The sequence below is a fragment of the Gossypium hirsutum genome, chromosome A01, assembly GCF_007990345.1.
Source record: "Gossypium hirsutum isolate 1008001.06 chromosome A01, Gossypium_hirsutum_v2.1, whole genome shotgun sequence".
Classification (NCBI taxonomy): Eukaryota; Viridiplantae; Streptophyta; class Magnoliopsida; order Malvales; family Malvaceae; genus Gossypium; species Gossypium hirsutum.
In genome coordinates this window covers 112863374-113007552 of record NC_053424.1, presented here as the reverse complement: position 1 = coordinate 113007552, position 144179 = coordinate 112863374, and the positions used below count along the sequence as shown (strand labels likewise).

Below are 144179 nucleotides of genomic sequence, written 5' to 3'. Positions count from 1 at the left end.
TGAACTAAACTCCCTAAATACCTAAGGGAGATAAAACCTAGGACGGATATTATTATTATTTGAGTTATATGATAAATACTTGTTCTTATTTTTAATTGTGAATTTAACCCTTGCTTTAATATTCCAGGATATTAATTCAGTTTTTTGATGTGCTTATTCAGTGGAGCAAAAGTCTCTGTTTAAGAGTAGATCATTCATCATTAAGCGGAGTTGCATGCAATCCTAGAGATAGGACGACATAAATCTGCCGAATTAGAGTCAAATCTAATAAGGGAATCCATAGATCGAGTTAACGCGACAATAGGGGTTTTAATCAGAAAGAGATTTTGATTAATCAACCTAGAGTCAGTTGTTTTTAGTCTCGAAAGGGATATTAACATAAATGAGGGATTTCTATGGATTAAGTCAAGTGAATAAATCGTCTAATTCAAAAGTAATAAGTGAAGTCTAGATGGATTCTTCCTTGGGTATTGTCTTCTCCATTGGTTTTCTAAAAAGTATTTTTCAACCTTAATCCCTATCGTAATCTTAGTTAATTAGATAATTAGTTTTAGATAAAGCATTCTCTTATTTTTTTAGGCTAGATAATAAAAAGATAGTAATGACTAGTACTTTCAGTCCTCGTGGATACGATATTTTCGGTCTCACCATAACTATACTATTGTTCAATAGGTGCCCTTGCCTGAAGTCAAATTTTTAGTTAGTTTCATGACCATCAAGTTTTTGGCGCTGTTGCCGAGGACTAAAATATTAGGAACGCTTAATTTTTATTACTTTAGCCATTTTTCATTATTGCAATTTAATTTTGTTTTGAATTTTTTTCTTAATTACTAAATTTTCTTTTACTTCTAGCATGTTTTTATAGTTTATGACTAGAAAAAACCCGTCAGGACCTCTAGTTTTCGACAGTGAGATCGAAAGCACAGCTTGCAGAAACCGAAGAGAAATAAGGCAAAGCCTACAATACATAGAGGAGGGGAAAGAAGACAATATTCACACCACAACCGAGGAGATGGCTGAAAATCAAAATAATCCGCTACCTCCTATGGTCCAGTAAATTAGAATCCTGCTCCTCGTACTATGTATGATTATGCTAAATCTACTTTAACAGGAACTTGATAGATTATAGTTAGACCTATTTTCGCTGCAAATATTTTTTAACTGAAACCTAACACGATTCAAATGATACTACAATTTGTTTAGTTTGATGGTTTGCAGAACGAGGATCCAAACACTCATTTAGCAAATTTTTTGGAATTCTGCGACACCTTTAAGATCAATGGCATTTCTGACGATGCCATTCGCCCTCGGTTGTTTCCCTTTTCATTGAGAAATAAGGCTAAACAGTGGTTGAATTCGTTACCGCGAGGGTCAATCACCACTTGGAAACAAATGACCGAAAAATTTTTACTTAAATATTTTCCGCCAGATAAAACGACTAAACTGAGGAATGATATATCTTCTTTTGTGTAGATGGATTTAGAAACTCTTTATGATGCATGGGAGAGATACAAGGACTTATTGAGAAGGTGCCCTCACCATGGGTTACCTCTATGGCTCTAGGTTCAGACTTTCTACAACGGTGTGAACACCTCAACAAGGCAACTGATCAATGCAGCCGTCAGTGGAACTTTAAACAAGAAAACACCTGAAGAGGCTTACGAATTTATTGAAGAGATGTCACTGAATAACTATCAGTGGCAAGTCATGAGAACAAAGCCGACAAAAGCAGCTGGTGTTTTCAACCTTGATGCAATCACTATGCTATTTAACCAGGTAGAAATTTAAAATAAAAAGATTGATGGTTTGTATGGTTCTACTTAGGTACATTCAGTGATGAGGTGTGATTCGAATGGAGGAGGAGTGCACAACACATATTATCCACCCTTCAACCCTAGCAATGAGGAGGAACAAGTCCACTATATGAGTAATAATTTTAGACCTCAAAATAATCTGTATAGTACCAATTATAATGCAGGTTGGAGGAACCATACCAATTTCTGGTGGGGTGGTCAAGGAAATCAAAGGCCACAAAATCCTCCAAGTTTTCAACAACTACCTTACCAATAAGAGAAGAAACCGAACCTTGAAGAGATGCTTACAAAATTCATATCGGTGTCAGAAACTCATTTTTAGAATACCGAAACAGCGCTTAAGAATCAGCAAACATCAATTCAAGGGCTCGAAACTCAAATAGGACAGCTTGCTAAGTTGATTTCTGAACGACCACAAGGTAACTTGCCAAGTAACACTGAAACTAACTCAATGGAGCAACTTCATGCCATTACTGTGTACAATAATGAAGGGTTAGTTGAAGCTGAACCGAAACTGAGGCAAGACAATATGGAAGATAAAGGTAAGGTTGATGTAAGCAATGGTACACAGAAGCCGGTAAGTAAAAAGTATAAACATCGTGTGCCATACCCCAATGCGAAAAGAAAAGACCACATAGACGAACAATTTCGTAAATTCCTTAAATTATTAAAAAAATTACATATTAACTTATCGTTTATTAAAGCTCTTTCGCAGATGCCAAACACAGTGAAATTTTTAAAGGAACTCTTGGCTAATAAACGAAAGTTAGATGATGCGTCGCATATGGAATTAAACGCTGTTTGCTCAACCATTCTACAGAATAAACTACCCAACAAGTTGAAAGATCTAGGGAGTTTTACGATTCCTTATTTAATTGGTAGTTTAAATATTAAGAATACGTTGGCTGATCTGGGGGTGAGTATTAATGTCATGCCCTATAAAATGTTTAAACAACTAGGTCTTGGGAAACCCAAACAAACTAGGATGAGCATTCAATTGGCAGATAAAACAATTAGAATTCCTAGGGGTATTGTTCAATATGTGCTTGTTAAAATTGATAAATTTATATTCCCAGTTGACTTTGTTGTTCTAGACATGGATGAGGATAGTGACGTACCTCTAATTTTAGAAAGGCCATTTTTAGCAACTGCTAGAACGATCATTGGCGTTGGCACAGGTGAATTGATACTTCGTGTAGGAGATAACACGTTTAAACTTCAAGCTTGTGATTCTGCTAAAATATCTAGTAATCAAGATGATTGTTTAAATTCTGTTAATTTGAGTAACGTTGCAACTCAACCTTCTTTTCAGGAGTCCTCTAGGAAGAACGTGATGGAGCCTCATTCTAATCCATGCCACAAAAACAGAACGACTCATGAAGAACGAAGGCTTCAGATCGATGAACTAGACGAATGGAGAATACATGTCAAAGAGAAACCAAAAGCACCCGATGAATCAAAGCGACGCCATGATGAGCGTAGGGATGGAATAAAGCAATTTAAGGTCAGGGACAAAGTATTGTTAGATGAAAAGGACCCTAGAATTACTACTTTAGAGTTCAATACAAACAGAGAAACTCCTTTTACGGTACTTAATGTTTTCTCATACGGTACAGTTGAGGTACATCATTATAAATTTGGCACTTTCAAGGTAAACATTACTCGACTTAGACTGTATGTGGATAATAGAATTGATAATAAGAAAGAGGGGTCTCAACTCCTCAAACCACCATGACCATAAAAATATGAGGTAAGTCCAGCTTAGACTTTAAATAAGCGCTTCTCGAAAGGTAACCCGAGCACTAACACCACTAACCCGTTTATTTTATCTATTTTTCGTATTTTTATGCAGGAATAGTGACCTACATGGCCTGGACACACGGGCGTGTCCTTGGTCGTATGGAAACAGGGCTAAAAAAATCTCCAAGTATCGAACCACACAGCCTGCAATAGTCCACATGGGCGTACGACACGGCCGTGTGGACCACACGGCTTGGACACATAGGAGTGTCCTAGGCCATGTGAAAACTAGAGCTAAATTTTTAAAATTTTAAACAAGTCAGAGAGTTATAGGGGTAAGGCACACGGGCGTGGGAAAAGCGAACAAAGAAGAACACGGCCATGCGACACGGCCATGTGAACCACACGACCTAGACACACGGGCGTGTCCCAAAGCCGTGTGACGAATGGACATTAAATCTTCGCAACAAACTTGGGCTGAACTTGATCTACACGGGCATGTGACACGACCGTGTAGCCCAACACGGGGCCTGAACATGACCGTGCCCCTTTTTAAACCCTTCAAACCTACCACTTTCTTCTTCTTCTTCTCAAAATTTTTTTCCTCAAAACCCTAGCCGCCGCAGCCCCCTCCCCCACCGTCCAGCTACCCCTAGCTCTCCCTCTTCTTCTTTTCTTTTCCTCCTTCCCTATATCTTCCTTTCATTTTCTTTTCCTTTTCAACCCCTCATCACACCCACAACCTTACCCCACAGCGCGTCGCATGACCCCCTTCACCATGCTCGTGTCCTTTTCCGTTCACACCAGCACCATCTAACGCCGGCTGCACCACCAACCACCATCGTAGTTCCCTCTTTTACCCTTACCTCTATTTTATTTCTTTATTTCCTTGGTTATTTGTTAGTTTTTTAGTCCATTTGCATTGGCCCCTACGTGACTCGCCTCGCTCGACACTTTGGCTTCTTCAACACTCTAGAGATGTCATCGACACTCACACTAGTAGGCCAGATGTCTCCTCAAAGAATATCTAGCATGGTCCATAGGAGGATGATAGAGCGACGCCGTGGATTTGACCCCCCTCAGTACAGAATCGTTCAGTCTGATGACTAGGATGAGCCAGATGACATTACTGATGATGTCCCTCCCCCTCATGAGGACTCACCCCCACCACCACCACCGAGTCACCGACTTCCTGCTACCACTCTGACAGTTTTATCCGAGCGATTCACTTGCTCTGAGCAGCAGTACTTTGAGCGATTCGACAGCATCGATGCCACTCTTCGACAGATTTGCCACCACCTCCACATCTCTTCTTCGGTACCGTCGACCCACGAGGCATCCGATGATGAGGACCTTTGAGTCCCTTTATTTTATCATTGTTATTATTTTTATTTTACTTTCAATTCTATTTTATCTCTTATTTATTTTTAAAAACTTATGTTTTATATTTTGAACCATGTTTATCTTTATAATGATTATCAAGTGATCCCTTAATTCTCTTCAACAATCGTGTCTATTTTCTTATTAGTAACTCAGAATCATGCCTTTCATTCGACTTTCGCTACAATTCTTGCTTTCGCTCTTCCAAGGATTTCATCCAAAATTTCAGGGCAGTTTCACTTCTCTCCCTCTCTTCTGATATTATGCTTATATTGCTATTATCTATCTTTGTACATTGAGGACAATGTACATCTTAAGTGTGGGGAGGTTATTTATGTGATTATTAGAAAATCCCTGATTTTTTTATCTTGTTCTCAAATAATTTTCTCATATCATTATTAAAGTGAATCTTGATTGATTTATGATTTTTATTGATATGTTTTGAATTAAATCATAGGTAATTGTGAATTGATTGTTTGAACTTTAAGACATTAAAGAATCAAGCAAGATAAGTTGACTTTTAAGAAGTTGCTAGATTGTTTCCCTGAATTGAGGTATTATCTTGAAGTTTTGAATTCATAGGATTGACATCATATGCCCATAATTATTGTGAGATTTTGAGCCTTTTAGAGCATATATCTTTCTTGCTCACTTATTTTATTGGCTATGAGTGTCAACATTGATTTGCTATTCTAGAACTTGCATTGATTATACATGTCGAGACCATACCTTTGATTTGATATACTAAAATGATAAAGGCACTTAGGTTCTCCACAAAAAGTCTACCTACATAATTGACCCCTAGTGAACCTCTTTGAGCCTTAACTATTATTTCTTGATTTCCCCTTAATAATAACCCTCACCCTAACCCTTTTTGATTCGTTAAAAATTTCTCCCTTCTCATTGACTCCCTTTTTATTGAGATTTGATTTGGTTAGTTACCTAACTATGTTCGTTCATTCCAGTTGCTGAATTATTTCTTAATATGTATTTTTCATTCCTGTTCTTATTCTTAAAAAAAACCGTATAGTCATATTCATCCAATTACATATTGTTCAAAAGAGCTTGGATAAGTTAACGTCAGTATATTGAGAAAAAGCTCACATCTTTAGTTTCGAATAGTTCAAATTCTGGCTTTTTTTGTAATTCAGTGATTTGATTTTATTTTTCTAAGTTTGGTAATTTATTAAATTAATCCCGAGTCTAACCCTCTCTTGTAGGCTTTATCCACACCTTTAACCCAATGCCCATTACAACCCTGTTAAAGACTTTTTGATTTGTGTATCATTTCATTATAGTGGTGGAGATTTGATTTTCATTCAAGCCTATGGTAATAACTTTTCATGTTTGACTATTGAGTGCTTAATTATTGAACCTTAAACACTTTGAGTGATTTGAGTGAATCATTAGTGAGGATGTCAACTTTGTCAATTTGGAATTAAAGGGTGATTACCTAAATAAAGGAGGATACCTATGATATTATGATTGAAATGCTCAATTTTGATTGTTTGAAACTTTAATGTTCTTTTAGTTAAGCGCTTAATGTATTATTACTTTTGAATTATTTCGAACATTATTGATGAGAATTATAAGTTGAGAAGGATTTATTTTAATTGTGAGTAGAGGATTTTGCTTGAGGACAAGCAAATGCTTAATTGTGGGGATATTTGATAAACCATAATTTATACATATTTTTACCCCAATGCTTGGCATAATTATGGATGATTTATTATAAGATTTAGTGAATTTGATGCTCCTAATCTTTTAATTTCATGTGTTATATTCAGGAAAGCCTAGGAAAGCAAAAATAGCGAGAAATGGGCAACAAATGGACAAATTAGGCCTAAATCAGTGTTTCACACGGCCTAGGCACTTTCATACGGATGATCCACATGCCCGTGTGTAACACACGGCAGACCACACGCCCGTGTGTCATGGCCGTGTCGACATTAATCCAAGTCAGAATTGCACACGGCCTGAGCACCTTTACATGGGCGTGGCACACGACCGTGTCCCTGTTGAGCCCAAGTCTAGTTCTACTCAGAAAAGGCTAATTTTGGGCTCTTTTGGGCATTCGAAATTCTATATAAACACCCGAGAAGAGGATTAGGGGGATACAAAGAGTTGAAGGCAGAAAATACTCAAGGACAGCCATCAGAATCACCTCAGAGACAAGACCTACATCAAGACTGAAGAATTCCATCCAATTTCCTAGAAGTTCTTTGGGTTTCTTTATGTTTTGTTGTTTTCCAAACTTTGAGATGTTTTCCATTATTATTATGAACTAAACTCCCTAAACACCTAAGGGAGATAAAACCTAAGACGGGTCTTATTATTATTTGAGTTATATGATAAATACTTGTTCTTATTCTTAATTGTGAATTTAACTCTTGCTTTAATATTCCAGGATATTAATTCAGTTTTTTGATGTGCTTATTCAGTAGAGCAAAAGACCCTGTTTAAGAGTAGATCATTCATAATTAAGCGGAGTTGCATGCAATCCTAGAGATAGAACGACATAAATCTGCCGAATTAGAGTCAAATCTAATAAGGGAATCCATAGATCGAGTTAATGCGACAATAGGGGTTTTAATCAGAAAGAGATTTTGATTAATCAACCTAGAGTCAGTTGTTTTTAGTCTCGAAAGGGATATTAACATAAATAAAGGATTTCTACGGATTAAGTCAAGTGAATAAATCGTCTAATTCAAAAGTAATAAGTGAAGTCTAGGTAGATTCTTCCTTGGGTATTGTTTTCTCCATTGGTTTTCTAAAAAGTATTTTTCAACCTTAATCTCTGTCGTAATCTTAGTTAATTAGATAGTTAGTTTTAGATAAAACATTCTCTTAATTTTTAGGCTAGTGATACGTGATATTCATGAAAGGTTTTAAAAATTTATAATTAATCGTTCTTGAAACTAACTATTATCACGATGAAGGCAGGTGTACCTATTGAACAGTAGTATAGCTTTAGCAAGACCGGATTGTCGAATCCAAAGGAACAAAGAGTACTAGTAATTACTTTATTTTTATTATCTAGCCTAAAAATTAAGGGATTTGTTTATCTAAACTAATTAATTAAACTAAGGGTGCACAGAGAGAAAATTGGGGAAAAGCTTTTGGGAAAACTCGATTGATTAAGACAATACCCAAGGAAAAATCTGCCTAGACTTCACTTGTTATTTAACTTTGAATCAGACGATTTATTCATTTGACTTGATCTGTAACACCCCTATCCCGTAACCGTCGCCGGAATAGGTAAGGGGCATTACCGGACTTGTAACTCATGTCAGAACAGTAAAATTTTGAACTTTTTCTTGAAATAAAGATCATTCATTTAAATAAGTACTAAGCACAGCCAGGGATAAAATTTAAACTCCTCTAAGTAAACATTCAAAAGATGCCATTTTCGCATGGCTTATATACGTTAACCAAAATATCCTCTCACTACTAGTCTATTCTATACATGCCATAAGATAATCCAAAACGTAGCAGTACCAAACAATGGATAGTGATAGTGTGACTAGTTGCTGATGATCCCCGAGCCTGTAGCTTCCAAATGAGATCTATAAAACAGAGGAAACAAAGTACACGGAGTAAGCATTACAATGCTTAGTAAGTTTTAAGCAGTGTCAACAGATAACAATCAAATTATAACATAGTTGTTCGTATTTTTATTTCACTCTTCCTTCGGGCATACCATCCCTTTACCGAATATGCACATCTCATCATATATAATAGGCAGATAAATTCTCACTTGATAGTGACCTCTTATGATCATAGGTACATTACATATTTTTTTTCCTGACTTTCCACATTGACCAAATGCACAATAATCATAGAACAGTCTTATTGCTTTACTCACATGTGCATCACATAACGACCTTGTGATTTAGTCTAAATCAAACTTAAATATAATCTCAAAATACATACCTGACCAACTTAACGCATTGAACGTATTTATTACCAATTGTTACTGTGAAGTTGTATAATCTTACGCTTTACTTGAATCTTCAGCAAAACCTTTAGTTCGAGGCTTACCTGGACAAAATCTCCACACGTAGTCATCGGGTCTTTAGAGCTCGGATATAGTACGAGCACGAAGCTTACGGACATTAATCAGTGATAATATTCTCGCATAAAGCCTACGGGGTTTTAACCCGGATATAGTACTGACACAAATGCCCTTCGGGACTTATCACATTTATACACTTTCACATCCATCACGTTGGCCACTCGGCCCTGTCACATATATACACTTTCACATTCATCACATCGGCCATTAGGCCTTATCACATATATACACTTTCACATTCATCACATCGGCCATTAGGCCTTATCACATATATACACTTTCACATTTATTCAAATATACTTCACATACCACATATACTATCATGTACAGACTTGGTCTTGGCCGAATCTACATCCATCACTTTCCAATGAATAATTCAATTTTACGCCATACTATCATTTCATATTCGAATACTCATAAGCTTACAATATCACGATTTAGAATTCAAGTATGGGTTTAATCAATAGCTTATGAGCAACTAAAACAAGTTTTATCCATGTTTACAACAAAATCACATATTCACTATGAGCTGTTTTCCTGAGCAATGGTCACTAAATTATTTATAACCGGAGCTACAAAACTCCAAATCACTTGCCGTTAATTTTCCTGAATATAGACTCGTATATCTTCCATCCATAAAATTTCCAGAATTTTAGGTTTGGCCAATCAATACCAGATTTTTCCTAAAATTTCCCCTGTTTCACTGTTTGACTAATCTGACCACTCTTCACTACGAATCAAATTTCTCATTTTACAGAATTCAAAATGTGTTGTATTTGATTTCATTTGAAACTAGACTCATTAAGGAGTCTAAGCATATAAATTTTATCTTATAACCATTTTTTACAATTTATAATGATTTTCTAAAAACAGAACAGGGGATTTCGGAGTCATTCTGACACCGTCTCACACAACTTTAAATATCTCTTTATAGGAAATTTCTTTGCTCACAAGGTCTCTTTTATAAGAAACTAGACTAATTAAGCCTTGATTACATATTTATTCAGCCTATAATTCCACACCAAAAATTTATAGTGATTTTCTAAAATCACGTTACTGCTGCTGTCCAAAGCAAATTATTACAATTTGCTCTTAAATTTCCAAGTCCAAACACATATGAACTTACCATTTGAGTTTAAGACATATCATGGTCACATCATATCTTATTAAATCAACTCATTATGTCCTATTATGATTGAATTTACTCAATGTTTAATCACTTAAAACTTACCTTGGATGTTGTCGAACGATTTCGGCGGCTATTCGATCACTTTTTCCTTTCCTTTATCCAACTTTGGTCCTCTAAGCTCTTGAGCTAATTCAAACAAATTTAACTTATTAAAGTCTCATTATGCTAGCTTATGGCCGAATATGACAATGAATTTGAGAGGTCATATGGCCACCTTTAGCTCAAATACAAAATGGTCATACGCATTTTTAATCACATTAAGCAATTTAGTACAATTAATCAAACATTTCCTCATGTGCACCTTTATGACCAAATACACACATCATTAACCTAATATCAATTAACTAAGCACTTAACAAATTCTCCTTGAGCCGATTGTCTAAGTCAAGATAGGATCATCATTATGCTTACCTATAGCCGAATGTACAACATCAATCTATGCATTCATTCGTGTGGCCGAACATGCATGTCTATGTTGAGGCCGATTGCATACTTAATACATTCTACAAGTATGGTCACTTGTATTGACCAAATACCATTTTGTTTCAAGTTCAAAACTTGGCTAATACACATATATGCACTATTAAAACATCCTCTCCATTCCATCAATTCAACACATGCATTACTCATTAATATACAAAATTATATTCGGCCTTAGCACACCTCTTGCTGGCCGAATTTTTTTCTCCATCTAGCAACATTTTATGTACTATGCCGAACCAAAAGATCAAACACCTAGCTTAATCATTTCCAAAACACTTAACCGGCCTTTGACCAAGACTTTAAACAAAGTCTATGTTCGGCTATCACACATATGGGCATTATTAGTTCAAAGTTTTAACAAGATTAATTTCTTTGATCTTAACCTAAATGACAACCCCCATTGTTCATCTAGATTTAGCATGAAACAAACACCAACCAAGAAAACAACACCCATGGCCGAGTATCATCTTCATCACATAGCAAGATTTAAACCATAGGCTAGGTAGAACTCAAACTAACATAAAAAATATGCATGAATCTCATGGAACAACATCAAACTTACCTTAACCTAGCTACAAGCATGGCTGAATCTCTTCAACATTTCCTCCTCCTAAACACCAACCAACCGAACATGAAGCAAGAAAATCCTCTTCTTCTTCCTTCCTCCTTAGAATTTTCGGCCAAAAGAAATGTTAAAGGATGGACACTTTTTTTTCTTTGTTTTCATCCTACTAACACTAATATTTTATTGCCCATGCCCTTTATTTTATTAATCCTTACATAATGCACTACCCCAACATGTTTATGACATGTTTTTAGCCATAACATCTTGTCCACCCATGCTCATGGCCGGCCACTACATATTAGGGGGGAAAATTGACATGCAAGTCCTCCCTTTTGATTACATGCACTATTAGGTCCTTGTAGATTAGCCTATCACATTTCAAAATGTCACCCATAAGTCCTTTTGACTAAATTCACATGCAATTTACTAAATCGAAGCCTAAAACTTTCACACCTTCATAATCACATATTTTAGACAATAAATATCACATTCAAATAATTTGGTGACTCGGTTTAGCGGTCCTGAAACCGTTTTCCGACTAGGGTCACTTTAGGGGTGTCACATGATCCGTAGAATCCCCTAAGTTATATTATTATCTCTCTCGAGACTAATAACGTCTAACCCTAGGTTAATTAATTAAAATCTCTTTCTAACTAACACCCTAGTGTTGCATTAACTCGATCTATGGACTCCCTTATTAAGTTTCACCCTAATCTGGCAAAATCTTGTCACCCTATCTCTAGGCGTGCAATCAACTCCGCTTAATTACGACAAATTTACTCTTAGACAGGGACTTTTTCTCCTCTGAATAAGCACATTATCTTGAATCAATATCCTGGAATATTAAAACAAGAATTAAGAACACATAATTAAGAACAAGTCAAATATTTATCATACAATTCAGATAATAATAACAAGATCCGTCTTAGGTTTCATTCCCCTTAGGTATTTAAGGGGTTTAGTTCATAATTACGAAAGAAAACATCTCAAAGAGTAAATATAACAAAACATAAAGAAAACCCAAAACTCCTGAAGGAAATTGAAGGGAGATATTCAGTCTTGACGATGAATCCGACTTTTGAGATGGATCTATCGGCTTTCCTTGAGTAATTCCTTGCCTCCTACTCTATGTCCCCCCTTCTAGTGCCTCCTCAGGTGTTTAAATATGCTTTAGAATTCCTAAGAGCCCTCAAGAGTGCCCTTTTCCAAATAGGACTATACTTGGGCTTGATAGGGACACGCTCGTGTATGATTGCTTCAGACCGTGGTCAAGGCTGTTAAATAGGCACAAGCATGTGGTCTACCCGTGTGAGTCGTACTTCAATTCTTCCAAATGGACACGACCGTGTGGACTACCCGTGTGAGGAAGTCCAGGCCGTGTTGATTTCTCATGTTGGCCCATTTTCTCCGTTTTCGACCCGTTTCTCATTCCTTTTACTCTCCTGTGCTCACCTAAGTATAAAACATGAAATTAAAGGATTAAGAGCATCGAATTCATCAAATCTAGGGAGAAATCATCCATAAATGTACTAAGCATGAATAAAAATATGTGTAAATTACGCTTTATCAAATAACCCCACACTTAAGCGTTTTCTTATCCTCAAGCAAAATCCTCAACTCACAATCAAAATAAATTCTTCTCAACTTATAATCCCTATCGATAATATCTCAAAATAAACCATAAGTAATCATACATTGAGAATTCAATTAGAAGAACATCAAAGTTTCAAACATTCCAAGTTGAGCATTTTATCACGAAAGCATAGGTGTCTCCCCTCATTTAAGTGATTACCTTTGATTCAAAATATCACAAAGCTTAACATCCTCACTAAAGATTCACTCAAATCACTCGAGGTGTTTTAAGGACAATAAATGAAGCACTAATTAGTCAATATGAAACATTATTACCATAGGCTTGCATGAAAATCAAATCTCCACCACTATATATTGAGATGATATGTCAATAAAAGGTCTTTATAGGGTTGTAACGTGGCTTTGGTTAGGGGGTGTGGTCACAAGTGGAAAGAAAATGTTAAAATCGAGATAGAATTGAAAAATTACCAAACTAGAAAAATAACTAATCATTAATTGAATACAAGTGAGCCTCAATTAACACTTAAGCTAAAAAAAACGATGAATAACTACTAATATATAAGTATGTATTGTATTATTATTATTATTATTTAAGAACAAGTCAAACAACATAGGCTATCTATTAAAAATAAAACATAGCTAAGCAATTTATTCAAATCAAATCTCGACAAAAATAAGGATCAAATTAATTTAGGGGATTTCAACAATAATGGGTTAAGGGTTAATGTTGAGGGTAAATCAATGAATGGGTTGTTTGGCTCAAGGGGGTTCACTAAGGGTTAATTGTGAAGGTAGGCTTTTATGGAGTGAGTGGGTTAATGTAACAGCCCGATTTAGGGCCAAAATGGAACAGTGGTTTTGAAACCACGCATCCGAGAATTTATTATTTTGATTAAGTTTTAGTGTTTATATTATGATTGCATAATCGTGTGAGAATTTCATTGCGAAATTGTATCGATTGGGTGTTTAATTTGACGTTTAGGACTAAATTGAAATAGGTGAAAAATGTGTGTGTTCTAGTTCATAAAGTACTTGATTGAAATGGGGGTTTTAATTAGAGGTCCTTAAATGGTAGTTACACCATTATACTTTATATGGACAAAAATTTGGACATGGATGGAATTTTTAGAAAGTTTAGTAGTAAGGGCATTTTGGTCATTTGCATAATAAATGAAATAAAATGGGAAAATAACACAAAAATGTGTTCATCCTCATTTAACTTGGCTGAAACCTGCATGTTCTCCATAGCTAGGGTTTGTTTCAAGCTTTCAAGCTTAATAGTAAGTGCATTCAAGCCCCGTTTTTAATGTTTTTTACATTTTTAAAATCCTCGTAGCTCGGTTTACCTATTTCTACCATTATTTCGAGTTAGGGTTTATGTTTAAAAAATTACCCATGAATGATATGCATGTATTTTGATGTTTTATGGTAGAATATGAATGTTTGAGGTTAGGAGAACGATCTTTTCTAAGCGATTTTTAGCGAAAACGAGCAAAACGGTATAATCGGTAAAAATACCTAATGCTCATAAGTACATGTTAGAGTGAGAATTTGATGTTGTTATAGAAGAGAAAAATATTCAAAATGTCATAAAACATAAGAATAAGGGCTGAAATTAAATTTTCGACCCTAGGGGCAAAATCATAATTTTGTAAAAGTTAGGGGCAAAAATATAATTTTTACATAATGTGATTTTTGGATTGAAATAAATAGTATGAGTGTTAAATGAGCTAAATGTGTTGTTATAGATCAAGAAAGGCGTGGAATCGACCTCGAACGAGGGAAGGAAAATGTTTTGGACTAAATTGCAAAATTTCCATATTTTGCACCGAGGTAAGTTTGTATGTAAATAATACATTAACTTCATTTAAATTTTTGTATTTCAGCCTATTTTATATATTTTAGTTGATTTTAAATCATAAACCGACTATTGGAAGAATGGAAATAAGTAATAGTGAAAGAAATCCCGGTTGAACTTTCGGAAAGATTGAATAATATAGATGAAATGTAGCTAGGTCACATGTATGGTGCTAAGTGCACATCATGTGTACAAGAGAGCTACGAGACACTATGTAGTAGCTAGGTCACATGTGTGATACGGGATGTATCCCATGTAGACAAGAGAGCTACGGGAGAGGGTAAATGTAGCTGGTCGCTTGTGTGATTCCAAGTGATGGACACCATGTAGACAAGAGAGCTACGAGATAAATTGCCTAGGTCACATGGGTGGTACTAAGTGTTCACCATGTGTACAAGAGAGCCGAATTATATGAAATATGATGGTGGAGCTGTGTGCTGAAACCACTAAGTATCGAGGATTGATCCGAATTGTTCAACGGGATGATTTTATAGTGACATTGTAATCATGAACCTACACTTGTGATGTATGAAATGTGGTGAAAGTGAATTGTGATATGTAGGCTAAATGAGGTAAATACAAAGAAAGTGTGAAAGAGTGAATTAGCAATAATACTGTTTTGGACGGTTACAGTGACATGAATTTGAAAAATCACCAAAAATAGTAGGAATTTAATTAGACGCTGAATGAGATATGCATTTAAAGCTTAATGAGTCTATTTTCATGTAAAAGAAACAAAGCAAGTAAAGGAACTCTATAATTAGCGATATTTATAATTGTGTGTGACTTACTCAGAATGACTATGTGATCCCCTGTTCTTAATTTGAAAAATCATTAAAACTTTTAAAAACTAATTAAGAAATATAGTTTATATGTCTAGATTCCTTATTGAGTCTAGTTTTAAATGAAATAGATTTCATGGCTATTTGAATTTTTTACTGGGAGAACTTCAATTCGTAGTGAATAGAGGTCAGATTAATCGAGCTATATAACAGGGGAAACTTTAACTAATAAACTGTACTAATTGGTTGGACAAAACATTCTAGAAAAAAATTAGTAAAAATTAATATGAGTCTAGTTTCAGGAAAATTTTACGGAATTGAATTTCGAGTTTTGTAACTCGAATTATGATTTATTTAGTGAATATGACGCAGTAGAGACAGCTTGACCGAAGAGGAGCAAATGGTGAAATTAAAAGTAGATAAACTTGAATTATTGTGTAAACATATTAGATTCTTATTCATTATTTACATACTTGCTTACTAACCTATAAGCTTACCCTCTTTTCTTTTTTTTTGTCTTATAGTGTCGTCCAGCTTGCACAGGAGTCAAGGATCGTTGAAGATCTACCTGCACTATCAATATTTTTGGGAATTTGAACTAAACATTTTGAATTATGGCATGTATAGTAGACTTAGATATTTTGTTACGTGTCATAATTGCCTAGGTCTTAAAATATTAAGTATAGTATTTGACCGATTATTTTGTTTGAAGCCTTTGAAATTGTCAAATATTATTAAAGGCATATGTTATAATGATTCATGATCTAATTGTATGCCATATTTTTTTGTTTTGATTTTATTTAATGGTATGTATTATGATTCAGTAATACCTCGTACCCCGTTCCGGCGATGGATACGGGAAAGGGGTGTTACATTTAGTGGTATCAGAGCTATGGTTTAGTCGGTTCTCGGACTAATAAAGTGTGTGTAAAAGTCTAGCTATACATGCCATAAATATACTGTAATAATGTGGTGACTCCTGATTATTCTAAACTGTGTTTTATTTTAATATAGTAATGGATCTTGACGGAACTGCGGCTGATGATGCTGCTAGTAATGCGCTGGCTCCCGCACAAGGGACTGCGCCTGTAGAAAGTAGACCTGAGACATTGAGACAGGGAGATGAGGCTCAGGATGCCTTTCTCCAAATGATGAAAAATTGGTATACTGAGTTTATTCGAGCAAACCCAAATGCTCAACCTCCTCCACCTCCTCCCATACCTCAGACGGTTCTTGTAGCTGCTCATGGCATAGATTTGGTAAGAATGAACAAGCCTCCGGTTAACAAGATTCGAAAACAAGGGGCCGAAGAGTTTAGAGCAAAGGTCGATGATGATCTCGAGAAGGCGGAGTTCTGGCTTGAAAATTCTATCCGTATATTTGATGAGCTTTCATGTACACCCGAGGAGTGCTTAAAGTGTGCTGTATCACTTTTGAGAGATTCGGCCTACCATTGGTGGAAGACTTTGGTAGCAGTGGTGCCAAAAGAAAATGTTACTTGGGATTTCTTCCAGGAAGAATTCAGAAAGAAATACATAAGTCAACGATTTATTGATAAAAAACGGAAGGAGTTCCTTGAATTGAAGCAGGGCAAGATGTCTGTGGCAGAGTATGAACGTGAATTTGTAAGACTTAGCAAGTATGGCCAGGAATGTGTGTCCACCGAAGCTATTATGTGCAAGAGATTTGAGGATGGGCTAAATGAGGACATTAAAGTGCTTGTGGGAATTTTGGAGCTGAAAGAATTTGTAGTATTGGTTGACCGAGCTCTTAAAGCTGAAGAATTGAACAAAGAAAGAACAAAAGCTGCTATTGAGGCTCAAGATGCCAGAAAGAGGCCGATAAGCAAGTCATTTCAATCTCAATCAAAGAGGTCCAAAGAGACAAACCCTCGAATGACAGTTTCAGCTGGGGATTCACACAGAGATCGTGGCAGGGCATATTCGGGGTCTAAAGCTCAAGCTACTTTAGTGACAAGTGTGGGTAATGTGCGGCCTAGAAAGCCCGAATGTCAACAATGTGGCAGGTTACATTATGGTGAGTGTTGGGAAAACGAGCAAGGTTGTTTCAGGTGCGGTTTTCGCGAGTATTTTGTTAGAGACTGTCCGGAGAAAGGTAAAGAAGAAAAATTTCAGAGTGCTAGACAGAGTACTACCGCTAGCAGAGGTAGACCACCGAGAAATACTGGAAGTGGAGCTAGCAGTAAAACTATAATGAAAGATTTAGCAGCGAGATCAGAAGCTAGAGCGCCTGCTAGAGCTTATGCCATGCGTGCCCGAGAGGATGCATCATCTCCTGATGTCATTACTGGTACATTTTCTCTCTATGATACTATTGTTATTGCATTGATTGATCCCGGGTCTACTCATTCCTATATTTGTGTGAATTTGATATCTAATAAGAAGTTGCCTGTTGAATATACTGAGTTTACGATTAAAGTGTCGAACCCCTTAGGCCAATATGTGCTTGTTGATAAGGTTTGCAAGAATTGCCCATTAATGATTCAAGGTCACTGTTTTTCGGCTAATCTGATGCTGTTACCATTTGATGAGTTTGACGTTATCTTAGGAATGGACTGGTTGACATTGTATGATGCCAAGGTAAATTGTAAACAGAAAACACTAGAGTTGAAATGTGAAAATGGTGAAATTCTGTGGGTTGAAACAGATGAATCAAATAAATTGCCTATGGTGATTTCGTGCATGTCTGCTCAGAAATACATGAGGAAAGGGTGTGAAGCTTATTTTTCCTATGTAATGAATACTGAGATGTCTTAATAGAAACTTGAATCAGTGCCGATAATCTGTGAATTTCCAGATGTATTCCCAGAGGAATTGCCAGGGTTGCCTCCAGATAGAGAGATAGAGTTTACCATTGATTTGTTGCCGGGGACTGTACCGATCTCGATTACTCCATATAGAATGGCTCCAACTGAATTAAAAGAATTGAAGGCTCAGTTGCAAGAGTTAACAGACAAGGGATTTGTGAGACCGAGTTTCTCTCCCTGGGGTGCTCCTGTATTGTTTGTAAAGAAGAAGAATGGCTCAATGAGACTTTGTATTGATTACCGTCAGCTCAATAAGGTGACTATAAAGAACAAGTACCAGTTACCGAGGATTGATGATTTATTCGATCAGTTAAAAAGGGTAACAGTGTTTTCAAAGATCGATTTGAGGTCCGGTTACTACCAGTTGAGAGTTAAGGAGTCGGATGTGCCGAAAACTGCCTATAGGACAAGGTATGGACATTATGAGTTTCTTGTGATGCCTTTTGGCTTAACAAATGCTCCGGCTATATTTATGGACTTGATGAATCGAATCTTTCGGCCATATTTGGATAAGTTTGTAGTAGTTTTCATAGATGACATTCTAATTTATTCTCGGGACGAGTCTGAGCATGCCGAACACTTGAGAACCATATTGCAGATCTTGAGAGAAAAGAAACTGTTTGCTAAGTTTAGTAAAAGTGAGTTCTGGCTTCGTGAAGTCGGATTTTGGGGGCATATAGTTTCAAGTGATGGTATTCGGGTGGATCCGAGGAAAATTTCCGCGATCATTGATTGGAAACCGCCAAAGAATGTATCCGAGGTTAGAAGCTTTTTAGGCTTAGCCTGGTATTATAGACGTTTTGTCGAGGGATTTTCGATGATTGCCTTTCCTATGACTAAATTGCTGCAAAAGAATGTTAAGTTTGAATCGACTGATAAATGTCAGCAGAGTTTTGAAAAGCTGAAAGCATTATCGACTGAAGCACCAATTTTAGTGCCCGAGCCAGGGAAGGAGTTCGTAATTTATAGTGATGCATCATTGACTGGCCTTGGATGTGTACTGATGCAAGAGGGTAAAGTGGTAGCTTATGCCTCGAGACAGTTAAAGCCGCATGAGAAGAACTATCCTACACATGATTTGGAATTGGCCGCTATTGTCTTTGCCTTGAAGATCTGGCGACATTATTTGTATGGTGAAAAATGCCGAATTTTTACTGATCACAAAAGTTTGAAGTATTTGATGAATCAAAAGGATTTGAATCTGCAACAACGGAGATGGCTTGAATTATTGAAGGATTATGAGCTAGTGATTGATTATCATATGGGAAAACCAAATGTAGTTGCTGACGCCTTGAGCAGGAAATCTCTGTTTACTTTGAGAGCCATGAATACGGAGTTAGCATTGTCTAATGATGGGTCAATCTTAGCAGAGATGAGGGCTAAACCGTTATTTCTCCAGCTGATTTGTGATGCTCAAAAGAACGATAGTGAGTTGCTAACCAAGAGAACTCAGTGCAAATCAGGTTACGACTCAGATTTTCGAGTTGGACATGATGACTATTTGATGTTTCGAGGCAGGATATGTGTACCGAAAAATGATGAATTGATTCAGAAAATATTACATGAGGCGCATAATGGCTGTTTGTCAGTTCACCCTGGTAGCACAAAAATGTATAATAATTTAAAGAAGTTATATTGGTGGCCATACGTGGGAACCGGAGGAAGCCATGAGAAAGTAGTACCCAAACCTTTTTACCGGTAATATTTTCAAGGACGAAAATCCCTAAAGGGGGGAGAGTTGTAACAGCCCGATTTAGGGCCAAAATAGAATAGTGGTTTTAAAACCATGAATCTGAGAATTTATTATTTTGATTAAGTTTTAGTGTTTATATTATGATTGCATAATCGTGTGAGAATTTCGTTGCGAAATTTTATCGATTGGGTGTTTAATTTGACGTTTAGGACTAAATTGAAATAGGTGAAAAATGTGTGTGTTCTAGTTCATAAAGTACTTGATTGAAATGGGGGTTTTAATTAGAGGTCCTTAAATGGAAATTAGACCATTATACTTTATATGGACAAAAATTTGGACATGGATGGAATTTTTTGAAAGTTTAGTAGTAAGGGCATTTTGGTCATTTGCATAATAAATGAAATAAAATGGGAAAATAACACAAAAATGTGTTCATCCTCATTTATCTTGGCCGAAACTTGCATGTTATCCATAGCTAGGGTGTTTCAAGCTTTCAAGCTCAATAGTAAGTGCATTCAAGCCCCATTTTTAATGTTCTTTACATTTTTGAAATCCTCGTAGCTCGGTTTACCTATTTCTACCATTATTTCGAGTTAGGGTTTATGTTTAAAAATTTACCCATGAATGATATACATGTATTTTGATGTTTTATAGTAGAATATGAATGTTTGAGGTTAGGAGAACGATCTTTTCTAAGCGATTTTTAGCGAAAGCGAGCAAAACGGTATAATCGGTAAAAATACCTAATGCTCATAAGTGCATGTTAGAGTGAGAATTTGATGTTGTTATAGAAGAGAAAAATGTTCAGCATGTCATAAAACATAAGAATAAGGGCTGAAATTAAATTTCCGAGCCTAGGGGAAAAATCGTAATTTTGTAAAAGTTAGGGGGCAAAAATATAATTTTTACATAATGTGATTTTTGGATTGAATTAAATAGTATGAGTGTTAAATGAGCTAAATGTGTTGTTATAGATCAAGAAAGGCATAGAATCGACCTCGAACGAGGGAAGGAAAAGGTTTTGGACTAAATTGCAAAATTTCCATATTTTGCACTGAGGTAAGTTTGTATATAAATAATACATTAACTTCATTTACATTTTTGAATTTCAGCCTATTTTATATATTTTAGTTGATTTTAAATCATAAACCGACTATTGGAAGAATGGAAATAAGTAATAGTGTGAGATATCTCGGTTGAACTTTCGGAAAGATTGAATAATATAGATGAAATGTAGCTAGGTCACATGTATGGTGCTAAATGCACATCAAGTGTACAAGAGAGCTACGAGACACTATGTAGTAGCTAGGTCTCATGTGTGATACGGGATGTATCCCATGTAGACAAGAGAGCTACGGGAAAGGGTAAATGTAGCTAGGTCGCATGTCTGATTCCAAGTGAAGGACACCATGTAGACAAGAGAGCTACGAGATAAATTGTCTAGGTCATCTGGGTGGTACTAAGTGTTCACCATGTGTACAAGAGAGCCGAATTATATGAAATAAGATGGTGGAGCTGTGTGTTGAAACCACTAAGTATCGAGGATTGATTCGAATTGTTCAATGGGATGATTTTATAGTGACATTGTAATCATGAACCTACACTTGTGATGTATGAAATGTGGTGAAAGTGAATTGTGATATGTAGGCTAAATGAGGTAAATACAAAGAAAGTGTGAAAGAGTGAATTAGCAATAATACTGTTTTGGACGGTTGCAGTGATGTGAATTTGAAAAATCACCAAAAATATTAAGAATTTAATTAGAGGCTGAATGAGATATGCATCTAAAGCTTAATGAGTCTATTTTCATGTAAAAGAAACATAGAAAGTAAAGGAACTCTATAATTTTAGATATTTATAATTGTGTGTGACTTGCTCAGAATGACTATGTGATCCCCTGTTCTTACTTTGAAATATCATTAAAAATTATACAAAACTAATTAAGAAATATAGTTTATATGTCTAGATTCCTTACTGAGTCTAGTTTTAAATCAAACAGATTTCATTACTATTTGAATTTTTTACTGGGAGAAATTCAATTCGTAGTGAACAGAGGTCAAATCAGTCGAGCTGTATAACAGGGGAAAATTTAACTAATAAACTGTACTAATTGGATGGACCAAAAATCCTAGAAAAATATTAGTAAAAATTAATATGAGTCTAGTTTCAGAAAAATTTTACGGAATTAAATTTTGAGTTTTGTAACTCGAGTTATGATTTATTTATTGAGTATGACGCAGTAGAGACAGCTTGACCGAAGAGGAGCAAATGGTGAAATTAAAAGTAGATACACTTGAATTATTGTGTAAACATATTAGATTCTTATTCATTATTTACATACTTGCTTACTAACCTATAAGCTTACCCTCTTTTCTCTCTTTTGTCTTATAATGTCGTCCAGCTTGCACAGGAGTCAAGGATCGTTGAAGATCTGCCTGCACTATCAATATTTTTGGGTATTTGAACTAAACATTTTGAATTATGGCATGTATAGTAGACTTAGTTATTTTGTTACGTGTCATAATTTTCTAGGTCTTAAAATATTAAGTATAGTATTTGACCGATTATTTTGTTCGAAGCCTTTGAAATTGGCTAATATTATTAAAGGCATATGTTATAATGATTCATGATCTAATTGTATGCCATATTTTTTTGTTTTGGTTTTATTTAATGGTATGTATTATGATTCGGTAATACCTCGTACCCTGTTCCGGCGACGGATACGAGTAAGGGGTGTTACATTTAGTGGTATCAGAACTACGGTTTAGTCGGTTCTCGGACTAATAAAGTGTGTGTAAAAGTCTAGCTATACATGCCATAAATATACTGTGATAGTGTGGTGACTCCTGATTATTCTAAACTGTGTTTTATTTTAATATAGTAATGGATCCTGACGGAACTACGGCTGATGATGCTGCTAGTAATGTGCCGGCTCCCGCACAAGGGACCGCGCCTGTAGAAAGTAGACCTGAGACATTGAGACTGTAACGGCCCAAATTTCAGTGATATCGAAACAGTGATTTGAAATCACTAAATCTGACATGTGAGTTTAGATATTAGTAAGTAAATGTTAAGTGTGGTTTTAGAAATAATTTTGAATTAAATGAAATTATGTAGTATAGGAAGTTGTAGATAAAACAGAATAAAAACGAGGTATCGAGACCTCGAATTCATAAATCGAGCCATAAATATTTTTAAAAATATTTATGGAGTGTAAATAAGTTAGTGTTAAGTTTTCGTTAGAAAATTTTAACGTTTGGATAGTCAATTAATTAAAAATGACTAAATTGAAAAAGGTACAAAACTTGATAAAATGATTAAATGGCTCAAGTGTTAAATGAGGGAGGGCTTAAAAGGCAAATTAGCCTAAAGGGAATGGATGAGGCGGCATAAGCAAGAAAAAAATCTGGAATCAGGTGAACTAATGGTAAAATGGTAAATTTTACAAAATTAAACAAATAAATTGAAATTGAAAGAGATTTCTAGGCCATTCTTCTCATAATTTCGGCCAGACAGCCATGGGAGAAAGCTTTTAAGCTGGTTTTGCACAATTTCACTGCATGTGAGTTTATTTCTTGCCCTTTTCTTATATTTTTTGTATTTTTAAGACTTTTGCAATTAGGTGCAATCATCTAATTGATGGGTGAAATTGGAAGTTACCCTGGCTGAGTAAGGGCAGTATATGATGAATTATTAAGAAATTGAAGTTCTAATTTCATATTAAGGTTGTTTTATTAAGTCATTTTGATAGAAAATGGTATTTAGGACCTAATTGTGAAAAAGTTGTGAATTAAATGTTAGTGTTGAAATTCAGAATATCAAAGGTTGTGAAATAATTTATAATGATAAAATAAAATGTTAATTGAGAAAAAAAATTAGTTCAATTGATGGGTGAAATGAGCAGGGACTAAATTGTAAAAACTGTAAATTTTAGGGTAAAAGTGCAATTTCAAAATTTGAACAGCATAAATTGTGAAGTGAAATAGAAGTCAAATAAATGCTAATGAGTAGAAATACTTTATATTATAGATCAAGAATCCAAAGAAGAACGAGAAAAAGAAAAAGTTGCGAAATAGTCCCTAAATTTCAATATCTTCTACAAATCAGCCAGGTAAGTTCATATGTAAATGTTGGAAACATAGTTATTATTTTAAATATTTTTAAGTTATTTAAATGATATGATAATTGTTATGAAATATTATACTCGTGATAATTGTTTGATAATATGTCAAATTATGTAATATACTTGGAAAATGTGGAATACTACTGAGTATCGATATCAGCATTCCGTAGGAGATAGTTGAGACACATGATTGGGAAAAAGGTCCCGTTGAACCTTAGGAATGGATTAGGATACAAGTGACATGCCACTAGGATATTTGGGCATCCGAGCTCGTTGAGTTGAGTCCGAGTTCACTTATGGATGCGAATGTCTGAACTCGTTGAGTTGAGTCTGAGTTCGAGAGATGTAACTAGGCATCCGAGCTCATTGAGTTGAGTCCGAGTTCACTTATGGATGCGAACGCCCGAGCTCGTTGAGTTGAGTCCGAGTTCGCTTATGGGCGGGTTACATGGTAGCTTGGCTACATATGTGGCACTTATGTGCAAACTTTCCATGTATCCGAATTATATTCCGATGTGTTCAACGGGTAAAATTCTACTCAAATGGAGGAATACTAGAGATGAAAGGGACGCATTGGTAAGTGTCGTGAAATGAATACTTTGAACAGGTTTGTACTTAACCCTCGGGTTGAAAACTCGACATAACAACAATATGGTAAGATTGTAAATGAAAATGTGATATGAATGTCTCGGTGATGATTATGAAAACGATGTTTTATGTTTGCTTATATAGTTGTGTTACTTGCTATTTGCGTGTGAACTTACTAAGCATTTATGCTTACTCCCTCCTTTTCATTCATTGTAGTTTTGACAAGCCAGCTCGGAAATCAGGAACGGTCGGAGGCTCGCTCACACTATCCGTGTATCATCTTGGTATAACGGTTTGTATATTTTGAGCATGGCATGTATAGCATTATAATCATTTTGTGTATATAGTCTTATGATATGGTTATTGAGTGGTATGGAAATGGTTGATAATGATTAGCTGTTGGAATGGCTAATCAAGGACATATTTGGTGTTATGTATGCCTAAATGCTAGTTATTCCATGGAAATCATGAAATAGGTAAAATTTACCATAAAATAGATTAAGACAACAGCAGTGACGTGAGTTTGAAAAATCATTAAAAATAGTAGAGATATAATTAGATGATGAATAAAATATGGAATTAAATAATTATGAGCCTATTTTCATATGAATGGAACAAAACAGGTATATGAGTTATATTTTATGAGATGTTTAAATTTTTGTGAAACAGGGCTAGAGCGATTTCTGGATCCCCTGTTCTGACTTTGGAAATTCACCATAAATTTTACAAAGATAATTAGAAGTCATTCTTTATATGTACAGATTCTTTATTGAGCCTAGTTTTATTAGAAACAAACGGCATAGTTATTGAAACTTTGTACAGGGAGATATCAGATTCATAATACACAGAGGTCAGAGCAGTCAAACCCTGAAATAGGGGATAATTTAACTAATAAACTGTACTAATTGGCCTGACCAAAAGTTTTAGAAAAAATTATTTAATAGATGTATGAGTCTATTTTAAGGAAAAATTTACGGAATTGGATTTCGAGTTTCAGAACTCGAGATATGAATTTTTAAGCATCTGTGACGCAGTTGGACAGCTTGTCCGAATTTGTTTAAGTGCTCAAATAAGTTTAGTAATGCCTCGTGCTCAACTCCGGCGACGGTCTCGGGTAAGGGGGCGTTACATTTAGTGGTATCAGAGCAGGTTTAGTTGGTTCTCGGACTAACTTAGCATGTGTAAAAGTTTAGCTATACATGCCACTGATCTGTGATAGTGTGATGTCTTCCAACGCGTATAAGTACCGTCTTATTTAGACAGGGTACTTTTTTGTACTCTCTAACCGAGCTGCGCTGACCATGTTCAATGTTATGTGAAGGTATTTGAGTAAAGTTATGATTATGATAAGTCTCGGTTCAGAAAAGTATGAATAAAAATTTATGATACATATGTGATAATATGTGAGATGAAAGTTCATATTGTAATAAATATCCATATTTGCTTAATGCTCATATGATGTAGTGTATGTGGCTTACTTGATAAGATGAACGGAATAAATAGAAAGTAATAGAGGTATGAATAAAGGTCATAATATCATGATACGAATGAAAATGTCATTGTCTCGATTAGACGTTGAATGTTAATGATATATATTTTATGAGATAAAGGATTATAATGAAATGAACTTATCTATGTTAAATTATTGGACTGAATTATATGATTGTAATGATATGTACATGATGATGCACGAAATGAAAGTTGTGATTGTGATGCAAATATCTATGTTTGTTTGGCCTTAATAAGATGTCATGAGCATGAATTAATTTAATTAAATAAATAAATAAGTAAAGCTATCTAGAAAACATAAAATGTATGCATAAGTATATTGTCTAAATGGGACAATAGGAAAATTTGTGTAAGCCAACATGAATGTTGCATTGCCTGAATGAATGACATGATTTTATGATGTTGCTATGATGATGGAAGTTGTGTCATATGTGATGTATAAGAAAGTCGAGTCAGAGGTCCTACAACCCCTCCCCCTTACCAAAGTGGTACTTATAATGGAATTTCATGAGATTTGTATTGAATAAGTTTTCGGTTGAGAACCCAAAGAGTTCAGTGATAGAATAATTATAAGTATGATCAAAGATTGAAAATGAGCTGATAAGTAAAGTCAGAGCCAGTAAAGTATCGGATTGATATAAAGATTATTGGAATTATGCACTGTCCCAGTTAGAGAAGGAATTCTCTTTGGTAAATCGAATTACTCAGGTGCAAAGTCGAGAAAAGTGTAAATCAAAATTTATTCAGAACTGGCCTTCTTTAGTGAATGGTTTAATATGAAATTTGTGACGGCAGAACTAGTTAGGGAAATGATATTTGAAATGTGAACTATCTGAGTGTGATAGTTATGACTGGACAGATTTAGCAGTCTCTTTTGAGATGTTCTATGTGTTTACCCGTTCTCAGAAATATTTCTATGGCTATTGATCTTCTGAAGAAATTCTTGTTATATGGGAATGTCTTTTAATCCTGGTGTTGGATGAAAGCATTGGTAGTCTGACTGGGTTATAATTTATATTGCTCTATTTCATCGGGTATTCTATTTCATTTCGACTGATAAGAATTGATGAGAGAATACGTATGATATTATGATTCTGTTTCTTCTACTTGATGCTTCATGTGATATATATGTATGGGAAGATATATTGTTCATGTTATACTTGATTCCAGTGGGATTAAATGATGTTTTCTTTTGGACTTTCTTTCTTTGAAGAATTATCGGGGTATTCTGTATTTTCTCTATGAGTTTGGTTTTTGATTCTCTGGCATAGTATCGTATCTTGGGTTTCTTTATCCTGGATCTCTTTATTCTGGGTTTCTCTATCTTGGATTTCTTTATTCGGTTTTCTTGTTATCTTTGTTCCATAATTTGTCAATTATGACTCATGTTCGAAGTACGTTCTTCAGCTCGTGATAATCATGTCAAATATGACTATACTTCTAATTTGGTCTTGGTAATGTGGTGATTTTAGTATTGGGATTTTTTCTAATTTCTGTGTAAGGATTTGACATCAGTAAAGGCATAGGTGATAAAAGCGCGAGTTTCAGTTGGTATGGTGAATTATTTATTTGAAAGATTTCATGTGACAATTATGTCAGGATTATTTTTCTCGAGTTTGATAATAGAATTTCATTTTTGTACTAATAAAAGAGTAAATAGTCTGAACGAGAAGTGTATATTTATTAGAAAGAGTTGGATATTAGTTAAAGTCACTACGAATGATAAGGTTTTCGTCTTGTGAAAGCTGAAAAGTTTATTACATGTTGACAGAGTTCGGATAGATGAGAATATTGGTAACCGAAGCGTCTGAACTAAACTAGTCTACATTGAGCAAAGACTTCCTGACTTTCAGTAATATACTGTTGTATGAATTGTGATGTGTTTCAAGACAGTAAGGTAATGTGATAGTTTAGAGCATTCGATGTTACATAAAATCTGAGTTGTTAAAAGGGTTAAAGCCGAGCATTGGGATCTATCAAAATTATCCTTGCCAATGTTGATATTGGGATGGAAATGAGAAGGATTATTCTTGAGACCATATCAGAATTATTTCTATGACGAAAAGAGGAAAATGTGATGTATCCTATTCTTAAAGGTTTGGCGAGATCTATAAATCATATCGGTATTGAATGAATTCCTACTCATCAAATTCATGGAATTTCAGATCTCTTTGATTGTTGGATTTCTTGGAATTCCGATCTTCATTAAATCAAGATGAGATACGGGTTTTATGTCATGATATCATGGAAAACTGAGAAGGGTTGAAAATTAAAGAACAATTAAGAGATGAGTCCGTAAGCTTTCAGAATATATGAGAAATTAAAGAGATATATTGGAGGCACTGCCTGAGTGAAAGTTCTTCAGCATCGAATATGAAATTGAGGAATTTAAGTGAAGACCACTTTTCCAGTAAGATTCTCGGGGACGAAAATCCCTAAAGGGGGGAGAGTTGTAACGGCCCAAATTTAAGTGATATCGGAACAGTGATTTGAAATCACTAAATCTGACATGTGAGTTTAGATATTAGTAAGTAAATGTTAAGTGTGGTTTTAGAAATAATTTTGAATTAAATGAAATTATGTAGTATAGGAAGTTGTAGATAAAATAGAATAAAAACGAGGTATCGAGACCTCGAATTCATAAATCAAGCCATAAATATTTTTAAAAATATTTATGGAGTGTAAATAAGTTAGTATTAAGTTTTCGTTAGAAAATTTTAGCGTTTGGATAGTCAATTAATTAAAAATGACTAAATTGAAAAAGGTACAAAACTTGATAAAATGATTAAATGGCTCAAGTGTTAAATGAGGGAGGACTTAAAAGGCAAATTAGCCTAAAGGGAATGGATGAGGCGGCATAAGCAAGAAAAAAATCTGGAATCAGGTGAACTAATGGTAAAATGGTAAATTTTACAAAATTAAACGAATAAATTGAAATTGAAAGAGATTTCTAGGCCATTCTTCTCATAATTTCGGCCAAACAGCCATGGGAGAAAGCTTTTAAGCTAGTTTTGCACAATTTCACTTCATGTGAGTTTATTTCTTGCCCTTTTCTTATATTTTTGTATTTTTAAGACTTTTGCAATTAGGTTCAATCATCTAATTCATTAGTTTTTGATTTGGTGGGTGAAATTGGAAGTTACCCTGGCTGAGTAAGGGCAGTATATGATGAATTATTAAGAAATTGAAGTTCTAATTTCATATTAAGGTTGTTTTATTAAGTCATTTTGATAGAAAATGGTATTTAGGACCTAATTGTGAAAAAGTTGTGAATTAAATGTTAGTGTTGAAATTCAGAATATCAAAGGTTGTGAAATAATTTATAATGATAAAATAAAATGTTAATTGAGAAAAAAAATTAGTTCAATTGATGGGTGAAATGAGCAAGAACTAAATTGTAAAAATTGTAAATTTTAGGGTAAAAGTGTAATTTTGAAAATTGAACAGCATAAATTGTGAAGTGAAATAGAAGTCAAATAAATGCTAACGAGTAGAAATACTTTATATTATAGATCAAGAATCCAAAGAAGAACGAGAAAAAGAAAAAGTTACGGAATAGTCCCTAAATTTCAATATCTTCTACAAATCAGCCAGGTAAGTTCATATGTAAATGTTGATAACATAGTTATTATTTTAAATATTTTTATGTTATTTAAATGGTATGATAATTATTATGAAATATTATACTCGTGATAATTGTTTGATAATATGTCAAATTATGTGATATACTTGGAAAATGTGAAATACTACCGAGTATCGGTATCAGCATTCCGTAGGAGATAGTTGAGACACATGATTGGGAAAAAGGTCCGGTTGAACTTAGGAATGGATTAGGATACAAGTGACATGTCACTAGGATATTTGGGCATCCGAGCTCGTTGAGTTGAGTCCGAGTTCACTTATGGATGCGAATGTCCGAACTCGTTGAGTTGAGTCCGAGTTCGAGAGATGTAACTAGGCATCCGAGCTCGTTGAGTTGAGTCCGAGTTCACTTATGGACGGGTTACATGGTAGCTTGGCTACATATGTGGCACTTATGTGCAAACTTTCCATGTATTCGAATTATATTCCGATGTGTTCAACGGGTAAAATTCTACTCAAATGGAGGAATACTAGAGATAAAAGGGATGTATTGGTAAGTGTCGTGAAATGAATACTTTGAACAGGTTTGTACTTAACCCTCGGGTTGAAAACTCGACATAACAACAATATGGTAAGATTGTAAATGAAAATGTGATATGAATGTCTCGGTGATGATTATGAAAACGATGTTTTATGTTTGCTTATATAGTTGTGTTACTTGCTATTTGCATGTGAACTTACTAAGCATTTATGCTTACTCCCTCCTTTTCATTCCTTGTAGTTTTGACAAGCCAGCTCGAAAATCAGGAACGGTCGGAGGCTCGCTCACACTATCTGTGTATCATCTTGGTATAACGGTTTGTATATTTTGAGCATGGCATGTATAGCATTATAATCATTTTGTGTATATAGTCTTATGATATGGTTATTGAGTGGTATGGAAATGCTTGATAATGATTAGCTGTTGGAATGGCTAATCAAGGACATATTTGGTGTTATGTATGCCTAAATGCTAGTTATTCCATGGAAATTATGAAATAGGTAAAATTTACCATAAAATAGATTAAGACAACATCAGTGATGTGAGTTTGAAAAATCATTAAAAATAGTAGAGATAAAATTAGATGATGAATAAAATATGGAATTAAATAATTATGAGTCTATTTTCATATGAATGGAACAAAACAGGTATATGAGTTATATTTTATGAGATGTTTAAATTTTTGTGAAATAGGGCTAGAGCGATTTCTGGATCCCCTATTCTGAATTTGGAAATTCACCATAAATTTTACAAAGATAATTAGAAGTCATTCTTTGTATGTACAAATTCCTTATTGAGTCTAGTTTTATTAGAAACAAACAGTATAGTCATTGAAACTCTATACAGGGAGATATCTAGTTTAAGGAAAAATTTACAGAATTGAATTTTGAGTTTCATAACTCGAGATATGAATTTTTAAACAACTGTGATGCAGTTGGACAGGTTGTCCGAATTTGTTTAAGTGCTCAGATAAGTTTAGTAATGCCTCGTGCTCGACTCCGGCGATGGTCTCGGGTAAGGGGGCGTTACAGAGACAGGGAGATGAGGCTCGGGATGCCTTTCTCCAAATGATGAACAATTGGTATACTGAGTTTATTCGAGCAAACCCAAATGCTCAACCTCCTCCACCCCCTCCCATACCTCAGACGGTTCCTGTAGCTGCTCAAGGCATAGATTTGGTAAGAATGAACAAGCCTCCGGTTGACAAGATTCAAAAACAAGGGGCCGAAGAGTTTAGAGCAAAGATCGATGATGATCCCGAGAAGGCGGAGTTTTGGCTTGAAAATCTATGCATGTATTTGATGAGCTTTCATGTACACCCGAGGAGTGCTTAAAGTGTGCTGTATCACTTTCGAGAGATTCGGCCTACCATTGGTGGAAGACTTTGGTAGCAGTGGTGCCAAAAGAAAAGGTTACTTGGGATTTCTTCCAGGAAGAATTCAGAAATAAATACATAAGTCAACGATTTATTGATAAAAAACGGAAGGAGTTCCTTGAATTGAAGCAGGGCAAGATGTCTGTGGCAGAGTATGAACGCGAATTTGTAAGACTCAGCAAGTATGCCCAGGAATGTGTGTCCACCAAAGCTATTATGTGCAAGAGATTTGAGGATGGGCTAAATGAGGACATTAAAGTGCTTGTGGGAATTTTGGAGCTGAAAGAATTTGTAGTATTGGTTGACCGAGCTCTTAAAGCTGAAGAATTGAACAAAGAAAGAAGAAAAGCTGCTATTGAGGCTCGAGATGCCAGAAAGTGGCCGATAAGCAAGTCATTTCAATCTCAATCAAAGAGGTCCAAAGAGACAAACCCTCGAATGACAGTTTCAGCTGGAGATTCACACAGAGAGCGTGGCAAGGCATATTCGGGGTCTTAAGCTCAAGCTACTTCAGTGGCAAGTGTGGGTAATGTGCGGCCTAGAAAGCCCGAATGTCAACAATGTGGCAGGCAACATTATGGTGAGTGTTGGGAAAACGAGCGTGCTTGTTTCAGGTGCGGTTCTCGCGAGCATTTTGTCAGAGACTGTCCGGAGAAAGGTAAAGAAGAAAATTTTCAAAGTGCTAGACAGAGTACTACCGCTAGCAGAGGTAGACCACCGAGAAATACTGGAAGTGGAGCTAGCAGTAAAACTGTAATGAAAGATTCAGCGGCGAGATCAGAAGCTAGAGCGCCTGCTAGAGCTTATGCCATACGTGCCCGAGAGGATGCATCATCTCTTGATGTCATTACTGGTACATTTTCTCTCTATGATACTATTGTTATTGCATTGATTGATCCCGGGTCTACTCATTCCTATATTTGTGTGAATTTGATATCTAATAAGAAGTTGCCTGTTGAATATATTGAGTTTACGATTAAAGTGTCGAACCCCTTAGGACAATATGTGCTAGTTGATAATGTTTGCAAGAATTGCCCATTAATGATTCAAGGTCACTGTTTTCCGGCTAATCTGATGTTGTTACCATTTGATGAGTTTGACGTTATCTTGGGAATGGACTGGTTGACATTGTATGATGCCAAGGTAAATTGTAAACAAAAAACACTAGAGTTGAAATGTGAAAATGGTGAAATTCTGTGGGTTGAAACAGATGAATCAAATAAATTACCTATGGTGATTTCGTGCATGTCTGCTCAGAAATACATGAGGAAAGGGTGTGAAGCTTATCTTACCTATGTAATGAATACTGAGATGTCTGAATTGAAACTTGAATTAGTGCCGATAATCTGTGAATTTCCAGATGTTGCCTCCAGATAAAGAGATAGAGTTTGCCATTGATTTGTTGCCGGGGACTGTACCGATCTCGATTACTCCATATAGAATGGCTCCGACTGAATTAAAAGAATTAAAGGCTCAGTTGCAAGAGTTAACAGACAAGGGATTTGTGAGACCGAGTTTCTCTCCCTGGGGTGCTCCTGTATTGTTTGTAAAGAAGAATGATGGCTCAATGAGACTTTGCATTGATTACCGTTAGCTCAATAAGGTGACTATAAAGAACAAGTACCCGTTACTGAGGATTGATGATTTATTCGATCAGTTAAAAAGGGCAACAGTGTTTTCAAAGATCGATTTGAGGTCCGGTTACTACCAGTTGAGAGTTAAGGAGTCGGATGTGCCGAAAACTGCCTTTAGGACAAGGTATAGACATTATGAGTTTCTTGTGATGCCTTTTGGCTTAACAAATGTTCCGGCTATATTTATGGACTTGATGAATCGAATCTTTAGGCCATATTTGGATAAGTTTATAGTAGTTTTCATAGATGACATTCTAATTTATTCTCGAGATGAGTCTGAGCATGCCGAACACTTGAGAACCATATTGCAGATCTTGAGAGAAAAGAAACTGTTTGCTAAGTTTAGTAAAAGTGAGTTCTGGCTTCGTGAAGTCAGATTTTTGGGGCATATAGTTTCAGGTGATGGTATTCGGGTGGATCCGAGCAAAATTTCCGTGATCGTTGATTTGAAACCGCCAAAGAATGTATCCGAGGTTAGAAGCTTTTTAGGCTTAGCCTGGTACTATAGACATTTTGTCGAGGGATTTTCGATGATTGCCTCTCCTATGACTAAATTGCTGCAAAAGAATGTTAAGTTTGAATGGACTGATAAATGTCAGCAGAGTTTTGAAAAGCTGAAAGCATTATCAACTGAAGCACCAATTTTAGCGCCCGAGCCAGGGAATGAGTTCGTAATTTATAGTGATGCATCATTGACTGGCCTTGGATGTGTACTGATGCAAGAGGGTAAAGTGGTAGCTTATGCCTCGAGACAGTTAAAGCCGCATGAGAAGAACTATCCTACACATGATTTGGAATTGGCCGCTATTGTCTTTGCCTTGAAGATCTGGCAACATTATTTGTATGGTCAAAAATGCTGAAGTTTTACTGATCACAAAAGTTTGAAGTATTAGATGAATCAAAAGGATTTGAATCTGCGACAACGGAGATGGCTTGAATTATTGAAGGATTATGAGCTAGTGATTGATTATTATCCGGGAAAAGCAAATGTAGTTGCTGACGCCTTGAGCAGGAAATCTTTGTTTACTTTGAGAGCCATGAATACAGAGTTAGCATTGTCTGATGATGGGTCAATCTTAGCAGAGATGAGGGCTAAACCGTTATTTCTTCAGCTGATTTGTGATGCTCAAAAGAACGATAGTGAGTTGCAAACCAAGAGAACTCAGTGCGAATCAGGTTACGACTCAGATTTTCGAGTTGGACCAGATGACTGTTTGATGTTTCGAGTCAGGACATGTGTACCGAAAAATGATGAATTGATACAGAAAATATTACATGAGGCGCATAATGGCTGTTTGTCAGTTCACCCTGGTAGCACAAAAATGTATAATAATTTAAAGAAGTTATATTGGTGGCCATACATGAAAAGGGACATTTCTGAATTTGTAACTAAGTGTTTGATCTGTCAACAAGTAAAAGCTGAACATCAAGTGCCTTCAGGATTACTCCAACCGGTAATGGTGCCTGAGTGGAAATGGGATAGGATTACCATGGATTTTGTAACCGGTTTGCCACTAACTCCTAGAAAGAAGGATGCTGTCTGGGTAGTAGTTGATAGGTTAACAAAGTCGGCTCACTTTATACTGGTACGTACCGATTACTTACTTGATAAATTAGCTGAATTATATATTGCTGAAATTGTGAGGTTGCACGGGGTACCTATGTCTATAATATCAGATAGAGATCTGAGGTTTACCTCGAGATTCTGGAAAAAGTTACAAGAAGCTTTGGGCACAAAATTAAACTTTAGTACCGCGTTTCATCCATAAACAGATGGTCAGTCGAAAAGAGTAATCCAAGTACTCGAAGATATGCTTAGATGCTGTGTTTTAGAATTTGAAGGCAGTTGGGAGAAATATCTACCTTTGGTTGAATTTGCCTACAATAACAGTTTTCAGTCGAGTATACAGATGGCACCATACGAAGCCTTGTATGGTCGCAAGTGTCGAACTCCTTTATATTGGACCGACCTTAGTGAGTAACAGATTCATGGGGTTGATCTAGTTAAAGAAACCGAAGAGAAAGTAAAAGTAATTTGGGATTGCTTGAAAGCTGCTTCAGATCGACAAAAGTCATATGCAGATTTAAAAAGAAAAGAGATTGAATTTCATGTGGGTGATAAAGTGTTCTTGAAGGTGTCACCATGGAAAAAGATTCTGAGATTTGGCCGAAAAGGCAAGTTGAGTCCGCGTTTTATTGGGCCGTACGAGATTATTGAGAGGATTGGACCAGTGGCATATCGGTTGGCATTACCAGTAGAATTAGAAAGAATTCATAACGTGTTTCATGTATCAATGTTGTGATGTTATCGTTCTGATCTTTCACATGTGATTTCTCCAACAGAAATTGATATTCGTTCGGACTTGACCTATGATGAGGAACCGATTAAGATTTTGGCTCGAGAAGTAAAACAGTTGAGAAAGAAAAGTATAGCTTTAGTGAAAGTGTTATGGAAAAGACATGGAGTAGAAGAAGCTACGTGGGAACCGGAGGAAGCCATGAGAAAATAGTACCCAAACCTTTTTACCGGTAAGATTTTCAGGGACGAAAATCCCTAAAGGGGGGAGAGTTGTAACAGCCCGATTTAGGGCCAAAATAGAACAGTGGTTTCAAAACCATGAATCTGAGAATTTATTATTTTGATTAAGTTTTAGTGTTTATATTATGATTGCATAATCGTGTGAGAATTTCGTTGCGAAATTTTATCGATTGGGTGTTTAATTTGACGTTTAGGACTAAATTGAAATAGGTGAAAAATGTGAGTTCTAGTTCATAAAGTACTTGACTGAAATGGGGGTTTTAATTAGATGTCCTTAAATGGCAATTAGACTATTATACTTTATATGGACAAAAATTTGGACATGAATGGAATTTTTAGAAAGTTTAGTAGTAAGGGCATTTTGGTCATTTGCATAATAAATGAAATAAAATGGGAAAAATAACACAAAAATATGTTCATCCTCATTTAACTTGGCCGAAACTTGCATGTTCTCCATAGCTAGGGTTTGTTTCAAGCTTTCAAGCTCAATAGTAAGTGCATTCAAGCCCCGTTTTTAATGTTCTTTACATTTTTGAAATCCTCGTAGCTCGGTTTACCTATTTCTACCATTATTTCGAGTTAGGGTTTATGTTTAAAAATTTACCCATGAATGATATGCATGTATTTTGATGTTTTATGGTGGAATATAAATGTTTGAGGTTAGGAGAACGATCTTTTCTAAGCGATTTTTAGCAAAAGCGAGCAAAACGGTATAATCGGTAAAAATACCTAATGCTCATAAGTGCATGTTAGAGTGAGAATTTGATGTTGTTATAAAAGAGAAAAATGTTCAGTATGTCATAAAACATAAGAATAAGGGTTGAAATTAAATTTCCGAGCCTAGGGGCAAAATCATAATTTGTAAAAGTTAGGGGGCAAAAAGTAATTTTTACATAATGTGATTTTTGGATTGAAATAAATAGTATGAGTGTTAAATGAGATAAATGTGTTATTATAGATCAAGAAAGGCGTGGAATCAACCTCGAACGAGGGAAGGAAAATGTTTTGGACTAAATTGCAAAATTTCCATATTTTGCACCGAGGTAAGTTTGTATGTAAATAATACATTAACTTCATTTACATTTTTTTTATTTCAGCCTATTTTATATATTTTAGATGATTTTAAATTATAAACTGACTATTGGAAGAATGGAAATAAGTAATAGTGAGAGAAATCCCGGTTGAACTTTCGAAAAGATTGAATAATATAGATGAAATGTAGTTAGGTCACGTGTATGGTGCTAAGTGCACATCATGTGTACAAGAGAGCTACGAGACACTATGTAGTAGCTAGGTCACATGTGTGATACGGGATGTATCCCATGTAGACAAGAGAGCTACGGGAGAGGGTAAATGTAGCTAGTTCGCATGTGTGATTCCAAGTGAAGGACACCATGTAGACAAGAGAGCTACGAGATAAATTGGCTAGGTCACATGGGTGGTACTAAGTGTTCACCACGTGTACAAGAGAGCCGAATTATATGAAATATGATGGTGGAGCTGTGTGCTGAAACCACTAAGTATCGAGGATTGATCCGAATTGTTCAACGGGATGATTTTATAGTGACATTGTAATCATGAACCTACACTTGTGATGTATGAAATGTGGTGAAAGTGAATTGTGATATGTAGGCTAAATGGGGTAAATACAAAGAAAATGTGAAAGAGTGAATTAGCAGTAATACTGTTTTGGACGGTTGCAGTGACGTGAATTTGAAAAATCACCAAAAATAGTAGGAATTTAATTAGAGGCTGAATGAGTATGAATCTAAAGCTTAATGAGTCTATTTTCATGTAAAAGAAACAGAGCAAGTAAAGGAACTCTATAATTTGAGATATTTATAATTGTGTGTGACTTGCTTAGAATTACTATGTAATCCCCTGTTCTTACTTTGAAAAATCATTAAAAATTGTACAAAACTAATTAAGAAATATAGTTTATATGTCTAGATTCCTTATTGAGTCTAGTTTTAAATAAAATAGATTCCATGGCTATTTGAATTTTTTACTGGGAGAAATTCAATTCGTAGTGAACATAGGTCAGATCAGTCGAGCTGTATAACAGGGGAAACTTTAACTAATAAACTGTACTAATTGGCTTGACCAAAAATTCTAGAAAAAAATTAGTAAAAATTAATATGAGTCTAGTTTCAGGAAAATGTGACAGAATTGAATTTCAAGTTTTGTAACTCGAGTTATGATTTATTTAATGAGTATGACGTAGTAGAGACAACTTGACCAAAGAGGAGCAAATGGTGAAATTAAAAGTAGATACACTTGAATTATTGTGTAAACATATTAGATTCTTATTCATTATTTACATACTTGCTTACTAAGCTATAACCTTACCCTCTTTTCTCTCTTTTGTCTTATAATGTCGTCCAGCTTGCACAGGAGTCAAGGATCGTTGAAGATCTGCCTGCACTATCAATATTTTTGGGTATTTGAACTAAACATTTTGAATTATGGCATGTATAGTAGACTTTGTTATTTTGTTACGTGTCATAATTGTCTAGGTCTTAAAATATTAAGTATAGTATTTGACCGATTATTTTGTTCGAAGCCTTTGAAATTGGCTAATATTATTAAAGGCATATGTTATAATTATTCATGATCTAATTATATGCCATATTTTGTTGTTTTGGTTTTATTTAATGGTATGTATTATGATTCGGTAATACCTCGTACCCTGTTCCGGTGACGGATACGGGTAAGGGGTGTTACAGTTAAACCTAAGTTCCTTTATCATCTCTACATATCAAATCAAATGATGTGGTCTTGACATGCATAATTAAGCAAGTTCTAGAATGACAATTCAATATTGACGCACTCAAAGCAACAATAAGAGTGAGCATGAAAGAAATAATTGATGCTCTAAAGGCTCAAGATCTCACAAAAATTATGGTTTTTTGATGTTTAAACCTGTGAATTTCAACTCAAGATAATACCTAAACTTGGGGAAACAACCTAAAAATTTTTACTTCTCAAAAATCAACTTTATCATGCTTGATTCTCTAATTCCTTAAAGTTTGAATAATCAATGCATAAATGCCTATGTTTTAATTCAAGACATATTAAAAGAAAATCATAAATCAATCAAAATTCATTCTAATAATGATATGAGAAGATCAAATGAGAATAAGACAGAATTCAGGGATTTTTCTGATAATGATATAAAAGACCCCCCACACTTAAGATGTACATTACCCTCAATGTACAAAGTTAGATTTACGACGGTATAAATATAAGACCATAAGATAGGGAGAGAATTGAAACTTCCTGAATGATGAATGGACTCCTTCATTTGGAGTTATGGAGAATAATCGGCCAAGGCAATGATGAGATTGGAGGAGGATACTCCGGTGGTGGTAAAGGTTGGTTCCACAACCATATTGTCCAGCAAAGAAGTTATCATGGTAGTCGGGCAGGACATGGTAGTCGTGGAGAACCTTTTCCAGCTTTGGAGCTCTTTATAACTATGATAGAATCAGGAACTTCTCTTAGGAAATATAAAGAAACATAATTACTCGTAAAGAAATGGCCAAATAAAAATTATAAAATCTCAAGATAAAATAAAAATAGAATTAAAGGAAAATAAAAAGTAATTTCAACATATAAATAAATATAAAATTAAAAAAATAAAAATAATAGGTGTTTATAAAGAAATTGGGGCACACGGCCGCGAGGCACGCCCGTGTGCCCTCATTCCAGCCCGTACGTTTCGTGGTTTTCAAAATTGGGTGCATTGGTGCACACGGCCATGTTGCACGTCCGTGTCATTCTTCGTTCGCTGATCCCACGCCCGTGTTGTTTTGACAAGGTCGACCACGGTCGGCGAGCACGGGCGTGTTGCACGTCCGTGTTAATTTGGCAGGATTGCCCACGGCTATGTCGCACGACCATGGCAACTTATCGAATCCCGTGTTAGAGAAACGTTTCTGTTCTATTTTCACACGACCGTATCGCACGGCCGTGTTGCCTCCCGTGGTATAGGCACTGCCTAAGGCATGTCCGTGTGGTTCTGAAAATCCTGTGTTCAGTGACTCGGTTAGTGAATTAAATGTTAAAAACTAAAATTTAAAGAAGTCAATACTGTTAGTGCTCGGGTTTCCTCCCGAGAAGCATTTATTTAGAGTCTAAGCTCAACTTACTTCTCTTTGCATGGTCATGGTGGTTCAAGGAGTTTACACTTCTCATCCCTGCTATCAGTTTCTTCAGAATAAGGTTTTAGACGAGTATTATTTACCTTGAATGTACCAAATTTGGGATGAATTACCTCGACTGTGCCGTATGGGAAAATGCTAAGTACGGTAAGAGGGATTTCTCCATTAGGTTCAGAGGTGGCAATCCGAGGGTCTACTGCATCTAGTAGTACTTTGTCTCCAACTTTGAGTTGATTTGGTGAGATATTGAACTCGTCATGGTGTGGTTTTGGTTTATCGTGTGTTTTCGATTTATGTGTCCACCATTCATCTAGTTCCTCAACTCGTAGCTTTCGTTCTTCATAGATAGGTCCCTTGTCGTCACTCGAACAAGGCTCATGTGCGCTCTTCGAACCTGTTTTCTGCACAGAGGGTTTTACCATATGATCGATATTAGTAGTACGATTTATACAATCACCCTCAATTTTTGATGTGTTACTCGAATTACGAGCTTGAAGGGTGATTGTTTCGTCTCCCACACGAAGTGTGAGTTCACTTGTGCCAATATCAATTATTGTTCTAGCAGTTGCTAAAAAGGGCCTCCCTAAAATTAAAGGAACATTACTATCCTCCTTTATGTCTAGAACAACGAAATCAACTGGGAATATAAATTTCAATAATACCACTAGGAAATTTGATTGTTTTATCGGCTAATTGAATACTCATCCTAGTTTGTTTGGGTTTCCCAAGACCTAGTTGCTTAAACATTTTGTAAGGCATGACATTGATACTAGCCCTTAAATCAGCCAAAGCATTATTAACATCTAAGCTACCAATTAAACAAGGAATCGTAAAACTTCCTAGACCTTTTAATTTGTTGGTTAGCTTATTCTGTAGTATGGCTGAGCAAACAGCATTTAGCCTCATCCAACTTCTGCTTATTTGTTAAAAGCTCCTTTAAAAATTTGACTCCATTTGGCATCTGCAAAAGAGTTTCAATAAACGGTAAGTTAATATGTAATTTCTTTAATAATTTAAGAAATTTTCTAAATTATGTGTCTGTGCGTTCTTTCCTTATCGCATTAGGGTATGGCACACGAGGTTTGTACTCTTTACTTACCGGTGTTTGTTCACTGTGGTCTACCTCAACTTTGCTTTTACTTACCACGATTCCTTGCCTTGGTTTTGGTTCAGGTTCCACTAACCCTTCCTTGTCTTGGATGGTAATTGCGTTGAGTTGTTCCCTTGGGTTAGATTTAGTGTTACTCGGCAGGCTACCTTGTGGTCGTTCAGATATTAATTTGGCGAGCTGTCCTATCTGAGTTTCGAGCCTTTAGATCGACGCTTGTTGATTCTTAAGTGCTGTCTCAGTATTCTAAAAACGAGTTTCTAACACCGAGATGAATTTTGTTAGCATTACCTCAAGGTTCGGCTTTTTCTCTTGTTGGTAAGGTAGTTGTTGGAAGCCTGAAGGCAGTGGTGTCTAATTCCCTTGGCCTCTCCATGAGAAATTTGGGTGGTTCCTCCAACCTGCATTGTAAGTGTTACTATAAGGATTATTTTGAGATCAAGGATTATTACCCATGTAATTTAACTGCTCATTCTCTATGTTGTGGCCATAGGGTGGGTATTCTGAATTGCTTGACCACCTCCACTTGCTTCGTACTGCATTATTGGGTGAACCTATGAAGAACAAAGAAAACCGTCAATTTTCCTATTCAAAAGTTCTACCTGATTAGAGAGCATGGTGACCAAATCGACGTTAAAAATACCGACTGTTTTCATTGGCTTTGTCCTCATGACTTGTCATTAATAATTATTCAGTGCCATCTCTTCTATAAATTCATAAGCATCCTCAGGTGTCTTATTATTGATAGTTCCACCAACAGCTGCGTCAATCATCTGTCTAGTCGAAGGATTCAAGCCATTGTGAAACGTTTGAACCTGTAGCCAGAGTGGTAACCCATGGTAAGGGCATCTTCTCAAAAGGTCATTGTATCTCTCCCAATGCATCGTAGAGTGTTTCTAAATCCATCTGCACAAAAGAAAAGAAATTATTATGTAATTTAGCTGTTTTAGCCAGCAGAAAATATTTTAATAAAAACTTTTCGTTCATTTGTTCCCAAGTAGTGATTGACCCTCGTGGTAACGAGTTCAACCACTGTTTAGCTTTATTCCTCAATGAAAAGGGAAATAACCGAAAATGAATGGCATCATCAGAAACGCCATTGATTTTAAATGTATTGCAAAACTCCAGAAAATTCGCCAAGTGAGCGTTGGGATCCTCGTCCTGCAAACCATCAAACTGAAAAAATTGCTGTATCATTTGAATTGTGTTAGGTTTCAGTTCAAAATTATTTGCAACAACAGCAGGCCTAACTATGCTTGATTCAGTTCCTATTAAAGAAGGTTTAGCATAATCATACATAGTATGCGGAGCAGGATTCTGATTAGTAGCAATCGCAGGAGGTAGCAGATTTTCCTGGTTTTTAGCTATCTCCTCGGTTGTGGTGTGAATATCGTCCTCTTACTCTTCCTCTGTGTATCTTAAGTTTCGCCTTATTTCTCTTCGGTTTCTGCAAACTGTGCGATCGATCTCACTATCGAAAAACCTGTCAAAAGAAAATAAAATAAAAATTAGAAAAGTGAAATTAAACTAAAAATAAATTACACTAAAAGTAAATATGGCTAAAGTAATAAAAATCGAATGTTCCTAATATCTTAGTTCCCCGAAAACGGCACCAAAAACTTGATACGTGATATTCGTGACAGGTTTTAAAAATTTATAATTAATCGTTCTTGAAACTAACTATTATCACGATGAAGGCAAGTGTACCTATCGAACAATAGTATAACTTTAGCAAGACCGGATTGTCGAACCCAAAGGAACAAAGAGTACTAGCAATTACTTTAAAAATTAAGGAATTTGTTTATTTAAACTAATTAATTAAACTAAGGATGCACAGAGAGAAAATTGGGGAAAAGCTTTTGGGGAAACTCGATTGATTAAGACAATACCCAAGGAAAAATCTGCCTAGACTTCACTTGTTATTTAACTCTGAATTATACGACTTATTCATTTGACTTGCTCCATAGAAATCCCTAAGTTATATTATTATCTCTCTCGAGACTAATAACGTCTAACCCTAGGTTAATTAATTGAAATCTCTTTCTAATTAACATCCTAGTGTTGCATTAACTCGATCTATGAACTCCCTTATTAAGTTTCATCCTAATCCGGCAAAATCTTGTCACCCTATCCCTAGGCGTGCAATCAACTCTGCTTAATTATGACAAATTTACTTTTAGGCAGGGACTTTTGCTCCTCTGAATAAACGCATTATCTTGAATCAATATCCTGGAATATTAAAACAAGAATTAAGAACACATAATTATGAACAAGTCAAATATTCATTATACAATTCAGATAATAATAACAAGATCCGTCTTAGGTTTCATTCCCCTTAGGTATTTAGGGGGTTTAGTTTATAATTACGAAAGAAAACATCTCAAAAGAGTAAAGATAACAAAACATAAAGAAAACCCAAAACTCCTGCAGAAAATTGAAGGGAGATCTTCAGTCTTGACGATGAATCCGGCTTCTGAGATGGATCAATCAGTTTTCCTTGAGTAATTCCTTGCCTCCTACTTCGTGTCCCCCCTTCTAGTGCCTCATCAGGTATTTAAATATGCGTTAGAATGCCTAAGAGCCCTCAAGAGTGCCTTTTTCCAAATAGGACTATATTTGGGCTCGATAGGGACACGCCTGTGTGCGATTGCTTCAGACCGTGGTCAAGGTTGTTAAATAGGCACGGACGTGTGGTTTACCCGTATGAGTCGTACTTCGATTGTGCCAAATGGACATGACCGTGTGGACTACCCGTGTGAGGAAGTCCAACCCGTGTTGATTTTTCATGTTGCCCATTTTCTCTATTTTTGGCCCGTTTCTCGTTCTTTTTACTCTCCTGTGCTCAGCTAACTATAAAACATGAAATTAAAGGATTAGGAGCATCAAATTCATCAAATCTAAGGAGAAATCATCCATAAATGTGCTAAGCATGGGATAAAAATATGTATAAATTACAGTTTATCAGCTAGATAATAAAAAGATAGTAATTACTAGTACTTTTAGTCTTCGTGGATACGATATTTTAGGTCTCACCATAACTATACTACTGTTCGATAGGTGCACTTGCCTTAAATTGAATTTTTAGTTAGTTTCACGACCATCAACCATTGAAGCACATTGACATAGAAGTGGTGATGCATGATGATGGTTAAAAAGGGCTTCATTGGTTGCAATTGAACTACATGATAAGCCTTTAGAATGAACATCTTAACTCTAAGTGTTGTTTTCAAGCTCCAATTACTCTTCCACCACATCATATCACTACAACCTTCATTCTCTACTTGAGAAGTGTTGTTGGTAAGAAAAAGATAACCCGACTTCACACAATAGCTTTTTAAAGTTTTAAAAGATATTTCTAAACAATCTTGAGCAGTGCCAGAAGCAGTGCTACAGATTAGTGCCAACTGCATTAGGCACTAAGTATGAACAAGGCAGAAAAATAATTTATAGAATATATATATCAATTCGGTTTTTCAACTTTCATGGGGTATTGTCCAAAGAGATAATCAGAATCCATATATTAGCAACTCGTAAAACAAATGATTACAACTTCTAACACTCATCAGGTTAGATTTCTCGCATTTGCACCTAAAATCTAGATAACTCTCCTCTATGTTTTAGAAAACTTAGTACATTAACCAAGTAACAATTAGTTTTCACTTAATGCACTCACAATAAACGGTCCTTAATGAACCAAAATAAGTGCTCTTAACTCAGTACAATATCTACATAAGTCTCATTAATTTTTAAGGAATTGAGACTTACTAACATAGTATCTCAATTACAATCAATCTCCCCATATAACCAACAAGATTACAAGCATAAAGAATATCTTCAATGAGCTCTGATAAGTCTTGAATCTTCAAGATATACTTCCTAGTTTTACCCTATTCAATGCGATTCTATCGAATTCGGAAAGTCGATTGCCTTGATCCAAATCCAAACAATCTTGAAAATATGTTGTTATAAGTAATTTGGATACCAAAGATGGGCTTATAGTCGTGCAAAGTACCAACTAGAATCAAAGTTCAAAGATTTTTGTTACCAAAATTTGTCAACTTTGGCAAGCTTCTGACCTTGTAGTGCTAGACAGCAATAGGCAGTGGTCCTTGACACTACTAAGAAACTATCTCAACAGTTCCATCATGTGAGAAATTTCAAAATAAATCTTTTCCCTTTTGATTTCAACCCATTACTCTTTGAAAGCAAGTAAATGAATCAAACAGGTCTAAAGCAAAATAAATGGAACAAACTCTAAAGAGCCAAACCTAAAGAGGAATTATAAGTATTAGTTGAATATGAATCTTATAGTACCTCACTCATATATTATTCTTTGACCTAAACCTCATTTATTCTTTCTCTCTTTTCACTATTATTATTTAATATTTTTTATGGGTTACTATTTGGTACGTTGCTAGTGTATTTTTTTATTCCACAAACAATCTTAAAAATTGTCATGTGTCCTTTTTTTAAAATATATTTTTTAATATTTTACTATACCCTTATAAAACACTTGTCAACCCCCTTTGACTCTAACTGTAAAGTCTAACAACTCCATTATCAATGTCAATGTTATTATGCTAATTTCTTTTACGTATTTTTAAAAATAATTTTATGTATTTTTAATTTATTATATTTAAAAATAGATTTTTTTTGTATTTTTGAATTTTTAAAATAAATTCTAATTTTTTTAGAATCAATATCAAATTGACACAATATATTTATAAAGCTTATTTTTTAAAAAAGAATTAGAATTAAACTGACATAACATATAAATGATGATGGTTAAATTTAATATTGTTTTAATTAGAAAAGGGTTATGTTATCCTTCGGTTAGCTATTCAACACCTAGATGACTAAAAAAACATCATCTTAAATAGTTGGATGACTTAATTGTAATTTTTTAAAATTAAATAACTAAAATAAAAACTTAAATATAATTAAATGACTAGTAATATAATTTACTCTTTGAAAAAATTTATTCAAAAAAAGTCAAGGAGAGGGCAATAAACGATTATGGGCACAGGTAAAGCTTTTAGTGCTGCAAATAGTTGAGTGACCGAGTATTTTAATTTTGGTTAAAATTAAATTAATTGATCTAATTCAGTTAATCAGTTGGTTAATAAATTTAAGTTAAAAGATTTTTTAAAATTTTGATTAATGATTTATTCGGTTTAAAATTAAATAATTAGTTGAACTTAATAAATTATATTAATATTATATATATTAGGCTATTACTAGTTCTGTAAATTCGGTTAATAATTAATTTTTTAAAAATAATTTTAATTTAATTATTAGTTAAAGGATTAAAAATTTGATTAATACTAAGTCAATTAGATTAACTCCTCGTTTGAACACCCTATATGCAGATACGATCTCCAAAATTTTGGTAAAGTGAAACAACCAGAAACAGGCGCTGAGAAAGAAACCATGTCTCAAGAAGATCAAGAGGAAGAAGTTGGGAAACTGGCCGTTCGCCTAGCCAACGCCGTGATACTTCCAATGGTCTTGAAATCAGCCTTGGAGCTGAACATAATTGACACAATTTTAGCCGCTGGTGACGGCGCGTTTCTGTCACCTTCCCAGATTGCGAGTGCCCTTCCTTCCAAGAATCCTGACGCACCAGTGCTACTAGATCGAATGCTACGCCTGTTGGCCAGCCATTCCATTCTCAAATGCTCAGTAAAAGCAAAGGAAAAAGAAGAAATTGAAAGACTGTACGGTGCAGGCCCACTATGCAAGTTCCTTGTTAAGAATCAAGATGGAGGGTCGATTGCACCTCTCCTTGTGTTGCACCATGACCAAGTCTTCATGCAAAGCTGGTACCATTTAAATGATGCTATACTAGAAGGAGGGTTTCCTTTTAGTAAGGCATACGGGATGACAGCATTTGAATATCCAGGAACTGATCAACGATTCAATAGAGTATTTAACCAGGCAATGTCAAATCATACTGCTTTGATAATGAGGGAGATTGTTGATGTTTACAAAGGGTTTGATGGGTTGAAAGTGTTGGTTGATGTGGGTGGTGGGATTGGGGTTGCTCTCAGTTTTATTACTTCAAAGTATCCTCAAATCAAGGGCATCAACTTTGATCTGCCTCATGTTTTGGCTGATGCACCCACTTATTCAGGTTCTATACCAATCACTCCCTTTTATCTCTTGAACAGATTTCTCTGAAATCTATATGAAATTATGGGATACTTGTTAGTCCAATCTGATATGAGTATGTGTTAATTTAAAGCATTGCCATCGCTGGGAAATGCTTTTTGTTGTGCTGTTTTCTCTTTACATGCCTTAACAGTAAGCACTTGAAACCACAAGCAAACTACAGAACAATATCATTTTCTTTCTTGTTTAAGTCTATCTAATTCTATCTGCTATTAATTTATGATAAACGAATTCATCTCAAATTATGTTCTGCAGGGTAGTTGGCAAAGATGAGTAAACCCACATTGCTAAGAAATGAACAAGTTAAAATGTTTATACATGATGTTCGTTTATTGATTTTCATGTCTAGCTCATCTAAAGAGGGAGATATATATTTGAGGATAAGCACTTTGGTTTGAGTTTAGTGGTGTAATTATTTTTTTTATATTATAATTATTATATTCAGGGGAAGGGAGGGGCAGGGCTCTAGGCTCTAGCCTTCAAAATGGAAAATTGCTAATCTCTCAAAAATTATAAAATTTTAAGTTAATATGTGGTAAAGTTATAATTTGCTCCCAAAATGTTAGAATTTCAATCTAATCCTTTCAAAACCTATCAAAATATAAACCAATACAGTGATAAAATTACATTTTAACTTTTATGAAAATATATAACTTAATTTTAACCACTCTAAAAAATGTTCTACCTTTACAAATATAATTTTACCAAAAGTAATTGCATACATGAATAATTACATTGCCAAAACTGCATGCATGAATAATTACGTTAAGGTAATATTCTATTAACAGGGTTAACCTTTTTGAAAAGATGTGAAATAACACATCTTTTGCCGAATAAAAAGTGTTTGTTCTTGAACAGATCCCTTTTTTGTGGCTTATACCCAAAAAAAAAAAAAAAACATATTGATATACCTTTTGCTACTCTGCTCTATTGTTTTGACTTGTTGTATCTTAGAGGGAAACTTATAGCATTAAAGAAAGTGATTACGCATCTTGTTTTAAATTTTTCTTTCTTACCTCACATATTTTTTCTAACAATATAGGTGTTGAGCATGTTGGCGGGGATATGTTTGAAAGTGTTCCAAAAGGTGATGCTATTTTCTTAAAGGTAAGCCTTTATGTCCTATAGCTTAGTGAATGGAGAACTTCTTTTTTTCTATCTTCTTATCATAATTGATAAATGTAGAAGTTGTGAAATCTATTTAGCTTAGTAACTTTATGAAACTTGCAGTGGATACTCCGTGGTTGGAGTGATGAACATTGCTTGAAGCTTCTCAATAACTGTTGGGAAGCTGTCCCTGAACTGTTGGGAAGCTGTCCCTAATGGTGGGAAAGTGATTATTGTGGAATCCATCTTACCCGAGGTTCCCGATACCAGTGTTTCTTCTAACATTGTCTGTGAACAAGATCTGTTTATGTTAGCTCAAATCCCGGGGGGCAAAGAGAGAACCCTAAAGGAATATGAGGCCTTAGCTTTAAAAACAGGTTTCTCTGGCTGTGAAGTAATCTGCTGTGCTTATAACAGCTGGGTCATGCAAATGGAGAAAAGGGCAATTTATTGAAGTTCTATTGGAAACTTCTATTTCCTTTCATCTACCCCCACAGGAGGATTCAACATAATGTTTACTTTTCATAATGTTTGATAATATTCTTGGGGTTTATTCAAATTTACGTTCCGTTGATAATACTTTTAAGTTCTGCTAGTGATGATGATGATGATGATGAAAAGAAACTTCTAAAATGATCCCGAGACATGCATATTTATTTGTATTATGAAATTTCTACAAAGAAAAAAAAAACGAACTGTACTTATTATGTTAAATAATAACAAAATTAATGCTCAAGGTTTGATTTGGTTATTACTTTTTATACTTATTTTTCGCTATTTATCTTTTTACTTCTTGAAATATTGTAGTTCCATATGGCAAAAACATGATAATTGTTGCAGCTGGTGTGGTTGACGTTTGGGCACCAAAAGGGGCTGAGAGAGGACCCCGAGGGGCCTACGGACTTCTTGAGACTTTTTGGTGAGAGGAATGATTACTCTCGTAGTATTTGAGAGAGTCGAGCCTTGAAAGTGCAAGAGGCGTGTGATCTTGGTGCAATGGAGGGCTTGTCTCGTGGTTTGCATGCAGCTACGGTTTACAGGCACCTTGGACTCCTTTCTTGAACTTGCAAGAGGGGCATTTGGTGGCAACTTGAGAACCAGGTGTTGCGCTCCCATTGGAGGGTTAGAAAGTGGCAAGTGTTGTGCTCTTATAGGAGGCTTGGGAGGTGGCCAGCGGGTACATAAGGTGCCTTCTTAAGCCTTGAAGTAGACGATCTCTCCTTGGTGTGGGCATTCTTTGCTTCATAGGCTGCTTCTGATGAGGCATGGATCATCTTATGGGCTGCTAGTGTTTTATTTCCCAACATTCACAACCCCTTTAGTTGAGGAATGTGTAATTTTTCTCGGGCTTTGGTTGGCTTGATCTTGATTGCTTAAGGCTCGTTCCCTCTTTGAAGGTAACGTCAGTGGCTACGTTGGTAGATGTCTTCATACTTAGTGATTTATCTTGCGCGTTTCTCATGTGCCTCATTCTAAGTCGATTTGAGGTATAGTGATTTTCTTTTATTGAGAGCACCAATTCTTTTGATTGGAGTTTGATTGCTTTTCTAAGAGGGTTTTGTTTCTTGTTACGTATTATAAATATAATACTTAAAATATTGAATTAAGTATATTAGAATTGACTCGCACATCCCCGAAGTATTCCTAGTAATACCATATTTCCTCCAAACAAGCAGTTGGCATTTATAGTACATAGAAACACCTGTGTTCATGAGATTATATTAAGTTCATGCCTTGGACCATAGATTAAAAATGCATGGATTTATGATCCTACTTACATTTGTTATTGAAAGGGAAGTTATTAGCTTTCAGATAGGCAGTAGAGATTTCACTAAAGTTACCAAACTCGAACGGTGTCAATATCAAATGCAAAAGCTATTGCATACATACAAAGTGTTAGCAAAATATATTACTTGCAAGAGTACACCAAATTATCATTTGGTTGAAAGTAGATTATACGCCACGATCAAAGGGAGATGTTGATGCATATGGTAGATCATCTTTCAGCATAATCACAACAACAAAGAAATGAAGGTATTTAGATATTGGATCTCAGGTCTTCTGAGTACAATAGACTGTTCCAAGACGGGTTCCGTAGAAGAAAAGTGTCCTGAAAAGAGCAAATGAAACATATGATCGAATGTGCAGTAAAGACTTCTGAACCATGACATAAACAAGCACCAGCACTATTCGAGAACGAAACAATTCAAAGCAATATATATTTCCTCAGTAGAATGGTTCACAAATTATGATGTCAAAGCATATCCAAAGGCACCTAATTATCCCAAGGATTAGATAATTCCAGCTTCAAACTGAATTCTCTCACATTTCCTCATCAAGAAAGGAACACATGTACTTTGTAGCAGAAAAGAGTCCCCGATTTAACAACTTAGGGAAACCTATTTGTAAAAGGAAACTCTCGAAGAAGATTAGTTACAAATGAAAAACCAATTACTAAAGGAACTGCATCATCCAAAGAAGCACAAAATTGTTGACAGAAGAGTGAGCCAACGTCACTTTTTTGCAGACACCAGGAAGCTCACAACACTAAATGCATCGTAAGACTTGCTAACCCTGTTCTTCGAGTAAAAGAATCATGGACCAATCACTTGAGTTAAATAATAAGACTTGCCAATCCGGCTTCAAAAATAGCAGGGTTTTACCCTGTAGTTTAACTCCAGAAGTGTAATTGATGTTAAACATAAATGACTGTCATTAACAATACCACTTCTCGAAGTAGAATAACAACCCTGTTCTTTTACTCAAGCCTGGGATACATTATCCACTTTGTCTAAGAAGCAAAAGAGACCATTGCATACAATCATATGGTATTTAAGTATGAAAGAGGATCATGATCTAGCCACCACATAGATAAGATTTTGCTATACAGAACCCCCTTTACCTAGATTTCAGCTTCAATTAGTCATTTGATTTGATTTGATCAGAAGACAACCTAAGGTAACATAAAAATGCTATTGCTAAAGCCTATGACCGAAATTGAATAATTTCTTGAAGAAAGCTTTTGGATGTAAAATGGTAATTGGTTTGCATCACTCGCTTGGTTCAAATGAAAAGGGTACTTCATGTCTGTTCTACCCTCAATAAAAACTAATTTTTTCAGGGTTCGTAACTGTCCTCCCAATAACAATGCTATGTCCAGGTTCCAACCTGAGTTCTCTATGAAATTATTTAATAATTGAGCGAGCTACCATTAATCAAGTATAAGTCAGAGTTCCTAAATCATACAAATACAGTGAGATCAGGCAAAAATTTCAAGGTTCCTAAAAGATTTGACAAACCCAGGAGGGAAAGTCAACAATCAAACAAAAGCCATGAAATGAAAGAGAGAGAAAGGGAGAGAGGGGACTAACGGAGACATAAGAGCAAGAAGGGATAATAGTCAAAGAGTGAGAGTTGGCATGATGGAAGGCAGCAACACAGAGATGAGAAGCCAATCCCATGCCTCGCTTGGATGAAGGGACAAAAGTGTGGATGATGTCCATCACTTTGCCATCATGTCTTAACACGTATTCTATGTAGGCTTTCTTGTCTTCAGTCTCGAACCTCCTTTGGGTCTCGTTCCACACTATCTTAGGCGCCTCCGGGGAGGCTCCGGTTGCACTGCTCGCTGGCATATCTCGCCAAGTGTTCTTCTGATATGTTTAGGCAATGCTTTGTCGGAAGGAAGGATCGAATAACGAGATCTCGGGCATTTCATTTGGTCTTATATTACGCGCGTAGATACCAGACTGCCCCTTAGGTCCAAGTTGGGACTTGTTCTATCCCATGCCACTGGGTTACCATGGTTACGGTAGATTTTTAGAGATTAATTTTTTTTAAATTAATTAATTTTAAACTTTTGGAAAAAAAATTAATTTTAAAATTTTAAAATTAATAACTAAATGGATTAATCAATAATTCTTTTCATTTTATTTTTTAAAAGAAATAATTAAAACAAAAGAAAACATCATAAATTCAAGCTAGAATAATAGGAGAACAAAACACTAAATCCAAGTAAACAGACTTTATTCCGTACACTTAATCCAACGTTCCCTTACTACATTGGCACATGAAGCACCACCATCAACATCAAGAACAAGCCTAATAGACTCCAAAATATTAAACCACTTAACATTTTGATCATACAATAAAGTTACTTGTTCTAAACTATGAGCCGTTTTATCTTCTCACCTAAGAAAAAGTTAAATTACTAAAGTGCATCTTAAGAAGCAAAATATCCTAGTTTATAGCCCAAATTCAGTACCATCAATAGAAACACCAAATAGAGCATTAATCACCTGTAACAAGTCCAACTCCACAATGATTGAACCAAAGGTAAAGCCACGGTGTTAAGAGAAAGCCTCTCATATAGCAAAAGCCTCTATTAGTTGAGAGGCCAACAAAGAATCATTATGACCCGACAGGGTTTTCACAAACTTCCCTTTCTAGCAGCGAAGGTCGTAGCATTCTTCTGAACAAAACAAGCAACGACGATGTCCCCTCAAGTGGCCTTTCCTATTAAGGTAGGGATTATACCTCAGTGGGGATTTTGTCTCCATACTCTAACGAGGCTAACATATCGTGAGTCATTGCCTGATGGGCTTGATTCATGGAGTTAAGAGCACCTTAGTTGGTGGATCTGTAAGACTCAAATGAGAGGTGTTGGTATAAGGCATATGAATAATTGTGGAGTCCACCTACATGCGAAAAGACTTCAACCCCCACCTCGAGGCTTATAACCCACCTACTTGGAACCATGGTAGCATTTAAACCTTAGGTTTAGGGAACCATATGGTACCATTTTTGTAGATAAGTGGGTTATAAACCTCAAGTTGGTGGTTCAAATCCCTTCGCACGCATTCATATGCCCTATACAAACACTTCTCTCTATATGACCTAGGTGATACATTGCATGGATGAAAATTGAACTGAGGATTGAAATTTCTTACCACTTATATTTCTTTGAACATAAATGTATATTAGCGTATTTATTTTGATGGATAACTATACTTAACATTCTTTGATTTGTTTGCCTTGTAATTTATTGAACTAACTTATCTAACTTTAGAAATCATGAGTGAGTTACCTATCATACTAGAATTACATGTTTAGCTACACCATCTTGTTTATATTACTTTGATCCAATTTTGTGTACAAAGCATGCTCGAGTACTTTATTTTTCGTGTGTGTTTTATTGTTTTCTTTTGTTTTTATCTTGTTTGCTTGAGGACAAGCAACAACTTAAGTGTGGGGGTATTTGACCCGCCACAAATTATAGTGTCAGTTTAGGTACTTTTCAGCATTTAACCCCTCTAATATACAAATCTAACTATTGAATCTCCCCGAGGCCGATATATGTTGTTCTCTGCGTCAAAATTCCTTTCTTCACTATTGGAATCGTTCTGAAACATCTTAGAAACTATCAAATTCATGGCGGAGCCGTCGTTGTCTTCTTCTTCTTTTTTTTTTTTGAATTTCTTGGTTTCCTTTTTTTTTTTTTGGTTGTTGCTTGATGATAAATGATTGTTGATATCTGGGATTACGTGAATTTGAGAGATAGTGATGGGTGGAGCAATGGAAGGTAAGGGTGGATAGGTTGTGGGTGTCGGTGAAGTCGAAAGTGGGTTGAATGGAGAGCATGTTATCGGAGAATTTAAAATTCTATTATTTATCATTACTCTGCATTTCGTTTTGGGGGAGAGTAATAGGTTGTTTAAATGGTGCGTTTTGTCTTTTAGTTAAATGGTGAGTTTAATCTTTTAATAAACGGGGCGTTTTGTAGTTGGTTGCCAATTGTCTACTAATAGCTATTGTCATCACCTAAATAACTATTTCTTTCGTTTTCTCTTTTAAGCTGGTGAAAAAGAGGACCAATTATGCATATTTTGGGTGGAAATTTGAATTATGTTTCTTCTCTTTGCTCTATTTTTTTTTTCTTCTCTATCTTGTTCTTTTGTTTTTTGGATTCAACTGTATCAGAGCAATGGTGGTCATGGGTTAGTGATGAGAATGTCAGTTTGAGAGTTGATGGATATGCTGGTCAAAGGGCTAGTGGGATTATGATGGTGATGATAGTAGTGGTAAGGGTGAGTGGATGAAGCTAATGATGTTGCCATGGGGTTTAATAGGGATGAGATTATAAGCGGTTGTTGGCATTTGAGGTAATTTTTTAATTTATTAAAAATAAAATAAAGTAAAAGGGAAAAAATGGTTAAAAATTTTAAATTACGTGGCAATGATGTGGAAGCCACATCAGCATTTAACGACACAATTTGTGCCATGTCTAACTTTTAATACACCTTTAATGACGATTAACGACGCAGTGATCAAATAGTTATAAATTGATAACATTAGTGACCAAATTAACAATTGAAACATCAGTTACCAAGACATAAACTTAAATAAACATAAATGATAGTTTTTGTAGTTTACCCAATTTTTAAAGTTATAAATTGTGTTTTAAATTTTTAAAAGAAATTATTAGATTTCTTATCATCCCAAAAAACAACAATTTAACTTTTTATTTAGTTTTTCATTTTTTAATTTCTAAAATATACTAATATTTTATTTATAATATATTAAATTATATATATTATAATTTTAAACATTTTAAAAATAATTTTTAAATGATCACATCATCATTAATCACATGGCAGTGTCATAAAATGTCATTTGTCTTAAATTTACCGACGTTAAAAAAAAAGCTAAAAATAAAGAAGAAAAAAATAATTTAGGTACTAAATTAAGAGAAAATATCAAATTTAGACTCAAAATACATACTTAATCCTTTGAAGAAAATGGAGGTAGCTGCTTATAAGAAAAATGTGAGAAAGAGGTAAAAGTAGCGTTGAAAACCGTGCAGTGGATGGAGCCTAGTAAATTTGTGCATGAAATTATCTTCCACCATAAAAGCATGTAAGGAACGACGTGGGCACTCTCATTGCCCATCACCACCACTCGCACCACATCCACATCTCCTTCCTTTTATAAGCGCAATCTGAAATCTGAACCATTAATCTAAAAACAAAAGGAATATAAGGTTTTGAAACCAAATATATACTTTTCTCCCCATCACAAACATATCTCAGAAATTTTAATCAATGGCTCAAACAATGCTGGTAATGTCAAGTACCAGCGTTTCAACCAGCCATGTTGTGAACTTGAAGAGAGATCACCCTTTACTCCATTTTCAAGCTCAAGGGTTAAAGCCTAAACCCTCCTCTCATTTCTTATTCAATCCACACTCTAACACTGTTGCTGCTTCATCATCTAAAGCTTTCACCACTTTTGCACTCTTCAAACCAAAGACCAAAGCAGCTCCTAAGAAGGTAATTTCTTTTATATTTTCTTCTGGGGGTGTTTCTTTTTTTTTTTTTATAATGAGTGTTTAAGTTGAACTTGAACTTTAATCTATACTCAATTTTTGTACTTTTTAAGGCTGCACCTAAACCAAAGCCAAAGGTTGAAGATGGAATCTTTGGCACCTCTGGAGGGATTGGTTTTACCAAGCAAAATGAGCTCTTTGTTGGACGTGTTGCCATGATTGGCTTTGCTGTAAGTAATTTCCTTTTTCAAGCAGCCAATATTGGTTAATTAGCACTTAAACTGGTCTTAAGTTTTATGTATTTTCTTGTTAATTACCTGGGTTAATTACCAATGTTGCTTGTAGTAAGCACAAGAACATAGGGTTTATGGTGTGCAATTATAAACTATGCAGGCATCCTTATTAGGTGAAGCAATAACAGGGAAAGGAATTCTAGCACAGTTGAACTTAGAGACAGGAATTCCAATTTATGAAGCTGAACCCCTTCTTCTCTTCTTCATTCTTTTCACCCTCCTCGGAGCAATCGGAGCTTTGGGCGACCGAGGTAAGTTTGTCGACGAGCCTCCTACAGGCATTGAAGGGGCAGTAATCCCTCCTGGGAAGGGCATCAGGGGCGCATTGGGTCTAAAGGAAGGAGGTATTTTATACATTGTACAATGAATCACATGTTGGCACTTTTAAAAAAAAATCTAAAAATAAGGTAATTAAAAATGGCTTTTGGCTTGTGTTCATTAGGTCCATTGTTTGGATTCACAAAGGCAAATGAGCTGTTTGTGGGAAGATTGGCTCAGCTGGGGATTGCCTTCTCATTGATAGGAGAAATTATAACAGGGAAAGGAGCACTAGCACAGTTAAACATTGAGACAGGGATTCCTATTAGCGACATTGAACCCCTTGTTTTGTTCAACGTTGCCTTCTTCTTCTTTGCTGCTATAAATCCTGGGACTGGTAAATTTGTTACTGATGAAGCGGAAGAAGACTAGATTTTCCCAAGCAATTTGTAATTAAAGTCTCAATACTTTTCTCTCCCCTTTTTTTCTTCATGTCCCTTCGTTGGCATCAATGGATTACATTGCTTTTTAACCAAATTAATCATGGAATGTAGCGGGAAAATAATGAAAATATTTAATGACTTTCAACCACTACAGGAAAACAGACTTTTGGCGGCGCAAAAATTTTAAAATTCAGAGCAATAGCGGCGTTCTAAAAAAATGCCGCTAAAACCAGAGCATTAGCGGCGCTTTTCCTAAAACGCCGCAAAAAACTAGAGCATTAGCGGCGCTTTTCGTAAAACGCCGCTAAAAACCAGAGCATTAGCGTCGCTTTTCCTAAAATGCCGCAAAAAACCAGAGCATTAGCTGCGCTTTTCGTAAAACGCCGCTAAAAATCTCATAACCCCTAAACCTAAAAAAATCATAAACACTAATCTATAACCCCTAAAACAATAATTATTAAAATTTATGATTATACAATATATTAAATATTTACTTATATAATCATAAAAGAGATAGTATTGAATTTAAAATATTGAATTAATTATCATTATAGTTTAAGGTTTATGGTTTAAGATATATGGTTTAAGCATGTTTAATTAATTATGAGTTAACTATGGTTTAAGGTTTAGGAGTTAACTAGTATTTGAAGGTTTATGATTAATTCAGGGTTTAGGGATTATGATTTAGAGTTTAAAGGTTAGGGTTTAATTAAGTTTACAATTAATGGGACAATTATTAACTTCTTAAGAGATAATTTCCTTTCCAGATTCTTACCTAGCCTGGGATGCTATTAAGAAAGGGTGATTTTGAATGTGGCATGGATTTAGCATTTGTTGAATTATGTATAATTTCCAAGCTTATATAACATGGAAATATCTTACAGACCGGACATTATAACTAGAGTGTTCCAATAGAGAATTAATTGTTTTATTAAAGCTATGTAACTTTGTATAAATAATAATGCTATTGTGAATTTTTAATTATCTATTTTTTTTGTTTAAATATATTTAGAATATTAAATAGAATATCTGAAATAAAATATGTTATAAAAATTAAGTTTAGGTTAAGGGTTTAAGGAAATGATACTATTAGGTAAAAATTAACTGAAGAACGTCGACATTTGGATTTTACTAAGATTCATGTATTTTATATATATACGTACTCATATTATTTAATATAATTAAGAATATAAACATATATATGTGTTTTAATTTGTACTACACTAACATTGGCCACACGAATTAATTCCCAAAAATATATATGTTTATTATGGTTGAGGGTTAACAGTTTTTAGAGTACTTTATAGTTTGGGCTTTATGGTCTAGGAGTTATATGGTTGGTTTAGGGGTTACCGAATGGTTTTGGGGTTTAAAGTTTGGGGTTAGGGGTTTTGTATTTGTGGTCTAAGTTGGTTTAGGGTTTAGAGTATCAGGTCTAGGGTTTTAAATTTAGAGTATAATTTTGGATTTTAATTTAGAAGATAAATGTATATGAGATAAATATATATAAAATATTATTTTAAAATATATATAAATATACATATGAAAAGTGGTTAGTGTGCAATTTGATATAATAAATGTAATTTGATCTAGATTTTGTAAAATATTTACACGTTATTGATATAATAAATAGCATCATGTTTTAATTTAATTAATTTATATGCATACATAATATGTATTAAATCAAAATTAAAGTTTCAACTATAGTTAGGGTTTTCGGGTTTATATATAATTTAAAATAAATTCTAAATATATATATAGTTTTAAATTTTGATCAATTTCTATAAAATATTCAGGTGTTAGCGGCGTTTATACATAAAACGCCGCAAAAGATAGAAAATAGCGGCGTTTTTTTAGAAAACGCCACAAAATTTCATTTTACATTAGAGTAAAACGGCGTCGTTTCTTCTGAATAGTAGTGGCTTTAGCGGCGTTTCTATAATAAACGCCACAACGCGTATTAGAACGGCGTCGTTTTATAGTGTAGATAAAATAGGTGTTAGTGGCGCTTTGCTAAAAACGCCGCAAAAGATCTTATTAGCGGCGCGTTGCTGAAAACGCCACAAAATTTCCTTATTTGAAACGGCGTCGTTTTTTCTCTCCTGATGTTTATGCCCTTTACCCGAAATCGGTTTCATTTTTTTGCTAAGTCAGTTCCCCCATTTCGTCTTCCTACCCCAAATCCCTAAAACAAACACCTCCTTCTTTTTCCCCAAATCATCCCCTAATTCTCCAAACTCGGAATCCCTAACATTTTCCCCAAGTCCCCTTTTTTTCCCTTAATCTGTTCCCCCATACCCGAAATCCCTAATTATTCTCCCTTTCCTCTCGTCGACGGTTAGATGCTTCATGGGCTTGAAATGGTTAGTTTTTTAGTCCCTTTCAGATTAATGTGTAGTTACTGTATTACTTGACTTTAGATCCCAACAAAAATCGCTCCTTGCTGATGATGGGAACCGGGTAAATCATCCCAAAGTTATTGATGATTTTGATGATCTTAATGATGATGATGTCGATACTGATGTTGATGTTGACCTCGATGATTATACCCTTGTTTTAAGTAATATAAAAATATTGAATATGGAAATTGTCGGTTTTTTTCTATTTATTGTTCTGAGTTCGGAAAACTAGTTAGTGTCTTTTATAGGTTTCGGCTCAAAAATTTCTTTTGATCTAAGTTCTTTACTAGTGAGTACTACTGAATTACTAATCGATGATGGTATCTTGATTTGATTTTGCATACTGTTTTCCTTTTAATTACTTGAGCAAAATTTCGTTTCTTTTTTCTTTTTGTCAGTTTTATATCTGTTGTTTGAATATTTTTGTTTGGAATTGGGAAAACTGGTTAGTTCTTTTTTACTGTTTTCAGTTCAAAGATTTCTTCTGGTCTGAGTTTTGTACCAGTCAGTGCTATTGAATCACTGATTACTCTGATTTTGTATAGTTTCCCTTTTAACGCAGGTTTCTTTAATTACTTGATCCAAAATTTGATTTCTTTTTTGTCAGTTTTATGTCTGTTGTTTGGATATTTTTGTTCTGAAATGGAAAATTCATTTCTTTTTTGTCAGTTTTATGTCTGTTGTTTGGATTTTTGTTCTGAAATGGAAAATTCATTTCTTTTTTGTCAGTTTTATGTCTATTGTTTGGATTTTTTGTTCTGAAATGGAAAAACTAGTTTGTGCTTTTTTACTGTTTTTGGTTCAATGATTTCTTCTGATCTGAATTCTCTACCAGTGAGTGCTACTGAATCACTAATTTCTTTGATTTTGTATAGTCTCCTTTTAATGCAGGTTTATATGTTGACAGTTTTTACTAACATTTTTAAAGATTTTCCTCAATCGCTCCTTTTTATTTAATTATTTATAAATCGCTCTTTTCATCAATTTTTAACATCAATGAATTATTGTTATATCATCAAAGGTGGCATTGGAGTAAGAAGCATATAACAGCGTTGGCACCCATTGAGGTACGAAACTCTTCAAGTTTCAATTAGAAAAGGTAAATTTATTTTATATATGATTGGGATAATTGTTTTTCAGTCTCTGGTAAAAACATCTGCTGTACCCTCCAACAAAAAGCTATTTGCTAACAAAACAACTGTACCAACCAATATCCACAAACTGCAACTATACCTGAGCAACTTTCCACCATCAACCAAACATATAATTTATCAGATGTAGAACATCACTTCCTTCACATTATCCTTTATGCTGGGGAGCTGCCTAACCTTTACAACCTTGTCTTTCGGCTTTCGGCCTCCCCTAGTAGACCCACTATCCGACATCTCATCCTCAATATAATAGCATGCCCTAAAAGCAGCGAGGTGAGCATAGTATGCCGGAGGCACTGCAAACATATAATCCAAATATTCACTGTCAAAACCAACCTTAGTCAACAATTTTAACAAGACAAAAAACATCATCACAAACCTATGGAAACAGACTTGGTACACCTCGCATACCTGTCCAAAAAGTAAAATTATTATTATATAATTTCTAGGTGTTGATCTAAAGCATTATTTATTCACCCCATTTCAAGATTATAGAGAAAGAAGTAGACACATACGTGTAACATAAACTGTTTGTAAGCACTTGCAAGATGTCAGCAGTGAAGCCATTTTCATCAAACAAAACGTGGTAATGTGTGGGCTTGCCATTTTCAATGGTCTATCACCGCAAAAGGAGTTTAGGACTCGGGTGTACCAGGTTTAACCTCTCAGCTAGAGTTTAATTTGAATTTAGTTGGACGATAATTATGTTAGTTTTCATCAAGGCCTCTGTACACATAAAGTTGGTATTCTGGTTAGGAGAAGTTAATGTTTATGAGTTTTGTGGAGTATGATTCTACACATGCAAAGTTGGTTTGTTTAAAGCTGTGCATTTTCATGTTTACATAATAATGGTGATTCCATTTTGGTTTTTTGGATGTTCTTTTGGTCTGTTTTCATGTTTCTATCCAACTTATGTATTTACTGTGCAGTTTTGCCAGATTTTGCTGAGGTGTACAGCTTCATTGGCAGTGTCTTTGATCCTGGTACAAGTGGGCACTTGCAAAACTGATATAGATAAAGTTTTTATATTTGCTTAAACTGAAATATATTTGGTGCTACTCTTATAATCTTACATCTGTTCTAGGTACTATCGAGCACTTGAATTAATATTTGGTACAACTAAATACACCACAGCCATTGGCATTTGTTCTAGGTACGTACAGGTTTCGTTGCTAAATTTTGATCCTTATTTCTATGCATTTTCACTTTAAATTACTTAACAAATATTACTTTTTTGACTCCAGCCTCTGCTTGCTGGTGAGAGTGGAGTAGACCAGGTACGTTTTATTAAGGTAGGCTTTATTTCAAAATTCTAATCAATAATAGTTTTATCATGATGATTTTGGAAAAATTAATATTTTGGGGTTGCGATATTGTAAATATTTAATTGCTGGTTCTGTTTGGAGTAGAACTATTTTGTTTCCAAATTAATTTTAAATATTTGGTTCAACTTAATTATTATTTGATTCAACTTAAGTATGAATAGGTATGAATTAATTTTATTACCGTGTAGCTTGCTTGTCCATTAGAATTACAACAATAGCTGACCTTCTCTCCAACCTTATTTTAAATATTTTAAAGATTCAAAGTATATAGGCTGGAAACCTGACGGGTTGCCTTATATCGAGCTGCAAGATATAATGGATCCTCCCTAGGTGTAACAACCCCACGTATGATGAATCTTAAAAAATTCAAAAAGACTTGAAAAAAGTTCTATCGAGCTCATTTACTATTGAATATTTATATAACATTAATTTATTTCCAATTTACTTATAAAAATTAAACTACGATTCTTTTTTGATATTATTATATTCAAATTACTATTTTTTTATATTAATAATGTTTGATTTTAATATTTAAATATTTTAAAGATTCAAAGTATATAGGCTGGAAACCTGACGGGTTGCCTTATATCGAGCTGCAAGATATAATGGATCCTCCCTAGGTGTAACAACGCCATGTATGATGAATCTTAAAAAATTCAAAAAGACTTTTTATCACAAATATTATCGTCCGTTTTACCATTTAAGTTAAACTTTTTATTCCAACTAAATCATAGCTTTTAAGCTAAATACGGATGTCCACACAGTGCTTTAATATGTAGTTAAGAAAAGATGACTTGTAAAACATAAATTAAATTAAGTGTGGACTATTTTAACTGCACATGTGATTTGTCAAATAAAAACGAATGACATGTATATTACTTAATTAAAATAATTTTTATAAATATTATTTAATTAAATATTATTTAATCCCGCTACTTACCTGTAGATACTTGATACTTGATATGTATTATCCATGTGATTTTCCACATCGTGAAATAAAAAACTTACATAATACATAAATATATTTGATATTATAATTTATATAACTTACAAAACGTACATAACTTATATAACTTAGATAAATATATAACTTATATAACTTACATAACTCATATAACATACATAACTTACATAAGTTATGTAACTTACATAACTTACATAACTTACATAACTTATATAACTTACATAACTTATATGTTGTCAACTTTAGATTTCAAGAACTACAAAATGGATAGGAGTTGGATGAAATTGTCAAGGGTAAGCAATGCCTATCAAAATGGAGTACAAACTTTTCTAAATTTTGCATTTCAAAATGCAAGCCAAGAGAATATGATTCTTTGCCCGTGTAAGAAGTGTGGCAACATCTACTGGCATTTTCGTGAAGTTGTCTACGAACATCTAATTGTTGATGGCTTTATTCGGGGGTATAAAAAATGGATTTTCCATGGAGAGTGTACATCTAGTGGAACTTCTTCAACGATTAATCCGACTTATCCTGATACTGATTACCATCAGTATGTTAGACAAGATGACATGGAAGATATGTTGCGGGATGCATTTAATATGCGTAGTCATGGTGAGCAATCGTTTCCACCTGACTTTATTATATCTGAGGATTGTAATATTACTGGAAATGTTTTTTGCGAAACGGGAACAAGTGCACCTAATGAGGAGCCAAATGAAAAAGCGGCTAAGTTCTACAATTTACTTAATGAAATGAATGAAGAACTTTATGAGGGATCAAAATATTCAAAATTGTCCTTTTGCATTCGTCTATTTCACTTAAAATGTTTAGGAGGGTGGACCAGAAACTCTTTTACAATGCTACTAGAGTTTCTAAGAGAGATGTTTCTGTTTGCAAAAATTCCCCAGTCTTGTCAAGACATGAAGAGACTAATAAAAGATTTGGGCCTTGGGTACGATAAAATTCATAGTTGCCCAAATGACTGCATGTTGCACTGGGGTGATCAGAAAAACCAACAATCTTGTCATGTTTGCGGTAAGTCTCGTTGGATGAATAGTAATACGGAAGATGTGAATACGGATGAAGGTGGGGCACAGTTAAGAAAGAAGCCAGTCAAGGTCTTGCGATATTTTCCCCTGATACCAAGACTTTAAAGGCTTTTCATGTCCTCAAAGACAGCCGAATCTATGAGGTGGCATAATGATCAACGGACCGATGATGGATTATTAAGACATCCTGCGGATTCTTTAGCTTGGAAATCATTTGACAGTAAATTTCCAAGCTTTGCAAGCGATCCTCGGAATGTGAGGCTTAGGCTAGTAGCTGATGGCTTTAATCCATTTAAAATCATGAGTACTTCGTACAGTACTTGGCTTGTAGTGCTTGTTCCTTACAATTTGCCTCAATGGATTTGCATGAAGCAATCTTTATTTATTTTATCAATGATTATCCCTGGAGAGAAAGGTCCCGGAAATGATATTGACATCTATTTGCAGCCACTTATTGAAGAGTTAAAACAATTATGGGTGGGTGTTGAGACATATGATGTATTGAGAAAGGAGAACTTTAATTTACGTGCCGCTTTATTGTGGACAATTAATGATTTCCCGGCTTATGCTAATTTATCGGGTTGGAGTACTAAAGGACGTTATGCTTGTCCTTGTTGTGCTGCGCAAACTTGTTCGAAGTGGTTGTACAATTGGAAGAAGTTTTCTTACATGGGCCATCGTCGGTGGTTAGATGGAAATCATAAATTTAGATTTCAGAGGACTCTATTTGACGGTACTGAAGAGTACAGAGGAGCTCCTCAGCAGACCGTTGGATCTGAAATCTTGTTTATGTTAAAAGATATCAACTTTAGTTATGGAAAGATGAATCAACCACCTAACACGAGATCAAAGAGAATATCGAGGGATGAATCTGATGATGAATCTGACGAAGAGGATGATCCTAATGAGGCACACTTGTGGAAAAAAGAAGTATTTTTTTTGAGTTACCTTATTGGGAGCATAATATTTTACGTCACAATCTTGATGTCATGCATATTGAGAAGAATGTCTGTGAGAACATAATTGTGACAATTTTGAATGTCGATGGAAAATCAAAAGACAATCTTCAGAGTCGACTTGATTTAGTTGACATGAGAATTCAGCGTGATCTTCATCCTCAAGTACTTCCAAATGGGAAATATCGGTTGCCGCCTTCTATTTTTTCAATGTCAAAGGAAGAGAAAGAGGTGTTTTGTATGGTGTTGAAGGATATAAAGGTCCCAGATGCGTATGCGTCAAATATATCTCAATGTGTGAGTCCTAAAGATTGAAGATTTTATTCATTAAAATCACATGATTACCACATCTTGATGCAAGATTTACTCCCAGTTGCTTTACGGTGCTGCATGTCAAAAAATGTGACGTCCTGTATAATTGAACTATCCAATATAATGAAAGCTATTTGTGGCAAAGTTTTGGATGTTGAAGAACTTAAGAAAGTACAGGATCGAGCTGCTTTGACTTTATGCAATTTGGAGAAGATCTTTCCACCTTCCTTCTTCACTATTATGGTGCACTTGGTAATCCATCTCCCTCACGAAACAATACTTGGTGGACCGGTTTTTTATCGATGGATGTATCCAATAGAAAGGTGCTAATTTATTTGTCAAGTATTTATTTATTCGCGTCTATACATTTAGTTACAACTTTTGATAAATATTGTATATCGTGTTTAGGTTCCTAAGCAAATTGAAATCTTATTGTCGCAATAAGCGTTATCCAGAAGGATCAATTGTTGAAGGCTACTTGGAAGAGGAGTGCATGACATTCTGTTCTAGATATTTAGAAGATGTTGAAACACGATTGAATAGACCAAATAGAAATGCTGGGCTCAATGATCATAACTTGGCCGAAACTTATTTATTCCAAAGTTATGGAGAACCAATCGGCAAAGTTGAAATTGCAGAATTAGATGATATATCGTGGATACAAGCACATCGATATGTACTTTTTCACCACGATTTAGTTGAACTGTTACGCAAGTAAGTTCTAAAATTTCCTCACATATTTGTCGTTTTGATTTGTTTATCTTCTAACCAAATACACTTGTTTTTAACATAGTGAGTACAAACAAATTTTGAGATCTCGTGCACGCCCTCGAAGATTGCAACATCGAGAGATTAATAAGTTATTCACAGAATCTTTTCATGAATGGTTAAGTCAAACGGTATGTAACTAAAGTTAATAAGTTACATATAATCCCGATATTTAGTTAATTATTCAATTTACTTTCGATTCAATAGGTTTGGAGTGGAAAGGACATCAATGACGAAGTTAAATGGCTTTCCCAAAGTCTGAACAGAATAATAAAAAGATATAATGCCTTCCTCATCAATGGATATAGATTTCATACAAAGTATCGTGAGAGAATGAGGAGAACTCAAAATTGTGGAGTTGTTGTTAATTCTTCAATTACAAGTTATGCTAGTGCTAGGGACAGTAATCCGGTTGAGGGTAATGTGGAGTATTACGGACTTATTACCGACATTATTGAGTTGGATTACTATGGCAGATGGAAAGTTGTCTTATTTCAGTGTGATTGGGCTGATGTTAATACTGCTCGAGGAATTAAAGAAGATCAATTTGGTTTTACAATGTTGAATTTCTCTCGCTTGATTCACACTGGACAACAATTGATGGACGAGCCATATGTATTTTCCTCTCAAGTGAAACAAGTTTTTTATTCGAAAGATCCAACTGATGAGGGTTGGTATGTTGTACTCCGGAACACCCCTAGAGACTTGTTTGAAATGGGTAATGGAAGTAGAGATGACATCGTCGAAAGATCAGAAACATTACCTTTTCCAGAACAAAACTTAGATGAAAATATCCCTAGTACTAATACACAAAATCAATGGGTTCGACATGATGTGGATGAAGATATTTACGAATAATGATGTAGTAAGATTTTACAATTTTTTAATTATATGTAATATTATAATTTTAATCTTTTTCATGTTATATAATTTAACTATTTTATATGTACTACTATTGTGCTAAATTTGTTACTAAAACTTTAATTATTTTATGTGTATTGCAGGAAAAATACGTAGAAGAAGAGTACGAGATTTAAGTATTGTCCAGAATACTCCAAATTCAGAAGAAAGAAATAGTGAACAGCAGACAGTTGTTGGATCTTCGAATGTGCCGGAGACACTTGATGAGCCTGAAGAATTTCAAAGTAATATTATGTTCATTTTACATGTGTTGACTTTTATTATTGAATTATTTGTCAATTTTAATATAATAATAGTATATCATTTTCCAGCTGAAAGTGGTGGGACGCGCAGAGTTCGAGGACGTACGCTACTTAGAGATTTATACGACTTAGATCTTGTCGAGCGTGTTAAAGTAAGTAGAAATACTCATGGTCAGCCTGTTGGATCTGAAGCTCGACTTTTAGCAGGCTATTTGGGCATTTTAGCACGAAATGCAAATATGTTGCCCATCAACTACGAATCATGGCATCACATGCCTGATAGCAACAAAAATCAGGCTCTCGCTAATATTAAGGTAACAAAATGTGAATGCAATTTATAATACTTTGGTTTAAGTTTCATTTATATTTACATTCTAAACTTATGTTTTTTTAGGAGAGATTTCCTTTAGAAGTCTCCGATGATTATATCAAGAAGGCATTAGGTAAAAGATGGAGAGACAATAAAAGTACTTTAAAGAAACAATATTTTAAGAAAGACATAAGCCTCGAGGAAAAACTGAGAAATGTTCCGCCAGGAATGCTGAGGTATCAATGGGAAGATGCGGTTAGATTTTGGAATTCAAAGAAAGGAGAGGTATTGCATATTTCCAAACTCTTATATATAGTGTTTACTATATACGTAATAATAATTTTATTATGTAGGACCGTGAGCGAGTTGGAACAAGCAGCAGGCAAAAACAAAAATTCACGCACACGGCAGGGTCGAGAAGTTTTGCTTCTGTAGCTGAGGCCGAGGTATTATGAATTTATTAATTCTTTCAAATATTAATAACTTTCTATTATTAAATAATATTCTTACTACTATATTGTAGGAAGTCAAATCCGGACAAAAAGTTGGACGCCTTCAGCTTTTTGAGATTACGCATAGGAAGAAAGATGGATCTCCTATGACATCCGAAGCTGGAGAAATTATGGTATATTCACTTAATTATATTTGATTTATTCTAAATATTTATAATCTTTAATTATAATTGTTTAATTCAATTCATCATTAGTAGTTTTAAAAAATGTTAAGTTATGTTGCATTTCTTTTTATTATATATTTCGTTTCTAACTCTTTAATTGATTTTTTAGGAGAAACTAAAGGAGAAGAAGGCGGAATATGAAGCGATTGCTTCGAGTGATAGTTCTGTTAATCTTGAGAACATTGATAACAGAATTATCACTGAAGTTTTGGGTCCTGAAAGGTACGGTCGGGTTCGATTTCAAGGATCTGGTGTTACCCCGACCCAATATTTTGGATCCGGCTCCCAGCAATACATGCCTTCCGGAAGTCAAGCTCAAGCTGAAGTTCAGAGGTTAAGAGACCAGATAGCTCAGATGCAAGCGAACACGGTTGAGCAAATTGCCGAGGTTCAACGAAAATATGAAGAACTCCAGCAACAACTTAGAGCGGAGGCAGCAGAGAGGGAGGCAGCGGCTGCAGCGAGAGAGGCAGAGGCACGAGCGATGGTAGCAGAACAGAGCAAAAAGTACGATGACCTCCAGCTACAGCTTCAGCAGATGATGCATATGTTTCAACAATCGCAAAAGCCGCCGTCTTAGACATTAATTTTCTTATTGTAAGAATGTTTTTAAGTTTTGTCACGTTTAACATTATTGTAAAAATATTTTAAATTATACTTTATTTATTAATTATATCATATATCTTTAGTTAAATTTGAAGTATCATTTAGAATTAATGTTTTTGGTTGTATTTTTTATGTTAAATTTGCTGTTTTTGGCTACATTTTATATTATATTTGTTGTATTTGGTTGGATTTTAATGCAGGAAGGGCTGGATATTGGTGAAAAAAATATTACAAATCTGCCAAATTTAGCGGTGCTTGCAAAAAAAGCGCCGCTAAAAGCCTTGACCTTTAGCGGCGCTTTTCCCACAAACGCCGCTAAAAGCCTTGACCTTTAGCGGCGCTTTTCCCAAAAACGCCGCTAAAAGCCTTGACCTTTAGCGTCGCTTTTCCCACAAACGCCGCTAAAAGCCTTGACCTTTAGTGGCGTTTTTTCCAATAAACGCCACAAATTTTTGTGGCGTTACCTATAGCAGCGTTTTTTGCGGCATTTTAGAAAGCGCCGCTAAAAGTTTTAGTGCGCCTAAAAGCGCCGCTAAAGGCTAAAAAAAGCGCCGCTAAAAGTCTATTTTCCTGTAGTGAACAATACTTAATGCTTAGTATGACAACATAATGCATGCATAAATTAGATTTAAAAATATAAATTTATCATATTCAAAAATATTTTAAAATTTTCGCTTTTATTACTAAATAAATATTAAACAAATTCATGGATTTGTTAATAAAAAATTTTCATTTATATCAATTTATATGTCCTAACTTAGATGCTATACATGCTCAGGAAAATGCTGCATATTTGGATTAGACTAGACATTCAATTGGGGGTTTGCAATTTTGGAGTTCCTTTACGTGGCACTTTGCAAGGTAACCTAATTTAGTATCAAATGAAATAAACGGTTGTTGTCTACTTTTGCAAACATGATCCTGGATACAATTTCTTTGGTGGCCAATGGCCATGGTCTTCCATAAATTTTGAAGCAATGTTTCACTATTTATGATTGTCTAGATGATGTCTTTGTACATGGTTGATGTTTCCATGTTTAAGGGAGCTCATTCTCACGAAAGGCATTTGAATTAGGACAGTCAAAAGTGTTTTTTTTTTTAGTCCAAATTCTTTACCTCAATAAAGGATGTAAGTTTAAATATGATGGAATAAAATAATTTGATGAGCGTTAGTCAAAAGTTTCAATTTAAGGTTTATAGAATGCATAAAAATTGACCTGATAAAATGAATGCAAACACTTTAACAATTATACTCTTGTTAAATTTTGGATTTAGGATTTAGGATTATATATTATTAAACAATTACTTGTTTTAATATTATTACAATTTAATTGTAGTATTTTGAATAAATTGTCTAAATTTTTTATTTGTAAAAATAACCAAATAGTAATTAATGTGATTTTAATAAAAGTTTTTGTTAATAATTTTTATACGATGCTTATATATGATGGAATAAATATATTAAAATAAATTAAAGAAAAAAAAAATAAAGTCACCTCAATATCTATGGGTCTACTTACTTCATTTGTACTTTTTCTAAAATTGAGGGCACAAAGTCTATAGGAAATTAACACGTTAGATTTAGGGGTTAAAACTTTAATTAAAATTAAATTAATTGATTGAGCTAATTTAATTCGGTTAATTGATCGGTGATTAAATTTAGTTTGGTTGAATATCGATTAATATTTATTGGAATTTTAGTTATCAGTTAATTTGATTCGAAATCAGGTAATTAATCAAATTAATCAAATTTAATAATTAATATTATGTGTTAATTTCAAGACTTATGTAGTGTTTTTAATTTTGTAGTGATCTAATTTGGTTAAAGTTTTATTGGACTTTAATTATTAAATAAAGTATGGGTCAAATATGTATAAATAGTTCTAATCAAATTCTAAACGGGCTAATTAGGAATTAGAACTATATGACAAAGTTATAAATATTAGGTTAGAGTAAATATTCTTTTCTAATATCTCATCAGGTAAAATCAAATATGTTGTCATTTCTAACAATATGTATAATAGAAATACTTTCAGTTGTTATCACTAATTAACAATTACTTTATAATAGTTTTACTAACATAAAAAGTTTCAAATATATTAAAAAAATTTAAAACATAACATTCCCAATAAACATATAATTAATCTAAATACAAAACTTACTAAAAAATCACAGTAAACAAAATAACTTTTAAAACAAAACATAAAAATAACATTAAACAAACTATATAATACTAACAAAATAATTTTTTCTTATCATAATTTATTCTATTTAAAAATAAAAAAAAAGAAGATACATTTTCTTTTTTCTCTTCTCCCTCTCTTCTTCTGCATTTTTTTTATTGGTATGTACCTTCGTTTAACACTGATGGCTTAAATAAAGGGTTTGGAGTAGTGGATACCGCCTGTGCCACGTCAGCAACTGGTGCCACCTCTGACAGAGGCTTTACCAGTGTTGCCTCTGCCAGAGGCTTCACCAGTGCCCCCTCTGGTACATCCTCCTCTCTTTTTTTTTTAACAGTTTATATTTATTTTTAAACTAACATTTTTTTAACAGGTATCAAAAAAATAGAGTGGTCACGCCTCAGAGACAATACCACCTTACGTGTACCATTTTGGTATATAATTTTATGTTTGTATTATTTTGATGATTTTTTTTATTAAATTAGTAAAAAAAACCCGGATGAGAGGAAAAATCAGAAATAGTAAAACTTAGATGAACCGCCCAAAAGCCACATTCGCAATTTCCACATATTTTAATAAAAAAGCAATGCTAGCGAATATAGATACGACGTCATCAATAAGAAAACCACAGCTAAAAGCCAAAACCCTCAAAACAAGATTGTTGAACTGTTAATTCCATTTATTTTCCTAACTAAAAGCCCTGAAAATTGAGCCGTTAACGCCACCCCCGATTCTAGCGGACAAGTTTTTTTCCTTCCTAACCCACCTCAGCACTTATTTACTAAAACCTTGGGTCTTTCTTTAGCACCGTCATCCTCGTCAGAGTTGTTGATTTGTGAGAGGAAGAAGGAATAATGGAGAATTCGGTTTTTATGAATCATATTCAACACCTCAACGGGAATCTCCTTTATTCCTTTTCTCCTGCTTCTCTAGGACATGTAACTTACAGGTTTCTGGGTATCTCGATTCCTTCTTTCTTTTTTCTGTTCTTTTTTAATTCCATGGTTTAAGATTTTGAAGTGTCATTTCTGGGTTTTGTTTGTCATGAGATTTTTTATTTTGGGTTTTTTTTTTAAATGATGGGAATTGGTTGCGTTGACTATGCCTAATTGTGTTAAATAAAGTTTCTGTTTTTGCTTTTGCTTTTTTTTTTTTTGTCTCCATTGATTGTAAACCAGGGGACTGGTTTAGTTTAATAAAGTGTTCATTATTAACTGCTGATTGGAGTACAAAGCTGAATTTTGAATGAGCTTTTGATGAGAAGAAAATCTTTTTGAGAAATAAATTAAGCATATACAGACATTACAATCTTCCAGAGATTCTGTTAATACATGGAAAAGCTTAGTAAAAAATTAAGCATATATGTGTCCAAAAAATACTTATCTGTCACTCACATCCAACGCCGAAGAACCTTAATTTATTTATATTACAGGTTTATTAGGGTCCTAGTGGAATGAACTGGTTATTTATGTAGTATTTTGCATTTATGGTAACTTCACCGCAAATTCTCTGGCTTGGTTGATAGCTGGTACTTCATAGGCAGAGTAATGAAACATCTGAAGATTCAATTTTTATGGTTTGTTGAGTTATAACGTGATCTCCTTAGCTTTGATAGCAACTGCAAGTTCATAAATTGATATGGGCTGTTTGACTTAGATTATCAAAGCCAGGTTATGAACTCATCTGGTAATTTTGTTTTTCATTTACTTCTATTTGGCTAACTGATCAAAAGCCTTTTAGGATTTTTCCTATTAGTTTAGCTCATGAAATTGGAATTTACAAATTCTTAAAGAGTAGTTGACATTGAGAATTATAGTCCTAGTAAATTTTAATTCTATTTTTTTTTTTCATGAAATTGCAATGAGTACTTAGAAAGAGTCGATTAGCAGAAAAGTTCCTTAGATGCTTCCATCATTTCAAATTATGATGCCTTCGTTGAACACTCGTTGAAATTCTAGTCTTCCTCTCTAAAGCAACATAAGTATAACTAATGTATGTACAGAACTGCCAAGTCTCTTTAGTTTCAGACACTGCATAATAGTTTCCTTAGCATTACATTTTTTGAAGATATAAAATGGTCGAAACAATTCTTTCTTGCAGCTGTGGCTCTTGTGGGTATGAGCTAAACCTGAGTTCTTCTAGTCGAAACACCGCAACAATTGGCTCAAAATATGGAAAGTCTATAAAGCGAGGGATTATATCATTCTTCAGTATAGATGAGAGCAGATTTACACAAGTTGATGAGTTCCAATGCGTTCCTTACTTTTCAAGGCATTCTTGGGGCTTGTTCCGCCATAGAACCAAACTTCTTTGCCGCAAGTGTGGCAACCACATTGGAAATGCTTATGATGAAAAAACTTCAGGCTACCCTCTTGTATTAGACAAATCCAATTCATCCCCTAGTAATGAAGTTTCTAGCCATAGAAAATACGATGTCAGAATCCGTGCCCTACAACCCTCGTCAACTCAAGAACTTGGTACTCTGCATTTTATGTGATCATATCGTTTATGGTCTTCCACGTGCATTATACCGAGAGTTACCTTGTGTGGTTGTTGTTTATAGCTTGTTTTGAGTCATTCTTTGTTGTTTTTCATGGTCACTCATGTACATAAATTCTGAAGGGAAAGAAATTTGGAGTGTTTGTTGAAAGAGTTGAGCAAAGTATTGCGACTACCCAAACTTAAATGTAATCATATTCATGTAATATCTTTTTGAAATGAAAGTATTTTTTGGGACATTGAATTGAATCTTGGAATTACTTTAGTATTTTGGCTATTTTAAACCATGTGATGGATATAGAGCAGATCTTGAAGCACACACAAATTATCAAATCTTCCTTTCTCTTCTCACTTTTTTCTCTTTTCAGAAAGGCCTGTTGAAACACGAATTGGTCATTGGAGACAGCTCCACAGGGAAGTCTGTTTTTCTTTAAATAAAAAAAGGGTTAAAATATGATATTAGTCCTCGTACTTATCCATAATTTGAGATTTAGTCCCTATAATTTAAAGTTCAATCCTCTTGCTTTTTCAATTTAAAAATTCTAGCCGGTTATTATCTGATGCTTAGGGACTCGAGGAAATTTAGAGAGGGAGGACCAAAGTAATAGCTAGATGGGGAAGAAGATGAGAATAGATATCTAAGATTATATCTTACTTAGATGTTGACTTAGGGATAAACAGTGCATGGAAATGGCTAGTTTTCATTGTCCTGTGTCATCTAATTTCGTAGGGCAACGTGCAAACTTGGCGGGATCATGGCAGTGTCAATCTTTTCTTTGCCATGCATGATAGTCGGGGAGTGAAAACTATGGATAGTTTGCTGGCAATTGGGATTTGTCCTTGGCAATGTCTTTGGGCCTCAAGGGTCCTATTTACCATAGGTTAGTATAGGCAGATTATAAAGCGGGTTCTTTGTGTATTTTCTAAAGGATCATAAGACATAAGCCAATCTTTTTAATCTAAAAATAATTATCCACAAGAAAAATAAAGAAGTCAAGCTTGAAACGCAAAAAAGGGTGTTAAAGAAAAAAGCAAAGTTTTGAAAGATGCATTTGTCTAACGCTTTTAACGCCCTTTATATATGAGGTGTGACAGAACAAGGTGCCTCTTTTAAAGTTTTGTTTGACTTGAGAAAAGCTAGCAAAAGAAAAGCCAAGCCAAGCCTAGCCTAGCCCTCCCTTTGGCTTCTTGAAACCAAACAAACTACAGCTGCTGCCCTTTTATTGGTTCACACCATGTTCTTTGTTTTAAGGTCACCTCCAAATGAAAATGTTAATTCATTGGTGATTGAAATGACTAAAATGGAAGTTGAAACTTGGACTAAAATGTTAACCTTAATGTATACTGTATTAAATAGCCACTATAGTTTTCCAATTCAATATTGACTGAAAATATCTAGTGAAACCCATGATTCTTTCATCTTCTTCTTCTTTGATAATGGCGGAGAAGAATGTGGGGCGGTGGGGTTAAGATTTATGTCGTCATTTTCGACTACTCCATTTTAGCCTTTTCTCAATAGTACCATTGTGGTCCTGACTGCATTGGTCCCTTTGCTGGAAAGAGTTACAATTTGGGACAAATTATAGTGAAGGGTCTTTCTGAACAAACAAAGGGGCCTGCTTGGCCACTTTGCACCAGCTTAATGGCTGGCACGTGGGGGCAGAAATCTCCATGAACAACTATGGAAATTTTCAAGTCCAAGAAACATGTTAGGGACATAGAAGATTTGATGACTCTACACAAAACAACTCATGAGATTTGAAGAAGAAAATAAATGTTAAAACATGCCTTTGAACTTGAAATCTTGTATTAACAAGAACTTTTATCACTACTTAAGCCAATGATTATTTGGCATTCAACTATTAATTCTTAGTTGACTTAATTGAATTGACGGATTTGTTTGTTTTTTAAATTTATGTTTAATTACTTATTTAATGTATAAAAAATAAGTAATAATTAAAAAAATCTTTTTACTTAATGTTAATATCTTGAATATATATAGTTAAGGTAATATATATCATAAATTTCAATGTCCATACTTAATGAAATACATAAACTTTAATTTAGTATAATTATACACAAAAAAAATTAATTTTAATTTAATTACACAAATAAAATTTTTATTTAATTGTACACAATTTTTTTTAAAAATAATAAGAGCTATTTACTTTCATGTTAAATAAATATAATTATTTGATATGCAAACATAAAATAGTATTACGTGGATAATAGTGTCAAAAATTCCTGAAACATAAAATGATATTATATGGATAATAATGTCAATAATTCTTAAAATTTGAATTAAATCAAAATTTATATATATAATTGTACAAAATTAATGTTCATATACCACATTGCACAATAAATTGAAATTCATGTGTAGTTTTGATATTTATCTTTATATTTAATATAAAACAATGAAATTAAAAGTGTAAACATAATTAATTCAAATAAAAAATAAATATATATAAAATCATTTTTTTTATATAATTCCTCAGAAGGAACAATATTCTCTCCCACCAAGACAACAATAAGACAAGATTTAGCATTATATTTTGGGGGGCATGTTGCTGTTTGGCCCTTGTGAAATTATGCTGCAATGTTACTCACTTTAGGCACATGATATGGGGACTTCAAAATATACAAATATTTCTTTCTTTTTTGTATTAGGAATGTGGCTCATTGTAAACAAATAATCCTTTTACAGCTGGTTCAGTTTATCAGAAAAAGAAAAAAGAGTATAATAGAAGCAGCAGCCAAAGAACTTTAAACCAAAGCATGTTAGGGTGATAAAGCATATTTTAACTCTTACCATCTCAATTATATGAGAGCCCCAACACACACGCACAAATTGGCATGGAGGAAGACGAAAAGCAAAGCTTTAGGTGTCCCTTTCTATACAAAAGATGTCTTTATTCTTTGGTCCACTTTGTCAGACTCCTTATCCACCACCCCTTCCTTCTCATCACTTTCAGTCCTTCTACCTTGCTGGATCTCTTCCACCTCATGAGCTGGAATAAGTGGCCAATCCGCTTTCCCCACTTAAGCGAAGCTCGTGGTTTGGCATGCTCTATCACACTCTTATTGGCATCCTTAATGGGGTTCCATGACATACTGCAATGCTCAAGAGAGACCTTTGAAACTGTGCCTTTGTCCCATGAACCAACACCATTCTCTTCAAACTTAATTGAGATAAAGGAATCTACAAAAGAAACAAGGGTTTCAAAGGAAGATTAGTAAAAGTACTAAAAGAAAAGCAAAGATAAAGCAACTACTTTTATGGTAAAGTGTATGCATTATAGTACATCCACCAAATTTTGTAGCTAGTTAGCTGTATACTAACAGTGAGTGCAAAACTAAAGCAATGTACAAAGCATAGCCTGAAAATAGGGGAAAATAATATAAAAGGAAAGCCATCTTTACTAAATTTTTTTAAGGTCAGAACATGAATAAAATCATAGGATTTAGTGTTAATGGCATTCATTGTTTCCAAACTGATATATTTTTCAATTATTATAAAACTTTTTCCATGATTTTTCCCATGTAAAACACACATACAATGCTAAACACATTTTTATGTTGGGAAGCTGCTTACTTTGAAACATGGGAAAAAGGATACCTACAGCAAGCAGAAGGAAATAGGAAAAAAAATTGTTTTCCAGTTTTACCATATTTTGACCACACTTTTGTCACTACCCAAACTATAATTTTAAACATAAAGAGTAAAGACACCCATGCATGCATGTGATGCATGTCTTTCTAATATTATGTTTTGATTTAAGTTATTTTTTTCCTTTTTGTTGATGGGAATTCAAGAACAAAAAAGATACTGTCTTTGCTTGAAAAATCTGAACCAAGTACTTAAGAAAAAAGGAGGAGCAGAGGGGGAAAATTAAAAGGGTATTACCTTCTTGACTGGTTGAAGCATCATGAGCATCGGAATTTTCAGATTTGCAATGCTTGAACTCAAGACGATTGAGAAGTGAGCCTAAAGCAAAGATCTTGGGGAGGTTAATGGGAGGTTTCTTTAGTGAGACACCATGAATTAATCTATGGTTGCTTTTGCAGGTGGATGATGAAGAGCGTTGGGCTTGCTTTGAAGCTAAGAAAAGAAGCCTCTCATTTAAGCACAGAGGGCAAACCCCAATAACAACTTCTTTAGGATGGAAATAGCAGCATGAATTGTCTTCCCTATACCCCTTCATCATGCTATGGGACTCCTACTGTAAAAGAAGAGAGCAATTAGAGGAGGGAATATGAAAATTCCTTTTTAACACATAGAATGAAAGAGTTGAGTTGGTGTGTGATAGATTATATTGTGGGGGAAGTTAAGTAAAGATTATCATGAGATTGGTCCCACCACCATGTCGATTTAGACAATATAATAGGTAGGGAGTAGGCAGACAGGGTTTTTGGATAGCTATCCATCAGCTAAGTTAGGGGCATTCATCCACTCTCAAGCACACCTAATTTGTTTTTGAAAAGGAATATATGTTTTAACTTTTGTAAAGAAATGTATGGTAAAGAGAATAAGTGAAATAAAATTTATTCGGAACAGGAAAAAGAAAATGTCGAAACTATTTTTATTTTGAAAATGTCGAAACTATTTTTATTTTGAAAATGGAGATTGATTTTAAAACGAAAATAGAGTCGTCATCAATCCTTTTTGTTTAGGTGTAATCGGGTAATCCTGTGATCGATCATTTTAATAAAGTATTTCGGCTTATTAAAACAACGTTTTTTGTCTACTAAATACTAAAAAATAGATTCGGGAGTCAGTTACGTGCGAGGAAGGATTAACACCCTCGCAACGCCCAAAATTGGTACCGTATTGATCAATTTACGTCCTAATGTTGAAGCTTTGAAAAAGATTTTAAAATGCAATTCCTTTAAAACGTTTGGATAACTTGAATTGGATATTAAGATTCTCTTGCTTAGAAGGAATAAAATATTACGTCTAACACAATTGGATACAATATTTCGAACCCTCGACACAAGATCATCTCAGGATTTCCAAAACACATGCACTTAAAACTTTTAAAAAGGATATTTGACTATTCGACCCAAACGGTAAACAAAAACCCAGCACGACTGGGCACGATTTATCGAATTTCCAAATACGAAACATTGCCTCATTTTAATTTGAGAAAACATAGATGGAATTTCAAAAGGATATTCTGTATTTTAGTCGAATGAAAAATCGAAACCCAGCACGATTGGGCACGATCTCTCAAACTTCCAAACACGAAATATTGTCTCGTTTTAAGAGTTTTTTTTAATGAGGGTGATTATAAAAGCGGTGAAGTACATTTATTCGGTTTATATAAAAAAAATGAATTGAACAATTTAAGATGAAAAAGTAAGCAAGCTCGATCATAAATCAATACACAGAAATCCAAAAGCAAAGTAACTAATATGGAACATGTACATAGTTAATATATTACACCATTTATCAACGATATTACAAAGGTGCAGATATGTAAATTAAAACACACAAAAACAAACAATAAACAAACGAACAATACATAAAATAAACTATATGTATACAGACAAACAATACATGCAAAACTTTAAAATTAATTATAAAATAAATAAAAATAATTAATGCATAAAATACAAAATATTGATCTATCTAAATTAATAATATACATATAATGAAAAACTTATGATAAATATATCTACAGAAATAATAATATAAAACATTTGAAATAAACAAAAATACATCATAAAATAACTTTAAAAGGCATAAATTATATATATATAGATTTAAAAGGAAATGTATAATCACAAATAGATTTAAAAGAAAATACATAAAATAATATAAAACCAACAATATATATATATATAAAAAATGTGGAACAATTCAAAGCTGATGATATAAGAAACATTTACATATATGTAAGTGTAAGAAATAAATTTGTAATGAAACAGTATAAATGATATACAAAACAATATATATACGAATAAATAATATACACAATATATCTACTTGTTGGGCCCGGGTAAAATTTGGGCTCTACAACTGCCCCTCTTTACTCGTTGTTGTGTAACGAGAATAGAGCAAAGACTTCAAATAGGGCCAATTTTGCCCGGTCTTGCGAAATCTTCAACTTATTTGATGCTCTTCTTCTTCAAGTAGTCCTACAGCAACTTCAAGAAGATAACGTTTGTAATTTCAACCTGTTCCACTGCAACTTCAGGGAGATGAGGTCAATGGCTAAAATCTGCTCCATAGCCGATACATGGAGATAAGACTTGCCATTTCTGATCTGCTCCATAACCGATATATGGAGATAAGATCCGTAATTTTCAGTTTGCTTCTTGCAACTTCAAGAAGATGAGACTACTATCTTCAACCTGCTCTCTTGCTACCTTAGAGAGATAAGGTCGGTGGCTAAAATCTGCTCCATAGCCGATACATGGAGATAAGATCTGTAATTCTTCAGTCTGCTTCCTGCAACTTCAAGAAGATAAGACTAGTGGCTAAAATCTGCTCCATAGCCGATACATGGAGATAAGATCTGTAATTCTTCAGTCTGCTTCCTACAACTTCAGGAAGATAAGATCTGTATCTTTATCCTGCTCTCTTGCTACCTCAGAGAGATGAGGCTGGTGGCTAAAATCTGCTCCATAGCCGATACATGGAGATAAGACCCGCCATTTTCGATCTGCTCCATAGCCGATACATGGAGATAAGATCTGTAAATTTTCAGTCTGCTTCCTGTAACTTCAGGAAGATAAGACTTGTATCTTCAACCTGTTCTCTTGTTACCTCAAAGAGATAAGGCCGGTGGCTAAAATCTGCTCCATAGCCGATACATGGAGATAAGATCTGTAAATTTTCAGTCTGCTTCTTGCAACTTCATGAATATAAGACTTGTATCTTCAACTTGCTCTTTGCTACCTCACAGAGATAAGGCTGGTGGCTAAAATCTGCTCCATAGCCGATACCTGGAGATAAGACTCGCCATTTCTGATCTGCTCTATAGCCGATACATAGAGATAATATCTGTAATTTTCAGTCTGCTTCCTGCAACTTCAGGAAGATAAGACTTTTATCTTCAACCTGCTCTCTTGCTACCGCAGAGAGATAAGGGTGGTGGCTAAAATCTGCTCCATAGCCGATACATAGAGATAAAACTCGCCATTTTTTATCTGCTCCATAGCCGATACATGGAGATAAGATCTGTAGTTCTTCAGTCTGCTTCCTACAACTTCAGAAAGATAAGACTAGTGGCTAAAATCTGCTCCATAGCCGATACATGGAGATAAGACTCGCCATTTCTGATATGCTCCATAGCCAATACATGGAGATAAGATCTGTAACTTTTCAGTCTGCTTCCTACAACTTCAGGAAGATAAGACCTGTATCTTTAACCTACTCTCTTGCTACCTTAGAGAGATGAGACTGATGGCTAAAATCTACTCCATAGCCGATACATGGAGATAAGACTCACCATTTCTGATCTATTCCATAGCCGATACATGGAGATAAGATCTATAATTTGCAGCTTGTTACCTTACTGCTTAGGGAGTTAAGGCTCGCAACTTTACCGATATACTGCACTGTCCTCTGAGGAACATAATCTGTAAAATCGATTTCATGTATATATGCTTATGCCAAACAGTTAGGATGCTATGATCGAAATGAATCAAATGCTCCGAGCTAGATGTGATGCTTATGCCAAATAATTAGGATGCTATGATCAAAATGAATCAAATGCTCCTAACTAGATGTACTATGAATGGCATTGGTATGAATGTAGAGTGTCATAAGAAATGCCCCTTTTTTATGCTTAAAGTGTTATCACTCATTACTCATCAGGGCATTATCACTGATGTATTAATTGCCATCTTGTTTGGCTGGTATTCTTGACAAACTCAGAAGCAATCCCATTCTGCTCAGCAAGCCTGCCCCAATGTAATTTCAAAGTCCCTTCCATTGTACCTTCTAGAACATAAAGTTTGTACTTCCCACTGCAACTTCAGGGGAATAACATTTGGTTTCTTCTATCAATCCTGTTGTAACTCAAAGGTATAGGATTCATACCATCTTCTTCAATCAAATGATCTATTACACCCTTCTCTGAGTAATATGACCAGATGCGTATGCAGAATATCAATTTTCTTTTTCGAGCTGATCCCATTTAATGCTTGGGTGAACATTGTTCGTCATTCGTTGAGGTTGTATTACCAATGCCACATCTTGTATCTGATACTTTTGATAAGAAATGTAAAGAGATAGTGACAATTTAGACTCCTCTTTCCAACCCTTAAGTTTGGTAAGTTCTAAATAATAGTCCTATTTCAGGTTCTTGTATTATTTAGAAACTTCCAGAGTAATATGCACAACCTCTTTTTGTAAAGGTATTATTATTCCACTAATCATTATTTCAATGTAAAAATGCTTAAAAAGGGATCATAACAATGGACCAAAAGGAAATTAGGAGCATAGCTCGAAGTAAGTAAGTAAATGCAACTTTAAGAAAGAAATTTATTGGAATGTATCTTGAAAAGAATAAGATAATCAAAGATATTAAATCCAAAAACTAGTAAAATAAAAAATTAGGTGCCTCAGATATTGCAACCTGATCTTCTCTGTATGAACTTCTTGAGGACCATTTTGAGCTTGACATGTGTTTAGGAGATCTATAGTACTTTGTCGATGCCTCAAGACGTAACGTACTTCCTCTTCATTGATTCCAGCATAGCAAGGCTACCATATACCTTATCTTTGGTCGAAATTTGAATTACCCTTTTCATGTTTTCAATTCAAAACCCCTTTGGTCTCAAGGCGTCCTTTGCGGGTTTTCGCCTTGGCCTCTCCTTTTTCTTTTCTTTTTCTTTTTTGTGTTTTTTTAAAACTATTAACTGTGACTGAATCAGAGTTCACTGGATTGGGCAGGTCCTTACCATCCATTTCAGTCAGTATCAATGCTCCTCCAGAACAGGCATTCTTTACTACATAAAGTCCCTCTCAATTTGGCATATTTCTTCCTTTGAAATCCTTCTATATAGAAATGATCTTCTATAATATCAAGTTCCCCTCGTGGAATTCTCTAAGATAAACCTCTCTGTCATAAGCCCACATCATCTGACTGTGGCGGATATCCTTTCAATTTGATTGAACATATCGAGATTTAGTTTATTTTGTCTCATCTCATTTTAATTCTGAAAAGACTTGGAGAAAATGAATCTTGTTTTCAAAACCATTTTTATCCCATAAACCAATGAGCAATGTGTTGCCCCAGTGAAGATCCTGGTTAACATTCAATAAGCATAGAGGGTAAATGGTAACTTCTTTATGCCAATCCTTACAAGTCACGGTCACCTTCTGCAATCTCTTTTTGTTGTTTTTGTTTTTGTTTTTTCTTTCCTTTTTTTCTTTTTTTTCTTTTTGGTTTCCTTTTCTGTATTAGGATATGGCATCTGATCTTTGAACAAACTGCAAACTTTTGACATTGTGCAGTTGTATTAGAATGATCTTTTCTGACATTACTTGTCGGCACCCTTTTTTTGAAATTTGACGACTACCGACCTTGTAATATTGGCATATGAAGCGACCTCACCCTCTTCATGAAGTCATCAAAGACCACCAAGATAAATCGATTTATATTAGACGAGAATGGCCTGATAACATCCATGCCCCACATATTGAAAATCTATGAAGAAATGGAGATGACACATAAGTCCTGTCTTCCTCTATTTGGCATTTATGGCATAACTAATACAATCCCCTTCTATGGTGGATTAGTAGCACCCGAACCTCATGATTAACCTGGCTAACGTAAAATCATTAGCATGTGTCCCTCTGACACCGTATAGATATTTTTATCGTCCACAGGTCTTAATATCTCGGGTATATCTTTAAATGATCACGCGAAAACCTTTTTGATTTCTTGGAATAACTCAATGACGATTCGCTTTGCCTTCGTGGTAATGCAGGCACCGATCTTTATCTCTTGCTTATAATGTCCACTGACCCTTTGTAGAGTAGGGTCTATTTTTCATCTTGTTTTACCATCCTTAACAAATCAGGAGATAAGCTACAATATCTGTCATCTTCAAAGTCCTTAGATCCGCTTAAACACATATCTCACCCCAAAAGGGGGTCATTTACAGCGTTGCTCCTGTCGTTGATATATAAGGACCTATTGTAGGTACAAAGGCATATTTCCAAAGAATAAATGATTCTAAGGATGATTATTTATATGATATGATCATGGATGAAGAATAAAAAAAATATTTAGAAGATAGTCCAAGGAATAAAAGAATATATATTATGAAATGGAAAAAATGAAAAAATATTTATTCGACAAGTTACATTTTATTGACATAAAAAATTTTGGACATAAGCTTATGTTACAAAAGGATTCTTCTTGCCTCTAAGCTTAAAGCAACAAACGTGTTTTGAATACTACTCTAGATTAGCTCTAAAAATACATTGATCTCTTCCACAGTCCCATTATTCAAAACATTCCTAAGTATGCAAGGATATGGAAACCTTTATTCCCCGATTCTCTCTTCAGATATGTCATTCAGACTCCCCGATATTCATTCCTCTTTTAACGTGTTTAAGGTATCGCAACCCTTTTGCCCCCTCTTTCAAATATTGCATTTATTCTATTTTCAGAGCGATTGAGGAGTCTTCGAACTTCACAATTCCCATGTTGATAAGCCTTCAGACTACTCTTTTGAAGAAGGTGCAGTTCTCTATCGAGTGTCCCACAATGCCCGCATGATATTCACATTGGGCACTTGCATCATACCACTTGGGGTACGGGGGTTGCAACGATTTTAAGTAGAACGGGGTACAACGTCGCATTGAATAGACTTTTGTACAGCTCCCGGTATGTTATGGGAATTGGAGTGAACCAGAGCTTCTTCGTGCTTTGTTTTGTACTGGGCTCCTGTCTTGGCAAAGCTTGCTGGCCCGTGGCCATCGTTCTCGATTGATTAACCGTAATCGATTTTACATAATCTATGTTCATATTGCTGACCTCATTTTCTCTTTTCTTCGAGGCTGACTTCCTAGTGCTTTCCCCAGCCTCTATCTTTCCGCATCTTATCGCATTCTCTATCATTTCACCGGACATCACTATGTCCGCGAAACTCATAGTTGCACTGCCCAGCATGTGATTAATGAATGGGGATTTCAAGGTATTAATGAAGAGCATGGTTGTTTCTTTTTCCAGTAGTGGCGGTTGGACCTGAGTAGCAACTTCCTTCCACCTCTGAGCATATTGCCTGAAACTTTCACTCGACTTTTTCTTCAAATTCTGTAACGTGATCCTATCAGATGTTATATTCATCACATGGCCATACTGCTTCATGAAAGCCTGTGCTAAATCCCTCCATGATTTGACTTGGGTGCGATTCAGGTGATTGTACTATTTGGCCGCAGCCCCAGTCAAACTATCCTGAAAATAGTGAATTAACAACTGATCATTATTAACATGACCAGTCATCCTTCAACAAAACATTGTGATGCGAGCTTCAGGGCAGCTAGTTCTGTTGTATTTTTCAAACTCCGGTACTTTGAACTTCGGAGGGAGCACTAGATCCAGAACCAAGCTTAACTCCTTAGCATCCATTCCACACTGATAATCAGCGCTTTGAACTTCTCTTCCAACCATTTGTATCGGTTTTCCAGCTGCTTTAGGAGCTCTCCATTTGTCCATTCTACCTCTACAATGTCATCCAGATCAGGGATACCGGGATTCGCCGAATTGTCTCCGGAGCCTGAGCCTGTCGGGAAGTGTGTTAATGTTGAAATGTCAGCTTGATGCTGAGGACCAATGTTGACAGACACCCAATGTGCATATGCATTGGGTTGTGCAGGGGTATTTGTTGGGGCGAAACCTGGTGGATAGACAGGATCCTCACTGTCATCTCCGAGATTGATCATAGGGCTCTTTCCTTTTCATGGCCCTCAAAGCAGTAACTTGGTTAACTGATTCATCATGTTCTTTTGTGATTCCAGTATCTGATCTTTCATATCCTGCTGAATCTTGGTCAGTTGCTATTGCATCTGTTCTTGCAGCCGATCCTGCATTTCCTTCTGCATTTGCTCTAGTTTTTCCAACTTTTAATCCATAACTTTGGCTTTTCTCCGTGTGTAGTAATAATGTTCCAAGGAACTACAATACGATTTCTAATTAATTAGGGTTCTCTTGTGAAGTTTAATGCACATGATGCAATGCAATGCAAATGCATAGAATGAATGCAAAAGAAAGTAAGGCGTTGATTCTGAATTCAATTCTATTAGAACGACTTTTCTAGAAAACAAATTCCTTTACATAAAACGGATTACATATGCAGCTTTGCCCTCATGTGCCAGGCGAGGACACCGATTTCTTTTCTTTGTAAAAGCCGAATCTCGCAAGCTTTCAATAGATGCCCCCACTAGCTCCCTTTGCTTGATTCAGGCCGCGACTTAATACTCACCTATCCTCGCAATGTTCGTTAGAACCTTTAAGAAAGTTGAGACGTGACGTCTTTCGGATAATCTTTATTTACTTAAATCCTCAGGTAAAGTCTTGTTTTCCTCTGCGAACTATCAGCCTTCTTCGGTTGTGTTTACTTGGACCATATTCAGGCAACCGTATTTTAATCCACTTTATTAAGAAATTCATTTTCTTATGACAAACTGTTCTATTTAGAAATCAAATATGAATCAACACCTCCTTTCTATGATGATGTAATGCAATGCAGTCATAGACAAAACAAAAAACAAAACAAAACTCGTTAGTACAGAAGAAATAAATAATAGAGAAAGTACCTATTCAGGTGACCACTAGATTTGGGCACGGTTCTACCTAAGTGGACTCTCAAGGTTCACTATATGTGCTCAGTTCTAGAGAAAAGGTACCCAAACCAGCAGATTCCTCAATCCTCACCCATTATAGGCTTATACGGATCGAGTTCGATTCAAAGGGATACATTTCCCTATGGCCATGCAGAGGTGAAAACCTCACGAAGGCATAGGTATGGATGTATCCCGAAAGCAGTCCACTAGCCCATGCGGAGGTGAAAACCTCACGAAGGCATAGCTTCTCACTCCCACTTAAAAGGCGTGACCACAACGGTCATGCGATATGCAATGCCAGGGGACATAAAAACTTAGAACTCAAAAAATATGAATAACATGATGAAAACCATAAAACCCACGAGATGCAATAAAATGATCGTATGTTAAAAAATCAAATTTTAAATTTTCAACAAAAGGACAGAAAATGATCAATTTTACGGCTTGACTCTCTTGTTGTCCCCAGCGGAGTCGCCAAGCTGTCGAAACCATTTTTATTTTGAAAACAGGGATCGACTTTAAAACGAAAATGGAGTCGCCACCAATCCTTTTTGTTTAGGTGTGATCGGGTAACCTTGTGATCGATCATTTTAATAAAGTATTTCGGTTTATTAAAGTAACGTTTTTGGACTACAAAAAACTAGAAAATGGATTCAGGATTCAGTTACACGCGAGGAAGGATTAGCACCCTCATAACGCCCAAAATTGGTACCGTATTATTGATCAATTTACGTCCTAATGTTGAAGCTTTGAAAAAGATTTTAAAATACAATTCCTTTAAAACGCTTGGATAATTTGAATTGGATATTAAGATTCTCTTGCTTAGAAGGAATAAAGTATTACGTCCAGCACGATTGGATACAATATTTCGAACCCTCGACATAAGATCATCTCAGGATTTCCAAAACACATACACTTGAAAATTTTAAAAAGGATATTTTACTATTCGGCCTAAACGGTAAACCGAAACTCAGCACGATTGAGCACGATTTATCGAATTTCCAAATACGAAACATTGCCTTATTTTAATTTGAGAAAACATGGATGGAATTTCAAAAGGATATTCTGTATTTTAGTCGAATGAAAAATCGAAACCCAGCACGATTGGGCATGATCTCTCAAACTTCCAAACACGAAATATTGCCTCGTTTTAAGAGGTTTTTTTTAATGAGGGTGATTATAAAAATGGTGAAGTACATTTATTCGGTTTATATAAAAAAATGAATTGAACAATTTAAGATGAAAAAGTAAGCAAGCTCGATCATAAATCAATACACAGAAATCCAAAAGCAAAGTAACTAATATGGAACATGTACATAGTTAATATATTACACCATTTATCAACGATATTACAAATGTGCAGATATGTAAATTAAAACACACAAAAACAAACAATAAACAAACGAACAATACATAAAATAAACTATATGTATATAGACAAACAATACATGCAAAACATTAAAATTAATTATAAAATAAATAAAAATAATCAATTCATAAAATACAAAATATTGATCTATCTAAATTAATAATATACATATAATGAAAAACTTATTATAAATATATGTACAGAAATAATAATATAAAACATTTGAAATAAACAAAAATACATCATAAAATAACTTTAAAAGGCATAAATTATATATATATATATAGATTTAAAAGGAAATGTATAATCACAAATAGATTTAAAAGAAAATGCATAAAATAATATAAAATCAACAATATATATAAAAAAATGTGGAACAATTCAAAGCTGATGATATAGGAAACATTTACATATATATAAGTGTAAGAAATAATTTTGTAACGAAACAGTATAAATGATATACAAAATAATATATATATACGAATAAATAATATAAACAAAATACAAATAGCTTAATATAAATAATATATATAAAAATAATAATATAATATTTAAAAAATGTTCATAAAAGAGAAAATAAATAAAATATAATAAAACAGAATGAAAATATACAAAAGAAAATACAACAAGAAAAAATTAAAATAAGGTGGAATCAATTATCAAAATGTTAAGATAATATGAAAAGGGGGGGAAAGAATGAATGAATTATAAAGAATATAAAAACCTGAATTTTAAAAGAACTTAATGGAAATAAAAACAAAATTAAGGGTATAATTTGTAAACAAATAGAATTTCTAAAGCGTAGACACGGACTAGAATGAAATGTGCCTAAATAAATAGGGATTTAAAATACAAATATTCCAACTTACAAAAGACAGTATTTAAATGAGGAGCTAATTAAAACGATGCGCAAATCCTTCGAAATAAAAACCGTTATTGAATGGTTGTTTTTTGTGCTCGTATTCAGCATCTCCTCTCATTTTCTCCAAAAAATCCCCCTTTACAATAGTTTTGAATGGCTTTTATAGTCAAATTTTACAAACTGATTGGCCCTTTCTCTTTACCTAGGCAAGTGGGGTAATGGGGTTAGTGGGGTGATGGAATTAGTGGCAAATAGGGTGATGCAATTAGTGGGATGATAGAGTTAGTGGTCGGTTTAGTAGTGTGCTAATTGGATGGTTGATGTTTTAGGCTCTACTTGTTGGGCCATTTTTATTCCATTTTTATTCCATAAAAATGAATCTTGTTTTCAAAACCATTTTTATTCCATAAACCAATGAGCAATGTGTTGCACCAACGAAGATCCTGGTTAACATTCAATAAGCATAGAGGGTAAATGGTAACTTCTTTATGCCAATCCTTACAAGTCACGGTCACCTTCTACAATCTCTTTTTGTTGTTTTTATTTTTGTTTTTTCTTTCCTTTTTTTTTGTTTTTTTTCTTTTTGGTTTCCTTTTCTGTATTAGGATATGGCGTCTGATCTTTGAACAAACTGCAAACTTTTGACATTGTGCAGTTGTATTAGACATGATCTTTTCTGACATTACTTGTCAGCACCCTTTTTTTAAAATTTGACGACTACCGACCTTGTAATATTGGCATATGAAGCGACCCTCACCCTCTTCATGATGTGATCAAAGACCACCAAGAAAAATCGATGTATATTAGATGAGAATGGCCTGTAACATATGAAGAAATAGAGATGGCACATAAGTCCTGTCTTCCTCCATTTGGCATTTACGACATAATTAATACAATCCCCTTCTATGGTGGATCAGTAGCACCCGAACCTCATGATTAACCTGGCTAACGTAAAATCATTAGCATGTGTCCCTCTGACACCGTATAGATATTTTTATCGTCCACAGGTCTTAATATCTCAGGTATATCTTGACATGATCACGTGAAAACCTCTTTGATTTCTTGGAATAACTCAATGACGATTCGCTTTGCCTTCGTGGTAATGCAGGAACCAATCTTTATCTCTTGCTTATAATGTCCACTGACCCTTTGTAGAGTATGGTCTGTTTTTCATCTTGTTTTATCATCCTTAACAAATCAGGAGATAAGCTACAATATCTGTCATCTTCAAAGTCCTGAGATCCGCTTAAACACATATCTCACCCCAAAAGGGAGTCATTTACAGCGTTGCTCCCATCGTTGATATCTGGAGACCTAATGTAGGTACAAAGGCAGATTTCTAAATAATAAATGATTCTAAGGATGATTATTTATATGATATGATCATGGATGAAGAATAAAAAAATATTTAGAAGATAGTCCAAAGAACAAAAGAATATATATTATGAAATGGAAAAAATGAAAGAATATTTTTTCGACAAGTTACATTTTATTGAAATAAAAATTTTTGGACACAAGCTTATTTAACAAAAGGATTCTTATTGCCTCTAAGCTTAAAGCAACAAGTGTGTTTTGAATATTACTCTAGATTAGCTCTAAAAATACAGTGATCTCTTCCACAATACCATTGTTCAAAACATTCCCAAGTATGCAAGGATATGGAAACCTTTATTCCCCGATTCTCTCTTCAGATATGTCATTCAGATTCCCCTATATTCATTCCTCTTTTAACTTGTTTAAGGTATCGCAACCTTTTTGCCCCCTCTTTCAAATATTGCATTTATTCTATTGTCAGAGTGATTGAGGAGTCGTCGAACTTCACAATTCCCATGTTGATGAGCCTTTAGACTACTCTTTGGAAGGAGGTTCAGTTCTCTATCGAGTGTCCCACAATGCCCGCATGATATTCACATTGGGCACTTGCATTATACCACTTGGGGTACGGGGGTTGCAACGGTTTTAAGTAGAACGGGGATACAACGTGCGCATTGAATAGACTTTTGTACAGCTCTCGAAATGTTATGGGAATTAGAGTGAACCAGAGTTTCTCCGTGCTTTGTTTTATACTGGGCTCCTGTCTTGGTGAAGCTTGCTGGCCTGTGGCCATCGTTCTCGGTTGATTAACCGTAATTGGTTTTACATAACCTATGCGCACATTGCTGACCTCATTTTCTCTTTTATTTGGGGCTAACTTCCTAATGCTTTCCCCAGCCTCTATCTTTCCGCATCTTATCGCATTCTCTATCATTTCACTGAACATCACTATGTCTGCGAAACTCGTAGTTGCGCTACCTAGCATGTGATTAATGAATGGGGCTTTCAAGGTATTAATGAAGAGCATGGTTGTTTCTTTTTCCAGTAGTGGCGGTTGGACCTGTGTAGCAACTTCCTTCCACCTCTGAGCATATTGCCTGAAACTTTCACTCGACTTTTTCTCCAGATTCTGTAACGTGGTCCTATCAGGTGCTATATTCGTCACATGGCCATACTGCTTCATGAAAGCCTATGCTAAATCCCTCCATGATTTGACTTGGGTGCGATTCAGCTGATTGTACCATTTGGCCGCATCTCCAGTCAAACTGTCCTGAAAATAGTAAATTAACAACTGATCATTATTAACATGACCAATCATCCTTCAACAAAACATCGTGATGCGAGCTTCAGTGCAGCTAGTTCCGTTGTATTTTTCAAACTCCGGCATTTTGAACTTCGGAGGGAGTACTAGATCCAGAACCAAGTTTAATAACTTAGCATCCATTCTACAGTGATAATTAGCGCTTTTCAGCGCTTTGAACTTCTCTTCCAACCATTTGTATCGGTCTTCTAACTACTTTAGGAGCTCTTCTTTTGTCCTTTCTACCTCTGCTATGTCATCCAGATCAGGGACACCGGGATTCGTCGGATTGTCTCTGGAGCCTGAACCTTTCGGAAAGTGTGTTAATGTTGAAATGTCAGCTTGATGCTGAGGACCAATGTTGACGAACACCCGATGTGGATATGGATTGGGATGTGCAGGGGTATTTATTGGGGCGAAACTTGGTGGATAGACAGGATCTTCATTGTCATTCCCGAGATTGATCATAGGGCTCTTTTCTTTTCCTGGCCCTCAAAGTAGTAACTTGGTTAACTGATTCATCATGATTTTTTGCGATTCTAGTATCTGATCCTTCATATCTTGCTGAATCTTAGTCAGTTGCTCTTGCATCTGTTCTTGCAGCCGATCTTGCATTTCTTTCTACATTTGCTCTAGTTTTTCCAACCTTTGATCCATAACTTTTGCTTTTCTCCGTGTGTAGTAATAATGTTCCAGAGTAACTACAATACGATTTCTAATTAATTAGGGTTCTCTTGTGAAGTTTAATGCACATGATGCAATGCAATGAAAATGCATGGAATGAATGCAAAAGAAAGTAAGACGTTGATTCTGAATTTAATTCTATTAGAACAACTTTTCTAGAAAGTAAATTCCTTTACATAAAACGGATTACATATGCGGCTTTGCCCTCATGTTCCAAGCGAGGACACCGATTTCTTTTCTTTGTAAAAGCCGAATCTCGTAAGCTTCCAATAGATGCCCCCACTAGCTCCCTTTTACTTGATTCAGGCCGCGACTTAATACTCACCTATGCTCGCAATGTTCGTTAGAACCTTTAAGAAAGTTGAGACGTGATGTCTTTCGGATAATCTTTATTTACTTAAATCCTCAGGTAAAGTCTTGTTTTCCTCCGTGAATTTTCAGCCTTCTTCGATTGTGTTTACTTGGACCATATTCAGACAACCGTATTTTAATCCACTTTATCAAGAAATTCATTTTCTTATGACAAACTGTTCTATTTAGAAATCAAATATGAATTAAAACCTCATTTCTATGATGATGTAACGCAATGCAATCATAGACAAAAAAAAACTCGTTAGTACAGAAGAAATAAATAACAGAGAAAGTATTTATTCGAGTAACCACTATATTTGGGCATGGTTCTACCTAAGTGGACCCTCAAGGTTCACTATATGTGGCTCAGTTCTAGAGAAAGGGTACCCAAACCAGCAGATTCCTCAATCCTCACCCATTATAGGCTCATACAGATCGAGTTCGGCTCAGGGGATTCATTTCCCTATGGCCATGCGAAGGTGAAAACCTCATGAAGACATAGGTACAGATGTATCCCGAAAGCAGTCCACTAGCCCATGTGAAGGTGAAAACCTCACGAAGGCATAGCTTCTCACTCCCACTTAAAAGGCGTGACCACAACAGTCAAGCGATATGCAATGCGAGAGGACATAAAAACTTAGAACTCAAAAAATATGAATAACATGATGAAAACCATAAAACCCACGAGATGCAATAAAAGGATCATATGTTAAAAAAATCAAATTTTAAATTTTCAACAAAAGGACAGAAAATGATCAATTTTACGGCTTAACTCTCTTGTTGTCCCCAGCGGAGTCGCCATGCTGTCAAAACCATTTTTATTTTGAAAACGGGGATCGACTTTAAAACGAAAATGGAGTCGCCATCAATCCTTTTTATTTAGGTGTGATCGGGTAACCTTGTGATCGATCATTTTAATAAAGTATTTTAGTTTATTAAAACAACATTTTTGGTCTACGAAAAACTAGAAAATGGATTCGGGAGTCAGTTATGCACGAGGAAGGATTAGCACCCTCGCAATGCCCAAAATTGGTTCAGTATTATTGATCAATTTACGTCCTAATGTTGAATCTTTGAAAAAGATTTTAAAATACAATTCCTTTAAAACACTCGGATAACTTGAATTGGATATTAAGATTCTCTTGCTTAGAAGGAATAAAATATTACGTCCAGCACGATTGGATACAATATTTCGAACCCTCGACACAAGATCATCTCAGGATTTCCAAAACACATGCACTTAAAACTTTTCAAAAGGATATTTGACTATTCGACCCAAACGGTAAACCGAAACCCAGCACGATTGGGCACGATTTATCGAATTTCCAAATACGAAACATTGCCTCATTTTAATTTGAGAAAACATGGATGGAATTTCAAAAGGATATTCTGTATTTTAGTCGAATGAAAAATCGAAACCCAGCACGATTGGGCACGATCTCTCAAACTTCCAAACACGAAATATTGCCTCGTTTTAAGAGGTTTTTTTTAATGAGGGTGATTATAAAAGCGGTGAAGTACATTTATTCGGTTTATATAAAAATGAATTGAACAATTTAAGATGAAAGAGTAAGCAAGCTCGATCATAAATCAATACATAGAAATCCAAAAGCAAAGTAACTAATATGGAACATGTACATAGTTAATATATTACACCATTTATCAACGATATTGCAAAGGTGCAGATATGTAAATTAAAACACACAAAAACAAACAATAAACAAACGAACAATACATAAAATAAACTATATGTATACAGACAAACAATACATGCAAAACTTTAAAATTAATTATAAAATAAATAAAAATAATTAATGCATAAAATATAAAATATTGATCTATCTAAATTAATAATATACATATAATGAAAAACTTATTATAAATATATGTACAGAAATAATTATATAAAACATTTGAAATAAACAAAAATACATCATAGAATAACTTTAGAAGGCATAAATTATATATATATAGATTTAAAAGGAAATGTATAATCAGAAATAGATTTAAAGTAAAATACATAAAATAATATAAAATCAACAATATATATAAAAAAATAATGTGGAACAATTCAAAGCTGATGATATAGGAAGCATTTACATATATATAAGTGCAAGAAATAATTTTGTAACGAAACAGTATAAATGATATACAAAACAATATATATACGAATAAATAATATACACAAAATACAAATAGCTTAATATAAATAATATATATATAAATAATAATATAATATTTAAAAAATGTTTATAAAAGAGAAAATAAATAAAATATAATAAAACAGAATGAAAATATACAAAAGAAAATACAACAAGAAAAAATTAAAATAAGGTGGAATCAATTAACAAAATGTTAAGATAATACGAAAAGGGGGGGTAAGAATGAATGAATTATAAAGAATATAAAAACATGAATTTTAAAAGAACTCAATGGAAATAAAAACAAAATTAAAGGGATAATTTGTAAACAAATAGAATTTCTAAAGCGTAGACAAGGACTAGAATGAAATGTGCCCAAATAAATAGGGATTTAAAATACAAATATTCCAACTCGCAAAAGACAGTATTTAAATGAGGAGCAAATTAAAACGATGCGCAAATCCTTCGAAATAAAAACCGTTATTGAATGGTTGTTATTTTATGCTCGTATTCAGCATCTCCTCTCATTTTCTCCAAAAAACCTACCCCTTTACAATAGTTTTGAATGGCTTTTATAGTCAAATTTTACAACTAATCGGCCCTTTCTCTTTTCCTAGGCAAGTAGGGTAATGGGGTTAGTGGGGTGATGGAATTAGTGGCAAAGGGTGATGGAGTTAGTGGGGTGATGGAGTTAGTGGTCGGTTTAGTAGTGTGCTAATTGGATGGTTGGTGTTTTGGACTCTGCTTGTTGGGCCCGGGCAAAATTTGGGCTCTATAGAAAATATTAGAGTAGTTCATGTAATGCAGTGTAGCGACGGACGGTGGTTTGCAAGGTGGAGCTAAATTGTGTGACTGACAATAAATCTAAGTGAGGGAATAGGTTGAAAAAGTTTAAATTAGATTGTCATTGGAGGATTTTTATTTATTGTGTCCTAAATTTGAGGATTAAATACGAGTAATGAAGAATATTGTAAGTTGCATAAGGTATAAATATTTTGTTTTAATAAAAGTTTTTAAGTTTTGGGTGATGGTGAATAGTGAATAGGCTTCCGAAAGAATAATAAAGAAATACTTAAGATTACAAGAAAAAAAGTTAAAAGTAAATCTCTTAACTATCTTTCATTTTAACCCATCAAATCAAGTTCTCTAAAACATTTCAAAAGCGGAAGAAAACCCAAGAACCCTATTATGTTCCGAGGTTATTTTTACTTCTTTTATTTTTGTGAAGTATTGTCATGTGAAACATCTTTCATAAAAAACCTCTTGGAATGCAACCTATTTTTAAAGAAAAGTTATTTTTGAATGAGAGTTGTTCTTGAATAAAAATTATTCTGACATGTTCTAAACGTGAGTTTCTCAACAAAGTTATTTTTAGTAGAGATTATTATGAACAAGTGTTGTTTTATGTTGATACTTTTCTTCAAAGTGATTATTTCGAATAAGGGCTCTTGTTATAAAACACAATTGTTTTAAATAAAAGTTGTTTTGAACAATGGTTGCTTTGAATATAACTATTCTTAAAATGTGGTTATTCTAAATAAGAGTTATTTTGAATATTAGTTATTCTCAAATAAAAGCTACGTTGTATGACAACTACTCTAAACTGAAGCCATGTTCTAAACATAGTTGTTCCGAACGTGACTATTCTTAAGCAACGGTTGTTCTGAATAGCAATTATTCTAAACAAGAGTTGTTCTTCAAGAAGAGATGTTAAATAAAGCAACACTACTAATTTGTTCCCTTAGAAACTCAATTTCCTAAAACATAATTTTATTTATCTCTAAAAAGAGATAATATATTAGTAACCAAAATTAAATATTTATATTTTGTCCCTACACGAGAAAGAATTGTTAGTAGAAAAAATTCTCATGCAAGAATAAGTAATAAAAAAATGATAAAACAATTATAAATTCATAAGGAAAAATTCTAGTTGTGTAAAAAAATGTATTTCCCATTTTATATACTCTTGCATGGAAACATTTTTTTTTAAGTACGAAATATATTTCATGTATATAAGTTTGTGTATGTGAAAACATGTTGTTTTCTCCTAAGAAAATTTGGAATAGCATAATATTGTTTCTCCTTAAAATTTTCAAGAATAACATGCTAAAGCTTAAGTTAGAAAGAGCATGCTGATCTAAAAAATGAGAATATAATATTGCTTCTTTTTTAAAAGAAAAAATCAACAAACAATATACCATTATTGTTCCCTTAAAAAAATGAAAAGAGTATGACATTGCTTTTAAAAAATAAAATAATATATTTTTATGTTTCTTCAAAATTGAGAATTTCTCATCTCTTAAAAAAATTTGGGAATAGCAATTTTTTTTCTAAAAATTTGAAAATAGCATACTAAGGAAAAATAGTAAGAAGAGAATGTTGTTGCATTTCACAAAAAATAAGAGAAGAGCAAGTTGTTGTTTTCCGTTAAATATTTATGAAGAAGATATTTGTAACACCTCATATCCGACTTGAACCTCGAATTTGAATGTGTGATGTCATATTACATCGTTAAAGCAACTCAAGCTACTATAACACATATACATTCAATTCAATCATCAAATAATTCATATGCATGCATTTGTACACTTATTGATTTCATTTCATCAATTTACAGGGTTATACGAATTAATTTTAGAGTTAAGACTCAAATCAAAACTCAAATATTAAATTTCAAATTTATGCCTCGAGACAGGAGTCTTCATGTCTCAAGACAGGTCATAAATTATTTTGGGATTTTTATCTTTGAAGGAACATGTCTCGAGACACTACATGTTGTGGCTCCAAGCAAGGTCCTTTATGTCTCGAGACCAACTTTCCATGTTTTCCTATTTTTTCTTCGATGTTTGAATGTATCGAGATAAGGGGTTTCTATATTGATACCTAGAATAGGACAAAATATATTTAGCTACGATATTCTTTTGTCTCCATACCTAGGAACAATTGTCTTAAGACTATACAAATATGCCTCGAGACCTCAGACTCTTGAATGCAAAATTTAATGAAATGTATTCTAGCAGTCTCGAGACATGTTCTTTCTGTCTCGAGACTCAATGACCAAATAATTAAAATCCTACTCTTTTAAGTGTCCAAAGCCTAACCAAATGAACCTAAAATTACCTAAAATGTACCACAAAACATATTCATCCAATTAACTTATATAACATGTTCAAACATTACCAAATTATAACATTCAATACACTATTACTAAACCAACCCGTTCGCACATTTAATCTCAAATAATCAAGCATAATTAACTAGTAATCAAAAGATAAAATTCAACCAATATAACATTATAGGTCACTTATCAAAACTAACTTAAGAAACAAGCCAACCAACCTAGGTAGATACCATATGACCTCAAAACATATAAATACATACAAAATAGGATAGGAATGACTTCCAAGTTGAGCTTGAGAGTTGGATGCTTGATCACAACACTTTTACAGCTTTTATCTGAAACCTACGCACAAAAAAAAACAAAAATATACGCTGAGTAAAGTATACTCAGTGGTGCTAACATAATCCGAATTCAATTATAAACATAAGTAAATCATGTAAACAACTACCTGCCAAGATAATATATTAGTTAATAACTAAATTGTTATCAATTTCATTAGGATATATATACCATGGAACCAAATACCTCATTATTGTACAATCATATTCATTTTATTTAAATGCTCATTTACAATATATGAATCTTGATGCACCATCAGAGTATTTGCATTTGACTAATCATATCCAAATCATATTTCATATTAGCATTAATATATCATTTCAATTATATATATATGTGTGTGTGTGTGTGTGTGTTCAACATGTTATTTTTACATCTTTGCTCCTATTAACTAAATCGAATATAAGAATGGATACTCAGATCAATCCACCATCACATTGAATATGCACCAAAGTGCTAATTCGGCATAATTGCATTGATCCCACCAACCAGACCAGAATACGCTTGTACTCTTAGGGCATTTGAGCTGGTGATATGTTTCTCGACCTCAAGGTATTAGAGAACTATACCTATTGTAATGGGCCAATTTAGCCCGGGCCAAGACCCAAAAATAAACAGAAATAAAAACCAAAATAAATCTTAACAGTCCTAATTACAAAACAACAGGCCCAAAATACAACAAAACCCATAGCCCAAAATTAACCCTAGCCCAAATGGCCCAAAACTAAACTAATTTTCAGCAAGAAAAAAGAATGGTAGATACCCTAGCCGCTGAACTCTAGGCCTAACCCTGGCACCGCACCTGCTGCAGCCTCTCCGCACGCGTCTAACGCTTCTCTGCTACTACCTGCAACACGCAAAGCAGAGGACAACAAAGAAAAAAACAAATAACAATAGCAAACAAAAGCAAAGAAAACAAAAGAGAATCTTGTATTTCGTCTATAAAATAGGTCACATCAATTACTTGTATTTTTTTACGCACACCAGAGTAAACAAAACAAAGAGCAAAATTAAAGAAAAATTAGAAATCAGATTTTAATCTTTAAAGGTGATTTTTTTATCCTTTTAATGCATTTTATTTTGATCCTTGTTGGCCTATTTTTATTATTTATAATTTGTACCCCGAATTTCATTTCTATTTCAATTCAATACTTAATCTGTCTAACTTCAATTTAAAAAAAAAACTTTTTTATTTAATATTTCATTTAATATTTTATTTATTTATTTATTTATTTTCAATTTTAAATTAAACTTATATTAGTTTTATTTATTTATTTACTTATTGTTTTTTAATTGGCTTGTTTTATTTTTATTTTTGCCCTTATCATTATTATTTTATTCCATTATTTATTTTTTATTACTTTTTATGTACTTTCAAAATTCAGATTATTCATTATTATTATTGTTATTATTGCTATTATTATTATTGTTATTTATATTATCGTGTTCATCATTATTATTATTGTTTATGTATATTAACATTATCATTTATTAATATCAATTCTATATATATTTTATATTTTATTATTTATATTATGCCATTATTACTCCAAATTTATGTCGCACTATCATTATTCGCTAAGTATGATCCTTTTCTATGTTTTAACCGTTTTTATGACATAATAGAATAAATTAAACATATCATTTTAAATGTTACATTAATTTTCACCCAAATTCATAAAAAAGGAAAATTTTCAAAAATAGGCAATATCTGATATTTGGGAGATTCGAGAAATCGTACCCTAACTTGCGGGGTTTTGATTTTCTCGTTGAACTTGAATATCTGGATATCCTTTCAAAATTAAAACATATAAGATTTTAAATAAAAAATAAAAGAAAAACTTATTCTCGAGGGTTAAAGGTGTCGTGTCTTAACTTACAGGATATGACGTTTTGTTATCTCGAGGCGAGAGAGTCTTTAATGTTCGTTTCAATTTATTCAAGCGTTTTATTAAAAATAGCATAATACAAAGAGGGATAGTATTTTAAATTATTTTCGAGTTTTCAACTTTCGACATTAAGACATTAAGTAATCAACTAGGTACCAATTTTGGGCGTTATGAGGGTGTTAATCCTTCCTCGTGCATAACCGACTCCCAAACCCGTTTTCTGGATTTTTGTAGACCGAAAAACATTGTTTTAATAAATTAAACCTTTCATTAAAAAGATCAAGTTTCGAGGTGATCCGATCGCACCTCATAAAAAAAGATTGGTGGCAACTCCTATTTTCGTTTTCAAAATAAAAAGTCGACCTTTCAGAAAAAAAGTTTCGACACCCGTGACTCAATTTGACAATGTTAATAATGCAAATTCCATATTCAATCGCCATATGATATTAAACAATCATAAACATATACAAATTACATACCAATTATCATAATCACATAATTAAGTCTATACGTACAAATATAATCATATCGATAGTTTACTATATTCGATCATTTGGCAATTTAAGCATATACATTTAACTATTTAATGAACTCAAATTATGATATCACAAACTAAAATATTTATTTGTCAATGGCTTTGGATTTCCTTTTATCTTGGGATGGTCCTATCTTGTCTTTAGCTATGAAATTAAATATAGGAAGTTCATTAATCACACAATTCAAATATCAATCTACACATTATAAACATGAATGCATTTTTGTTTGATTTTGTAACAGCCCATTTTTAGGGTTAATCAGAACAGTAGTTTCGGGGCCACCAAATCTGACGAGTAGGTTTGTAAATATTATATTTAATTTTTACGAGTTAATTATGATTTTAAAAATATTTTTGATATTGTGATTTTTTTTATAAGCGATTTATTAAGTTCAAGTGATATGACCCTAAGGTCAAGTGGGTTTAGAAAATGAGGTATCGGGACCTTGTTTCTATAAAACGAGTTGTAAATATTTTTATAAATATTTACAAAGTGGCAATAAGATGGTATTAAAGTTTCGTTGAAAAATTTTATCGTTTCAATAGTTAATTAAGCAAAAAGGACTAAATCGCAAAAAGTAAAAAAGTTGTGTTCTATAAACTAAAGGTATTAAATAGTTATAGAACTTTAAATTGGAAGTCCTTATTTGGCAATTATCCCATTAAAGAGATAGTGGGATATGATGGCTTGGCATTTGGTGTAATAAATAAAGGTTAATATTGTAGATTGGTTAAAAATAATAATAAAATGAATAAAATAAAAGAATCAAGGTGTCATCTTTTTTATTCTCTTTTTACCAGCCGAATATGAAGGCTTGAGAAGCCATGGGAGAAGATTCCAACTTTCAGCTAATGCATGATCAAGATCGGGATGCATGATCAAGATCGGGTGGAAAATCAAGGAAAATGGGAAAATTACCAAAATGCCACTGAACTTTGATATCTCTACAATTTAGCCAGATAAGTTCGTATATAATAAGCATTGTTAAATATATGCTTCTAATGCTTTAATATCGTATAATTTGTATATACGTGAATATTTTAATGTCTGACGACATATCGACTAAATGTGGCACTTAGTGTGCGAGGCAATCAAATATGGCACTCAGTGTACGAATATTGAGAATGACACTTAGTGTGCGAGATACTGATAACGACACTTAGTGTGCGAAATATCGAATGATTCAAAGGGCAATTATAAATTGTGATTGAATGATTAAATCGAGCAAAGTGAACAGGTATACATGCTATATTATATGAATTATTTATGAGACGACTTTATAATGGTGATATTCGGGCTTTGAGCCTAGCAAGCCCTATGCTGGTGAATTAAATCGGGCTTATGCCTAGCAGGCTTATTGCCGGTGTATAAAATCAAACTTTGAGTCTAGCAGGAAGTGTCGGTGTGAGATACAGGCTTAGGCCTACCAGGCTTTATGCCGGTGAATTATTATAAGTTTATGCCTAGAAGATTTATTGCTGATATGGTAGTTGAATACGTTAAACGAGCTAAAACGATCAGGTACGTGATAATTGATTACCTATTTGAAAATAAGGTATGTATATGTGCAAAGAATGTATTGTGATGTATGTGGAAATGAAATATGATTATGTGCCAATGAAACATAAATGAATGAATAAGATGTGATTTGTAAAGTTGCATATGTGAAATTTGTCAGATGCTATATGAATGAAAAGTGAATTTGATTATAAATGGTCATATGAGATTCATATGAGAAAGATATATGATTAAATGTGTTATTTCCCATAATGTGTTCATTTGGCTATATGAAAGTGTGAAAAGGTTGATGTATGAAAATTTAATTGAATAAGTTTGTGAAAGTTCAAGTTGGTTAAGTGAGTAAGTATAATATTGAATGATGATAATTTGATAAGAGAACATGTTATGAAATTTAGAAAGGTTGTGTGAGATAGCATATTATGTTTACGACATTGTAATGAAAGTATTTGTTATGTTAAGTTTATTAAGATACAAGCTTACTAAGCTTAAAGGCTTACTCTGTGTTTTCTTTTTCTTATGTTTATAGATTTTCGGGGATTTGCTTGGGTTAGGAGTCGGTAGAGACGACATCACATTATCCGGTTACCATTTCAGTAAATAATATTTTGAGACTCGGTTATGTGGCATGTATTGGCTAGTCTTGGAGTTAATTATTTTGAATATGTATTTAAAGCCATGCGAAAATGACGAAAATGACTTGCTTATTATGCTTAAGTTTGGTTTTACATGTTCTTAATTAAAATGTTTAATGAGTTTGGTTTTGGTAGTCGTTTTAATATTTAGCTCATTTTGGAAATATGAAATGTGAAATAATTAGAGTGATGAATGATGGTATATTAACTTAACAGGTTTGGTTACTAAGTGGTAAATAATGAATATATTTTATGATTGTTTTGGTTGATTGTATTGGTATGGGTTCAAATGGTTAATGATGGTAATGATTAAGCATGTTTTGGGTTAGTTAATGGGATAAAAATATGAAGTTTAGGTATATTAATATAGATATGAATTAGATGCACGCTGAAGTGTTATTTGTATTCAAGTGTTAAGTATGGCTTTTATTTTTAGGATGAATTGCGCACTTGTATATATATGCATCATTAGTATGTTTGGGCATGTTATAATGTATTTAAGTTTCATATGTGATTGCATAATAATCCATGTAATATGATTCAATTGGTTTTATTATGAACTTGTGCAGAAGTTATCAAATGATATGTTTGATATACGATTAATGAGATAGAAATTGGCATATATTCGAAGTATGAAGTGTAATGATATACAATGGAATATGATTTTAATTATGAATATGGCATTAATATGATGTATATAAGGAACTGAATATTGGAAGTATTAAATATGTGAACATGTCTTTGGTATATACAAGTTTTGTTCGAATTTAGTAATTATGGAACATAATTAGTTGGGTTTTGATATATGTTCGTACTAAATTAGTTGGAATTTTTGAAATGTGCTTATTTGCAATATATGTTCAGTAAGGTATGATTATTTCTGAATTGGAATTATGACCCATGTATTCGAATTTATAATAAGTGAATTGTGGATATTTGAAATTAATAAGTTTTAAATGTTTATTAATTCTTGGTGTATGGAAGGTGAGAAATGAGTGTGCTGAACTGTGTTTTATACAGTAATGCCTCATAACCCTAATCTGGTAACGGTTACGGGTTAAGGGTGTTACAGATTTAGTCCCTAAGCACTCTAATATCCAAAACACTTGTTACTCACAATTTTACCTAATTAAATTAAATTTTGGCTTTATAAACATAGTATAGGGACCTTCTGCTACCATTATTTATTTTCAAACTTCAGAATTTACATTTCTTACAATTAGGTCATTAATTACACATAATTTAACTATATAATCATTGCTTAATCCTAGCCTAATTCAATAATTTTCACAAAAAATTAACATAAAATAACCATAATCTTAATTACTATTAACATGCATGAGCTTTGAAACTTAAACTTCAATTTTCCTCAAGTTACCATCAATGGAATTTCATCTAAAATCTTACTAATTCCCCAAATTAACTAATGGGTGTTTAATGTCTATTATACTTTAACAAAAAATATATAAAAAATTATGGAAAAACCTACCATTTTCCTTGGCAAGGCCTGGCGATGGTAAAAAAATGGTATCTATTTTTAGAATTTTATTTGTAAAAATTTCATTTGTATTATACTAAGTATTTCTCATTTCTTTTAATGAAAAAAAATATTAAGTTTGGATAAGCAACTTATTGTTGTCACCATTACTAATAATGTATATGTTCTAAAGACATTATTTAGAGAACATTTGAAGTTAAATTTTACTTTCTTGTTAATAAATAGCAAGCTCTTTCCATTTTTTTTCTTTTTAGGAAACACAATAACAGAAAGCAATGGTTTGTTCTTCCCAAATTTAGTGAAAAGCAATTGCATGCTCTTTCCAAATATTTTTTTTAAAGAAACATGATTGCTCTTCTCCCTCTTTTTAGGGAAAAGTGATAATATCGAAACAATTCAATTTTTAATAGTATCATAAAAATCGATTTTAGATTAATTTTTCTATCAAACTAGCAAATAATTAGAATAAAATAATGACAAGTCAAAATATGGATTGAGAAGGTTGAATTATTAAGTACTATAAATTAAATCAATTAATAAAAAAATACATAGAATAAATTGATTAGTGATTAAAATAAAGGAAATTGATTTTAAAATTGATAAGTACCTCAAATGACAATTACACAAAGATCAGACTAACAACTAAACCATTCTAAAAATTACTACAAGTGTCAACATTTTCCACTATTAAATATTAAAAAAACACGTGACAACCTTTTAAAATTGATTGTAGAAAAAAAAATTACACTACTAATACTAACACTAAAACAAGAAAATGTATATATTATAGTTATGTGGGTTAACAAAATATTATAACCATGTGTTGAGTAGTAGTTGCAGCTCTTTTATTAATCAAATATATACACTAAAACAATAATAAAACTTATATAAATAATTTGATAAGTATTAGACAAGTTTATAGATTCGCTCAATGTTCTTAAGTTCAACATTGTTCAAGATTGGAGACAGATGTCTTAATTCTGAAAAAAGCCAAAGTTCACATGTCTTAACTAACTTTGAAATATAAACTTTCGTATCATTTTCAATTTATGAAAATTACAAGATCAAAAGTTGGATGTTCTCAAGTTTCCACTGGCCTTCATCTTCTTGTATTTTAATTAATCAAGTATACCACAACCGAATTCCTTTAACAGAACCTCAAAAAACATGTATACCATAAAAATTAAAAGGATAATTACAGATGGTGACACTGATCCATTTTTACAGCTAATATATATATATATTATATAAAAACCAATTGGTAGCAAGGGATTACAGGCAAGAGTGAGTAAAATCACTAGCCATTTCATTTGCTCTTTCCTCAATAACTACACCTTCCGATTCCACTTTATACCTTCCTACTCCGTGTTCTTCTTGCAACCTAAAACAATCCAAAACAAAACCCAATCTTTTATTTGACAATAAATGTTGTGTGCAGTGAACAGTGCAGCCAATATTTTTGAAAATAAGGTAATATTTCCTTGGAATGAAAATACTAAGAAATGGTCTTTCAAGATTTCCTATATTAGAAAGAGAATGGAAGAAAATGTATAAATGGGGCACTTACAGCATCTTCATCTATATTCATAACTTCTGATACTGATGATGAATTTTTGGATCTCTCTTCCTTTTTCTTCTCTGGATCATAAAATTAAATAACGTTTCTATAAATTTAAAATATCACAAAAGCCCTTTAATGACCGACACATCTAAAGAACAGGCAAGAGTTGCAAAGGCGAAAAAGAAAAGGAAAATAGATAATAAATGCAACAGATAAATTACCTCTGCAAGGAACCTTACAATCCTCCATATTTAATTTTGTCTTAGACTCTTGCCTGGCATCACTTCTTAACTTATCAACTGTGTCTTTGACACTATTGAGACCAGAATGCAACAAAAGGAAAGCAGAAAACAGCAATGAGGAATAAAATCCATAAGTTTTGATTTGTATATCTATTATAGCTTCAATAGTTATTCAGCAAATAAAAGTCCTTCAGTAGTCGCAACATCTAGACAGTAAAAAAAAACAAGATAACTAACGAAGGCCACACACAAGATAAGTGTTAAATTATCTGGTTGCCTCAGGAAAATCAGAAACAAAGTTTAACGAAAGGAGAAAAGTAACAAAGTTGAGGCATTGCTAAACAACAGTAACAGTTGGGAGTACCAAATAACTAGATTGATTTGCATGATGAAGTATATAAACTTAACAAAAGGAAATGATACAAGCAATATGTCCAATACTAATTTCACGGAGGTGGAAAAAGCAAGATGCATATCATTATAGTTGATTTGTTTTACAGATCAACTCACCATTGCCGCAAATGCAAGGTGTTTTGCTTATCTGATGGTTGAACCTCCTTTCATGCAAAAAATGGACAGAACAAGATTAGTAGGATAAAGTCACAGAGAAAGACAAAAGTGATGCTGCAAAAATCATATGCTTGGATGGAAAATCATGTAGGCTTTGACAGCAATAAAGTCATCATATTTTGTGAACATTCTTTATTTTTGTTGCTGTTTCTAATTTTCAGGGATACAGGATTATTTTGCCAATAACTTCTTGGTTTGCTGGTAATCAGCCACGTAAGGCAGCCACCATATCCAGGTTCTACTGCAACACCTAGCCCTCCTCCCAAGTTGGCTAATTTGCCGTTAATTAATAGAGTCAGAATAATAGAATTTAGAACTAATTTGAGTTCTCTAGTCAGAGGCAAGAGCAAATCTAATTCTAACTAGACTGGCATATTTATGGGACCGGACACAATCCAATTCCTTTAGATCTTCAAAACACAAACTTATGGTTAAGTCAACAGTTCAAAGCTCAAAAGAAATATCGTAGCTTTCACACTTACCCTCGCCATCAAAGAACAGTTACTTATCGTCTCCCAGCTCTCACTGTCCAAGCATAATATTTCAACTTCCCCACTATCACATGTAATCTGTCAATTGCATGGAAACAAATTTAATCCAAAGAGTTGGATTGTTTTACCCTTAGCCAAGTGGAGTATGTCACTCATTCATTTGAGTTTCTTTCCTTTTTCTTTCTGTGTGTGGTGTGGAAGTTCGTTAATGCACTTATATATCACATTTTATAGCTAATTAAGAAAGTCAACAATAGTAAAACAAACTCTTTCAGAAAGAAAATATAAATAAACTGAAAAAACAAAATATGAGAATGAATATTCAATTCAAAATCAGGAAAACCTTATTACTTCTTGAAGACATTAGAGACAACCAAATAAATAAAATCAACAACTCCAGTTAAACTGAATTTCTCACATAGTTCCCAAGCAGCATCTAAAATTTATATTACAGAACAACTACTCCATTGACTAACAATATGTGCAAGCAGTTACCTTGTGAGTGTTGTTTTCTGGGTTAAAGTCATCCACGGTGCCGGAATAGAAACTGAAAAATAAAGATAAAACAAAATGAAACTAAAACCGGCATATATTGCAAAACTTGCAGAAAGACCTATTTCCTTTGACTTACCAACTATCAAAAGTAGACCATACTTTGATCCGCTGTCCAATTAATACCTCATTTCTGGTACCCGATTCCTGCTTAGTTAAAAAGAACTGTTAGTCATTGGTCAAATATATATACAGTTTGTATATGGATAGCAAAACACAAAAAAGCTAAACCTACAACTAATGGTCTCAGTTAGAGAAAGATACTACTTTTGAACTAAAAGGAGCATTGAACTTTACCTTGCAATTATTGGAAGCCCCAGCAGTGTGGCTTTTATCTGCAGCAACATTTCCGTCTGATGTGCTAGATCTTCCAACTTTCTGAGTTGAAACTTTTGATTCCATCTGAGAAGGTTTTTGAGTGAAAGAATGTGAAGAAAAGGACTTCCCTTTTTCCAAAGCTGATTCCGAACTGTTAGATGCACCATATTCCTGCTCATTAGAATCCTTATTGCGTGACCCAACAGATCCCAGTGCATCTGGAGAAACAGCACACCTTCCCCTACATCCCAAATTGACACCCTGCCTTGTAGATTTCTTATGCACTTGATCTGCCCCACGAGTTGAAAAATCTTCTTGCTTATGTGAAACCAAGATAAAACTGTCATCCTCATGACACTTGCGACCACGTTTACGAACAGAGCCAACTGGCTGAAACATAGATGCAATCAACAATCTCCAATTGAAATACTTGCTTGTGATTGTGTGTATGTGTGCATGCATGGGCATATGAATCAAGATAGTGAATACCGCATTGGTGGATACACTGTTTTTCTACTAGAACTGGTACCAATCTATTTCGCTATATTGTTTCGGATTTATCCACATTTTTGAAAAATATTTAATATATGTATATAGAAATTATTTACAAATATAAAATAAATGAGATTAAATAAATTTCTAATATAAAATATTCATCAATTATATAAAATACTCATCAATAAACTTCACAAATAAAAACCTGTCCTTCAACAAATTCAAGAAAACCAAGGGAAAAAACAGCATCTCATACATTAAAAACAAAGTCCATACAAAATCATTCCATACTAAACATATAAGATGAAAGTTCCATAAAAACCAATGTGGAATCAACTATCTTTGATATGAATGGCATTCAAATATAAAATTCATCAATATATTAATCATGGCAATCCTATATCAACTTCATACACACCAGAGAGATTTGAGACTTGAAAATGTGAACGACCCTCTCAACAAAAGTATGAGTAAAAGATTTCCAATTAGCCTGCATAGAAAAACTAAATTAGAATTCGGATAAAATATTTTACATTTAGAAAAGGAAACATGTCATTGGGAACTTGCCTCTTCATTTTGCATAGGAGTTATTTTATAAAGTGATGATGGAAGCAAAATCTTTTCAGGTCGGGGTAAAGAGGAGATGCCTTTCTGATAAAATGAATTTACACCAGAAATTCCAACATCAGCTAGAAAGTGCAACCTCTGCATTGTAAGAAATAGCCTTATTATTCACAAAGCACCTTGTTGCATTGAAACAAAAAACACTATTCACCCATAAAGGATTTCTATAAAATTAAAAAATATCTCACAGGTGTTCTCTGAACATCAATGGCATCCTTTGCTCTCTTAATAGCACGAAATATATAATACAAATAGAAAGCAGCAACGTTAACAATATCCATATCATCATCAACGTTATTAGAGCTGATTGATGTGTGTAAGAATAAAAGAAGTGGACTGCAAAAAGGAAAAAAAATTAAAATCATCAATGTTTGCAAATGGACCCATGTTCGGTTTGAGGTTAACCAAAATTCAGAACTTGACTTCTGAACAACATTTTACCTGCAAAATTGAGCATATATTGCTTCATCCTGACAACCCTCAGGTGGGAAGCCTTCATCATGTGCAAGCAGATGGATCAAGAATACCACCAAATACGCTGGGTAGTCCACAATTGACCCTCCCTGCACCATGGATGTTCGGCGTTTTTGAGCTTCTCTATTGTATTCCTTGATAAACTCCACCATGTATTTGAATGACTAGAAGAGCGAATCAGCTTGTATGAATTAGTAAAAAGAAAAGAATACAAATTATATTTGCAAGATATATTAAGAAAAAGAAATGCATACATGCTGTCGATCCTTGAAGCCATCAGCAGTAGCCAGAGTAAAAGCAGAAGCATATCTTATAGGTATAACTCGTTCCTTCAATAGCTTGTACGTTTTATCAAGAAATGATAACCTGACTGAAGAAGAATCATCCTGGAATAGGAGAGGAATAAGAGTAATTAACCAGAAATACAAGGATATAACTTAAAATGAACAATTACTAACAATTCCAGGAAAACTGAAAGCTGAGGTATGCAGGAAGAAACATGAAAAATGAAGGCACACTTTAAACAAAGTATATTTTTATCTTTTATTATTAAGCAAAAAAAGTTAAAATCAAAAGGCATGTTTTACATGGTTAGCAATAGGAGTTTGCAAGAAGTGCTTAGAATTCAAATTGCTAGATCAAACTACTTACCTTTCCCATCAAAATTGTGGGGCGAAAAATATCTGGAGATATATGTAGGTCCCATCTTCTAGAAAGTTGGAGGACAGATTTTGCAGCAGCCAATCTTATATAATCCCTATCACCTGCACTGCATTAGAACATAAAGCCAATGCCCAAGCAATGAGTAAAGGTTGCCAATATTCTCTGAAATGAAATAATCACATAAACTTTTGCACGTGAATCTTCATTTCTAAAATGTAAGCTACTCTTTCAAAGAAAAGACATCTCATACACTGTGATTGAGGAGTCAGATTAATTTCAAAAGAAAACTAATGCTTACATTGACAGAAGTAATTGCAAAATCCTCTGAATCTTGGTAAAAAATTAGCACAGCCAAGACTCTTTGTCGAATAATTGCTTTAATATACAATGTTAAACACGTCAGGAACATTCTTTTACTAAATCAAAATCCATGTCTTAAAACTTTTTGGAAAGAATAATGAAAAGAAAAATATTAGAAGATATATCAAAGCAGACACCCAATGTTTAGAACTTAAAAAGACTCTTGGAGGTCTCAAGTTATAATCAAGGGAAAGGGGACACAAAGAATGGAAGTGTGCTACCTCCCTTTGTGTAGCTCTGTCTGTCACTGTCTCCCTATATATTTATATATAGATGTCAAAGTGTAGAGCTGGAAATAGGTTAGGAAGATTAGTTCAAAATCCCTTAAATTGAGGGATTTGATTAGGATATTATTTCATTATGATTTACATTCCTATTTTTCCATTTGTAATACCCTATATGGTACCATGTATTGTGAAGGTAGATGAATAAGAATTTCAAAAATTTTCTCCTTATATTCTCTAACATGGTATCAAAGCTTTAGGTCATTTTTTGGATTCTTTTTTTGTTTTTTCCCTCCTATTTCAACCTTCATTGCTGCACTACAGTCCTGTTTCAGCCTTCATTGCTGTCACTATAGTAATATTTCCACTCGGGTTACATGGCTCTCCCTCCTTGAACAAAAATTTGATGTTAGCTTCGTTATACCTAATTTTCACTCAACGATTCAAAACCATCTTGGAGTTGGAATAAAAAGCTTTAGCACAGAAAATGTAAAGCTAATTTTGACCAAATTCTGTCACCATACTTCAAATCACAAAGCATTATACATGATTCATCATGTGTCAATACATCTTGGCAAAAAGAGGTAGCTGAGAGAAGAAATGAGCATTTACTCAACACTCTCCCATGCTTTGCTCTTTCAAGAGAATGTGTGTAAGTCTGATTTTGGGGAAACTATACTTAGTGCCACATAAGTGATAATTTTTTACATCTCTGTTGGTGTCACCTACGCAAAAAATACCTTTTTTTTTTATCCAAGTCCTATCTTAAAAGGAGACTTCAATGATGGAAGATAATATTTGAGTTCTTACTTCAATCCCTCGTTGAACATGCAAACCCTCTAAACCTATCACTTCCAAATCACCTAATTCTTGTATCGTTGAAATTGAGCCCTTTGAACTTATCACCTCTAAGTCTCCTAATCCTCATGTTGTTGAACTCAAGTCCTTTAAACCTCTCACTTTTGAGTCACCTAATTTTGTTTCTTAACCTATGTCATCTCACTTCCCAACTAGTGTTGCTCAAAATCTCCTATACTTTTCTCAAGTGTATTCAAGGAGAAAGATTGTTCTAGAACTTACACAAGTTCAAGAATCCAACTCAAGCTTTGTAAATGAAATCACAATAAGAGCTAACCCACTTTTACACAAAAATTGCTGAAAAACATATTGGCCCAACAAACGACGTTTACCTCCCTATTGCTGTTAGAAAAGGTAGTGAAGCATGCACTAAATGACCACTCTATCCACCACCTCACTAGGTCTCCATTAAGCACCTATAACCATCCCACAAAAAAATTCATTGTAAGTCTAAACATCATTACTATTCCTAACCCTGTTTTTGATGCATTGTTTCTATCAAATAAATAGAATGCCCTCTCATGTCCTTTATGAAATTATTCCCGAACATACACCTTTAGAGTACTCTACCCATAAGAAAATTCATGCGGTCAGCCTTTGTTCACATCTGTGCACAAAATAAAAGCAAATTGGTTCTAAAGTTAATCAAATGTATATTTCTTGAGTAGTCATCAAACCATACTAGTGCCCAATTTGAACCTAAGTCTTATCAATTTATCTAAGTCAATTCCAAACCCAGACATTATTTACCTCACTCAAGAGCCTATTTGATACGAGTCACAAAAGCCCAAATTCTTGAGGGCAAGGCCCAATAAGAAGATTCCAAGCCCAATCAAGAAATCCACCCATACTTAGTTGAAAATCAGGCCAAATTGTCAAAGTGGCCCAAGTTGTAAAGTTTTATTTTTATTTATTTATTTATTTTACTTAGTTTAAATGTTTATCCAAGAGTCCCAAATAAAAGACCCTTGGCCGAATTTCCATATTAAAATAATTAGGAGTTTTTTTTTAGTTTTAGTTTTAGTGTTCTAATTAAATTAGGAAAACATTTGAAAGGCCTATTTATATGGCTTGGCCAACCACCCTACATTATATGACAATTACATTGAAAATTTCAGATTTGATTTGAGTGAAAATTCTCTTTGAGTTCTTCAAGGATTTTCTCTTGAGTTTTCTTTAGAAGTTGTTTTAACAATCTTTTTGATTGTGGGAGCCATCTTCAACCTTCTTCTTGCCATTGATATTCTTTGGAGGGGAGATTAGAGCCGTTTGAAGGGAGTTGTGAGATCTTTCGGGATTTCAAGGCTTCTTAGGACTTATCTTTTAATTTCTTACTGTCAATTCTTTCTTTATTTCTACTTGTGCTGAATCATTATCTAATCTATTTTCTGTTCTTATTGTGTTTTCAGCCTTTTTCTATCTTAAGGAATCAGCCCAAAAATCCCCAATTTCTAGGGTTTTTCCATACTCTTTTTGGGTGAAATTAGATTGTCGAAATTTGGGGAAAACTATCTTGGTGTTCAATTGGGCAGAATCACAATCTCCTTGAGGGTTTCAAGAACCCTAACACTTATTTCTATTCTCAATTTGATTCTTTGCTGATTTGGGGATTTTATTTCAGATCTGAAAATTCAAAAATCTAATCTTTTAATTTTCTGTTTCGTTTCAGATCTAATTGTTTAGGGTTTTCGTAGGAGTTTCTCGTGACTTGGCAACTCGATCTTGGTCCGCGCGCAACCCCGTATCATTTGGTATCAGATTTTGGGCGTTTTGGGTGTTCTTGGTTGATTTCTAAACTGATCTCTATTTTTTAAATTACAAACAGCAGTTTTACCCAGAAAAATTTTCGAAAAAAATTTATTTGAGTGGGTAAACGTTTTCTGATTGATCTGAAATTTTACATACATATTTTTGGCACTGTTATTGAATATACAAAAATATTTCCCGCAAAAAAATAAGTCGAAAAAGTCAAAAAATTGAAAAAAGACGAAATCCAATAAAAAATTAAAAAAATATTCAGCGGGTTGAATTTGGTGCCCAAATTTTCCAGATCAAAAATTAAATATATAAGGACACTCCAGATTTAATTTCGTGATTTTTGGAGATCGGGAACACCTCGAACGAAGTTGTCAAGTTACTCCGCAGTTTTTCGGGTTTTCTGTTTTCAGCAATTTTTATTGATTCTTAGCTGTAGGTTTTCATTTGTTTACCTTTATTCTTCCTTTACGTTATCTAACACCTTCTTGTTTCTTGTGTTAGTAGGATTTAAACGTGTGCACAACTTCTTCCTCGGTGCAACACGAATCAATTGGTGTCTCGTCAGTTTTTGGCATCCTAGTGCAAATTAGGATTCTTTGGTAGTTTGGTTCACACTCTCTAATTGGTTGATATAAACTCTGATAAAGAACTCACAAGATTGAATTCGACCTCATTGAGAATTTGAATTTTCTTTTTGAGTGATTAATGGTGAGGTTTGCTAACTTTTATTTTTGAGTGTTGAGTGTTTATTTTTTACAGGTTTTGAAGATGTCTAAAGGTGATAATAATGATGCACTTATGAAAGTCCAACAACAGTTAGATGGACATACTGCTGCAATCACACAAATAAATGCTACACTTCAAGCATTGAATACTACTTTGAATGAGATACGAGTGAATCAAAAACATCAATATCGAGATCCAATTAAGGAAGATAGGGATAACCAACCCCAAAGGCGCGGCCCTCGACGTGTCACTAGAATGGATGATGATTTTCATGATCGTGGACAATCATCTTTGGCAAAACCAAGGAGCGAGCAGCAACGAGAACATCTCTTTCATACTCGCTGCCATGTACAAGGTAAGCTTTGTAGAGTTATTATTGATGGTGAAAGTTGCTCGAACATAGCCAGCACGACGATGGTGGAAAAGCTTTGCTTAACCACTACCAAGCATCCACAACCTTATCAACTACAAGGGCTTAGCAACGAAGGCCAATTTAGGGTCACTCAACAAGTGCGCATTGCCTTTTCTATCGGTAAGTATCAAGACGAAGTTGTGTGCGACGTAATGCCTATTCAAGCCTGCCATTTGTTGCTAGGAGAACCATGGCAACTGGATCGAAAAGTCACTCACGATGGTCGTACCAATAGGTATTCTTTCAAGCATCAAGGAAAGAAACTTACCTTAGTGCCGCTCACTCCGGAACAAGTCCATGAGGACCAAATCAAACTGAGAAATTCTGTTAAAACAAGTGAGGAAAAAGAAAAAGAGAATGAAAAAGAGCAAAAAGAGATTGAGAGTGAAAAGGAATGTGAAACAGAAAAGAAAATTGAAAAAGAAGTTGAAGAAAGAAGAGAAAATGAGTTAGAAAAAGAAACAAAAGAAAAAGACGAGGAAAGGCTAGTGAGGAATGTTTCCACTAACCAAGATATGAATTTTTCTTGTGTTGCTACTTTTCAGGTTCCCGAAAGATCGAAAGATAACTTTCAACTTCAATACCTCTCAAATGAAAGACGCTTTCATACGATCAACTTAAGCAAAGATGAAATCACACTACATGATCCCGAAGGTAAGCGAGGTAAGGAAATTTAGAAACCGAGTCCAGTGCAGATTTGAAAATTATTGATAAAACTTTTGGTGACTTAGTTCTTAAAAGATCCCCTCATTTTGATCCGATTAATTGTTACTCTTCGATTGTGGTTGATAAAGTCATTACGAAAAGAAGCGTGATTTGTTATTCTCTTGATTTACCTTGTGTAAAATCCTCGAATTTGTCCAAATCTGTTTTGGAGAATAAGGTAACGAAATTTTCCAAATTTGTTTTCAATTTATATTCGTGCCTTAAACAGTTTATGTGGTTGTACATGAAGTTTGAGTTCCATTTGACAAAGGTTAACTCAACAACGGAGATTCGACTACACTATGCCCCCGATGAACGAAGGTTTGTTTTAAATGAAAAAGGTAAAATCGACCCTTATTCTTTTGCTTATCGAGGTAAGATGCTTGAAACCTTTGAAACACTTTTGTACTCCTCGGATAGTGATAAAGATCGTGTTGATGAACACTTAGATCGAAACGTGCTTGACTGTCCTATTTTATTTATTGATGATCTATCTGTTTTGATGGTTGATAAAAAGATTCTTGTTTTTGATAATGCATGTGTGAGTGAATCTATAGACCGTCGATTAATGCATGGTATGATTATGCAACTCTGTGAACCATGTAAATCTTTTCAAATACCTACTTGTGACGATTATGTTTACCATTTGATTTATTACTCGCAATTTATTCATGGTTTGTGGGAACAATGTGAGACGACTGAATGCCTTAAAACATGTCCATCTTTGTTTCAAATATTTGACGAGGCAGTGTGGACTCAATTGCCATTAGTCCCGTTCGATAGAGGAAAGTCGAGTTCATTTGATTTTTCAGATTCGAGGACGAATCTTTTTGAGGAAGGGGGAATGATACGAGTCACAAAAGCCCAAATTCTTGAGGGCAAGGCCCAATAAGAAGATTCCAAGCCCAATCAAGAAATCCACCCATACTTAGTTGAAAATCAGGCCAAATTGTCAAAGTGGCCCAAGTTGTAAAGTTTTATTTTTATTTATTTATTTATTTTACTTAGTTTAAATGTTTATCCAAGAGTCCCAAATAAAAGACCCTTGGCCGAATTTCCATATTAAAATAATTAGGAGTTTTTTTTTAGTTTTAGTTTTAGTGTTCTAATTAAATTAGGAAAACATTGAAAGGCCTATTTATATGGCTTGGCCAACCACCCTACATTATATGACAATTACATTGAAAATTTCAGATTTGATTTGAGTGAAATTCTCTTTGAGTTCTTCAAGGATTTTCTCTTGAGTTTTCTTTAGAAGTTGTTTTAACAATCTTTTTGATTGTGGGAGCCATCTTCAACCTTCTTCTTGCCATTGATATTCTTTGGAGGGGAGATTAGAGCCGTTTGAAGGGAGTTGTGAGATCTTTCGGGATTTCAAGGCTTCTTAGGACTTATCTTTTAATTTCTTACTGTCAATTCTTTCTTTATTTCTACTTGTGCTGAATCATTATCTAATCTATTTTCTGTTCTTATTGTGTTTTCAGCCTTTTTCTATCTTAAGGAATCAGCCCAAAAATCCCCAATTTCTAGGGTTTTTCCATACTCTTTTTGGGTGAAATTAGATTGTCGAAATTTGGGGAAAACTATCTTGGTGTTCAATTGGGCAGAATCACAATCTCCTTGAGGGTTTCAAGAACCCTAACACTTATTTCTATTCTCAATTTGATTCTTTGCTGATTTGGGGATTTTATTTCAGATCTGAAAATTCAAAAATCTAATCTTTTAATTTTCTGTTTCGTTTCAGATCTAATTGTTTAGGGTTTTCGTAGGAGTTTCTCGTGACTTGGCAACTCGATCTTGGTCCGCGCGCAACCCCGTATCACTATTCCAAACCATACTCTAGTGTCTATTCTGGAAGACCAAAACCTCCGTACAAACAAGAGATATTTGGCCCAAACCATGAATCTAATGATTAGATTCAAGAATCACCAGGTAACATTGTTTTATCTTTTCCTAAGGATAGAACAATAACATTAAGGAATGGGAAACGGGCTTGTACAGAACATGCAATTCACAAATTTGTCTCATAGGCAAAGTTGTCACCAAATCACTTTGCCTTTGTAAGCAATCTTGACAAAGTGCGGATACTTAGTACAATACATGAGGCACTTGAATTCCCTAAAAAGAAGGCAATTGTCATCAAAGAACTACAAGCTTTTGAGAAAAATGGAACCCGAAAAATAGATCTACTTGGAAGGATAGCAAGAAGTAAAAGGATCTTCACTGTGAAGAAATGTTGATGGGAGTACAAATCAATTGAAAGCCAAATTAGCTGCAAAGGGATTTACTCAATCGTATGGGATCAATTATCAAGACATTTGCTCGAATAACAAAACCAAACATGGTAGAGTGTCCCTCTCCCTTGCTGCAAATCTTGGCTGGCTCTTCTATCAACTTGATGTGAAAAATGTTTTTCTCAACGAAGCTTTTGAAGAGGAAGTTTATATGAAGATACCGCCAAGTATCAATGAAGAACATAAGAGTTCTTTCCCCGTTTTTTAGGTTTTCCAACTGGTACTAAGTCAGTCCATGAACGATTCAACTGAAGAAATATAGATGAAGTTTATAGAATTCTGAAGTACTTCCAAAGAACAACCAGTTGTGGACTATTCTCAAAAAACTAAGAGATATGGACTATAATGATGCTGATTAGGCAAGGTCTACTAAGATTAAAGGTCAATACCTAGTTATTGCAAGCAATTGTTTCTCATAGTAACTCCATGGCGGAATTTTGAGCATTAAATCACGAGATCTGTGAAGGAATTTGGCTACAAAAGATTGTAAATTGAGCTACAGGTTTCAACCACTATCTCTACAAGTGTGCTGTGAAAATCATGTGATTCTCAATATAGCAAAAAGCTTTGCACATCATGATTGAACCAAGCACATCAAGATAGATAAGCATTTTATCAAAGAAAAAACTGAAACAGAAATATATCACTAGAGTACATTCGGAATTTGGCTACAAAAGATTGTAAATTGAGCTACAGGTTTCAACCACTATCTCTACAAGTGTGCTGTGACAATCATGTGATTCTCAATATAGCAAAAAGCTTTGCACATCATGATTGAACCAAGCACATCAAGATAGATAAGCATTTTATCAAAGAAAAAATTGAAACAGAAATATATCGCTAGAGTACATTCCCACAAGAAAGCAAGCTATAGATACCCTAACAAAAGCACTTATCAAGAAAACATTTGAGGAAATAAATTCCAAGCTTGGATTGAGCAACATCTACATACCTAGCTTGAAGAGGAGGGTTGAAATTTGAGAATATGATTTACTCAAAAACTAGTTTAAGTGAAAGAAACATTTCATTTTGTTTCTTGATTTTCTATCCAACCACAAATGAATTTTCATGTCCAGCTTTTCATCCTTTAGTTTGTTTCCTACTTTATCTCAGAGATGGTTTCCTATTCTTAAAAGATTATTAGCTATGAAGTTGTTGTATTTCTCTAGTTTCTTCAATCAAAATAATCAAAATTTCATTATCCAGAATCTTCAGTAATTCTATGAAATAGTTATTTAATCACATTTTGAGCTAAACACAAGCTAAGCTCTAGACTTTTACGTTTAATTTTATTATTTTTTAGTTGAGTGTATTTCCTTTAGATTTTCTTTCCCTAATTGTTTCTATTTTACTTTAGCAAATACCTAAATGTGGCTTCTATAGTAGGATCAGAAATCAAGTCAAAGGAGATCAAATGTTGAGTTTACAAGATAGAAGAGTCTAACATTTCGCGTGGTTGGAGCCTAAACACTCAGAGACAAAGTTGCAATAAAAAGAGCAAAACTAAGGAATCGAGAAAATTTAATAAGGAAAATGTCCAAAATAAGCATTGTAGGGCACCACGTGCATTTCAACACCTCATCACTATAATTTTTGTGTCAAAGGCAACAGTGCCCAATGATGTCTTTTTCAGCAAGGTTTCCAAATTTAAAAAAGTTTTGTGATTCCTACATTAACAAGACTTTAACCTTTTATTTTTAAGACCTCTTAGGTTTATTTTAGAAATAGTTAAGCATGTTTAGTTTCAAAAGGAGAAGCCAAACAAAGTTGCAAGAATCTAAAGAGAATTAGCAATTTGGTGATTCAAGCATGACAACCTTCTATTTCTCTCTTCTCTTTTTTATTTCTTTTGTATTGTGATATGCGCCTTGGCGTAAGATCTAGTCACAGGTCTAGACAGGAAAGAATTCTTGCTTCGACCTATGGTTACTCAAAAGGCAGATTCGTCCTTGACTGAACCCCCTCTCAAAATAACGTTTCTTTTGATAGAATAATTGCTTACCTCTTTATTTCATATTGGCAGCCTTTTATAGACTGTTAGTAACAAAGGAAAGAGTCCTAATTGACATAAAATAGAATTCCTAACTTAGAGTTTATGAAGGAAACAAAAACCTAATATAGTAAAACTAAAACTCTTAGTAAAACCTGATATAATAAATAAATAAAACTAAATACTCCTATTGCAATTAAAGCGTCCATAACATATTGTTGATGACAGTGGACTCCTTTGCTTTGAGTTTTATTTATTCTTCAAGAACTAAATTAGTTTTCTAGAATTACAATGGATCTTGACTTTTATTTGTAATACTTGATTTCTTTTCTTTATGAATTTGAGATCTGTCTAATTTGATATTCATAAATCTAAATTGATTATTCATCCTTTCAGACTGATTTGGGAATTCTAGGTGAAGCTTGGAAAAAATAATATGAGACAAAAATTAAACATAGCATCAAGACATTTAATTAATTTCATGATTGATTTGTTGATAGAATAAACATGCCTATTAACCTTATGCAATCAAAATTACAATCCATTTCTAACCCTTCATTCTAATGTTAATTCCCCTAGACATTTAGCAAGTTAGGAGTATAGGTTTAATTGCAACTCAAAATTACGTATAAATTACATTAGAACTCTAGATTGACTTCTCCATTAATTAGGAGAAAGATTGAGGGATTACAAACTTTGAGTGATGTTTCAAGTGAAGTTGTGATCCTACATTTTCTTTACTTTATTTGTTAATTAACTTTTTATTTTAGAATTCCAGTTCTTAGTAAGATTTAGGTTCTAATCCTTGCGGGAACAATGGTAAATGCTACAACACCAGTTAGACCTTACTTTAGGCTAATTTATATTTGTCTATTCAAATAAATGAACAAATTAGACAACAAGCCAAGACTGAATGTAGGTAAGTTCTAGCGAATTTGGGTTTATGAACAATCTTATTTGTTATATAAATCATAGAAGGGTTCTTTTATATTCACTAATAAGCCAAGTGCAAAAGTCCCATTTAAGGCTCATTAACCAAATCAAACTCTAATAGAACAATCATAGATTTTTGAAGCTAGGCTAATTGGTCCTATGTAAAAGTGGTCAGATGGGATCTAACTCATAAACAATATTACTCCTTACTCTCCACCACACATAAAGACTTAAAATGCCACTCTATCCCTACCTCGTAATTAGCAGGACCAAACACCCTCCCACAACATAAATACATTTTCTATCTCTCCTTTTCTTTTCCATCTCAATAAGTCCATAAGTGGTATTCCAAAAGGGCAATGATTGCTTTTAATCAAGGTAGAATAATTTTCTCCCTAATTCTCTCCAAACTACTCACTGAAGATTTGCTTTTCTCACTTTCTAATTACAAATTATTACTAAGTAGGACAGAAAACTGCTTGCAGGGACCTTCACATTTAAAGTATACTTTCAAATCATAAGAGTTATAATCTATTTCCAACAACGAAGGTCAAGAACTATGAAGAGATGAAGTAAAGATTATTCCAAGTGGAGGTAAGGCAATAGACAATGTACATCTTTTAGAACGCACCATGAGATGATATCATCAAGCACATCCTCTTTCTGGAGCATCTTCAACAAAGTGCCCAACAATGAATTAATTGGTCTACTGATCTGAGACCCTCGATGGGGCAAAAAACTCTTGACAAGCATCTTAAGCCCATAAATCTGCAAAGGATTGTCATCAAACTAAATTAGCCATAAAGACCTACCAGCCAGTGAAATAATATCTCCTAAGTTCATAATATAATTGTTGTAGCTTCCTTTCAAAATCTAAAAAACTATATTGGAGCACCTGAAGCTTAAAATATAAGCCATTGAATCAGAAGTTACTTATTTCTACAGTCTCTTGGTTCTTTCAAACAAGAAAAAAAATATCTAAATTCTCTAGAAATAATCTGGATAGGAACAATCAAAAATGTTCTTCACAAGACCATCATATCTCAAGATCACAGTGACTCAGAATTTAAGAGTTAAAGCAGTTTAGCACAAGTGGCAGTTTACTTAAAGAAGCCGTTGACCAACAAAATGACATATCAGCTAATCTGCAAGGTAAAAGTTAAAGTTAGAATGCCAGACTTGCACTCATCCCTAACAGCCCTATTGAACTTTTTATCCATGCCAACCACACGAATTTGAAGGACTTAACATACTTAAAAAGTTAATTCACTATTTAGAGAAAAGTGCTACAGTAGCATTATATCCTTCAAAACCCAGGAAAAAAATTCTCTCTTTGCAATATTATAAGTATGATTAATATAATGTTTTGGAATCCATCATTGCTGCTTCAGAGAAATACTAAAAAAACGAATGAATTGTTTAATGATCTCAACTTGCTAATAATTTGTAAATTGAGGAAAACCCTTGTAATAAACAGTAGACAACTAAAGGAATCACTATCACCATTATTGCCTTAACAAAACTCACCCACAACTCCTCCCAGTAATAATTTTCTTGTATTATGAGACATGATAAGAATACATTGTTTGGTCTGCAAGCTGAACCTAAGTTGCTCTCAGTCATTTGATCACCATTTAATTGAATACTCCCTCAAATTTGCATTAAATCAGTTTATGCCAATGCTGTAGTTCAAAGATAAATTTTATTATTAAAACATCAAACTCCACTCTAGCGGAAATCAACATATATAATTATTATGACTTTACATAGGAAAGCTCCCTCTTGACACTAACCTTTAATTTGCAAGTAGTACAACCGGAGCTATCCTCAGTGACTGAAGGATCATCCAATGACTTTGCCTTCAGAGATTAAATTTCAAATTAGTCAGCACATAACAACTACCAAAAGCAAATTAGATGCTCCAGCCACTAAATTCTAGGAAGACAAAGTAAGCAGAAATCAGATACCTGAAAAATCTTTTTATACACATATTGCGTGATTTCTTTATCGTGATGTTCAAAAGTTGAAACAGAATATTGAGCTATACATCCCAATGACTGCAAAACAGTTGCAGTATTCCGCCCACGATGTAGAGAATCCACAAGTTCCTGAACTTGAACAGATAAAATATTGTCATGGTCATCAAAAGGGCCCTGAAACACATCAGTCAGTGCTTTGAAAATATAGCCATTTTTCTCTTTTGTTATAAAAAAAATTTGCAATACACAGGTTTTTTTTTTTAAATCACCACAGGCAACCCTCTTCAGCCTTGAAAAGCATACAAATTATGTACAACTACAGACCAAAATTACAATCAGGCTTCAACTCTAGGTTGGCACTTCTGTCAAATGCTTTAGTTAAGGACAGATACCAACCTAATTGAAGACCTCCTAAACTATATTGCTAACTTGACTTACTCTCATGACCATATAAAAAGGTGGTAGATGACATTGAAAATGAAAGTAACCAAGGGGAGTGACCGGTAATTGAAATAAAATTTAGCTGCCCTTTGGACTTTTTATCCACTAAAAGACAACAAAACATTAAAATTTATGATCCCACCTCCCATTTCGACATTTGAAGTGTATTTGGATGGGCATTCGGAGAAGAGATTCATTTCAATCAAGGTTTCCAGAAGTCAATAAATAAATTTACTTGTTTAGGTATAAATAAAAGATTTTCAAAATTTAGAAGGAATTTCGAGAAGGGATTAGGGACAGTTCCAACATGAGAGGTTTTCAAATCTCCTCCAAATATCCTCACTTTAGGCCTCATGGTCCACTATAAAATGCAAAACTAAGACATATCTTTTTATTTAACCTGAATATATATTTTTTATTTTTATATTGTAATAATATCTATCCATTTTTACAAATCTAGCAATACTCATTGCAAATTTTTTTTTTATAGTATCATTTTTCATTTACAATTTTTTTATCTCATGAAATTCCAATCGCCTAAATTTCCTTCTAAGCAATATTTATTCAAAGAAACAATTACAAATGCTAGCATTTTGAAATGATGCATTTTAAAATGTCTTCATTTAAAAATTCTTCAAAGTTTTAATATTTTCCATCCAAATGCGCTAAAGACAACAACATTCAACTTCCATTTAACTGATGTTTACAAATGCGGCTCACTAAATTAGCAATTAACAAAAAGCAGTTAGAGGCCAAATCTTTCAGGTTACTGATATGAGTGTACAAGTTTCTAAATTTAAAATAAAGATGTTGTGTCTATTTCTTGTTTTCCTTTTTCACATCTTCTTCACCTGGTGTGCCAGGCACACATCCTCTTTTTCCGTTTATAAGGATATAGTAAATAAATAAAATTGAGATAAGCACACCTCACATAATTCTGAGAAAACGTAAGGCTCAGATACATCTATTAGTGAAGCAATTGCAGAAACAGCATATTTCGACTGAGGGCGAGTTCCCTCAAGACAGATCTTCTTCAAAACAGGGTAAAAATCACTGCATGTGAAGGACATAGATAAGGAAAAAAGTGAAAACATGTTGCATAGAACCCAACAAAAATTTTTAAGGATGATTAGAATGTCAGCACAACAACTCAAGAAACTTGCAACCTCCTAAACTAGTTTCACATCAGCTTGCTGTTTAGAGAATTTAAATAATAATAAATTGTTGACGAATGTTAAATCCCTATTTCAGACTACAGATTGTATTTAAGGTTGTGAAATTCAAAACACATCTTTCTATCAGAGTTCTAACACAAATATCAAGTGCAAAGCTCTGAAAAAAAAGGTAGAAAGTACCTAAATTTAACAGAGATATGAGGTCCTGCTTTCACTAAAACTTGAATGATCTTATCATGAATCAGATACTTCTCTTCAAACAACAGGCATAACTCAAGTTCTGAACCCCTCATGAGTGAAGGGAAATTGCTGATGATAACCTGTATCGCGTAAATGTAATTTAAGAAAATTTGAAATCTATAAAAAATCAATCAAATTCATGTTCATGCAGGACATAGGCTTTTTTAATTACCAAACACCACTATAATAAAAAGCAATTCAAAAATTAATTTTCTATCATGGCAATACTTGTCTGTCCAAAATTCACTCTTTGACATTTCTCCTTAAGAAGTACCTTCAAGATTAAGTTTAGAAAAAAGTCCAGTGTTTCACTTACTGACTGATGTTATTACTGAATAGAAAATCTTTGATTGTGAATTTATAATCATAAAATGTAGAGGAAACAAAGTAGATAGCTAGAGTCAAAACAAGAAAGACAAGAAAGTCTTGTAGCAACATCATTACTATTTCTGCAAATAAACTTAAACAGAAAATTACAAGTAACCATTACTAGCGTCGCATATTCCAATTAAAAAATAAAGTTCTACTTGAGCATGATGATGCATGCTAAACTTCTGAGTGCAGCTCCCCTTTTAAAATGAAGAAAAAAAAAAGAACACCATCGAGGTTCAATTAGAAGCAATTGTTCTTACCAGAAGTAGCTCAATAGAAAAGGCTTCCAAATGATTGCTTTCCAAACCACCACTGGAGATAAGATTGAGAATGCAACTGACATGCTCGGAGTCAAATATATTAAACAAGCATTTTGAGCAGAGCAACTGCAAAAACTCATAGTGTGGATGTTTATTCCCTATCACTTTAAGGAATTTATCCTGAAAAGGATAGGTAAAATTTGGGTCAAGTTATAGAGAAGATTAAAGAACAAGAAATACAAAGGGGAAAACAAGGGAATATAACATTTTATACTTAACATTAAATGTTTAAGCAAGTTTGACAACATGTTCATCAACAAAAACAAGTCAAACCTTCCTATTAACCACAAAACAAGTAATCACATGCATGCAGCACCCAACGGCATATGACTCGGAATACTCTGATGATTAAACTTAAACTGATCCATTTAAATCCCACGCTTCTACCCTAATTAGCATTTTTTTTTTTTAAATTCTAGTACTGAAAACAAAATATGACAAAAGAATGGGTCAAAACAAGGGCCAATTTCTGTTTTAAGTATGTCATACAACGCATCAACATGGGCTTCTTCAACTGCAAAAATAGACCTCGACACAGAAAGGAAAAGATACCAAACAGAAACCAACTAAGCTCTACCACAATCAGAAAATTGGGTGGAGAAATCCAGCTTCAAATTTTTCACATCTTTGTTTTTCGATAGTCATTCAGGTGCTTCTTACTATATCACATGCCCAAAAGACGTTTTAAAGCAAATACTTCTTAAGTATCATTTACTGTGTTGTCAATCCGGTTACTTTATGTAGGTAGTATTGTAGAATCATCTAAACATGTGGAAACCGAACCTGACAACCTTATTACACCATGCAAAAAGATGCAAAAGTACCCAAAGAAAACATGTGATTTTGGAGTCTTTATTAAGTAAACTACAAGGAACAAGAAAAACAACGCACTCTTATGGCCATGGCACTTTTAAGGGTCACTTCATCCAATAACTGACCCAGTGAAGAGAAAATTTTGTTGTCCTTCATTTGACTCAACTTATCAAAGCACTCTTCAGCTTTGGATGGATCTGGGAATGAAGCTGACATTTTCACAAAAGAGCTTCTCAACTTCTTCCGCATATCCTCTGAATTAATCTCCTGCAATAAGAATTTATCAGATCTATTAATCAAACCAAGCAAACAGTAACTTGGAAGAACAAAATTGTGTCACACACACACACCCAAAAAAATAATAATAATAAAACACATGCATTAATTATATATACCAATTATAATGATGTCATGGAAAGGGAAACGAAATAACATCAATAAGAAAGTATTCTGCATGCGTGCATGCATAAATCTTGACTCTGGAATGTTTACATGCATTTCAAGGAAAGAAATGAATGGCAGAAAGCGAAAGCCATGACCAATAATAATGCACACTACAGTAAATATTTGGATAGGTAATGGTTGCAACATAAATGCAAATATCAAGTAATACATAGGCCTTTTTCAATTAGAAAGCAATAGTCGTAGGAGAGCTGATACATAAAGCCCTCAAAGAAACATTACAACTTTCCAGAAAGCAGTGCAAGCAATCTACCTTCTCTTTCCGTCGTAGGACCAAATAATTCCGCATTTCAGTTTGCAACCTGAAAGCATAAAGAGATGGTAATAAAGCATATGCCACCATCACTCAAGCAGTAATTTAATATAAATACCTTTTTTTCTGAGATAAAATAGCACTGAGGGCTTTCACATGCGAAGGGCTGAAAAGAGAAAACAAGTGGATCCAGTGCCTTGTCCTCTCTTCGACAGGAAGGAGAATAGGAAACAAATCCTCCGCAATAACAAGTTCAATGTTTTGGGACCTAAACATCAAATTTCACATTATGAGAGACAAGTTTTGATTTCTTTAGCCCAAGTGCAAATATGCTTACCTAAATTCTTTGCAATCTTTATCGTAGCAAAGCATCAACACTTTGCAAGGAATCTGCTCAAAGCGATCACATATTGTGATGTGCCCTTCTGCACACTTGTTACAATAATCTCGATATACTTCCATCACTTTCTGCAAGGTTTTCTTTCTAACAGAAATCTGCACAAGAATGGAAAATGAGTGGTACACAGCTTTAGGAACATAATAATCACACCAATATCCTAAAACAAGCTTACCTTCTTATCCCTAAGTCTCTCTGTAAACTCAGATACGAATTCATGTGAAGTATATTTAAGGTTAGACCTAGCAATATCACAGGCAACAATCACTGCCTGCATTCTCACTTTATCATCAAAGTCCAGCAGTCTATCTTTAATGGCAGCTGTTGAGATCGCAAGTCAGAGATAGAAAATAAGTATCAGATTTGAAGGCCATGAAAAAAAAGACATGCACAATAACCAAGGTAACTAGTTATGGAATTGCTTACGGAGAAGTTCAAGAGATTCTATCCCTGAGGGATTGGCCAAGCAACAAGCTTTAGCACATTGTAGAGCAGCAACTCTAACTTCTGAAGATTTATCGGCAAATCTTTTCAAAAATTCTAAATAAAGAGCATGGTATCTTTGTGCAACACGGTATTCGGGACGTAATAGAAGTTTTCCAATTAAATTAACAGCTTTTATTCGCACATCAACTTGATCAGTCTGTAGATAGACAATGTTATTTCAACAATAATTAGAAATAATTTTCGAAGTTAAATAGATTAGAGCATAAGAAACATTTTGTAGGGAAACAATGTAACAAGAGATCATAATACTAAATCCAAACAATTTAAGCAATATGTATAACAAATAGAGCCAGACCATTATGAGGATGATGTACCATTAATTCTTGGGTCAAACTAGGGATGATAGCATTAAGCATCTCAGGAGCACACAGAAAGATTTTTAACACAATTTCATGGTAGAATTCTTTGAGCTCGCTACCTACAGAATCTCTATCCAAGGAGCAAGATGTCAAAAACCCACAAACAAACGGCTGAAGCTTTTCTGCACAACTTTGGATAACAGAGGCAGCAAGCTGAGAAGCTGCGGAAGGTGCATCCTACATAACAGACACTAATGTAAACAAATATTCAAAATTTTCACTTTTACATGCATAAATGGAAAAATCTCATCTACCACAAGCTGCCGATAATCTACAATATGGTATTAGTATGATATATGGAAAATGGTCCACAACCATGCTACTGAAATAAACACTGATAAACAAAAAATTTCAGCTCTATTTGAATTGCAAAATAAATAATCACAGTATTCTTCTTAAGTAGTATATATGCAATACTTTGAAATTGAAAATGTACTACAATCAGAATAAGAGCAACCAGTATCAGAACGCACCATCAGTTGCAAATAAATTCTATGCATAATCATACACACAATGAAAAGGTGATGTCATTTTACAAAAACAGTAGCTCAATCCTAAAGATACCTTGAATCATCAAAATCTCAAACAAAATTAAAATCCCAACCTGGCGAGCATAAGCAACAGTCAAACTTCATGACATCTGATGAAAGATTAGAGTGTCTGACCTAACAATGTAAATAAGAGGTTTCTGACCTCTGCCACCAACAAATACATTGAAAGGATATTTTCACACATTCCCATGACAACAAATGACACAACTCCTACTTAAATGAGAAGGCATCTGGGAAATATCTAATGCATATCATATATATTGACAAATTAAATCAATATCAGTTCATATTGCCTCCTCCAACAATGCATAAACCCCTTTTTGGCTCAAAGTTCTGGTACACAAGTTAAATACAGTCTCGCTTGAACCAAAAAATAAAAGTCTGCCAGCACTCACCTTACTCTCCTGTATGAGATTTCCCAAAATTACATCCATTAGCTGGTGGGATACTTCCTCATTTAGGATATGAGTCATTATAGACAAGACATCATTGATTAAACTCTGTTGGTGGTGATCTCTGGGAATAAAGAGAAATGACATTTTACTATCACGGCATATACAAAATGGAAAGTCAAAACAGTAAGAGTAGTGAAGCAACAAACAAAGGGGTCGAAAGAAGAGGCTCACATGCAGAGGCAATAAATGCTCCACAGTATACAATGATTGCATTAAAAATAAAAGAATTTCAGAGGTAAAACATTTCACTAACATTCAACAAGGAGAGATAAACATGTAAAATTCAAAGTTATAATAAATTTAATGGAGGCTCTCAAATAAGTTAATAAAATCTGCATGGTGAGTAGTACATGAAAACGTTAACAAGTCAACTTGGGAGGCAAGTAGACAGTAACTTTTATCAAGCATATTTGTCATGACTTAAAAGATTAGTAGGAAAAACAGTAACATATTCTCAACTTTAACAAAAAGTTAGTCTCAATTCAGAGACACCTAAAACATGACAGATTAAAAAATATATAGGCCTTGTAGGTTAATCTTGTATGAAAAAGATCATACAGAAGGGACTAAGTTAATTTAAGGTACAATTGTTGATGCAAAATTCAAAGCTACAATAAATAATGGAGGCTCTAATGTCAGAAATAAGTTACCAAAATCTGACTGGCAAGTAGAACATAAAAAAGTTAACAGTTTACTTTAGAGGCAATGAGAACTTTTTTCAAGTATGTTTATCGTGAATTAAATGATTGGGAGGAAAAACTGTAACACTTTCTTAACTCTAGTTAAAGTCAGTTCCAATTCAGTGGCAAATACAACAAGATAGATTGAAAAATAAATACTCCTTGTAGGTTAATCTTGCACGAAAAGAGATCATACAAAAAAGATTAAGGTCATTCAAGACACAATATCTTACAATTTGTTTAATTAAAAAGAAAAGATAATTAATTACCATATAAATACAGGAAGTAAAGAGAGAAAAGAATCTGACCTCACAACAGAGAAGAAAGTCTTAAACATTTCAAGAATCAAATCATTGCAACCAATATCCAGCATTATCACACAACATTTACATCGAGCAATAGTCTCCAATATTTTAACCCTCCTTGAGAAGAATGCACTTGTAGTATCAGCAAGCTCCGAGAAAATACTGATAATGAGTTTAAAAATGTCCTGAAATGAAAGAGTTTGGGCTCTTGAGTGATAAAAAGGAGCGAAATGACAATGGTGTACAACAATACCAAAAAGAAAAAAATGTTACCCTAAGATGTTTATCTGCAAAGGGTGGTTGAGGTGCCAGGATCCGGAAAAACTCACTGACACAGATGGCCACCAAAAGTCTAACATCTTTATCAGTATGGTTAGGTAGACCATGCTTAACAATAGAATTCCTCAATGGCTTCGTGGCTGCCTCTAGTTCTCGCAACACTTGTGCCTTTGCAGCAACTTCTACCACAGAAGGCTGCTCTATTTGTGACAATGCGCTCACAACTTGCTGTGAAGAGAATTTTCAGCCACATGGAAGATCACACAAGTTTTTTTTTCCTCAAAAAAATTGAATTCTATCAAAGAAGCCCTCAGGAAAATACTTAATTACGAAATTTTAGAGGAAAAAAATAATTAGTAAATTTAACTAAATAAAGCATGATCTAAGACATTGAACTATAGAGCCAAATACACAATATATATATTCGATAGAATATTAAGACATATTCGACATTTTACTCATTCAAATTTCGAAGTAAATCCATGTTCGTGAGTAACAATTTAATCAACTATAAGAATATCAGCACCTAACCATTCGCTGTAAACACTCCATAATCAGTGGTATTAGACAGTCCTAGCGACTTTTTTGAGAAAATTTACTTTTCCTTTTTCCAGAGAGAAGAAGAAGAAGAAGACGAAGAAGAAACTTATGCTTACACGAAGAGATTTTACGAGGACATCTTTGTTAGGGCGAGCGAGCTGGCCGAGTTTGGCGCCGATTTCAGAGATGAGTTGCAATGTGGACTCTTCCATTTAGGGAGGAATGCTACAGAGAGGTTTGATAGGGAAAAAAATTAAGAAAAAGGTCAGTAGTGGCATGGAGGAGTAAGGATGTTGAGGGTTTCTTTTTGGGAGGGAGAATTTGAAGAAACGAGAAATGGATGCCTCGGTTTAAGAGGGGAGAATCCCGCCTTCTGAAGCGCGTGAACGTGACGCGCTCAGTCTAGGTGGTGACTGATAATGATGAGATCCGACGGCATTGAATGTATTGACTACGCCAGTGCCAGCCCAGCCAGCCCAGCCCAAGGTCCATACCTTTGTTCGTGGCCGGGTCAGATTGTGGCACCTTTGTTCGTATTCTTTTATTCAAGTTGGTCTCGGTTTATAAGCGATTCGATTATAGCGTATACACTACCGCAAATATATGTTACAAATTTGGTTCAATTGTAAAAATAGTCATTTATATTTGGTTAAATTTATATTTTAATCACTAATGGTTAATCTAATCATTAATAATTAATTTGTTACAATTAATCATTAATATTATTAATTTATAACATTTTAATTATTAAAATTTTACTCAACATTATAAATATTACAAAAATCTAATATAACACAAATTATGTCGTTAAATAGTGATGTGGATTTCATGTAATCTCCATTTAACACTTAAATTAATATATTAAAACAATAGATTTTTCTTTTTTATGCATGTGAGCCCTACCACTTTATTAATTTTTTTTGTCTCTCGTTTTTACGATTTTTCCATTTTTTTTTCTTCCCATTTTCTCTCTAACTTAAATGCTCCCTAGTCTCTGTAATGGCCAAACTCCAAACTCAAAATCCATCAACTCCGGCGTCGGGTCGTCATCACCGGTGGCCGGCGGAGCCCAAACTTCACCCTCTAAACTCGTTTTCTCATGATCTTTTTGCATATGTCTTCCATTTCATCAAATCGTCATGGATTTTTCTATATTTAAAATAAACGTAGCGAAATAATCTTCTATCACCATGTCGTCGTTGACCATTAGATTGGCTTGTTTATATAGTATGTTGCTCCTTTTATCGAGCTCGTCCTTTCTACCATTTGGGTTGGAAGATAAATGATCGAAGTGCCATGCATGGTAGATTTAAGATAAGTCTCCTCTTTTTTAATTTTTTCCTTTTACTTTATTTTGCTTTCTTTTTTTTATGGTCCTTTCATTGATTTGCAAGTCATTGTTTGAACAAAGGGGCTTAGCCTTTATTTTATTTTTTTAATTTGATTGTATTTATTGATTTTACGAATAATTGGTTTTGGGGCTAGTAATCGGATTGGGTCTATAAAAGGATTTACTGTGGTGGTGAGAATGGTTGAAGTGGGGCTTGGTGGTGGTTTGTTAGGTGTGATGGGTGAGCTAAAATGGTGAAGATGGTGGTGAGAGAGCTTAGATTTAGAGTCTAAGTGGTGTTTTTTTAAGGGAGAGGTGATTGTAAATGGTGGAATGGTGCTAACAGTTGAGAGTAGCTTAGGCTGATGATGGTTGTTGAGGGTCCGAGAGAGAGCTAAGGAAAATGTGATGGTGAGAGAGGTGAACCATGGTGAGATGGTTTGGGGTGGTAATGGCGGTGGCCACTAAGTGTTTGGGAGCTTTGTGGAGAAAAGAATGAATAAGAAAAATAAACGAAAAATAAATAAAAATTAAATAAAGCAATATAAAAAAGTGAAAAAGGTTAAATCTAAAAAAAAAAAAGTGTTTAGATTATGTAGGCATGACATGAAAGCCACGTTAGCATTTAACAATACAATTTATGTCACATTAGACTTTTTTAATATTAGATAATATCTCAATGATCAAAATGTTATAAATCGATAATATTAATGATTAAATCATAATAAATTAAACATTAATAACCAAAACATAAACTTAACCAAACATAAATGATTATTTTTATAAATTATCCATAACAATCATTTTTTTTTAAGTTTTAACTTAGACGTTAGCAATAAGAATGTAAATTAATAAAAATATTCTTAATTTTCTCTAATATGGTTTATATTTTTAAATTAAACTTTACAAATAATTTATATTAATTGTTGTATAAGTATATTAAATTATTTAAATACCATTTAAGCTAACTTATATTTTACTTTCCAACATCATGTTTAAAATGAATATTTTAATTTCCTGTAACATCCCGAAATTGGGTTTGAAAGTTTTAGCCCCGCAAGTGAAGATTCGTCAATGTTTCGGTGAACAAGGTGTTCACCAATGCTTCAGCGAACTAGGAGTTCACCAAATGAATACCAGCAAGGAATTCACCAGTGTTTTGGCAAACTGATGCCCTTCAGAATGATCAATAAAAAGTTCGCCAAAAGAGTTCAGTAAAGAGTTTCAGTAAGGACAGTAAGAAGTATATGCCAAAAGATGTGGGAAGGGGGTTCATCAGAAGTTGTGTTCGCTTGTCTGTTTGACGAGCTAGTGTTCGCCAGTTAAGTTGCGAAATAAGGGTTTGCCAGTCAAGTTGTGAATTGGAGGTTCACCAATCAAATTCAAAGTCAGACTCAAAATAGGAAATAAAGATATGGTGTATCTAGTAATACTTTTCGTGCAAGTAACACATTTCCTAAGTCAAGTACAATATCTTAAGATTTCCAGGACTCTTATTCTATGAGAATTCTCTCATCAATATTTTGAATCAAGTTAGTAAGAACCATTGTAAGCCTCTATCCTGTTAGGGTTGATTGTTCAGAAAGCTAGGTTCACTTGCATGTGTGAATTCTGTAAGTTTTGTCTATTTAAGTAATATGTATGTTTATGTATGTTGCGAACCAGTCGGGCCATCTACCAACAAAGATAAAGGCAAAGCAAAACTTGTGTAAATTCTCAAGCTTTTTTAGTGAGTGGTTAAGAATTGTCATAAGTGTGCTAACCTATCATGTTTTAGTATGAATGCTCAGGGGTTCGTAACTTGTGTACGAACTGTTATGTTATTAAAAAAAATTGTTTTTAAAACTAAGTTTCAAAAGTAAGTTTTCCTACAAAACTCTACTTTTAAGTTTTGATACTTTGTTTCCAATACATGTTTTAAGCCATGTTTGAAATATATGTGTTACTCGTGCTCCTATGTAAGACTATGTTTTCCAGCATGTTTTAAAAGTACAGTTTTATCAGCTATGTTTTTACGAGCTCTATGTGATAAGTTTCTGTGTGTGCTCATTTATAAGCCCTTATGTTGGATATATTGGTATACCAAAGGATTATGAGTACTCACCATAAGTTTTTTGTGATTTTGAGCTTTAAGGCCCTGAGACATGTGGAGATATAAGAGAATGTCGAGTTATGCTCCATTCAATGGGACATGTTGGTGTACAGGAGAGTGTTTAGCTTTATGCTACACTTATGGGACATGTTAATGACTCTTTAAGTCATTCTGAGGCGTTATAAGGAGATCTACATATCCAACAGATTCTGATAAGATAAGTGTGAGCGAGAACATGTTTTATGTTCCTCAGCCATTTTGATAAGACAAGTATGTGAGCATGTTTCATGCTATTCTAAGATATATTTTTAAAAAAGTACAAGCTAAGTTTTTAAGTATGATTTTCAGTAAGTATACGCGAAACTATTTTCAAACTTATATGTTTTTTGACAAGAAGGATCTGCGAATTGGGTCACTTACCTTCATCACGAACCCAGCACTCAACACAATTTTCAGACTAAATCCTCTTCCGTTTTAAACTCTATGTTGTAAGCATACTCTGCTGATTCCTGATTATTCACCGAGTTCGTAATGAACTCACCCACACCTTTCTTACTTCGTAGGTTAGTAAATCGCGAATGGCAGTGGCGAAGTAGATGACTTGGCGAGATTCATACCTGAATAGATATCAGTGAACCTATGTAAATAAGCGATGAGATTTTATTTATGTGAGATTAGACTTATTATAATTTAATTCTGCTATTGAAATAATTTTCCTTGAAATTTTAAGATTATTTTCATTCTACGAACCCTAAAGTAAAACATTTGTTATTTAATTATCTTTTTATTATGAATAAAGCTGAAGTTTTCCATGCATAAGTGTTACGTTATATTATCTTAACTTTTATAAAAAAATTGTAAGTCAGATTTATTGCTAAGTATTGTTTTCTACGACCCTTGTATGTTTGCGACTCCGAAAAATTACCTGCGTACCCCTTGTTAGGGATAGCTTTACTACTTAGCGAACCCATATATGTATTTATGCGAACTCTGTTATAGTATGATAATCCATTCATGTACAGTTCCTTTTTTTGATAAGTTTGTTTATTTAGCGAACCTATAATGAATGTTAGCATGTGAACCTATATTACTATATGCGAACATAGGTTGATTGTGTGAACTCACGATGAATGTTGCTATGTGAACTTATGATTGAGTAATGTTTGTGAACCCTTAATATGTTGTAAATTGATATGCGAACATTTCCTCTAATTGTTTTATAAGCTTGCATGTTTTATATTATATGCATGATGTTATGACATTCCGTTGCAATGTGTGAAACTTAGTACAACTTCCATGTTGTGAATCCGCGGTGTGTTGGAGGTTAGGTTGGGAGTTAATAGAGAGTCACTCCAATAGATAATGTGGCAAACCAAATTCGGGTCGCACTTACTCGGTTGAGTTTGGGGTGTTACACTTCCCACAACACTTTTTAACAACAATAGAGAATGCTTTAAATTAACAAACCACGCTTTTCTAAAGTACTTCTCAAAAGCGCTTTTTAACCGTAACAACAATGAATAACTATCCCTCAATGTCATGTACCCACATAAGAATGATTGATATAGAAATCATAACTTAGCAAACCCTAGCTTCTTTACATTATTTGGATAAAGCGTCTACAACATTACTTTATCATTTTCTATATTGAGTGGTTTAATCCTTGTAATCTATTGATTTTATCAGCCTTCTTTCTCTTCTAAATAGTAGTGGTTTGTTTATCTCCAACAGATATTTCAATGTCTTATTATACATATATATCACAAAGATAATACCTTTTAAATAATGCCTCCATTTAGTGCATGCCATGCTTAACGCTAAGTACTCATTCTTATAAATAGACAAGTTAGTATGTCTAGGTGCTAAAGTCTTGCTTAGGTAAGCCACAAATTTTCTTTCTTGGGATAAGACTGCACCAAATTCATATGAACTTGCTTTAGTTTCTAAGCAAAATGGCTTAGAAAAGTTTGGTAGAGTCAAATTTGCTCATTGGTGTGAAAAGTGGTAATTAAAAATAGTAACAAAAATATAATAAATAATTTTCAAATCTCAAAACTCACTATTACTACTTTCTCACGTATTCGTAAGTATGCAGGATCGTAGTCAAATAATAAATTACAATAAAATGTTTTTATTGAAAGAAGTATTTCAATGATTGAACCTACAAGTTGTTGATTTAAAACTATCTAAGACAATTAATAAGAATAATTTTTATTAAGCATGATTAACTACAAAACTAAAGAAAATAAATAATTGGATTAAATAGTAAAGTAAATTGCTATGCCAAATGTAGTAACAATGAAGTAATCTTCAGTTAATGAGAATTACTAATCTATTTCAGTTATTGATAGATCTAGGGTTTCTTAAACATGATGAAATATTCGGTCGATATGTAGGCACTGGGATAGTCAAATTGACCATGTAATTTGATACCCCATACCCAATATTGAGCATATCTTCAACCTCCATTAACAACTCCACATCAACATCCTCGCTTTCCCGATGCCTAGACGCTATTGTCTCAACATCTTCACTATCATTAAGATCCATCTCAATGTATTTATACTCTCTTCTATTGGACTTTGGAAATCTATACTTCATGATAGATATGTACTTAATACTTTAGCCTGCATTTTCCTAAAGATCCTTATGTTTATATTGCCTAAGGAAGTATCAAAAGTCATGTTGAATGTCTATTTGATTAGAATATGACTTCATCATTAGTTGAATACATGTCTCCATTAAAAAAAAAAATTGTGCTAAGAATCGATCCGCTATCTTGAACCTACCAAATAATACATGTCAAATATTATAAAAATATTTTATCTTAATAACAATGATTCTAACAACCTTATCGCTAACTTACTACAATGACACTCATATACAATAATATAATTTCCTTGTACCATACATAGAACATATTCAACAAATGGAATAATAATACCATAACATTTGTAACAAATTCAACGTTTCATAGTAATAATGATACCAACAACATTAATATTAACTTACTACAATGACAACCATACACAAAAAAAATAATTCTTCTTTAGATCATATGAGAAATCTATTTAATAATTGTGAAAACAATAATAAGATAACATTATCTGCCATACCAGTAGCTTATGTATTGTGAAAAATGTGCACTTAATAAGTTACTGAACCTTTATACCTGTTGGAATGTTTGTAATAGGATTATGGAAGAGAAGATTTTAAGAAAGTTGTATTTTGAATGATTCTTTTTTTACATTTTTTTCCTAATGAAACCACTAGATTTATAGGATATGAGAATAGGATCAATCAATTTAACTATACCTAAAGTTAATGCCTATCAGTGTCAACTTCACCATTAAAAAGTATTAATGAATTTGGCACTTGTAATAATCAAGTTTTGTTCCATCATGCCAACTTCATTTTTGTAACTGCAAAGTACAAGATCCTTAAAAGAAATTTTAAAAAGTAGTCGTTCAATATTCTTAAAAGAAATTTTAAAAAGTAGTCATTAGGACCTCGATATCCACTTTTGTTGAGTTAATTGAATTGTTTTTCTTCTTTACAGAATGTTTGGATTATATATTTTACACATATCATTAGAAAAAAACTGTAATACTATAAAAGTAAGGTAAACAATAAAATGGTCATTAAACTATTGCATTTCCTCTATTTTGGTCATTGAACTATTACTTTTTTGATTTAGTCACTAAATTTTTGAATTAAATATTTTGGTCACTCAAATCTGATTTTGGCTTTGTTATTATCTAATAACAAATTTAGCCCTCCAATGTTTATACATTATATCAATTTGATCTTAAATATAGAACATTCAACAAATTTAGCCCTCAATGTTTACAAAATTTGTCATTTTAATTTGAATTCTAAAAAATTCACATAACTTTATCTATAACTAAACAATCCATTCCCCATAATTTTATGGTCTGTTTGAAGCTGAAGATGGCAACTTGAGCTCACACTTTTTTTTTTTTCTATTTTGGGTATTGAATTTTGTTGTTTGGTGATGTTTTTATTATAAGTTGGCTGTTTGGCTGTTGTAGCCTCTATCAGATGTTTGTAATCAATTTTGCTTCATCTATTGTAAGCTTTTAAATATCATTAGTATATGGTGTTCTTTTCATTCTTTTTTTCCATTTTCCATGTGTTGGGTTGGTAAATGGGGTGTGTAAAAATAGTCTATCCGAAAGACGATGTTAAAAATTTTATATAGGAGTAGGATAATATTATAAAATTTTGAAACTTAAAGTTAACATTTCTGGGTTAAGAAGCTTAAATTATTAATTTCTGTAAGGGATCAAAAATTAATTTATTAAATATTTTAGAATTAAAACTAAATTGACAAATTTTGTAAATCTTGAGGGCTAAATTTATTATTTCTTAGAATTCAAACTAAAATGACAAATTTTGTAAACATTAAGGGCTACAATTGTTAAATATTTTATATTTAGGATCAAATTGATATAATGTGTAAATATTGGAGGGATAAATTCTTTTTTTATTTAGACCAATAAAAAAAGTCCAAATTTGCTTTGAGTGACCAAAATATTTGATTTAAAAAAGTTTAGTGACTAAATTGAAAACATTAATAGTTCAATGACCAAAATAGAACAAAAGCAACAATTTAATGATATTTTTATAGTTTACCCTAAAGTAAGATATCATTATAAAAAAAATTTAAAATTAACAAAAGGAGAGGGACAAATTAGTCTTTAAGGGTAAAAAAGGTAATAAAGTTTGAAGACTCCAAGATCGAGAATCTGACTTGTGTTGTGTGTGTTCACTTCATTCCAAATTTGTCCCCTTCAACTCCACGCGCCCACACTCTCTCTCTACTTCGTCTTTCCTGTCAGCCATTTTACGCCAAAGAAACCCAAACCCGAACACTATGAAACTTACCTTCAAGTTGCTACATTGTTGAGTGTAACTCTTTCTTTTTCTCAAGTTTAAAGAGTGGTGCTGTTTTTGTTGAAAGTGGAGGGTAAAACTTAAAACCCAGCTGAACAAACCCTAGCAACCTTCAACTCCACCCCATTCCATCCTTAGATTGGATCAATAACTTCTTTTATTTGTTCGAAATTCTCGTTTCATACTGAAGGAAAGAACCCCATCTTGTGACTTTGAGTAGCAAAGCAAAACTCACTCGGTTCTTTTACATTCTTCCACCACTCTGTTTTACCCTGCTCTTAACCGAAGAGGAACAAGCAAAGAAGCCCCTCGAATCCAGCAACCTTGCAATGCCTAACCGAAATCCCACTTTTTTCTCCTCCTATTTTGCCCTATGCTTCATGATTTTCTCTAATGTAGCTTTGGTAACTTCAAAATCAACCATCGAACCCTGTTCAAACTCCGATTCCTGCAACGCCTTGCTGGGATACACTCTCTACACTGATTTGAAAGTGGCGGAGGTTGCTTCCCTCTTCCAGGTTGACCCCATTTCCATTCTAACATCTAACGCCATCGATATCTCTTACCCTGACGTCGAAAACCACATCCTTCCTTCCAACCTCTTCCTCAAGATACCTATCCTCTGTTCCTGCGTTGATGGAATTCGAAAATCCGTTTCCACTAAGTACAAAACTCGCCCACAGGACACACTTTCATCAATTGCTGACTCGATTTATGCTGGTTTGGTGTCAGCTGATCAGATTAAGGAGGCTAACTCCATTTCTGATCCTTCTGTTCTTGATGTGGGGGAGAACCTTGTCGTTCCTTTGCCCTGTACTTGTTTTAATGGGACTGATAATGAACTGCCCGCCATTTATCTATCCTATGTGGTGAAGGCTGTGGATACTTTAGCTGGAATTGCAGCCAGTTATTCCACTACCATCACTGATTTGATGAATGTTAATGCTATGGGGAGTACTTCTATTAAGGCCGGTGATATTCTAGCTGTTCCTTTATCAGGTACTTTTCCATTGCCTTGTTTTGGTGAATTCTGCAATGCTCTAATCATTTTAAGCTAGTGCCTTCTTTCTCTATGTTTTTGTCTTGCGTACATAGTAGCCTAGGATACTAGGATTAGGCTTTTATATAATTGCTGCAAATGGTATTGCTATATATAACCTTTTTGTAGTTTTACAGTTTTTGCATTGATGAGTTCAAGTCGGTGGAATTGAGTAGTATATTTTTATGCTTTTGCTTTGTTTATGTCTGTTTCCTGAGGGCAATGGAAGTTAAGTGTTGTTTGTTTGGGTTCTTGCAGCTTGTGCTTCAAATTTTCCTAGATATGCCTCAGATTATGGATTGATTGTTCCTAATGGGAGCTATGCAATTACTGCCAGCCACTGTGTCCAGTGCAGTTGTGGGCCCGGGAGTCGCAAGTAATCGAGCTTTTTCTTAGCTTATTAGTTGTATGATTGACTTTACTGCTTGTGATTATTCTTTTTCCCTAAATCTAACAGTACTGATTGTACCGTACAGTCTGTATTGTATGCCGTCTTCGTTAGCTGTTTCTTGTTCAAGCATGCAATGTAAAAGCAGCAATCTTAAGCTGGGGAATGTTACAGTGCAACAAAGTAGTGCTGGATGCAATGTTACTTCTTGTGCTTATGGTGGTTATGCTAATGGAACCATTATCACTTGGTATGCTACAGCTTTTACTTGCTTTTATTGACGGTTCGAGAAATCATCTGTGTTAAACCGTGTCTGTGTTCTGCAGGTTGTCATCATCTCTTCAACCCCGATGTCCAGGTATGAGTTTTACAGTGATTCCAAAACGCAACAAGACAAGAAATTGTTTAGTTTTAGGGTGACTCACAGATTTGGACTTCCCCCCAATCTAATACAATGTGAAGTTCTTATCTGGTGTTGATTATCAGATATTTTTTTGTCTAGCATCTACAGATACAAATAATGATTTATTTATTCATCAGTTTGTTATCTTCAATGCTGGGGCTTTTTTAAAAGAAATGAAAGTTTCAGCTTCTATGACAACATTTATGGCTTCAAATCTTGAGGAGCTGAACATGAGCAGTTTCATGTTTTGATTTCACAAATATTTCCAGATGGTCATAGAATGCTTCTTGACTGATTTTAAATTCCCATTAAATAATGCAGGACCACAGCAATTTCCTCCCCTTCTAGCCCCACCTACTCATGTAACACGGGATTCGGCTTTCGCCCCAGCACCTGCACCCCAGTCAGATGGTGGTTCCACAACAACTGTGCCTAAGACAGTGCCATCTACTGGGTCACTTCCTGGACTTGCCCCAGCAGGTGCCCCTATGGGAAGTACATCTGATGCGTCGACTTTGGTGAATTCGACTGCTGCCATTCCTACTGCATTTATGATTTTTTTGCTTATCAAATTAATCCCACCCTTCTCCTTGTAAGTTTGCTCCTCCTTGTTTCGAAGGTTTCTTACTTTTTGACCTGTCCCAGTTGTGTATTGATGTAACTTTGGCCATGATTGCATTACAGTATGTGCCGTGAGCTTTCAAATTGCACTAGTAAGTTAATTTACTTGATTTCTACTCATTCAGTGCAATTAATGGGGAGTAGCCTTCTTTTCTGTTCATTAAATTTTTGCTAGGTCTAGTCTTTGTTATTGCTACAATACTAGTGGGGAACAGCATAAGAGAATAGCTAGTTTTGAACCTATCGGGTCTGGTCTTACTGGTTCACCGGAGGATGTTGCTTAAAAATGTAATATCAAATATATTGGTTACAGAAGTTTTTAAGACATAGGATTGATCTTTTAAAGCTTTTAATTAAAAACAAACTGGACAGTAGGTGCTAAATATCTTGTTTGAAATCCAACATGTATACTCTTTTCTCATCAAATATGGAAAAAAGTTTATATTTTCTGTCTTTTTATTTTTCACCCTTCCAATTTCTCATCTTTTCAATTTTTTAAGCAGAGCTTAAAATTCCACTAGGGAAATTTGGTATCCGTGTTTGACTTCAAGACTTAATTTGGTATTTGAGTTTTTTTTTTCTTCATAATTTGGTAACTGAGATTGATTTCAAGGTTCAATTTGGTTTCCAAACCAAATGACATTATGTGATCTAATAAACTTTTGACGTGTACTTTAGTTAAAATACATTGAAGTCAAGTCAAACTCAAGTATCGAATTAAACATTAAAATCAAGTTCAAGTATCAAATAAAAAATCAAGTATCGAATTAAACATTAAAATCAAGTTCAAGTATCAAATAAAAAATATGGAATCAATGTTTTAGGGTAGTATTTGGTATGATAACGTGTTCTTAGAATTGAATTGATGTGATTTCTTACCGAAAAGAAGTTCTTTTGGTTTGACAAAAAAATTTATCAAATCTCGTACGGTAAGAAAAGTACTAATTGATCAAATCTCTTACGGTGACAATGCCTGATCATGTAAGCTTTCTCTCTCAAAATATGACTTATAAATGGCTGATATATCCCGACTTTTAGAGGATCTCTCTGTAGAAATAAATAAAGAGTGGCTTGGTTTCCAGCAAGAGTTGCGTCAAATAAATCTGAAGGATGATACTGCCTGAAAGACGAAATTAAGGCACGAGATCATCAATTTTATATTATTATATTATGGTAAAAACAACAATAATCATCATGTTGCTGCACCAAGGTTAGTTTTGGGTTAACCATGCACCAGATACTGAAGATTTAAAAACTTGTAGCATTCTATATAGTTTGATTAAAGCTACCAACCTTCTGAATTCTTGAACCATATTTCTCTGCTTCTTCTTCCACAAACTGCTTGCGGAAAATGACACATATAAACACACGTACATACATGTGTATATAGGAACAAATGATCAGCGAAGGTATGGAAGCAACTGAATCGTATGTATGTATGTATGTGTTATAATTGATGCAAGCTCACCTGTCCAGTGACAGTATATAGTCTGTTATACCAACCATTGGATGCCATTCCAATAGCTGAAAACAAATGTCTTCTACTTTCTCCTGGATTTTGCAGTGTATACTCAATATAATAGAAGCCTGATAAACGGATAAGCAAAACAAGTTAATTAATCAAGTAGAGAAACAAAGTGTAGTTAAAAATTTGATCTCTGAAATTTTACCCCCTAATTTTTTTCTTCACATGAAATGATCTTTTTTAATTTCTCTTTTTTAAAATAAGTTTTCTTTTTCTTATCATCATCCTACTAAACTTCATTGGAATGGAATAAGTATGCTTTCATGGTGGAGGAAGAGGATGGTCTTGCAATAATAATAGTAATATATATATACCATTAGATGCTTTGCAGTCAATGAGTTTTGCAGCCACACCAGGGGGCCTTTGCCAACTTCTGTCCAGTCCACTAACCTAACGGAAAAAAGCAGTTAACAATGCATAGTTAAGCAAAAGCTCCATAACTAAAAAAAAGAAGAAAAGAAAAACCGTACCAGAGTGTCTGCAAAAGCATCAACTTTACCGAAGGATTCCATTCGAGTAAAATCGGGACCAAGCCCCGTGATGGCAACGCTAACTGAAGCAATCAATTTTAGTTTGTTGCATATGCAATCGCAAACCTAGAAATGGATTTAGGAAATGAGTGCATGTGAGCGAGATTAGCATTCATTACCATTTGAGTTGGCTTCTTCTTCTGGATAGAAAGCAGTAATGGACTTGAAATTATTGGGCTCACCAGCTCCCACTTGCCAATCTACAACAGCAACAAGTAATCATTTCATTTTACAAACATTGAAATGGATATAGGAAAGAGTCACTGACCTTGCGGAATAAAAATCTTGAACTTATTCACTTCATCAGTATAAACTCGGAAATCTTGTGGCACATCTGAAAGAGAGAGAAACAAGATAAGATCAAAACTGAGAACAAATTAAAATTGAAAAAAGAAACAAGTAATATAATGAACAGAGTTACCAATCTCTGCGATTGCAATAGCAGTAGACATAATTAATTGGGGAAAAGAAAAAGCAATAAGAGGCGCGTGAAGTATAAATTGTCTTCTTCTTGTTGAAGTTGCATGGCCGTCGTCTTCCTTCATTAATTCTTGATTTTGCAGTTGCATTTGCAGGCGCTGCACTCTCTTGGTATTACTATTTAGGGGAAAATGTAGTAATCCTCCTCCTCCTGGTCAACATATTATCATGAAATCAATGGGGTAACCCAAAATAAAAAAAAGTATACACAAAAGAGTGTACGTAGCAATAGCAGTGCTCGTCTGATACACCTTTCTTTTTCAAACATGGTGAAATGTAGAGGCACCAGACTGAGGAGGCCATTCTCTTTTTTCTGCTTTTCCAGGATTTTATTTTATTTTTATTTACTTAGTATATTTCATGTTGGTTTTTATATGTCACGGCTTTCAGCTTGATTTTTTTTCTGTGGCTCACAAACAAAGCTTATCCGAAACTCTACAAGAAAAGTTTATTGCCCACAGGACACGCTTTCATCCATTGCTGACTCGATTTATGCTGGTTTGGTGTCAGCTGATGAGATTAAGGAGGCTAACTCCATTTCTGATCCTTCTGTTCTTGCTGTGGGGAAGAACCTTGTCGTTCCTTTGCCCTGTACTTGTTTTAATGGGACCGATAATGGACTGCCTGCCATTTATCTATCCTATGTGGTGAAGGCTATGGATACTTTAGCTGGAATTGCAGCCAGTTATTCCACTACCATCACTGATCTGATAAATGTTAATGCTATGGGGAGTACTTCTATTAAGGCTGGAGTAACATTGTATGTACTAAGTAGCCAAACTTTCCTAGCATTAGGACACCTTCAATCAATCAAAGTACACAAGCTCTAGCATTATGTTGAATACTTATGGTGTGACATTCTGTGGGAGATGCCAAATCACCTTTTCAATTAGTCTAATTTAACTTAAAACCCTTTCTAATCAAAAGCATATTGAGTACTTATTCCAAACATTGCAACAAGGACTTACATTAATTAAACTCAAAATTTCTCAT

The 144179-nt window shown here is 34.0% G+C and overlaps 7 protein-coding genes, 1 long non-coding RNA gene, 1 other non-coding gene and 1 pseudogene across 11 annotated transcripts; 4 read left to right on the top strand and 6 right to left on the bottom strand.

Moving 5' to 3' along the window:
* Positions 1-1440: 1440 nt before the first annotated feature.
* LOC121207660 (small nucleolar RNA R71) lies at positions 1441-1547 on the bottom strand. The gene has a single exon (XR_005902781.1). It is a non-coding gene; the product is annotated as a small nucleolar RNA R71 (small nucleolar RNA).
* Positions 1548-46513: 44966 nt separating this feature from the next.
* Positions 46514-49190, top strand: LOC107939014 (caffeic acid 3-O-methyltransferase-like; annotated as a pseudogene).
* Positions 49191-50276: 1086 nt separating this feature from the next.
* Positions 50277-52227, bottom strand: LOC107939015 (acetyltransferase At1g77540). Its single transcript, XM_016872300.2, has 2 exons — positions 51811-52227; positions 50277-50549 (listed from the first exon to the last, which is right to left on the bottom strand). Exons 1-2 carry the CDS (start codon positions 52072-52074, stop codon positions 50478-50480), a joined length of 336 nt encoding a protein of 111 aa, XP_016727789.1. The 5' UTR covers positions 52075-52227; the 3' UTR covers positions 50277-50477.
* A 3120-nt stretch (positions 52228-55347) lies between these two features.
* On the top strand, positions 55348-56851 carry LOC107939009 (photosystem II 22 kDa protein, chloroplastic). The gene is made up of 4 exons (XM_016872296.2): positions 55348-55767; positions 55877-55993; positions 56157-56400; positions 56499-56851. The coding sequence occupies exons 1-4, from the start codon at positions 55540-55542 to the stop codon at positions 56744-56746; spliced, it is 837 nt and encodes a 278-aa protein (XP_016727785.1). The 5' UTR covers positions 55348-55539; the 3' UTR covers positions 56747-56851.
* A 3668-nt stretch (positions 56852-60519) lies between these two features.
* On the bottom strand, positions 60520-60951 carry LOC107939012 (uncharacterized). The gene is made up of 3 exons (XR_001695026.2): positions 60823-60951; positions 60687-60718; positions 60520-60603 (listed from the first exon to the last, which is right to left on the bottom strand). It is a non-coding gene; the product is annotated as an uncharacterized lncRNA (long non-coding RNA).
* A 10273-nt stretch (positions 60952-71224) lies between these two features.
* LOC107939006 (uncharacterized protein At4g08330, chloroplastic) lies at positions 71225-73357 on the top strand. Its single transcript, XM_016876987.2, has 2 exons — positions 71225-71568; positions 72720-73357. Exons 1-2 carry the CDS (start codon positions 71474-71476, stop codon positions 73114-73116), a joined length of 492 nt encoding a protein of 163 aa, XP_016732476.1. The 5' UTR covers positions 71225-71473; the 3' UTR covers positions 73117-73357.
* Positions 73358-75757: 2400 nt separating this feature from the next.
* LOC107939010 (uncharacterized) lies at positions 75758-77723 on the bottom strand. The gene is made up of 2 exons (XM_016872297.2): positions 77026-77723; positions 75758-76320 (listed from the first exon to the last, which is right to left on the bottom strand). Exons 1-2 carry the CDS (start codon positions 77324-77326, stop codon positions 76031-76033), a joined length of 591 nt encoding a protein of 196 aa, XP_016727786.1. The 5' UTR covers positions 77327-77723; the 3' UTR covers positions 75758-76030.
* A 26775-nt stretch (positions 77724-104498) lies between these two features.
* Positions 104499-130275, bottom strand: LOC107943239 (sister chromatid cohesion protein PDS5 homolog A). 3 transcript variants are annotated; one of them, XM_041113773.1, is made up of 31 exons: positions 129978-130275; positions 129316-129549; positions 129046-129227; positions 127998-128118; positions 127007-127228; positions 126612-126828; positions 126361-126506; positions 126126-126283; positions 125907-126056; positions 125789-125837; positions 125152-125340; positions 124201-124380; positions 123509-123648; positions 123080-123206; positions 121701-121841; positions 121527-121592; positions 120365-120501; positions 109462-109579; positions 109065-109196; positions 108778-108974; positions 108525-108672; positions 108280-108417; positions 108131-108202; positions 107197-107607; positions 106979-107046; positions 106843-106894; positions 106339-106425; positions 105797-105840; positions 105266-105357; positions 105051-105121; positions 104499-104864 (listed from the first exon to the last, which is right to left on the bottom strand). In XM_041113773.1, the coding sequence occupies exons 1-31, from the start codon at positions 130071-130073 to the stop codon at positions 104832-104834; spliced, it is 4218 nt and encodes a 1405-aa protein (XP_040969707.1). In that variant the 5' UTR covers positions 130074-130275; the 3' UTR covers positions 104499-104831. The 3 variants fall into 3 exon arrangements, with proteins under 3 accessions (XP_040969707.1, XP_040969702.1, XP_040969709.1); XM_041113768.1 differs by having other exon boundaries at positions 105797-105843; positions 129978-130273; XM_041113775.1 differs by lacking the exon at positions 106339-106425 and having other exon boundaries at positions 105797-105843.
* A 7784-nt stretch (positions 130276-138059) lies between these two features.
* On the top strand, positions 138060-140976 carry LOC121229434 (lysM domain-containing GPI-anchored protein 1). The gene is made up of 6 exons (XM_041113758.1): positions 138060-139199; positions 139498-139615; positions 139716-139877; positions 139954-139985; positions 140352-140622; positions 140827-140976. The coding sequence occupies exons 1-6, from the start codon at positions 138530-138532 to the stop codon at positions 140933-140935; spliced, it is 1362 nt and encodes a 453-aa protein (XP_040969692.1). The 5' UTR covers positions 138060-138529; the 3' UTR covers positions 140936-140976.
* A 423-nt stretch (positions 140977-141399) lies between these two features.
* Positions 141400-144000, bottom strand: LOC107922286 (psbP domain-containing protein 3, chloroplastic). Its single transcript, XM_016852253.2, has 9 exons — positions 143438-144000; positions 143128-143337; positions 142975-143040; positions 142826-142906; positions 142647-142729; positions 142491-142566; positions 142120-142238; positions 141945-141989; positions 141400-141771 (listed from the first exon to the last, which is right to left on the bottom strand). Exons 1-9 carry the CDS (start codon positions 143487-143489, stop codon positions 141745-141747), a joined length of 759 nt encoding a protein of 252 aa, XP_016707742.2. The 5' UTR covers positions 143490-144000; the 3' UTR covers positions 141400-141744.
* Positions 144001-144179: the final 179 nt, after the last annotated feature.

Excerpts from the sequence above, each read along its gene's own strand:
- LOC107939015 (XM_016872300.2), bottom strand. The coding sequence starts at position 52,074 with ATGCCAGCGAGCAGTGCAACCGGAGCCTCCCCGGAGGCGCCTAAGATA. Across the intron at positions 50,550-51,810 it reads CTTCTTGCTCTTATGTCTCC|GACACTTTTCTTCTACGGAA; the intron begins GTTAGTCCCCTC and ends TGCTCTTTTCAG.
- LOC107939009 (XM_016872296.2), top strand. The coding sequence starts at position 55,540 with ATGGCTCAAACAATGCTGGTAATGTCAAGTACCAGCGTTTCAACCAGC. Across the intron at positions 55,994-56,156 it reads TTGCCATGATTGGCTTTGCT|GCATCCTTATTAGGTGAAGC; the intron begins GTAAGTAATTTC and ends TAAACTATGCAG. Across the intron at positions 56,401-56,498 it reads ATTGGGTCTAAAGGAAGGAG|GTCCATTGTTTGGATTCACA; the intron begins GTATTTTATACA and ends TGTGTTCATTAG.
- LOC107939006 (XM_016876987.2), top strand. The coding sequence starts at position 71,474 with ATGGAGAATTCGGTTTTTATGAATCATATTCAACACCTCAACGGGAAT. Across the intron at positions 71,569-72,719 it reads CTAGGACATGTAACTTACAG|CTGTGGCTCTTGTGGGTATG; the intron begins GTTTCTGGGTAT and ends TCTTTCTTGCAG.
- LOC107939010 (XM_016872297.2), bottom strand. The coding sequence starts at position 77,326 with ATGATGAAGGGGTATAGGGAAGACAATTCATGCTGCTATTTCCATCCT. Across the intron at positions 76,321-77,025 it reads TGCTTCAACCAGTCAAGAAG|ATTCCTTTATCTCAATTAAG; the intron begins GTAATACCCTTT and ends TTTCTTTTGTAG.
- LOC107943239 (XM_041113768.1), bottom strand. The coding sequence starts at position 130,073 with ATGGAAGAGTCCACATTGCAACTCATCTCTGAAATCGGCGCCAAACTC. Across the intron at positions 121,842-123,079 it reads TTTTCTCAGAATTATGTGAG|GAACTTGTGGATTCTCTACA; the intron begins GTGTGCTTATCT and ends GTTCAAGTTCAG. Across the intron at positions 109,580-120,364 it reads CTTGATGATATCATCTCATG|TGCAGGTGATAGGGATTATA; the intron begins GTGCGTTCTAAA and ends GTTCTAATGCAG.
- LOC121229434 (XM_041113758.1), top strand. The coding sequence starts at position 138,530 with ATGCCTAACCGAAATCCCACTTTTTTCTCCTCCTATTTTGCCCTATGC. Across the intron at positions 139,616-139,715 it reads TGTGGGCCCGGGAGTCGCAA|TCTGTATTGTATGCCGTCTT; the intron begins GTAATCGAGCTT and ends TGTACCGTACAG. Across the intron at positions 139,986-140,351 it reads TCTTCAACCCCGATGTCCAG|GACCACAGCAATTTCCTCCC; the intron begins GTATGAGTTTTA and ends TAAATAATGCAG.
- LOC107922286 (XM_016852253.2), bottom strand. The coding sequence starts at position 143,489 with ATGGCCTCCTCAGTCTGGTGCCTCTACATTTCACCATGTTTGAAAAAG. Across the intron at positions 142,730-142,825 it reads AGAAGAAGCCAACTCAAATG|TTAGCGTTGCCATCACGGGG; the intron begins GTAATGAATGCT and ends TGATTGCTTCAG. Across the intron at positions 142,239-142,490 it reads TGACTGCAAAGCATCTAATG|GCTTCTATTATATTGAGTAT; the intron begins GTATATATATAT and ends TCCGTTTATCAG.